At 39.9% G+C, this 144,179-nt stretch overlaps 3 protein-coding genes across 6 annotated transcripts; 2 read left to right on the top strand and 1 right to left on the bottom strand.

Moving 5' to 3' along the window:
• The first annotated feature begins 62,098 nt into the window (after positions 1-62,098).
• LOC124286321 (translocating chain-associated membrane protein 1-like 1) lies at positions 62,099-76,788 on the top strand. Its single transcript, XM_046722682.1, is given in 14 exon segments — positions 62,099-62,296; positions 63,710-63,767; positions 69,426-69,544; positions 70,639-70,755; positions 71,113-71,171; positions 71,478-71,508; positions 71,676-71,729; positions 72,269-72,339; positions 74,015-74,125; positions 74,455-74,526; positions 74,758-74,829; positions 75,312-75,393; positions 75,396-75,459; positions 76,399-76,788. Coding segments are annotated over 14 exon segments (1,137 nt in total). The 5' UTR covers positions 62,099-62,170; the 3' UTR covers positions 76,500-76,788.
• A 4,366-nt stretch (positions 76,789-81,154) lies between these two features.
• LOC124286322 (glutathione S-transferase omega-1-like) lies at positions 81,155-89,338 on the bottom strand. 2 transcript variants are annotated; one of them, XM_046722684.1, is made up of 6 exons: positions 89,202-89,338; positions 86,666-86,776; positions 86,095-86,254; positions 84,885-84,982; positions 84,168-84,369; positions 81,155-82,349 (listed from the first exon to the last, which is right to left on the bottom strand). In XM_046722684.1, the coding sequence occupies exons 2-6, from the start codon at positions 86,762-86,764 to the stop codon at positions 82,108-82,110; spliced, it is 801 nt and encodes a 266-aa protein (XP_046578640.1). In that variant the 5' UTR covers positions 86,765-86,776; positions 89,202-89,338; the 3' UTR covers positions 81,155-82,107. The 2 variants fall into 2 exon arrangements, with proteins under 2 accessions (XP_046578640.1, XP_046578639.1); XM_046722683.1 differs by lacking the exon at positions 89,202-89,338 and adding an exon at positions 89,111-89,149.
• A 208-nt stretch (positions 89,339-89,546) lies between these two features.
• LOC124286323 (ATPase inhibitor mai-2, mitochondrial-like) lies at positions 89,547-98,095 on the top strand. Of its 3 annotated transcripts, none has more exons than XM_046722688.1 (6): positions 89,547-89,692; positions 92,688-92,730; positions 93,339-93,364; positions 93,528-93,591; positions 95,537-95,617; positions 97,700-98,095. In XM_046722688.1, exons 2-6 carry the CDS (start codon positions 92,698-92,700, stop codon positions 97,757-97,759), a joined length of 264 nt encoding a protein of 87 aa, XP_046578644.1. In that variant the 5' UTR covers positions 89,547-89,692; positions 92,688-92,697; the 3' UTR covers positions 97,760-98,095. The 3 variants fall into 3 exon arrangements, with proteins under 3 accessions (XP_046578644.1, XP_046578643.1, XP_046578641.1); XM_046722687.1 differs by lacking the exons at positions 89,547-89,692; positions 95,537-95,617 and adding exons at positions 91,317-91,438; positions 94,902-94,982; XM_046722685.1 differs by lacking the exon at positions 89,547-89,692 and adding an exon at positions 91,318-91,438.
• The last annotated feature ends 46,084 nt before the right edge of the window (positions 98,096-144,179 follow it).

Raw genomic sequence — 144,179 nt, 5'->3', positions numbered from 1 at the left:
TGAACTGAAGGTGGTTACCCCACTATCTTGCCACTGATGAACACCGAGGTGGCACTCATCAATATTTCAGTTAAACTGAAGGTGGTTACCCACTATCTTGGCGATGATGAACACGAGGTGGCACACATCAATATTTCAGTTGAACTGAAGGTGGTTACCCCACTATCTTGACACTGATGAAAGCGGTGGCACTCATCAATATTTCAGTTGAACTGAAGGTGGTTACCACACTATCTTGACACTGATGAAAGCTGAGGTGGCACTCATCAATATTTCAGTTGAACTGAAGGTGGTTACCCCACTATCTTGACACTGATGAACACCGAGGTGGCACTCATCAATATTTCAGTTAAACTGAAGGTGGTTACCCCACCATCTTGACATTGATGAACAACGAGGTGGCACTCATCAATATTTCAGTTAAACTGAAGGTGGTTACCCCACCATCTTGACACTGATGAAAGCCGAGGTGGCACTCATCAATATTTCAGTTGAACTGAAGGTGGTTACCCCACTATCTTGACACTGATGAACACCGAGGTGGCACACATCAATATTTCAGTTAAACTGAAGGTGGTTACCCCACTATCTTGACGATGATGAACATCGAGGTGGCACACATCAATATTTCAGTTGAACTGAAGGTGGTTACCCCACTATTTTGACACTGATGAAAGCTGAGGTGGCACTCATCAATATTTCAGTTGAACTGAAGGTGGTTACCCCACTATCTTGCCACTGATGAACACCGAGGTGGCACTCATCAATATTTCAGTTAAACTGAAGGTGGTTACCCCACTATCTTGACGATGATGAACACCGAGGTGGCACACATCAATATTTCAGTTGAACTGAAGGTGGTTACCCCACTATCTTGACACAGATGAAAGCCGAGGTGGCACTCATCAATATTTCAGTTGAACTGAAGGTGGTTACCCCACTATCTTGACACTGATGAAAGCTGAGGTGGCACTCATCAATATTTCAGTTGAACTGAAGGTGGTTACCCCACTATCTTGCCACTGATGAACACCGAGGTGGCACTCATCAATATTTCAGTTAAACTGAAGGTGGTTACCCCACTATCTTGACGATGATGAACACCGAGGTGGCACACATGAATATTTCAGTTGAACTGAAGGTGGTTACCCCACTATCTTGACACTGATGAAAGCCGAGGTGGCACTCATCAATATTTCAGTTGAACTGAAGGTGGTTACCCCACTATCTTGACACTGATGAAAGCTGAGGTGGCACTCATCAATATTTCAGTTGAACTGAAGGTGGTTACCCCACTATCTTGACACTGATGAACACCGAGGTGGCACTCATCAATATTTCAGTTAAACTGAAGGTGGTTACCCCACCATCTTGACATTGATTAACAACGAGGTGGCACTCATCAATATTTCAGTTAAACTGAAGGTGGTTACCCCACCATCTTGACACTGATGAAAGCGAGGTGGCACTTCATCAATATTTCAGTTGAACTGAAGGTGGTTACCCCACTATCTTGACGATGATGAACACCGAGGTGGCACTCATCAATATTTCAGTTGAACTGAAGGTTACCCCACTATCTTGACACTGATGAAAGCCGAGGTGGCACTCATTAATATTTCAGTTGAACTGAAGGTGGTTACCCCACTATCTTGCCACTGATGAACACCGAGGTGGCACTCATCAATATTTCAGTTAAACTGAAGGTGGTTACCCCACTATCTTGACGATGATGAACACCGAGGTGGCACACATCAATATTTCAGTTGAACTGAAGGTGGTTACCCCACTATCTTGACACAGATGAAAGCCGAGGTGGCACTCATCAATATTTCAGTTGAACTGAAGGTGGTTACCCCACTATCTTGACACTGATGAAAGCCGAGGTGGCACTCATCAATATTTCAGTTGAACTGAAGGTGGTTACCCCACTATCTTGCCACTGATGAACACCGAGGTGGCACTCATCAATATTTCAGTTAAACTGAAGGTGGTTACCCCACTATCTCTTGACGATGATGAACACCGAGGTATGGCACACATCAATATTTCAGTTGAACTGAAGGTGGTTACCCCACTATCTTGACACTGATGAACACCGAGGTGGCACTCATCAATATTTCAGTTGAACTGAAGGTGGTTACCACACTATCTTGACACTGATGAAAGCTGAGGTGGCACTCATCAATATTTCAGTTGAACTGAAGGTGGTTACCCCACTATCTTGACACTGATGAACACCGAGGTGGCACTCATCAATATTTCAGTTAAACTGAAGGTGGTTACCCCACCATCTAGACATTGATGAACAACGAGGTGGCACTCATCAATATTTCAGTTAAACTGAAGGTGGTTACCCCACCATCTTGACACTGATGAAAGCGGTGTGGCACTCATCAATATTTCAGTTGAACTGAAGGTGGTTACCCCACTATCTTGACACTGATGAACACCGAGGTGGCACTCATCAATATTTCAGTTAAACTGAAGGTGGTTACCCCACTATCTTGACGATGATGAACATCGAGGTGGCACATCAATATATTTCAGTTGAACTGAAGGTGGTTACCCCACTATCTTGACACTGATGAAAGCTGAGGTGGCACTCATCAATATTTCAGTTGAACTGAAGGTGGTTACCCCCACTATCTTGCCACTGATGAACACCGAGGTGGCACTCATCAATATTTCAGTTAAACTGAAGGTGGTTACCCCACTATCTTGACGATGATGAACACCGAGGTGGCACACATCAATATTTCAGTTGAACTGAAGGTGGTTACCCCACTATCTTGACACAGATGAAAGCCGAGGTGGCACTCATCAATATTTCAGTTGAACTGAAGGTGGTTACCCCACTATCTTGACACTGATGAAAGCTGAGGTGGCACTCATCAATATTTCAGTTGAACTGAAGGTGGTTACCCCACTATCTTGCCACTGATGAACACCGAGGTGGCACTCATCAATATTTCAGTTAAACTGAAGGTGGTTACCCCACTATCTTGACGATGATGAACACCGAGGTGGCACACATGAATATTTCAGTTGAACTGAAGGTGGTTACCCCACTATCTTGACACTGATGAAAGCCGAGGTGGCACTCATCAATATTTCAGTTGAACTGAAGGTGGTTACCCCACTATCTTGACACTGATGAAAGCTGAGGTGGCACTCATCAATATTTCAGTTGAACTGAAGGTGGTTACCCCACTATCTTGACACTGATGAACACCGAGGTGGCACTCATCAATATTTCAGTTAAACTGAAGGTGGTTACCCCACCATCTTGACATTGATTAACAACGAGGTGGCACTCATCAATATTTCAGTTAAACTGAAGGTGGTTACCCCACCATCTTGACACTGATGAAAGCCGAGGTGGCACTCATCAATATTTCAGTTGAACTGAAGGTGGTTACCCCACTATCTTGACACTGATGAACACCAAGGTGGCACTCATCATTATTTCAGTTGAATTGAAGGTGGTTTCCCCACCATCGTGACACTGACGAACACTGAGGTGGCACTCATCATTATTTCAGTTGAACTGAAGGTGGTTACCCCACTATCTTGACACTGATGAAAGCCGAGGTGGCACTCATCAATATTTCAGTTGAACTGAAGGTGGTTACCCCACTATCTTGACACTGATGAACACCAAGGTGGCACTCATCATTATTTCAGTTGAATTGAAGGTGGTTTCCCCACCATCGTGACACTGACGAACACTGAGGTGGCACTCATCAATATTTCAGTTGAACTGAAGGTGGTTACCCCACTATCTTGCCACTGATGAACACCAAGGTGGCACTCATCAATATTTCAGTTAAACTGAAGGTGGTTACCCCACTATCTTGACGATGATGAACACCGAGGTGGCACACATCAATATTTCAGTTGAACTGAAGGTGGTTACCCCACTATCTTGACACTGATGAAAGCCGAGGTGGCACTCATCAATATTTCAGTTGAACTGAAGGTGGTTACCCCACTATCTTGACACTGATGAAAGCTGAGGTGGCACTCATCAATATTTCAGTTGAACTGAAGGTGGTTACCCCACTATCTTGACACTGATGAACACCAAGGTGGCACTCATCAATATTTCAGTTAAACTGAAGGTGGTTACCCCACCATCTTGACATTGATTAACAACGAGGTGGCACTCATCAATATTTCAGTTAAACTGAAGGTGGTTACCCCACCATCTTGACACTGATGAAAGCCGAGGTGACACACATCAATATTTCAGTTGAATTAAAGGTGGTTTCCCCACTATCTTGACACTGATGAACACCGAGGGGGCAACACATCAATATTTCAGTTTAACTGATGGCGGTTACCCCACTATTTTGACACTAATGAAAAACCAGCGTGCATACAGTGACACTTCACTAAAATAAACTTTGTCATTCTTCTGTTTGGGAACGATGTCATGATTCTTACTGGCTTTAGTTGAGTTTTATCAGTACTTCCAATTCTAGGGAAAGAATTTTGCCTCATAAGCCAAGAACATTTGTTAAATCGTGAAACATTCTGGTCTTGTGTACACAATAGGGTTGCAGGACCTCAGAAGGTTTAAAGAGAACCTCTACACAGGACTGCCATCTGATCCTAAAGCCAGATATGTAATCCTGCCAAATAAAAAACATACCCAAAGTACAAAACAAGCAATTTGTTTGAATGACAACAAAGCATAAACTCTTAAATTGGGTAGAGGGCCAGCAGAGTAGAGCTTCTTTCATTTCCTTCAGTAGTTAGCAAAGCAATATTGTCTATCTAATACCACTGACAACTGTTTCATGCTTTTTCCAACTGTAAGGTCACTGATAGTCCTGGATGTGTCAATGATAATGAGATATCCCATCTGACTGGAATCACTGCCCAGGCTGTGTCCATATTTACAGGATCGCTCAGTACAAGGCTTGCTTCTGCCTGTTAAACAATTATTCTTCACAGCCAGTGTTCTCCTGCCCAACTCTTTACACATGTAGTAAGAGCCAGGATGACAAGACAATACCAAAGTAAACATTGTTACATAGGCTGACAACATAATGGCATCCTGACAGTTTATATCATGCATTGTCCCTTCACAAGGGTCTGCTACAGCTAAATGTGGTCCATACCTCTACACAATGCTGTGAGATTGTACACCCAGCTATGTAAGCATATCCTTTCTTGCCATAGCAAGCAGTCAGTCAGCACATGGTAGCAGGCCAGGAAATGCCAACAAACCATGTGCCAGGCATTTAAATATTTCCTGGATTATAAGAGAACATACAAGCTGGGATATATACCTCATATCACACAGGGGTTATCTACCTACACCGTCCAGTATGACAAGGCTGTTGTTTCTCACTGGTTCTATCTGGGAGCCTGGTCCATGCACAAATCTTCTTCGTTCTCACTTCAATATGTCATGCCTGCCTGACTGAGAGCTGGGTCAGCTATATATAGATGGGGGCGGAGCTTAGCCGGGTTGTAGTCCAGGAGTGGGGCTGGATCCAGCCATGAAGGGGATAAGGTTACGTAATGTCAGGGTATCATATCTGGGAGGGTAGGTTACACAGGCTGTCAGACATTGAGGGATGGGCAACACTTGGAGAACAGCATGGCTGGTATTGTCACTTTGGCCTTGAAACTCCACACACTGGCTGGACCCCATATAAAGGAGGAAGTCAAACACCTTAGATTCATGTATCCCTTGCACAATAAACTCAGTTGAAACCAGGTGTTAAGTTTGTCATTGTTCTTCAAATTTCATCACATCATATTTCCTTTTTCACTTTAAGATTCTCAAATTTATTGTTTACACATGCATAATGACATCATGCTTGATGTCCTCTAAAAGTAGTAAATGTGTACTAATATTATATTAGTTACCTTCACTGACTTATTTTTGAAATGTTTAGATAAGAAAGCAACATCTCAACCCTTTCATATCAGAATGGTCATAACAGTAGATGCAGTTTCTCTCCTAAATTACAAACTCGAACTGATGTGTTTGACCGTCCACTGGATCTGCCACTGACAGGACAAATATTTAAACTGAATTTACATGCAACAAACATCATCACTATTTCACTGTTGTTAACATAAGTATTTCTAATTTAAGATTCATCAACACGATTTCTAAAGTACAAATCTAATTTCTGAACTACTTCTGACATATATTCGTAGCCAGTATTTAAGCAGGCACTAAACCTCCTCAGTAATGATTGGTTGATTCACAATCACCTAGGTCACACAGGACACCACCCACTCTGCACTGCTCACGACAAGCATGAACTACTGAGGACTTGTTCTACTAAAATCTTCAAAAAGCTTCCCCATTTCGAAGTTTCTAAATGAGTGAGAACAACTATGTATGGTTTTACACTTCCTCAAGTAATACTCGAGCAATATCACAGTATGGTTTTACACTGCCGTAATACTCCAGCAATTACATGGCGGCAGACACCAGAAATGGGCTTCACATATTGTACCCATGTGGGGAATCGAACCCGGGTCTTCAGCGTGATGACTGAAGACTGCAACCACTTGGCTCACCTCTCTGTTGCCTCCTGTTGACACAGCCATGCAAGCACATTTCTCCATACATAACAGACTGATAATTGTACCTGCTTCCTAGTTGGCTACATGCTGAAGCTTCTGTAAGTGTTGGATTTCACGGTTCCAGATGGAGGATGTTAATACCACACAGCATGAGGTTGTCACTGGTAGGTGCCCTTTGACCAGTACAGTATTGACTGATCTGGTCGACTGTTGAGCCGACTTGGGATTAAACATGACATGTCAACAATTACAAACATCGTCAGAAAGCACTGTAGCCTTTTTTCGGGTCATGTGATATTTGACCTGGGTAATATTGACTGATTTCGCTTCACACAACTGGCTGCATGCATGTAAAAAGGACGTCTGCCTCTATACTAACTAGACTCCTTGTGAAATGGGGTTGAAACAAAGCTGTAGTACATGCATTCTTCCACTACGTAATATGAATTTGTCCTACAGATTTCATAACACTACAAATCCCCTACTGACACCTTAATAATTGGACAAGTTTTTACTCCTGACATTACACCTGTGGACAATTTACTGATAGGACTTGCCTCTGACCTTGACCCCTGATAGAAAACATGGAGGATTTGCCAGCTGAAGAGTGTGTCCTGATTATAGCAAATTAAAACTGAAGTGCTTCTCTCATAGCAGACAATATCTGTTGTGTATCTATCTCTGCACAAGGTTATTACTGTTCTTTGATGTGAGGAAATGTGGTGTAATGCTGTGTTTAACAGCATATATGTGATATAAATCACATCACAGGGTGTCAGCTTAATGTGAAAGGAAGCGATCTAGTATAAGACAAAATGCTGTGGATGTCAACTTCTTCTTGTATATACACGTTTCTGGGCTATTCCTTGCCCCTTCGTCAAGTGAATGACCTGACGAAGGAGCATGGAATAGCCCAGAAACGTTGTGTATACAATAACAAGAAGTTGACATCCATAGCATTTTGTCTTATACTTGAATACCAACTTCTATATGCCTCTCAAGAACCTCATCAGAAGCGATCTAGTTTATAAACATTCGCCACTTTAGGAGAACTCATGAAAAAAGCTTCAAACTAAGGAAACTATGACGTATGAACCTGAGATAAATGCTCCATACTCATTGTTTCATACACAGACCTGGTAATGTGTGATAATAACATATCATAATTACAGAAAAATAGTGAAACATACGAAAAACATGGATGTTGTCAGAGAAACATTGTCCCTTAGAAAATGTGAGATATTAACAGTGCGAAATAGCCAATGTTCTGTTAGCCCGTGGATAGTAAAAATCCAGTCAGGTTAGTAATTCTCCAGTCACTGGCCCGACTGGCTAGTAAATTTTCATGGGGTCATTTTGTAAATATATCACTCTCTCTGACTTGTTCAGTTATAATTAAGTTATAATACAGTTTTAAATCATGCAAGATTATGGACTGATAAAAATGTTCATCATATGGCAGCTTAATGATGAAATCCGTCATGCCAACAATATCTTATTCTCATCTATTTTTGTAATCATTTGCTTAGTTTCTACATTCAAATTTCGGGGTAGTGAATTATTTTGTGGGCTAGTAAGTTTCAGGCATAGCTAGCCGGACTGGCTAGCAAAATTTGGAAACTATTTCGCACCCTGGATATTAAGACCGCCTCCGTGGTGTAGTGGTTAGAGCGTCCGCCCGGAGAGCGGAAGGTCGCGGGTTCAATCCCTGACCGCGTCATACCAAAAGACGTTAAAATATGGTACTTGTTGGTCCCTGCCAGGCGCTCGGCATTAATGGGTACAACAGGGACTGGTCGGCTCTGAGTCAGAGTGGGGGGGTATTCATGCTTCACTGCGGCATAGTATCTCAGTGGGCTAGCACTATAAAACCAGCTTAAGTCTGGGCTAGTACAAGCAGCTGCACATACACATACACACGCAAGCACGTCGTCATATAAGCGAAATATTCTCAAGTACGACGTTAAACCCAATTTCACCTCACCTCACCTCACCTCACCCTGGATATTAATACCAAATTGGTGATACCAAGGATTTACCTTTGTTACATGTTTGTAGGTCTTGGTGTTTAAAATCTGGCAACAGTCGTGACTACTGTGCCAAAAGCACAATACAGGGATTTACGGGACGCGAATTCCTACGTTCTATACGTATAAACATTGACAAGACCCGTGAAGATCCGGGGTAGAATAGGTCTTCAGCAACCCATGTGCTTGCCATAAAAAGGTGACTATCTTGTCGTAAGAGACGACTAACGGGATCGGGTGGTCAGTTTCGCTGACTTGGTTGACACATGTCATCGGTTCCCAATTGTGCAGATCGATGCTCATGCTGTTGATCACTGGATTGTCTGGTCCAGACTCGATTATTTACAGACCGCCGTCATATAGCTGGAATATTGCTGAGTGTGGCGTAAAACTCAACTCACTCACTATAAACATTGACAACGGACGGAAAGAAATTGATAAGTGGGACGCAGAAAAAGTCAAAAAAGTTTTTGTAAAAATTTCGATCAAGTAACAATAAGTTATCATTGAGTCTGATACTAGCCAAGTTATTGTATCATTTGCAATTTAATTACTGTAACAATTAGAGCTGTGACGATATATTGTAGTATTGACAATCGTGATACCTTTTCTGACAATACTTTTTTCGTATCGTGATATGTATCGTTGACCTAAACATTGTGAATTTTCACTAGAACTTGACAGTTATGTCAAAATTTACACTGTTATCAAAATACACTTTTTTAAAGAAAATAACTAAAGATAGCATATCGTGATATGCATCGTATTGAATTGTATCATTACAAGTTATCGCGATACGTATCATATCGTGAAATTTGTGTATCGTCACACCTCTAGTAACAATGTGATGATCATGATACACAATTCAATAACAGTAACTGAATTACAACAATACTGCAACATATTATTAATAATAATATTTAAGTGTCTGGGATCCCCATTTTGTAGTCCAGGACCCCTGAAAATTAAGAATATGACTCAACAGGACTCAAGGCAAATCTCTGACAATATATACGAAGTACTGTAAACTAGTGATGTAAAGACCACAAAGGGACTACAAATTTTCGTCCAATTTGTAACTGTGGTTCACTGTACACATTTCGACAAAAACAACTGTCCGAGACAAAAACACCCAGCTTGTTAGATCTGTCAGTTCGTTGTAAGCGTGTTCATTACTGACATAATTTACTGTATGTGTCATCGACATAATTTACTGTATGTGTCATCGACATAATTTACTGTATGTGTCATCGACATAATTTACTGTATGTGTCATGTTTTCTGCCTATTACATATGGGCATTTCCTTGTTGAATCTATATTTAGTGGCAGAAGGAAGAAAATCTGATATGTACTATGCAAACAGTGTATTCAGTAATGGTGATGATATTGATTACTAATATTGATAAAGTCACATTCACAATATGTGACCAACCATTAAAACACACTGTGATGTTTATACCATGAGGCAGACAACATTCAAACATAAACATATTGCTTCCTATGATGATTCAAATTTGCATAAAATGTCGGTGTTGGGTTTGCAGGATGTCTGGCTGTCATGGTACACACCTCATCACACAATGTGGCTAAACTGGATGTTTATACATTCTTCAAGAGGTTTTATTCTAAAAATTAACATGTCCAGTTTACATTCACAAACCAAAGATGGTAAGTTGAGATGTGGTTTAATGTTCTCCAAAACTACCGTACCGACTGATGCTGGTTTTATAGTGCTAGCCCACTGAGATACCATGCCGCAGTTTTACATGTATAAATATCCAACTGAGACACTGTACTGACTCTGTGCTAACCAGTCCAGGGTTTTATACAATGCTGAAACGTACATGCAGTAATACAAAACATACAGAATGAATGCAGGAAACAATATATATCACATCATGAGAGATGCACAATAATATTTACTGCAATGAATTCTTTCGATGAAATTAAGGTTCCTAATTAAAATAATTACTAAATCTTAAGGTTCAGAACACTACACCATTTCACATTTCCTTGAAATTAGTAACTAGGTCAAGGTTAAGGAAAACCCTGCCATCCCTTAGCAACTGGTAGGGTAACAATTAGCAACATCTAATAACATTATTTGGTATGACTTACACCCCAGCAGATGCCTATCCCAGGGTTTTACATGACGCGATTCCTGCGTATTCGACTCAACAATTTTGGAAAACGACTCTCAAAAATATTATCATACGAGTCAAGCTTGACGCAACTTTTATGGGTGACCCTCACAACTCAGTTCAATAAAATCAATTTGATAAGCAAAAAATGATATTGTCAGATTGTTCCAGAGAACTCAGAGGAGACAGTAATCCTGGCTGTTTGAATTGAACAATGCTGTAGTTTCATTTGGTGGTGTGACATACACAGTTACATACTGAGAATGATTAACACAAAGAAATATTAAACTTTTCATGACTCCCAAATATTGAAAATGACTCCCAAAAATAAATATTGTGAGTCACCATGACTCCCATATTTAAAAGTCTGTGTCAAACCCTGCTATCCACAAAACCACAGAGGTGATAGCAATCTACGCTTTGGGTAGAGTACCTCCATAATTTGTTTAAATCTGTATTCTTGTTCAACATACCATTATCCATGATGGATTTAATTATTTCAGTAGGGATATAACCAAGTTCTTGCCCCTCCACACAAAGCAATCTGGACTATATCAGAGGCCTTCATCAGGTGTGGAGAATGTCTGTCTTTACAGTTTGTCCATCTGTTATCAAGTGTTGAGAAAGGCAAAATGTTTGGCAGAACACAAGAAGAAATTGACGGAAGACAATATCCAGCAACTTCACGTTCACATAAACTTACATCTGTTCAACATCGTTGTGTGTTTACCTTTCCTTAACTGCTGAGACGATTTGTTAAAATTACATTACACCACATTCCGAGGAAAGCTCTTCTGAAATATGTGCAATATCCACATTTTTTTATTTCATTAACCATTAAACCCAGTTGACCGTTTACTGCATGTTGAAACTGAAGCGCCCCATTTAAATATTACACGGCCACATTTGCATTTGTGTAGTTATACATGTACTGAACATTCACAAAGGTAAGCAAAGTGGCTACATAAATGGTTTTACACATGATTATGTAAGCATATTTTCCCGGCTACCTGATTGGTCTAGAGGCGGTCACGTGACCGTCGACAGTAAAGCATATTGACTCCAACCCAGGTCCGACCAAAAGTCATATTGACTTGAGTTACTTAAAATAGATTTTGACGTCATTATATTGTTTACATGTCACAGTATTGTTGACTAATAATCGTTATTGGTTTGAAGCAAAAATAAAATTACTTTTCTTGACTAAATGGACATATTTTGTTTTTAGAAGCTTTTTTTCCGGTAATTATATAATAAAACTTCGTCCTCGGTCAATATTGCTTTTCACGGGTCCATAAAAACAGGTATTGACCTCATCACCAGTCTATAATTGTATAATATTTATAGGGAATAATTAGCATCATGTTTAAGTACTGAGTGAACTAATTTTCAGTTTGACAAGGGTCACTGATGGCAAACTGAAATTATTTTCGGAGGGATATGAAATACTTTAAACCAAAAATATGTTCCAGTGACCGAAATATGGACAAATGAATGTTAAGGGAGGAGGTCCTATAAGTTAGGGTTCAAATCAGCCAATCAAATGCCTAGAATAAGTGAAAAGTGGCATGCTAACCTCGTCTGATAACGCTCAAGGAATATATCTGATGAAATGCCCTCAGAATTGATTGGTGTGAAATGTACATGACGATACTGTCTGTACCTAGTAGTTTCAACACACACAGTGCTATCAAACATAGTGATATTGACCCAGGGCAGTGCAGTCTAACTATGACACACACCAAATGGTCAGGAGAACTATAGCTAAAGAAGGATCATGACCTAACATTTGAACCTGAGCATCTTCATAATCTGTGGTGACAATAAAAACAGCAGGGGAGAAAGGTTTTATCATGGGCCATTGAACAGCTACTGTGTATGTTAATATGACATATTACCCCAAGCAAGCTCAACCTGAACTCCACATGCACTGCGTCACACTCCACCTGTTCAAAGAAAATGGATTCTTCTATTTCACATGGAACACCTACTGTCAAAGGATGAGGTGTTTACAATACTTTTTTCATCAATACACAGCTTGAACCATCTTAGCTTTACCAAATCAGGTCACATCTCACAAATGCCCAGCAACTTTGAAACATGAAGGTCCATGTCTCTACAGCTAGCTGCCTGAAGAGCAAAGTTACGCACAGGCTTTGAAAGCCTCACTTCCAGTCAGTGAAAATACATGTCTAGTGCAGTACAACTTGTAACCAAAATCCAGACAAACAAACATGCCTCTTGAGACCTGACTAATATAATTTTAAGCATTGTTTGATCGGCATTCAAGAAGTTGGTGAGTCAATAATGAAGCATACAACTTTATGGATAACAACTTATTGTTTATTACATAGAGCCGGAGTGATGTTGCTGGAATATTGCTAAAAGCGGCGTAAAACCAAACTCAGTCAGTTATTACATAGAGCCATGTTTCTGTGTAGATTCTTCCACCATTTTCAAGCTTCACTTTTAGCTGAAAGTTTCAAGGACTTCAAATTTAATGACCTTGACCTTCAGTGAATCGGTCAATCAGTCAGGTAAAGCAGTCAGCATATCCACCTCAAATGTTTGCAATAAAGCCTTCACACCGATACCTCATTCTCTTGGTCAGAAGACGATATGACTGAGGTTGTCTTTTATAAACACTGCTGATTTCAATTCCATACACACAGGCAAGTGTAAAGTGTTTATCTGTTTATAAAGCAGTCTTGTGCCCAAAAGAATCCTGCTGGTGATAACTACTGCATCATACTTGAAAATGGTGGTGCAACATAACCCTCTGCAGTTAATAAGACTGATGGTGACTTGACTGCCCTTAGCAGCCATGACTGACAGAAGTAAGTACAGAAAATACTCACTGAGGCAGAATATAGTTTTTGCCTTCAGACACAGATGTGAAAATGAATTATTATGAAACAAGATATTTTCGGACTGTTTTTAACTGAATCACCGGTACATAATGGACCAAAACATGTGTAAACAGCTGATTGCTATTTCCGGTTTAGTTGAATAGCAGGTAGCATAACAGCAACAACAATTGAAGTATCATGTCTAGTGATGTTTGCTGTACATATATCTATTTTCATTTACAAAGTTTGTTTTCAACAATATGATATAGTTTTGACTGGGCACAAAACTCAAAATAGCAGTTCTGGTATTTCCATGGAAATTAGGTTTTGCTTAGCCCTTATTCCATGTTATGTGTAAAGTTACTATAACGCTAGTGTCTCATAATGCGGTGGGTCATCCATGGAGCACAAGACCCGCATTATGGCGAGGGATGACTGTACGTACATATGCTGCATAAGGTACCAGTACACCACCAGATCTATCCATGTGCCAAGTTTGGTGAAGAAATATTGAACGGTTTTAAAGTTCTGCTCCGGAAAAGACAAATGTGCACGGACGCACGGACGGAGTCCATTTTAATACCCCCCGCAAAACACGTTGCGGGGGATAAAAAAACATGTTGTTCATTGTTTTTTTTGCAAACTGCACAAAATGCATTTGCAAATTTCACATCTTTAAAAGATGACTAAAGTACTGTCGGAAATGCTAGAAAAATGCTTTTTTAGCCTTAATATCTTTATAAAGGTGATAAATATACTATGTTGTCAATATATCAACTCGCCTATTGTCTACCTAATTTTTATTTCAATCAATTTAACATTCCCATGCATTTAAAGGGCAGTTTACAGGAGAGAATTTGGTACCAAAACAGCAACTTAAGATTTTTTCAGAGTTCAACAACAGAAATCTGAAATAGTCTTTACATTTATGCTAATAATACAGGTGGTGTAAAAATATGAATTAACGTTTTTCCTAAACAAATAAATGTTGAATGTTTGTGTTACTTTACTGAATTATCGTTTTCTTTATTGAAGAAATATTGATATAAATGTTAAGTCTTGATAAATAAGTTTCCCATCATGCATGCACATCTTTATCACAGCCTCCACTATGGCCAACGATTTGCAGTCGACTGTTGCAAAGGTTTATAGTTTTTTTCTGCTTAAAAAAGACAGAGGTAAACCTTTCATTAGTTTAGAAAGGGTTAATTACAGAACTTGTAGAGCTGTTGGCATGTCTTACCAACAAGTTTACAATATTGTAAACAAATCAGACAAGACAGGGACCGTCTCAAATGCAAAACCGGGACGTAAAACCATCCTTGACAACTTTGACAAGGGAGTGCTTAGACGGGCGGTTTACAAACTTTATGAGAAGAAAAATATACATATTCTAAAGAAGCTACACCAGTGACTTCGTTAAATCTTTGGCCAATGTTGACAACTAGATTAAACTGACCGAATTACATCCATATTTTTTCATTGAAATATACTGTTGACATGCAAAACATTTATTAAAACGTTGCACATTTCTACAATCAATCGATAAGATAACACAAGTGATAGGATTCTTTCCAATGTACAGTAATTCGTATGTTTATTTCAAAACAAACACACATACACAAATGATCCCTTACATAACTGATAATGTATACTATAATGCACATATTCAACATTTTGCAGAAAACATCTATTGAGATGACCCTCGCCCGAGCGTGTGCTCAGGTGTCAATTTCACCTGTCGACAGCGTGCATGCTGATGACGTAACACAGGCAGTTAATGTTTGTTTCAAATAACGTCCAACTACCCCTTATTTTTCTAAGTTTTTGGTATTTTCATCAGTAAATACACATTTTAGAGCATGTCTCAAAATTTATTCCCTCGGTCTACATTAGGTAGATGTTTCTTGAAGTGATATTTGTTATTTAAGTAACTGTAATACCTCTGAATTTTAAATATAAGTCAAAAAGCATTTTTCTAGCATTTCCGACAGTACTTTAGTAGCAATGAGTAGTATATGTTAGGAACATATTTCCTGGAGTCTTAACGATAAATACAGTCATGACTTGTAAGGAGCTTGTGGTGCTTAGGAAATGTAAATTTACTGATACAGACAAAACCAACCTTGTGGAAAATATTGTTAATGCAAACAAGTGTTTCAAAATTGTTTGTGTTTGTTTATGAGAAAACATGATCGATTGCCTGGTCATTTAGTCACTGCGACCAATCTTTGATTATTTCAATTAATCGGACCACCACTAGTAAATATTCTAAGGAAAAACGCCTGAAAAATATCTGATATAGTGCAAGATTATATTGATTGTAATTCAATGCGAACAACTAGCATGTACAACCTAATCATTATTATTGATCTCAGCCTAGAAGTACAACATGATAAGATGGCAACCGTGATACTGAAGTCCATCTGATCCAAGCATTGGTTGCTAGGCACCAAAACTAAACTGGAGCTCTTAGTTGAATGATACCATCAACATGGTGGATACATCTTGAGATAACTCATGTGTTATGGTATGGCTAACACTTAACCACCTCATAGAACATGTTGTGGTGAACACTTAGCTCACATTACATAGAACATGTTGAGGTGACACTTGGCCCACATCACATAGAACAAGATGATGGTGAACACTTGGCCCACATTACATAGAACATCTTGAGGTGACACTTGGCCCACATCACATAGAACATGTTGTGGTGAACACTTGGTGAACACTTGGCCCAACACTTGGCCCACATCACATAGAACAAGATGATGGTGAACACTTGGCCCACATCACATAGAATATGTTGTGGTGAACACTTGGCCCACATCACATAGAACGTGATCATGGTGAACACTTGGCCCACATCACATAGAACAAGATGATGGTGAACACTTGGCCCACATCACATAGAATATGTTGTGGTGAACACTTGGCCCACATCACATAGAACAAGATGATGGTGAACACTTGGCCCACATTACATAGAATATGTTGTGGTGAACACTTGGCCCACATCACATAGAACATGTTGTGGTGAACACTTGGTGAACACTTGGCCCACATCACATAGAACAAGATGATGGTGAATACTTGGCCCACATCACAATGAATGAATGAATGAATGAATGATCTTTATTTCCTCCAGTAGCTTCGGAGAGTGACAAACATTGGATGTTCTTTAAACACAACATACTTACAGAAATATGATAAAAAGAAAGCATGAAGTTTCACAAAGCCACATAGTTACATGATTCTGGTGAGAATTAGGTCATTGTCTATAGATCGCTGTCTATAGATAAAGCAGTGATCGCAGGCTCCAGGAGCTAATGTCACGTGATACAGAACCTATGAATTCAGCCCAGGTGTCAAGGCTCATATTCTCTATAATAGAGGTTATTCCACCTAGGAATGTCACAATTCTGACTTCGCCATCTGCACAGTCTTCGATACAGATGTACTGTTCCAGGCTTAATGTGTCAAACAGATGCTCATAAAGAATGTTTTCTTGCATCAGCTAAAGCTGTACAATATACCAGTTGGTGTTTTATTATATCATTGCACTCTTCATTACACATTAGACACTGACCAGGTGTTATTGGTAGCATTCCTAGTTTCACAAGTGCATACACAGGTCTGGTTGGGATATTGTATAGTATACACATATTCCAAAGTCTATGTGGAACCAGTTTACTGTGGATTCTATAGAATCTGTCCAATTCAGGCTTACCTTGCAGGCATGTATGCCAATGAGCAGTTTCATGCTCTGTTATCTTGGCCCGTATAGTTTTGTTCCACGCCTTGGATGGAAACTGGTTAGTTTTCATAAAGAGATCAATTGCATTCCATAATTCATATTTCTTGGCTACATTGAGAAGATCGTGTGTTACAGACTCACATTTGTAGCCGGCTGCTATATACTGAGCACACTTGAAATAGAATATCTTTTTAAAGGCATATCTGTGGTTGCTTCGGCACAACCTTCCAAGGAACATCAGCTTCATTTTGTCGATAGTAGCTGTCATAGTCCACAGTCCTAGAGTTTGAATAGTTGCAGCCGTCGGAGATCTTTGATGAAAATTTTGCACAGTTCGTGTACCAAAGTAGCTGGGTATTTTCAATGGTATTTATTTCTGTGCGTGACATATTTGACCACAGCTCACTCAGCGTAGAAGGCACAAGGAATTATTACTCTTAAGCCAAATGTTAACACAACAGACTGGGTTTAGACCACCAGCTTTAAGTCCAATATCTCTAAGTGAGTTCAAGGTTTGTCTCGCCTTAGCACACGCTCTCGTGCTCCTTTCGATTCCAAATGAGAATTTATAAAGGAACCTCGCGATATTGTGTTCGAACTTAATGGACAGTATGTGGTTGCCCAGGCTGAAAGGTGAAGACTGGTCAATTTTGTTTCCACCTTTAAATATTAATACACAGCTTTTGCTTGCATTATATGTCAGCCTCCATTGGCAAGCATATTGATGGACAGTTTCTAAAGACATACGCGAGCCACTACTTGTCGGGCTTACGAAAGTGTCGTGTCATCCGCTGAAAGTAGGATAGTGGATAGTGGTCACCTCCAAGGATAAGGCCTTGTCTCAGCTGATCAAGGCTTACATATTAGCTTCGCTTATATACACAAGGAACATCCACGCGGATAGCACACTTTGTCCTACGCTTTTGTCTGATTTTGAACGTCCGACTTTGTCTTGTCATCATATCTGACACATCCGGGTTGATTCGTCAGACGACTGTCGATTATATGCCAGGCTTTTCCTTGCACACCTAGGTTAAATAGTTTTAGTAGTAGACCGTTGTGCCAGATGCGATCGAACGCTTTCTCATTGTCGAAACACAGTGTATACATTGGAGGATCTTTCCGTGATAAAATGATATCACTTCTTTGAGTATATAGGTAGCTACGCTTTGCACCATGCTCTGGTCGAATCCACACTGTAGTCTATGGGGAAGTCAGGTTCCATATATTTAACATACCTCTGAATTCTTTCTAACAGGATCTTCTCAAACAGTTTCCCCGATGACGGAGGTGAGGGTTATACCTCTGTAATTGGCAGGGTCCGATCGGGTCCTTATTGTTTCCTTTATATATTGGTATAATTGTTCCAGATCTTAGTAATGCAGGGATATAGCAGGTATGTGTCATCATGTTAAACAACTTCGTTAAATGTTTGAGGAGCACATCGCCAGCGAAATAAATGTGTTCATTTGTAATTTGGTCCGTCCAGGTGATTTTTCTCATTTTAGGCATTGTTTCAATCGCTTTAGTTCACTGATTTCAACGTCCGCTTTGAGTATAGGGTCATCATCGTGGGTGGTATTCTTGAGACCTGGTCTACTCTAGAGTCTGTCTGATTGCGAAAAGTCGCTATCAAACTCCCGCCGCTCAAGAGGTGATAATAGATCTGCATAGTAGTCTGCCCACAAGTTGCACACTTCAGCTGGTGTATTGCAGGAACGCCCTTATATTTCAGGTGTCTGCTAACAGTCTTAGTTTTCCTTTGTTTTTTACAATCCTGTAGAATTCAGCAATATCTACTTCACATGCTGAGTTTATTTCCACATACTTTTCTTTATTCCACTGTCTCTCAGCTTGTCTTTACAACGCCCGAAAAAGTCACATTTAGCCTGTTTGTATAGGTGTAATGAGTCGCTCCCTGTACCTCGGGTCTGCCTTCAGCTGACCAATTTCTCTTTGCTTGGCGATCCTGTAGTGATAGAGATCGAGAGATCGACCGTTTCCAGTAAGGTTTCAGGTACGCCTATAGTGTCCACGCGGTATGTGCTCATCAGCAGACTTCTTTAGTGCACCAACAATGTTGTCAAAGTAACTCTCTATCATATTTGCTCCTAAAGCCCCAGTGACTGGCGTTATGTCACCTAGCAATCTGTTACCTCGTTCAACATACCAAGTTGTTGCTGACTAGCTTTTGACCATTTGTGTGGAGTAGATGGCATACTAGCTTTACATGTAGTTCTAGTGAGGCTGTCGAGATGAAGGGATACAACGACAGGGAAATGATCAGATACATGGAAAGGGGTTGAGTCATAAATAATGCGAGTTGATGACCGGCGTGTTCTAGGTGTTTGGGTACAAATATATAATCAATTATGGAGGATTGAGTGTAACTTTGTTTCTCCATGTTATCATTTGTCCCACTACTTTGCCGCTGCTATAGGAAGGTACCATATTCGCACAGAGAGATACCGTTGAAGTAAGCGTGATCTATGTGAGGTTTGATTATTGATAATGTTCTGTGTTAAAGTCGCCACACAAGATAGTGTGACTAGTTTCAGAGAGTTCATCAACAATGTCAAATGTTTCCTTTAGCAGCCTTTGATAGGTAGACACAGTGCTATTAGTAGAAGGAGATGTGTACATACAACAGATATGTCTACTAGGTTGGGCCTAGATAATCGTGCAGCAACGACTGAGTCATATTCAGGGACATAGGTGCTGTATATCACTGAACGAGTCTTTCTTCACTAAGATAGCAACTCCTCCACTACTTCTGTGAGACCCTTCTGATCTTCTTTAATATTGACCCGGCTGTGTCATAAGATCTCGAGCCAAGGGTCTCGAAAAATCTCTGAGTTCTATTCACAACCAGTGTTCAGAAACAGTTAAGACATTACATTTGTCAGCAATGCTATCAAGGTACTGGTGACTGTACAGCGCACCTCTGATATTCCAAGTGCCGATACTTAGCATGAACAGTAATAGATATAATCTAAACATATTTATGTCTACTTATGTCCACCATCGGACGCTGGTAGGGTACCTATTCACGGCACTTCACATTTTTGGGCCAAAATGCTCGCTTTCAAGAACTTTATGAGCAGATCGAAAGTATCAATGTTGATCCGAAGTATATCGCCGGTTGAGCCGTCCAGTGTTTCAGGAGTCTGACCATGCTGACATGGACATCATGCCTTTTGGCGATGCCACAATAGCATCACGCACTACTTCATATGGACTATCCGCTTTGGACATTTGATAGTACGAGTCTTTTTCGCTTGAATCTGGGCGAAGCACCCTTGAAAGCTCTCCCATTCACTGTCAAACTTGATGGTTCTTTGTGAATGATACTTATCTTTGTTGGGACTCTGTATGCTCTTGTGGAATTTCACTATGTTCATGTTATGTGTCCCTTGTCTGAGTCTGAGGTTCATGAGACGAGTTCAGAATTAAGTCTCTGCTATCGCCTGCATATACTCCATCCCCACTAGCGGAAGTATTTTCTGTCAGTTGATTTAAGGGTTCGATCCAGGCTGCATACTGCTGGTTTCATAAGCTTTGGGTGACGGCGATACGGGATTTGTTAATGATTCTGAACACAATTGTCTATCTCTGTTATTCATTGAATTGAGTTTCCCATCTATATCTTTTGTTCTCATGAAAGTGACTGTGTCGATGCTAGTTTTAGTTCATCTTTAGGAGGCTGATCTGTGAGTCTTTATCCTTCATTTGGTATACTAAGACCCTAATATCACTGGCGTAGTTTTAGTTCAGTGTTATTGCGAAGTCTTTCTATTTCTCTGCTGGCATTTATCAGATCGTTATTTTTCTCCTCTAATGACCGATTAACGGTTTTGATGTTTAGATCAAATTTCTCACACAGATGTTCAATCTTAGGTCAACAGACTGAGAATGTTCCTTTAAGCAATCATGCATTTCTAACATCTTTGCAAACATAAGTGACGTGATGTCAGTATTTTCTGTGATTGTTTTCTTTTGGCTGGGGACAGGATCAGTGCTAGTATCATTCTGATTTTGCCACTTTGACTTGTTTAACACTTCTTTCTGGAGTACATCTGGGTGTACAGATCCTGTTATGAACCCGTAAAGATAGAAAACATCAGAAGCATATTTTTCTGCTACACTTTTCTTGAGTTTTCTCTTTGCACCCTCTTCATCAAGTATCCATTAGGCACATTATCACATCTCTCCCTGACTATATCATAAAGACTGTATCTCACCTCGCTGAGTTTGTCTTCATCCTCTGCATATAGCTCGACCAGTTCATTTTCGAATGAAATCTTGTCAAGCTGTCCAAATTTCTTGTGTAACTCACAGAATATACCATTGTCTATATCCTCCACTGTTTGTGTGTTATAACGAGTGTCTGCCTCGTCACTATCGGAGCTCCTCATTGTGTTTACTGAGGTCTATTGTCAGTCAATCAGTCCTGGGTATCTGGCTTGGGTACACTCACCCTCCTCAGCTCAATGTTTTGAACGCAGATAGAATCTTCATAGTGATACAGTTTAAAATGATTTACAATGCAAGATTTACACTATTTCTTGCAATCTACCTCCCATACTTCTGTTCAGCAGGCCTAGGGCATCATATCAGCCCACTGCAGAGCTTCTTGGTAGGCGTTTTGGGGTCCAAAACTAGGTAATTATCGGGAGACCAATTTTCACAACCCTTGCAAATTGACGCATTTTGCAGAAAACATCTATTGAGATGACCCTCGCCCGAGCGTGTGCTCAGGTGTCAATTTCACCTGTCGACAGCGTGCATGCTGATGACGTAACACAGGCAGTTAATGTTTGTTTCAAATAACGTCCAACTACCCCTTATTTTTCTAAGTTTTTGGTATTTTCATCAGTAAATACACATTTTAGAGCATGTCTCAAAATTTATTCCCTCGGTCTACATTAGGTAGATGTTTCTTGAAGTGATATTTGTTATTTAAGTAACTGTAATACCTCTGAATTTTAAATATAAGTCAAAAAGCATTTTTCTAGCATTTCGACAGTACTTTTAGTAGCAATGAGTAGTATATGTTAGGAACATATTTCCTGGAGTCTTAACGATAAATACAGTCATGACTTGTAAGGAGCTTGTGGTGCTTAGGAAATGTAAATTTACTGATACAGACAAAACCAACCTTGTGGAAAATATTGTTAATGCAAACAAGTGTTTCAAAATTGTTTGTGTTTGTTTATGAGAAAACATGATCGATTGCCTGGTCATTTAGTCACTGCGACCAATCTTTGATTATTTCAATTAATCGGACCACCACTAGTAAATATTCTAAGGAAAACTGAAAATATCTGATATAGTGCAAGATTATATTGATTGTAATTCAATGCGAACAACTAGCATGTACAACCTAATCATTATTATTGATCTCAGCCTAGAAGTACAACATGATAAGATGGCAACCGTGATACTGAAGTCCATCTGATCCAAGCATTGGTTGCTAGGCACCAAAACTAAACTGGAGCTCTTAGTTGAATGATACCATCAACATGGTGGATACATCTTGAGATAACTCATGTGTTATGGTATGGCTAACACTTAACCACCTCATAGAACATGTTGTGGTGAACACTTAGCTCACATTACATAGAACATGTTGAGGTGACACTTGGCCCACATCACATAGAACAAGATGATGGTGAACACTTGGCCCACATTACATAGAACATCTTGAGGTGACACTTGGCCCACATCACATAGAACATGTTGTGGTGAACACTTGGTGAACACTTGGCCCACATCACATAGAACAAGATGATGGTGAACACTTGGCCCACATCACATAGAATATGTTGTGGTGAACACTTGGCCCACATCACATAGAACGTGATCATGGTGAACACTTGGCCCACATCACATAGAATATGTTGTGGTGAACACTTGGCCCACATCACATAGAACAAGATGATGGTGAACACTTGGCCCACATTACATAGAATATGTTGTGGTGAACACTTGGCCCACATCACATAGAACATGTTGTGGTGAACACTTGGTGAACACTTGGCCCACATCACATAGAACAAGATGATGGTGAATACTTGGCCCGCATCACATAGAATATGTGGTGGTGAACACTTGGCCCACATCACATAGAACAGGATCATGGTGAACACTTGGCCCACATCACATAGAACAAGATGATGGTGAACACTTGGCCCACATCACATAGAACATGTTGTGGTGAACGCTTGGCCCACATCACATAGAACAAGATGATGGTGAACACTTGGCCCACATTACATAGAATATGTTGTGGTGAACACTTGGCCCACATCACATAGAACAGGATCATGGTGAACACTTGGCCCACATCACATAGAACAAGATGATGGTGAACACTTGGCCCACATCACATAGAATATGTTGTGGTGAACACTTGGCCACATAGAATATGTTGTGGTGAACACTTGGCCCACATCACATAGAACAAGATGATGGTGAACACTTGGCCCACATCACATAGAATATGTTGTGGTGAACACTTGGCCCACATCACATAGAACAAGATGATGGTGAACACTTGGCCCACATTACATAGAATATGTTGTGGTGAACACTTGGCCCACATCACATAGAATATGTTGTGGTGAACACTTGGCCCACATCACACAGAACAAGATGATGGTGAACACTTGGCCCACATTACATAGAATATGTTGAGGTGAACACTTGGCCCACATCACATAGAACAAGATGATGGTGAACACTTGGCCCACATTACATAGAATATGTTGTGGTGAACACTTGGCCCACATCACATAGAATATGTTGTGGTGAACACTTGGTGAACACTTGGCCCACATCACATAGAACATGTTGAGGTGAACACTTGGCCCACATCACACACAGAACAAGATGATGGTGAACACTTGGCCCACATCACATAGAACAAGATGATGGTGAACACTTGGCCCACATCACATAGAACATGTTGTGGTGAACACTTGGTGAACACTTGGCTCACATCACATAGAACATGTTGAGGTGAACACTTGGCCCACATCACATAGAACAAGATGATGGTGAACACTTGGCCCACATTACATAGAATATGTTGTGGTGAACACTTGGCCCACATCACATAGAACATGTTGTGGTGAACACTTGGTGAACACTTGGCCCACATCACATAGAACAAGATGATGGTGAACACTTGGCCCACATCACATAGAACATGTTGTGGTGAACACTTGGCCCACATCACATGCAGAACATGTCATGGTGAACACTTTGGCCCACATTACATAGAATATGTTGTGGTGAACACTTGGCCCACATCACATAGAACATGTCATCGTGAACACTTGGCCCACATTACATAGAACATGTTGTGATGAACACTTGGCCCACATCACATAGAATATGTTGTGGTGAACACTTGGCCCACATCACATAGAACAGGATCATGGTGAACACTTGGCCCACATCACATAAAGAACAAGATGATGGTGAACACTTGGCCCCACATCACATAGAATATGTTGTGGTGAACACTTCACACATAGAACATGTTGTGGTGGAACACTTCAGGCCCACATCACATAGAACAAGATGATGGTGAACACTTGGCCCACATCACATAGAATATGTTGTGGTGAACACTTGGCCCACATCACATAGAACAAGATGATGGTGAACACTCCCAGCCCACATTACATAGAATATGTTGTGGTGAACACTTGGCCCACATCATAGAATATGTTGTGGTGAACATTCTTGGCCCACATCACACAGAACAAGATGATGGTGAACACTTGGCCCACATTACATAGAATATGTTGAGGTGAACACTTGGCCCACATCACATAGAACAAGATGATGGTGAACACTTGGCCCACATTACATAGAATATGTTGTGGTGAACACTTGGCCCACATCACATAGAATATGTTGTGGTGAACACTTGGTGAACACTTGGCCCACATCACATAGAACATGTTGAGGTGAACACTTGGCCCACATCACACAGAACAAGATGATGGTGAACACTTGGCCCACATCACATAGAACAAGATGATGGTGAACACTTGGCCCACATCACATAGAACATGTTGTGGTGAACACTTGGTGAACACTTGGCTCACATCACATAGAACATGTTGAGGTGAACACTTGGCCCACATCACATAGAACATGATCATGGTGAACACTTGGCCCACATTACATAGAACATGTCATGGTGAACACTTGGCCCACATCACATAGAACATGTCATGGTGAACACTTGGCCCACATCACATAGAACATGATCATGGTGAACACTTGGCCCACATCACATAGAACATGTCATGGTGAACACTTGGCCCACATCACATAGAACATGTCATGGTGAACACTTGGCCCACATTACATAGAACATGATCATGGTGAACACTTGGCCCACATCACATAGAACATGTCATGGTGAACACTTGGCCCACATTACATAGAACATGTCATGGTGAACACTTGGCCCACATCACATAGAACATGTCATGGTGAACACTTGGCCCACATCACATAGAACAAGATGATGGTGAACACTTTGGCCCACATTACATAGAATATGATCATGGTGGTGACACTTGGCCCACATCACATAGAACATGATCATGGTGAACACTTGGCCCACATCACATAGAACATGATCATGGTGAACACTTGGCCCACATCACATAGAACATAAGTCATGGTGAACACTTGGCCCACATCACATAGAACATGATCATGGTGAACACTTGGCCCACATCACATAGAACATGATCATGGTGAACACTTGGCACACATCACATAGAACATGTCATGGTGAACACTTGGCCCACATCACATAGAACATGATCATGGTGAACACTTGGCCCACATTACATAGAACATGATCATGGTGAACACTTGGCCCACATCACATAGAACATGATCATGGTGAACACTTGGCCCACATCACATAGAACATGATCATGGTGAACACTTGGCCCACATCACATAGAATATGTTGTGGTGAACACTTGGCCCACATCACATAGAATATGTTGGGTGAACACTTGGCCCACATCACATAGAACATGATGATGGTGAACACTTGGCCCACATCACATAGAATATGATCATGTTGAACACTTGGCCACACATCATAGAACAAGATGATGGTGAACACTTGGCCCACATTACATAGAACATGTCATGTGGTGAACACTTGGCCCACATCACATAGAATATGTTGTGGTGAACACTTGGCCCACATCACACAAACAACATGATCATGGTGAACACTTGGCCCACATCACATAGAATATGATCATGGTGAACACTTGGCCCACATCACATAGAACATGATCATGGTGAACACTTGGCCCACATCACATAGAACATGTCATGGTGAACACTTGGCCCACATCACATAGAACATGTTCATAGTGAACACTTGGCCCACATCACATAGAACATGATCATGGTGAACACTTGGCCCACATTACATAGAACATGATCATGGTGAACACTTGGCCCACATCACATAGAACATGATCATGGTGAACACTTGGCCCACATCACATAGAACATGTTGTGGTGTGAACACTTGGCCCACATCACATAGAAGATGTTGAGGTGAACACTTGGCCCACATCACACAGATGATATTGATCATGGTGAACACTTGGCCCACATAACATAGAACATGTTGTGGTGAACACTTGGCCCACATCACATAGAACATGATCATGGTGAACACTTGGCCCACATCACATAGAACATGTCGTGGTGAACACTTGGCCCACATCACATAGAACATGTCATGGTGAACACTTGGCCCACATCACATAGAACATGTTGTGGTGAACACTTGGCCCACATCACATAGAACATGTCATGGAGAACACTTGGCCCACATTACATAGAACATGTTGTGATGAACACTTGGCCCACATCACAGAGAACATGTTGTGGTGAACACTTGGCCCACATCACATAGAACAAGATGATGGTGAACACTTGGCCCACATCACATAGAATATGTTGTGGTGAACACTTGGCCCACATCACATAGAACATGTCATGGTGAACACTTGGCCCACATTACATAGAACATGATCATGGTGAACACTTGGCCCACATCACATAGAACATGTCATGGTGAACACTTGGCCCACATCACATAGAACATGATCATGGTGAACACTTGGCCCACATCACATAGAACATGTCATGGTGAACACTTGGCCCACATTACATAGAACATGTTGTGGTGAACACTTGGCCCACATCACATAGAACATGTCATGGTGAACACTTGGCCCACATCACATAGAACATGTCATGGTGAACACTTGGCTCACATCACATAGAACATGTCATGGTGAACACTTGGCCCACATCACATAGAACATGTCATGGTGAACACTTGGTCCACATCACATAGAACATGATCATGGTGAACACTTGGCCCACATCAAAGAACATGTCATGGTGAACACTTGGCCCACATCACATAGAACATGTCATGGTGAACACTTGGCCCACATCACATAGAACATGATCATGGTGAACACTGCACATCATGAACACAGCATGTGAACATTCAGCTCACATCACATAGAACATGTCTTAGTGAATACTGTACATCATGAAAACGTCATGAAAACAATATAGTAAATACTTAACATTATGGTGAACACATGACATCACACAACAAAACACAATGTTGAACATCACTGATATCCTATGACATCAGAAAAACAACACAAGCAAACCATGTCCCACAATATTTTCCCCAGTCTACAAAGTAATCGGTATAAATTTGTCTCAATTTCATGTGAATCACTTTATATTTGATGACAAAACTTCTTTTGATTAATTTTCTTAAATCTGAACTAACTAAAGGAACATTTTTTTGTACTTTGGTAATTTGAATAATAGAATGAGTTACAATATATGAAAGCAGGTGGGATGGCTGGGTGCCTGTTTGACTGATTGAGTAAGTTGGAGAGAGTACTGACCTCTGTCTGACAGGTGCTTGATGAACTGGGCCTTCATACACTTGAACTCTGATGTGGAAGCACGTTTCACCACGACTCCACGTCACCTGTCCATCATCTGACAACAGAATGTACAAATGTTGTTATTACCTAACACTCTCTTCCATGACACACCGATGAGACACACGTCACACAGAAAAGTCATTTCATATAATTAATTCATAATTCATTATAATGTTTCTTATTTACATTGAAGATGCAAAACAATGATTTTTGTGAAAAAAACAACTTCCAGCATATTACAAGGATCTAAGGGAGATAATCTGATGAGCAGGTCCATTTCACAGATGAAGGCAACTATGTCGTGTGTGGACCAAGTAGTCCCTAGCTAGAACTTCTACTTCTGGTCTGTTTTCAAGGATAATGAAATGGTAAACAGGGTTTAGAGCAGTTCATTGTAACCACTGTAAACATACATTTACAAACTGTACAGTTGGAAATCCCATTATTGAACGTTATTGCATGTAATTCATGGTCAGGCAGTGCTGTTATTGTGTCACATTGTTTCTATTAAGATTCAGTTAAGGGCAGTGGTGTGCTAGTTAATACATTATAGCATATTATCATATCATTATGTTAAGTTAGTGAGTGAGTTAGTTTTACGCCGCTTTTAGCAAAATTCCAGCAATTTCACAGTGGGGGACACCAGAAATGGTCTTCACACATTGTACCCATGTGGGGAAGCTCTGGCGTTACGAGCGAACAAACGCTTTAACCACTAGGAAACCCCACCGCCCCTTTTTATTTTGAAAAAAGGAACATGAACAGTACTTCTTCGAGTTACATTTTAGACTTTGGGAAATACCATAATGACAAATGTTAATGGACATCAATTTCTTTTACATCATGAGTGCAACATTTTGATAGATTCTAGCACTGTTGTCAAGCAGTAAGTCCAATCACAAAATTCAAAATGTTGTTATCTATAAAGTTTTGTCATTATTTCAATCAATATTGTTGTGACAGACTCCCCTCCCCTTTGCATTATATTTTCATGACCAGCCTCCATGATCTCCCCCCAAATCCCCTTCCCATAATACATGACCCTTATTTGTTGTTTAAGGCTGTACACAGTAGTATCATGACTGCATGACATCTCGTAAATAATATGACACTGCAGTCACTGATATTACAAACAACAATCCACGCCATCAGGGTACAAGCCATCCACCAAATCACCGAACCTTGCCAACCAATCATTAGCTTCCCTCTCATAACCAGCAAAGTCCGACCCAGAATCCCCACAGGACTGGACACAAGGAGAATTAGGAATGGACAGAAATCCTGAATGCCTTTCAGTCTGGGAAAAATGAGTGGGCATTACTAAGAAAACCCATTCACTACACAAGACTGCAAGCAAGCTGATAGTCTGTGTCACAGTCCCTGAACCACATTTTTTCCTTACAGCCTAGCCCTCCCTGCAATGCTAAATTCCAAATGAAGCAAGTCTAGATTTCCTCAGGTTCTGAATTTCCTGGCTCATTGGGGCTTCTTTTCAATTTAAATAGGTTTATGCGTTACTATCAAAATTATATATATCTAGGGACTAAACGTCAGTCCAGGAAGCTGACACAGGGAGTCCTTGCTGTTCATAGGACCAGAGCTCGTCCTTGTAGCTGAAAGCATCTAGCCAATTAGACCCGCAGGCATATGGAAGTACCAGGACTTGCCGTGACACCTGCTGTCAGTCCATCTCAGCTGTTCTGCCTGGTGCTATATACAACACAGATAATATGACTCTGTGTTTCCATGACAACCCACACTGCCTTATAATTGTAAGAAGGTTAATGCATTAAGAGCATGTTTAAAAGCACTCTTAGGTACCACATTATTTAGTTGCAATATTGTACTAATGCATAAAAGACTATCTCGGTTTTGTTCATCAAGTATGTCCGGATTAACAACTGTCTAAGCCATCAAAACATCCAGTGTATTATTTGGGGAGAAAGGTCTTCTGAGAGGGTTTGCTAACAATTGCAATTTCATTATTGGTTTGAAAGTATCTGAGCAAAAATATAGAATATGATTATGCAAATGAATGTTTTGGGGTTTTGTAAATTTGAATAGTTATGAATGCTTTGGGTATATGTTGAGAAGTGGCAGGTGTGGGTAACTATTTTTATAGCAATTTGCAATGATCATAACATCATTTTGTAAAAGAAAATACCGACCTAATTGCTTTCATACAAATGATGAGTGTTCAGATCTAATCATGTGTGAGTGAGTGAGTTTGGCTTAACACCTCTGTGAATAGTACTTTCCTTATATCTTGAAAGTATCACATTAGTATTTTCATGGAAGACAATCATATTATAGAAAAATGTATCAAATCATAAAATCCACATATTATATAAAATACATTTTTCACAACTCATTATAGTGGTTTCTGTCAGAGTACAAACGATCATCAATTCTAAGCAATCCACAGAACATTATCTCTTTCAGAAATTGCATCTAAAGGATCCAGCAAAGCGAATATTATTTGTTTTCAACTCAACAGGAAACAGGACTTTCTGGATAAAAAGCTTTAGCAACTGAGGTTGACACATGGATAACTTCTTAAGTTGACAACGGAATGAGCATAATCAGAATCATAATAAAATGTAACAAATATTATATTTGGGATTACACTTTCTAAGTAAAGCACAAATTCTGGTGCATTTTTAGGTAAAGTCCCATCTGGAATTTAAACTCATACTCTTAGAGAGAGGCACCAAATCACAAGGACACAAAGTCAGCAATCTAACCCACTTAGCCACCAGCATTCCACAATATGGAAGTCTGACTACTGACATTCTAGATCACTTTTTGTGTACCCCCCTCATATGTATACTACTGGAATAAAGTAACAGTGCATTATTTGATGTTATGCAATTTTTTAATGCCAAAAAATAATAACATGATTTGTCATGGTTTTCTTAATCACTGTTTAACTATTGACAGGATAATATCGAAATCAGTATGATTTGACACTAGGCATCGTGACGTGCACTTGAAGAGATGTGGTGTCGGTTCACAAATTCAGCATCGTATGTGTCCATCATTGGCGTTGACAATGACGATGCATAGATGACACTAAGCGATTGAATAAAGCCTGGGCAATGTTGTTCCACGTCTGAACCAAAGCTTGTCCCAGTTCAGCTGATTCTGGGCTTGATGTAAATGTCACTCCATTTCATCGTGGTTGATAGGGGACAGGTCCGGAGAAACAGGAGGCCAGGACAATACTGGAATGTTCTGCTGTCTCAGAAAATCTGTCACAACACAAGCGACATGTGGATGGGTATTATAAAATTTACGTTTCTGTCCTTGAATGAACGGCTGCACATGAGGCCCAATCATCTCATCCCTGTATCAGATGATACATCCCTGACCTGTCAGATTGCCTTTGACAATGACAAGTTGTGTCTGGACCATCAGATGTGATGCCTCCCTATACCATAACGTTTTTGCCACCATACTGTCAAAGTTGAACAACGCACACGTCAGCATACCATTCACCTCGCCATCTGTACAGCCTTGCCCTGCCATCTGAGTTGTCCAGATGAACTCTCAACTTGTCAGTGAACAAAACACCATCACAGTCTTGACTCCTGTATCATAGATGCTGTCTGCACCAGGCAAGACATGCCCATCGGTGATGTCGGAGCAACACTGGACACATTGCAGGAAATCGGGGCAAGATGTTGTGCTCCCTCAGTTGGTTCAGTGTTCACGAATGGTGTTTCAAAGTAACAGGACACTGGGTCCTGTAAGCTTCAGATGTCTGTCTGACCCATTGAAAATTCACAGGACCCAAAGAATAAAATTAAACACACATTTCAGATTTAACATTTCTTATAACTGGCATTGAAATTATTAACAAACATCCGATTTATAAACAGCAAAAAAGTGTCACATGTCACATATAACAACTTCAGTCAAAGTCATCGTGAAATATACAGTCAGACACTGGGGCCGGCGGGTTGTACAGTTCTATCAGACCTTTGCCAAATCTGCCGGATTTGTCAGAGGGTCAGACGCTATTCGTGAACACTGTTGGTTCCGTAGCATCCTGGAACTGATTGGAAGTAAACCAGGAAGTAAACCAGTCAAACTGGAAGTATGGAATCAATTCCTTTGATGTGTCAGTCAAATGTGGTTGTCTTGCTGCCGTGAAGTCACGTGTAGACGGTAGGTCCGAGGCAAATCACTGGTGTTCCGATTATGTTGAAAACATCTTCATAGAGATGAAATCGTGTTTCACTTGTTGGACACAAAAATGTCTGGCCACTTCATTTTGGGCCATTCTAGTCTCTAGCATCATACGGCACAGAGATGCTGATTTTCAAACAAGCTGCTGTATGACATATGCGCAGATTAGGTTGAAATTAACATGTTTTTCACAACATTCAGAGGCTAGAGAATAATCAACCATTCTTCAATTTTCAATATCTGGTGTGAACTTCAGGTGTAAAAAAATATGCAAAAAGTGTGTAAGTTTATTGTGCACAAAGTGCACATGCCATACATGGTACATGACATCATATTTCATGCAAAGTGCTTTGCTACATGTTTACTTAGGGTAATTTTATGACTTTTCAAATAAATTAAATTTTATGCAATTTTATGTAATGCACAGTTACTTTTTCCATTAGTATATGTATACACTTCATGCTTACCAGGGCTTGTTCATGAATATCAGGATCTGTTCAAGTGATCAAGGCTATAGAACATGCTTACAAGGGCTAGTTCATGATTATCAGGGTCCATTCATTTGGACAAGGCAATAGAACATGCTTACAGGGCTAGTTCATGATTATCAGGGTCCATTCATTTGGACAAGGCCATAGAACATGCTTACAAGGGCTAGTTCATGATTATCAGGGTCCATTCATTTGGACAAGGCCATAGAACATGCTTACAAGGGCTAGTTCATGATTATCAGGGTCCATTCATTTGGACATGGCAATAGAACATGCTTACAAGGGCTAGTTCATGATTATCTGGGTCCATTCATTTGGACATGGCAATAGAACATGCTTACAGGGCTAGTTCATGATTATCAGGGTCCATTCATTTGGACAATGCAATAGAACATGCTTACAGGGGCTAGTTCATGATTATCTGGGTCCATTCATTTGGACATGGCAATAGAACATGCTTACAGGGGCTAGTTCATGATTATCTGGGTCCATTCATTTGGTCAGGGCTATAGAACATGCATACAGGGGCTAGGTAGGGATTATCTGGGTCCATTCATTTGGTCAGGGCTATAGAACATGCATACAGGGGCTAGGTAGGGATTATCTGGGTCCATTCATGTGAAGGTTAAAGTTTATGATTATCAGGGTTTCTTTATGTGAACAAGGCTATAGATCATGAATATCAGGGTCTGTGCATTTGAACAAGGCAATAGACCACGTTTACAAGGGCTAGTTCATGAATATCAGTGTCTGTTTATGTGAACAAGGCTATAGATCATGAATATCAGGGTCTGTGCATGTGAGCAAGGCTATAGAACATGTTTACAAGGGCTCGTTCATGAATATAAGGGTCTGTTCATGTGAGCAAGGCTATAGAACATGTTCACAAGGGCTAGTTCATGAATATAAGGGTGTGTGCATGTGAACATTCATAGAACAAGGCTTTATAGGGCTGGCAATATAAGGGCTAGTTCATGAATATCAGTGTCTGTTTATGTGAACAAGGCTATAGATCATGAATATCAGGGTCTGTTCATTTGAACAAGGCAATAGAACATGCATACAAGGGCTAGTTCATGAATATCAGTGGGTCTGTTCATGTGAACAAGGCTATAGAACATGCATATCAGGGCTCTGGAATAGTGAGCAAGGCTATAGAACATCTTTCAAGGGCTCGTTCATGAATATAAGGGTCTGTTCATGTGAGCAAGGCTATAGAACATGTTCACAAGGGCTAGTTCATGAATATATCTGGGTGTGTGCATGTGAACAAGGCTATAGAACACGTTTACAAGGGCTAGTTCATGAATATAAGGGTCTGTTCATGTGAGCAAGGCTATAGAACATGTTTACAAGGGTTAGTTCATGAATATAAGGGTCTGTTCATGTGAGCAAGGCTATAGAACATGTTCACAAGGGCTAGTTCATGAATATAAGGGTGTGTGCATGTGAACAAGGCAATAGACCACGTTTACAAGGGCTAGTTCATGAATATCAGTGTCTGTTTATGTGAACAAGGCTATAGATCATGAATATCAGGGTCTGTGCATTTGAACAAGGCAATAGACCACGTTTACAAGGGCTAGTTCATGAATATCAGTGTCTGTTTATGTGAACAAGGCTATAGATCATGAATATCAGGGTCTGTGCATGTGAGCAAGGCTATAGAACATGTTTACAAGGGCTCGTTCATGAATATCAGGGTCTGTTCATGTGAGCAAGGCTATAGAACATGTTCACAAGGGCTAGTTCATGAATATCAGGGTGTGTGCATGTGAACAAGGCTATAGAACATGTTTACAAGGGCTAGTTCATGAATATAAGGGTCTGTTCATGTGAACAAGGCTATAGAACATGTTTACAAGGGCTAGTTCATGAATATCAGGGTCTGTTCATGTGAACAAGGCTATAGAACATGTTTACAAGGACTAGTTCATGAATACCAGGGTCTGTGCATGTGAACAAGACAATAGAACATGTTTACAAGGGCTAGTTCATGAATATCAGGGTCTGTTCATGTGAACAAGACAATAGTTCATGTTTACAAGGGCTAGTTCATGAATATCAGGGTCTGTTCATGTGAACAAGGCAATAGTTCATGTTTTCAAGGGCTAGTTCATGAATATCAGGGTCTGTGCATGTGAACAAGACAATAGAACATGTTTACAAGGGCTAGTTCATGAATATCAGGGTCTGTGCATGTGAACAAGACAATAGTTCATGTTTACAAGGGCTAGTTCATGAATATCAGGGTCTGTTCATGTGAACAAGGCAATAGTTCATGTTTACAATGGCTAGTTCATGAATATCAGGGTCTGTTCATGTGAACAAGACAATAGTTCATGTTTACAAGGGCTAGTTCATGAATATCAGGGTCTGTGCATGTGAACAAGGCAATAGAACATGTTTACGAGGACTAGTTCATGAATATCAGGGTCTGTTCATGTGAACAAGGCTATCGTTCATGTTTACAATGGCTAGTTCACGAATATCAGGGTCTGTGCATGTGAACATGACAATAGTTCATGTTTACAAGGGCTAGTTCATGAATATCAGGGTCTGTTCATGTGAACAAGGCTATCGTTCATGTTTACAAGGGCTAGTTCATGAATATCAGGGTCTGTTCATGTGAACAAGGCTATCGTTCATGTTTACAAGGGCTAGTTCATGAATATCAGGGTCTGTTCATGTGAACAAGGGAATAGTTCATGTTTAAAAGGGCTAATTCATGAATATCAGGGTCTGTGCATTTGAACAAGGCAATAGATTCTGCTTACCTGGGCAGGCTGTAGTATCCGTATATGGAAAGTCAATAAAGATGACAATATGACAATGATTTTTTCATATGACTAATCATATGGTTAATCTGTCATGCCATGTTATGTGTTCTTAACATATTTTAAGCAATATACTTGAATACCTCTCTGTCTGATATATCAACTCTAGTAAATGAAAGGTACATCTTTACAGAAACAGTTGATGGGATGTAAAATCTACAGCTGTTTGTCCAGTCAAGTTCATGTCTTTTTCTACTGTGATGTACATACATTTTAAGGACCTAATGGATTTATTTAAACTGCTAAAACAATAATTTATCAGACAGGGAATGGCTGAGAGTGTGAAACCTGGTACAGAGACAATATAGATATATATACTTCACCTTCACTTCATATTACATTCCTACTTGACAACGGAACAAGAATCTGCATTGAAAAGTCACACCTACGAAACAAAGAAGTTGTAATTCATAAAATGTGTCTATATTGTACTTCTCAAGTTCTAAAATGCCACTCAAAGAAGTGGTACAGAGACAGTATATATCAAAACTTACATATGCTGTGGTTAACCTGACAATGTATCCCAACGGTCTTGGGGATGTAGCTTCACATCATTGATGTTGAAATAACCATAGTTAACATAGGACACAACCAAACAAAAATTGTAAATGTTGATACAAATTAGAAAACAAAGACTGATAATTAATTTGAAGCACATTCACACCCATTCTGAACATAATTCAGTGCCTACACCTGCATTTACTGAAGCTTGGAAATGACTGACATATCACATGACCACAAGAATTAATAGTCTTTAGATAGTCAAAATATCTGTCAATACTTCTGCATTAATCGCCAGTAGTCACACCTCCAATGGGCAAAGACTTGGCCTTGTGGTTGTAGCATATGCTTGTCACATTGAAAGTCTAGGTTTGATTCTCACACCGGTATATTTCTGGTGCCCTGGTGTTACTTAGCATATGAGGATAAAGCCAGGACAGGCCATCTTGGAATCAGTGTACCAGACAGTATAACTATAGGAGTGATGTGTTCATCATTTATAAACTGTGGCATGGTATCTGAATGGGCCTGCACCTTTTGACAGGCAGCCATACTCATACATGCACACAGTGGAAGAGTCTTGAAGGCAACATAAAACCAGTATCTGACATCATTTTCACTGACAACTAGCTGATGGCAACTCGTGAACGTAACTAGCCTGTCTTGAAAGTTGCAGGCCCACATTTGTCAATAGAGAAGATAACTGTTATCATTTTCCTCACATTTACCTTACCCTGGGCCTCTAACTTGCCTCACAGCTACACAAAGGAAGTGCCTGTTCAGATGGGAGTCACATATCTATGTCAGATTCAAAATTGTCAGAGGAGCAATGGATAGTTTAACTAGAGAGTAATGCCAGTTACTGCTTGACTCGTATTAGATGAGCCTGCGCAGTACATGCGTTTGTGACAAATAGGCGGGGCAGGGAATCTAGACGAACACACTTGGTTGCTACAGGTAGATTGGAAATTAAGCACGTGCAATACATGCTGACCGTGGCGTCAACTCAATACCGCTTCTGTTTAACATGTGTCTCGTAGAGCGATTTAGTTCAGCAAGACACCATCTCGACACGAGTCAATTTTTGAATGTTTGCAGATTTTAATTAATTTAACAAGTTAGGGGAGCATGGGCAAATAGTTCATTCTCAGGCAAGGGAGTTAGCCTACAATGTTATTATTCATATGGAAAAGACGTTTGAACCAAAGTAGACGCTATGTCAAAAAGTAGCCTTGCTACTGGTCTTTCCAAGGCAACTTTAAAACGTATTAAAGCGGAGGGTGATAGGGGTGCGAGTAGGCCTACTTTTATTAGTCCAACCAAGTTGCGCAAACCCAAAACTTCCAAGCACAAACTGGATGATTTTGACCGGTGTGCAGTCCGTCAATTTGTACAAAGTTTTTATCTAGTACAAAATCAACTGCCCACTCTAGATATGATATATGATATGGCAAGAAGCCAATTGCATTACCAGGGTTCAAAGGAAAGTTTTCGAAAAAATCTGAAAGACATGGGGTTTAGGTGGCAAAAATCGCAGTCAAATCGTAAGGTTTTAATGGAACGAAAAAAGACATCGTTGCAAAGCGCATGCAAGACATACGTGCAATAAAAAAATGTTGAGATGAAAATCGAACAATAATCTTTATCGATGAAACATGGTTGCATGTACACCACATTGTCCCAAAATGTTGGCAGGTTGATAGTGAGGTTGTGATAAATGGGGTTCAGCTTCCGGCCGGTACCGGACCTCGGCTTATTGTAGTTCATGCAGGGTCCAAAAACGGTTTTGTACCAAATGCTTTACTTGTATTTGACTCAAAGCTCAAATCAGCAGATTATCATGACGAGATGAATTTTGATAATTTTTCCAAATGGCTGCAAGAAAAATTGATCCCACACATTCCACCCCACATCCCACACATTATTATGGATAATGCGCCATACCACAGCAAGCAAGTGGACAAATGTCCAACAACGGCTAACAGAAAAGATGATATCAAAGCTTGGTTACAAAGGCACAATATTGCATTTGACGATAAAATGCTCAAAGCCAAACTGTTGTGTCTGGCAAAATCCAACAAATCAGGCCCTGTCTATAGTGTAGACACTATGTTGAAACAACATGGCCATGATGTACTACGTCTTCCTCCTTACCACGCAGAATTGAACCCAATTGAGTTGATTTGGGCCAATGTAAAAAATTATGTTGCTAAACAAAACTTGCAGTTGGCATAAACTTTGCTAATAGTTGCCATAAACGAGAGAATGTCTGCAATTGGTGCCAAGGAATGGTCCGAATGTTGTAAACATGTTAAAACCATTGAAGATGGCTACTGGCAATGGGAAATTGCAGTAGAAACAGAAATTGACAGAATCGTGATCGAAGTAGGACTGGCAAGAGATTCAGACACAGAGACCGATTCACAAAGTGACGACTACGGACCGAAGTACGCCTAAATCAGTAAATTCCATAATGGATCTATTCGGTATTTGACCCCTGTGTGGAGAGGATGCACCAGAAGATATGCCGATTATACATCTGTTTGTAAACATAACAAATGTTCTTTTCTCTAGCACTTGTGTGGGGTGGTTTGTGAATAAAGTTATATTTGTCTTGGTTCAGTTTCTGAGGCTTTTAGCTGTACACATAGTTAGTATGATATTACAATCAAAACACGATCCGCACGAGGAAATTGAACTTTTCAAGTTTTAGGCGACAACCTGTTTCCCTCATTTTTCAAATGGAATGTTCTGGAGGGCGTTCCCATATATACAAATTGGGGTCATTTGTCAGGTCGTGGCTCATCTTATAGTAGTACATCAGTAGAATACATTTCACCTATTCTGACAGAGAAATGTTACCAGTCATGGGACAGTAGGCAAATCAAATCTGACTTTACCTCACGTAACATTTGTACACATTTTGTCGGTGTGTATCATTGACAATACTAAATGTAAGATGAGTTCTAATTTGATGTGTTGATAGTAAAATTATGTTATATGAAACATCAATTCCATCAGTTCTAGACTGACTGACTGACTGAGTAGTTTTACGCCATTTTTAGCAATATTCCAGCAATATCACGGCGGGGGGCACCTGAAATGGGCTTCACAAATTGTACCCATGTGGGGAATCGAACCCGGGCCTTCGGCATGACGAGTGAACGCTTTAACCACTAGTGGTTAACTGCACAGACTGAACATCACGCATATACACAGGTTTGTGCAAGAGTATCGCACAACCCCTCTGGATCATGTATCACGTGGGTCATGTATAGATACAAAACTCATATGTAAATTTGAAATGTAAAATGGCATGCTGGTAATAGGCCAAGTTTTATCAATAAAAACAAGGCATGAAAAAAGACTTTTAACAAACGTGCTTCAGACGTGTTTTGCAGGGACACGAGTCAACATGAAACACAAATGAGACGTCTACCATTGATTCTGTTCACACTCTGCTGCCTGCATATACAACGTTATACATTATTTGGAAGAAATATCACTACAGATCTTTACTTATTCTCATAAAACATGGTTTTCAATCCATGTTTTGTGAAAAATATTTGTATGCACTTTGAAAAAACATCAAAATTTAACCTTATCTATGTTTTGATGGAGACAATGAGTACATACATAGATTGCGCACACTCTCAACATGAGTTTTGAAACATATCTACTGTATATACATTTGTATGATTAATGAGTTACCTAGTTACTAATTGTTAACGTATAACGATATTATTGGGTGATACGTTTACAGAACAAGACCAGTAAGCAAGAATTGCTTCATGGATCTAGCATTTGTATGTGAACCAAATACACCCCTCCTTCACAAACATCTGTACCCCTGCTTGGAATAATACCACAACATATCACTTAATGATGCCACTGACAGTAACTTTAATATTACTTTATAGAATAAAGTTAATCACACCACCAATATATTCCAACAATACCAATAAAAGAGATTATAATTCATGTTTACCAAATTTCTCATCAGCCTGAAGACTTTACCCCCAAATGTACATCTTCCATCCCTTATACACATTACTTTAATGAATCTTCAAGTCAAAATTGTAAGGAAATTATCTTTTTGTGTCGATGCACCATTAGGATAATTAAATTCATTCAATTTGGCTATGACAGGCTCAGATCTATTGAACAACACATGCTCTTTGTGCCATCATTCAGCTTTGGAGATGTCAAAGAAAGATTCTGTCAAAAACAACATGTTTTGCAGGACTGACAAAGTCACCTACTTCTGATGCATAATACTGGACATCTCCCACAAACTGGTTGTACATACACACAACACACAAATACATATACCACCCTGAAATACATTACCAAGTCTCACAATCTGAAACAACACTGCAACCTCTTCTCTGTTCAACTAAAATGGAGGCAAAGCTAGCTGGCTGAAACCATGTGCCTTGGCTCCCATCCAAATGATGTCACAACACTGGGCTATATTTAGACTGGAGTTACCATGTCCCTGTCTGTCAGTCAGTCCTAAATGCTTCACTCTGATTGGCTGAACGAGGAGTGGGAGTGCCACAGGAAATGGGGTCACGACCTATGGGAGAATGAATGCATCGCTTGACACTGTTAGCTAGGCCTCCTTATCAGGAGCCACACAAAACAGTAGATCATGTCTTTTGAGATCAAGGACAACAGAATTCTTCTGTGGGCTATATTCTGTAACAACCTACTGCATCCGAGACACACAGCTGGCTGTTTGCATTAAAACTGTCATGCAATTCCAGGTGTGTGTCATTGGTTGGGGAATTTGTCAGTACCTAAAATGTAGTTATGCTGATATTATCAAATACAGTGGATGTGAATAAAGAATAAAATATACTTATTTCAGAATAGCTGGCCTGTGTTTGAAGTACACAAACTGTTACTGTGTTCATTTATGTATCTATATAGCATAATCCTCTTTACACATATTAGTTTTTACTTTTCGTGCGATAATATGTCTACGTAACTATAACAAATATGGCACATTATAGTATTCTTTTCCAGTTATAACAACATTTTTTCAAGAATGGTAACACGTTCAAAGTCCTTGTACATCAATGCTGACAGATGAAAACAGTATCGAGATATTCTCTGCTTTCTTAAAAATATGGAGAAGCTAAATTTGTAAATTTAAAATCCTTATAACAAATTGTTTGAATGTTAATGATGGACAAAGGTTATGAAAGGATATCCCACTAAGCAGATGTCATAGTAGTGACAGGGTGCTTGAAGCACAGGACCATGCAACTCATTGTAAACTGACAGATCAGGCCGAGTTACATTAGTTACCATTGTTCCTTCGTGACTGAGCAACCATGGGAAACTGACAAAATACAATAGCAATTGTTATGGCCACACTTTTTGTATTATGGATTCTTAAACAATAAAAATCTTGCTATCTTATTGGCATCAGTGGGTCGGTCAGTTAAGGGGGATTCACTGTCTTAACAGTAAGAAGTATGCAGAATTGTCAAAAGAGATAGGTGTTGCAGAAGCTCAGAGACTATGTTCTGCATTTAATTTGTATTTACTCAACAAAATCAGTTTATTATGTTGCTATTCATTCATTGTTTATCAGTTTAATCTATTGCTATTCATTCTTATAGTTTTGTTGTTTTCATAATCCATCACAACAGCGTGACTGTGAAAGTGAAAATACACCAAGATAATTTTTAAAATTTGTTATTATATTTGTGAGTTTCAGCTTTAGAGCCCCCACTGACTTTTCAAAAAAGAGGCTTTTGAGGTGATGGTAACTGACTGACTGACTGAGTTTGGTTTTACGCCGCTTTTAGCAATATTCCACCAATATCACGGCGGGGGACACCAGAAATGGGCTTCACTCATTGTACCCATGTGGGGATTCGAACCCAGGTCTTCGGCATGACGAGCCAATGCTTTAACCACTAGGCTACCCCACTGCCCCTGATAGTAACTGGCCACTGTCACCGATTCTGAGTAAAACCACAAAGCCACAAGATACATCCACATATTTTGATTGGCTACTTTCAAAGAGCAATACAGGAAATTGACAGTCTAAGTCAACTTAGGCTCAGTATTATTTGTTACACTGCTTATACTGAGTCTAACAAACCCTAGTAGAAGGTCGCGTCAGCTTACCTTTGAGCGACCTATGACCGTCTAATCACATGCGAGACGTCCGAACGGATTTAACCAATCAGACAACGGATACAATTTAGGGTTTGGTTGGACTTACAAAATGGTTTTGGGATTTTCTTTTCCCTGGTCGCTGACACTGATCTCTCAAAAAACAAACATCCGCATAAAACACAGATATTTGACCTGCAGTATATACGCTTAGGGGTTTCTGATGACATGGTTACTATTAGCTTATATTTCGTCAAGATGACATCCTGGAATATTGACAAATAAACCCCTATATTCAGCGACTGTTTACTCAGTGTGTATCACTCAGAAGCGATCGTGCGGAAATAGCATTCGGAATCGTTCGAGTTTTTTAGGTAAAAGTTCAAACGGTATGTGCGAATGGTACTTTCGCGATTTGTTAAGCTGTGTTCTGATTGGTCAGTTAGCTGACGCGACCTTCTACTAGGGTTTGTTAGACTCAGTATAGCAGTGTAACGAATAATACTGAGCCTAAGTTTACTTGACTGAGCAAATTGAAGATTTGTCATGCAGGGAAACAGAGGAGTTTGTTATTCTCACAAACTCAAAGTCTTCACTTCAAACTTTGCTGTCATACAAGCCTACAGACAATTTTGATTGCTGCCATGACATCATATCAAGCATTCATAACATCAACTATAGAGTAACTCTGCAATGTCATGTCGACATCAAAGACAATGAAGAGGATGATACAGTTGCAAGCTGGCAGCCGAGAGCGGGCCAGTGTGGAAGAGACTCCATCATGCCCCTTACTAACAAGCAGGAATCACCAACAACTCACTAAGAAATGGAGGGAAAGATGGTTTACCTCAGACAAAGGGAGAGAATTAAGAAATACAGTTCGCTCTACCACCTTCTGTAGTGTAATAAAGCACACTTTAACCCTGAACTATTATATACTATCAAAAAAGAAACTTCACAAAATGTAATTTGAAAAATAATGAATAATTTTTCTCTGATGATACATCTATGTATCCGAAATGGGATCCCTATCTTTCGACTCTAGAAAAATGCTAGCAAAACCCACTCAAACCCATCCATTCGTCGTGCAAATGACGTTAGTGCCAAATCAGGTTTTGCACTTGCAGTCGATCATGTGATCTTCGCATCGAAGTTTTCTTCATATGCACGTGTTTGCATTGGCCTCAAGAATTGAAAAAACACTTTTAAACCACAGTTCTAATGGTACTTGAAATGCCACGATTGTCACATGTGCAACGTGAACGTGCTGTTGGCATGTTACAAGCGGGAAGATCAGTTATTGACGTCGCAAGAGCAATGGGATGCAGCCGTCGTACTGTGTATGACTTGCGAGGTCGTCTACAACAAACTGGCACCACTTCTGATCGCCCAAGGTCGGATCGTCCACGTGTGACGTCACGAGCAAAAGACCGTCAAATCGTCCTACGTCACCTACGTGACAGATTTCTGCCGGCTACACGAATCAGGGCTGAGATGTTTAGAGGTCGACTGTCCTCACAGACCATTAGTGCCAATAGTGACGCCGTTTCATCAACGTCAACTTCTGCTGTGGGCCCAACGTCACCTCCGATGGACCCAGAGAGACTGGAATCGAGTCGTCTTTAGCGATGAATCCAGGTTTATCCTCAGATTCGGGGACGGCAGGCATAGAGTCTGGAGACGACGTCGTGAACGGTATGCCCAATGTTGTGTTCAGGAAGTCGACAGATTTGGGGGCGGAAGTTGCATGGTGTGGGGTGCTTTCTGTGGGAACAACCGTTCCCGACTCTGGTCATCCGTGGAAACCTCACAGCTGCTGCTTACCGCGACCAGGTGCTCACCCCTGAACTCGTTCCTTTCATGGCGGCTCATGGCCCAGGTCTACAGTTCCAGCATGATAATGCTCGGCCGCGATACCGCGATGTTGACACGAAATTTCCTTCAAAGCGCTGGAATCAACGTCATGGACTGGCCATCGAGGTCCCCTGACCTTAATCCAATAGAGCACATTTGGGATGCACTTGGGAGAAGGCTTCGTGGTCTTAGGAACCAACCTCAGAATTTGCAGGAACTTGGCTGCCTTGCAAGAGCAATGGTGCAGAATCCCCAACCACGTGTTCACAAGCATCAGGCAGTCGATGAGGAGACGGTGTTTGGCAGTGGTGAATGCGCGGGGCGGCCATACACGTTATTGAACTGAGAAATTTCGCATTTTTATTCTTGTGACTTGACATTCTGTATACCCATGTTTTGGAACGGCGGTGTAGCCTAATGGAACTGATTATGGCACTGTCAGTGTATCGAGTACATCACACAGATCTCAGCAATGAAATGATAACAATTTAACCATCTTACCATCACTTGTTCTTTTATAGTGCCCTGAAGAAAGAATGTGAAGTTTCTTTTTTTGACTCAGTATAGTTAAAGCACGAGGATGCTCTACCACCATGTATAGTGTAATAAAGCACACTTTCGCCCTGAACTATTATAGTTAAAGCATGAGGACGCTTGCGTCCGAGTACTTTAAAGTTATAATAATTCAGGGCTAGACTAGAATGGCGCAGTGACGCCAATACATTGTGACGTAAAGTGCACATTATTGTCTGATAAAGTACTGATGGCGCCTTTGATCTTTCACCCGAAGCATCTTTGCATACTGGGCAAACCAACCATCACCAAACAAGTGCAAATATAAGAATCTTCAGAGACAACACCAGGTGACAATTAAAGCTGAACCACTTCCCAGGCCAGCAACACCTGCATAGATTCCAGTTAGCAGATAATCCAATCTGCAAGCTCTGCGGAGAAGAAGGTGAAACAATTGCCCACATCATTATGAGGTGCCCAAAACTTGCTGAAACAAGAACACTTACTTACATCACAATGAAAGAAGTGTTCAACAACACCAACAGATCACGGGAGAGTTTGCTGAACATCATTCAAGATAGAGGAGAGAGGATTCATATATTTTCCTTCAAGATGAGGTGAATAAGCGTTTAATATCGTACTTGAGAATATTTCACTCATATGAAAACGTGCATGCATGTATATGTGTGGCTGCTTGTACTAGCACAGACTAAAGCCTGTTTTATAGGTCCAGCTCACTGAGATACCATGCCGCAGTTAAGTATGAATACCCCACTCAGACACATTATACTGACTTCAAGCAGACCAGTCCTTGTTGTATCCACCAATGAGTACCATATATAAACGTCTTTTGGAATGACGTGGCCGTGGATCGAACCCACGACCTTATGCTCTCCGGGCGGACGCTCTAACCACTACATCACGGAGGCAGTCATTTTCCTTCAAGAGACAAGACAAGGGTTCCAAGAGAACATGTTAATATACATCCAGTTTTGTCCCTAAAAACCCCACAGTGGGCAGACTCTTTTTAGGGTTGACAAAATTTTAAAATGATGTTGCATTTCATCGTAACTGTCAACCGTAGTTAGTTGAGACCATAGTGGGCAAGATTAACTAGTGCAGTTAGTCGACACAATGGAAGACAGGATTCACTACCATAGTTAGTCAAGACTATCAATGACAAGATTCACTACCACAGTTAGTCAAGACTATCGAGGGCAGGATTCACTACCACAGTTAGTCAAGACTATCAATGACAGGATTCACTACCACAGTTAGTCAAGACTATCGAGGGCTGGATTTACTACCGCAGTTAGTCGACACCATGGAGGGCAGGATTTACTACCGCAGTTAGTCGACACCATGGAGGGCAGGATTTACTGCCACAGTTAGTCGACACCATGGAGGGCAGGATTTACTACCGCAGTTAGTCAACACCATGGAGGGCAGGATTTACTGCCGCAGTTAGTCGACACCATGGAGGGCAGGATTTACTGCCACAGTTAGTCGACACTATGGCGGGCAGGATTTACTATTGTAGTTAGCCAACACTATGAAGGGCAGGATTTACTATTGTAGTTAGCCGACACTATGGAGGGCAGGATTTACTATTGTAGTTAGCCAACACTATGGAGGGCAGGATTTACTATTGTAGTTAGCCGACACTATGGAGGGCAGGATTTACTATTGTAGTTAGCCGACACTATGAAGTGCAGGATTTACTATTGTAGTTAGCCGACACTATGAAGTGCAGGATTTACTATTGTAGTTAGCCAACACTATGAAGTGCAGGATTTACTATTGTAGTTAGCCAACACTTTGGAGGGCAGGATTTACTACCGTAATTAGTTGAGACTATGGAGGGGCAGGATTTACTATTGTAGTTAGCTGACACTATGGAGGGCAGGTTTTACTGCCACAGTTAGTTGAGACTATGGAGGGGCAGGATTTACTACCACAGTTAGTTGAGACTATAGAGGGGCAGGATTTACTATTGTAGTTAGCCGACACTTTGGAGGGCAGGATTTACTATTGTAGTTAGCCGACACTATGGAGGGCAGGATTTACTATTGTAGTTAGCCAACACTTTGGAGGGCAGGATTTACACTTTTGAGACTATGGAGGGCAGGATTTACTATTGTAGTTAGCTGACACTATGGAGGGCAGGTTTTACTGCCACAGTTAGTTGAGACTATGGAGGGGCAGGATTTACTACCACAGTTAGTTGAGACTATAGAGGGGCAGGATTTACTATTGTAGTTAGCCGACACTTTGAAGGGCAGGATTTACTATTGTAGTTAGCCAACACTATGGAGGGCAGGATTTACTATTGTAGTTAGCCAACACTTTGGAGGGCAGGATTTACTACCGTAATTAGTTGAGACTATGGAGGGGCAGGATTTACTATTGTAGTTAGCTGACACTATGGAGGGCAGGTTTTACTGCCACAGTTAGTTGAGACTATGGACTTAGTGGAGGAGGCAGGATTTACTACTTACACCATGGAGGGCAGGATTACTGCCACAGTTAGTTGAGACTATGGAGGGGCAGGATTTACTACCGCAGTTAGTTGAGACTATGGAGGGGCAGGATTTACTACCGAAGTTAGTAGACACCATGGAGGGCAGGATTTACTACCGCAGTTTGTTGAGACTATGGCGAGGCAGGATTTACTACCGAAGTTAAGCAACACTATGGAGGGCATGATTTACTATTGCAGTTAGCCGACACTAGGAACGGCACGATTTACTATTGTAGTTAGCCAACACTATGGAGGGGCAGGACTTACTATAGCAGTTAGTCGACACCATGGACGGCAGGATTTGCTACTGCAGTAAGTAGTAAAAGTTTAAGATGTCATCAGTTTGCAGTCATATTGCATATACGCAGAGGACCAATAGTTGTCTCCAGTGGCAAGATGCCTCAGTGTCAAGCCCAGTTTCAGTCCAGGTGAAAGGGGTTGCCTGAAACTGGTGACTGCCCTATCAATTGCTGGGGCCAGACTTTATCGAACACCCATGGTGTTAACCTTGTGTAGTTTTGGAAAGCTACTGCATCCTCAAGCCTTAAATGGGTGTCTAGGAGGCTGAAGAACTGACCAAATTGTTGTCTCCTCTCCTCTGTGAGCCATGGTTGCACCCAGAAGTGCCTGACTGCAGTTCTCATGGCCCTTTGTGGTCGGAGTTGTAGCTGGTATGGCTGCTGCTCGTCTTCTTTATCTCTGGTGATAATGTCATCATCCTCAACTCCTCCCATCATCTTTGGTTGTGGGCTGTAGTGTTAACTCTGTTCAAGAAGCAATGCTCAGTCAGGCTGTATATATACCCATCGGGGTCCAATCGCAGCTCAAATTGTGATCACCCTCGACAGTGATCGGGAAAGACACCGCGACCACAATTGTATTCTATCACAACAAAGCACATCAGTTCGCGATGAACATATTGGAACGTACCTGCACGTACCAGATCGTCCCAAATTGGGGAGCTCGATCGTGATAATTGTGTCAGATCGCGACCCAGTCGTTGAGTCGATCGGGACAATCCCAACACAACATGTGTGATCATATCTGAACAGAAGACCAATCGTGAGAGATCATGTCACCTTAAATTTACCAGTCATGACACAATATTGCATCCAAGGTGCAACAAATCATATCAGAACATATGAACTAATCAGCTAATTGTGGCGAATCGTGGCATTTGTTCCAGATCGCATAAGAAAAAAACTTCACGGCAAAGCGCCATGTTTCATGTGTCAATACGACTTGGGTAGATCTGGGTTACAATTAATCTGCAGCAATCCATGCTTGTTGTAAGAGGTGACTAATGGGATCGGGTGGTCAGGCCTGCCAACTTGGTTGACACATATCATCATATCCCAGTTATGTAGATCGATGCTCATGCTGTTGATCACTGGATTGAGCCATGATATTAGCTAATTTTGACTCTCAGTCAGGAGAGATGAAAATGGCTGAATAATTATATACTCACAGAAAAACGTAACTGTGCATAACATAAAACTGCATAAAGTAAAAGATATTTGAAAAGTTTTAAAAATAAGCTGTGCTTCCTTGTCCAGTGTGCTGCATGACAAGCTGTTCCTCAATCTTCTCGTTAAATAAACAAGTTGCTAAAATAACCTGAAACATATATTCAAATTTCTTGTCGGAAAATCCACTAATTATAAGGAACGTAAGTGATCATTATCATGTAAGTGAAAGATTGCTTTCTATGTCAATGCTAAGTTTGAAGACAATAAAATTCAAAACTACCTTGCCCGAGTGGCCAGTGTGATTTCCCTCGATGCCAGCTGCCCAACAGACTTTAGGGAACAGCTTTTCAAGCGGTGTCAATACCCAGTTTCTGTTGGGAGAACCGGATCCTATTCTTGCCACTTGTTACCCAGGCACGTCCTCTAAAACGGTCCCTCTGATGGTACACTTTCCAGATACAGTGACAGAAGTTTGATGAAACATCTCGTGTTATCGGGTTGGACATATTGACAAATGTTTCTATCATGTAAACAGAATAGCTTTAGCTCCAGAGTCAGAGGCCCCATGCCATAAACAATAGGGATATTAACCAATACATCTCGGAAACCATGAATTTATATCCTGTGAGGTATAGACGATATCCAGAAATACAAAACAAACATTGGCCAGGCTAAAAGTGGAATAAATAAGGTATCCCTTTGGAGAGAAGCCTGTCCAAATTGATAACAGTATTTTGGATATACATAAAAAAATACATTCCTAAAAGACAGTTTATATTCCAAAAGAAACCTAAGAAATACTTAGTTAACATACACCATAAAGAGTTGTCTCCTCTGGAAGAGTAAGGCCGCTTCAGACTGAGGGTTCAAACTGAAGTTCATTCAACACACACACATACAACTCATAATTGTTAGTATTTCACATTTTCTATAATCCAAACAAACGCACGGGAAATACAAGAAATATGACTTTTTGTGTAGTTGTTTGATACCAATAAAGTTGTTTGAGAATATTTTAGACACCAAACAACTCATTATACATCAGAATGCATCCCTGTGTCCGCCCATCCCTGTATCATCTGTTCTCTACACTTCCTCCCCATCCATGTACCACTTATTATGGTAAATATACTGACCACACATCCCTGTACCATTTAATCAATACTTTGGCCATCCATCCCTGTACCATCTATTCAATATTCTGGCCATCCATCCCTGTACCATCTATTCAATATTCTGGCAATCCATCCCTGTACCATCTATTCAATATTCTGGCCATCCATCCCTGTATGGTAGTATTCAATATTCTGGCCATCCATCCCTGTACCATCTATTCAATATTCTGGTCATCCATCCCTGTACCATCTATTCAATATTCTGGCCATCCATCCCTGTACCATCTATTCAATATTCTGGCCATCCATCCCTTTACCATCTATTCAATATTCTGGCCATCCATCCCTGTACCATCTATTCAATATTCTGGCCATCCATCCCTGTACCATCTATTCAATATTCTGGCCATCCATCCCTGTACCATCTATTCAATATTCTGGCCATCCATTTCTGTCCTATCTATTCAATACTCGGGCCATCCATCCCTGTACAATCTATTCAATATTCTGGCCATCCATCCTGTACCATCTATTCAATATTCTGGCCATCCATCCCTGTACCATCTATTCAATATTCTGGCCATCCATCCCTGTACCATCTATTCAATATTCTGGCCATCCATCCCTGTCTATTCATCTATTCAATATCTATTCTATTCTGGGCATCCATCCCTGTACCATCTATTCAATATTCTGGCCATCCATCCCTGTACCATCTATTCAATATTCTGGCCATCCATCCCTGTACCATCTATTCAATATTCTGGCCATCCATCCCTGTACCATCTATTCAATATTCTGGCCATCCATCCTGTACCATCTATTCAATATTCTGGGCATCCATCCATGTACCATTCAATATTCTATTCCATCCCTGTCCCATCTATCTATTCCATCCATCCCATTACCATCTATTCAATATTCTGGCCATCCATCCTTGTACCATCTATTCAATATTCTGGCCATCCATCCCTGTACCATCCATCTATTCATTCAATATTCTGGCCATCCATCCCTTTTACCATCTATTCAATATTCTGGCCATCCATCCCTGTACCATCTATTCAATATTCTGGCCATCCATCCCTGTACCATCTATTCAATATTCTGGCCATCCATCCCTGTACCATCTATTCAATATTCTGGCCATCCATCCCTGTACCATCTATTCAATATTCTGATATCATCCCTGTACCATCCCAATATTCTGGCTATCCATTCATTCTGGCCATCCATCCCTGTACCATCTATTCAATATCTGGCCATCCATCCCTGTACCATCTATTCAATATTCTGGCCATCCATCCCTGTACCATCTATTCAATATTCTGGCCATCCATCCCTGTACCATCTATTCAATATTCTGGCCATCCATCCCTGTACCATCTATTCAATATTCTGGCCATCCATCCCTGTCCCATCTATTCAATATTCTGGCCATCCATCCCTGTCCCATCTATTCAATATTCTGGCCATCCATCCCTGTACCATCTATTCAATATTCTGGCCATCCATCCCTGTCCCCATCTATTCAATATTCTGGCCATCCATCCCTGTACCATCTATTCAATATTCTGGCCATCCATCCCTGTCCCATCTATTCAATATTCTGGCCATCCATCCTTGTACCATCTATTCAATATTCTGGCCATCCATCCATTTACCATCTATTCAATATTCTGGCCATCCATCCCTGTACCATCTATTCAATATTCTGGCCATCCATCCCTGTACCATCTATTCAATATTCTGGCCATCCATCCCTGTACCATCTATTCAATATTCTGGCCATCCATCCCTGTACCATCTATTCAATATTCTGGCCATCCATCCCTGTACCATCTATTCAATATTCTGGCCATCCATCCCTGTACCATCTATTCAATATTCTGGCCATCCATCCCTGTACCATCTATTCAATATTCTGGCCATCCATCCCTGTACCATCTATTCAATATTCTGGCCATCCATCCCATTACCATCTATTCAATATTCTGGCCATCCATCCCTGTACCATCTATTCAATATTCTGGCCATCCATCCCTGTACCATCTATTCAATATTCTGGCCATCCATCCCTTACCATCTATTCAATATTCTTACCCTCTATTCAGTAGACCATCTTATTCAATACTCAGCATCCATCCATCCATCCCTCTATCCTATCTATTCAATACTCGGGACCATCCATCCCTGTACCATCTATTCAATATTCAACAATAAAATGGAAATGATATATGACATCCATCCCTGTCTATTCAATGCTGGACCATCCATCCCTGTACAATCTATTCAATATTCTGGCCATCCATCCCTGTACCATCTATTCAATATTCCAGCCATCCATCCCATTACCATCTATTCAATATTCTGGCCATCCATCCCTGTACCATCTATTCAATATTCTGGCCATCCATCCCTGTACCCTCTATTTAACATGTTGGTTATGGGTTAAAGTCAACTTTAGACCTAGACAAATCAGAAAGAAAATAAATCACAATGATAAGGTTCTCTTTACACCAATGTTTCAACAATAAAAAATGAAAATGAAATGATATATGATTTTAGATTTTATACCAATGACGGCAAACATTGTTTCAACAATAAAAATGAAAATAAAATGATATATGATTTTAGATAAATAATGTTTATGAGGACCAAAATCAGACTTATAAATAAAAACAATTGTTTCCACCTTTTCAAATTGATTTTGCCTAAACTGACACATAAAACATAGATGCATAGAAAAAGAATTCATTTTATCTCTACTTTTTAAAACTTGATGTATTACATCTGACTGGCTAAATCAGGTCTATAAAAATTAGTCCAAGGTTACAAGCATCATATTCTCAGTGCAGGTGTGCAGCAACTGTTTCAAGGATACACACTTACACAAAGTCATGTACGTGTGAGTCTGTTTGCTTTTAAATCAATAGCTCTGTTAATCCAAAGAGAAAACTTGATGAAAGGGAGGTGACTCTTGAATCACTCTTATCCTACATAAGAAAATGTTTCAGCATTTCAGTCACATATAAGGCCCATCAAAGAAAAGCAGCAGAAAGCTGCCAAACCATGGAATATGTACACATTTTAAATAGCAATATCTACACAAATTGCAACCAAAGTCACAATCCAGTTCAACAACACAAACAATGATGCAGGGATTTAAACATCTTATCTCACCATCACTAGGCCCCCCAACCCTGACTATTTGAACAACAAAACAATGATGCAGGGATTTAAACATCTTATCTCATCATCACTAGGCCCCCAACCCTGACTATTTGAACAACACAAACAATGATGCAGGGATTTAAACATCGCATCTCATCATCACTAAATCCTGCTACCCTGACTATTTGAACAACACAAACAATGATGCAGGGATTTAAAGGCACTATAATATCACACCACACTTCTCTAAAAATAAATAACACATTTCTCTCAATAATACTAACTATCAGCCCTCAGGAAGCTACCATATCATTCATTAAAAACGAAACAGTATGCAATAAGATTATAATATTAAATTAAAAAGTTAGAATGAATTATGTATACAACATTGCATGAAATCGACTCTCATGCCCTCTACCGACCGAACATCAGTTTGTGATTGAAACCAGTTTGGCAAACACCAACAACAAATCCGCATGCGACAGTTTTTGATGTGCGGAGCAATTGTGTACATTCCATATATAGCAAGTGTTCTCTGTTTGGAAGCTGTTCGCCTCAAAGTTTCAATTATCAGTTTCAGGCAAGTCATATGGGATAATAAGTCTTTTATTGCATCAATAGGAAGCTAAAGTCAGTGCATATGCCCCAATATAACATAGGCCAAAATATTGTCGAAAATGTGTGACATTGTGCCTCTAATGATCACGTCCCACCATCACTAGGCCCTGCCACCCAGACTAGCTCAACAACATAAACAATGATGCAGGTATTTAATCATCGCTGCTTCGCATCTCACCATCACTAGGCCCTGCTATCCTGACTAGCTCAACAACATAAACAATGATGCAGGTATTTAATCATCGCTGCTTCGCATCTCACCATCACTAGGCCCTGCAACCCAGGCTAGTTCAACAACATAAACAATGATGCAGGTATTTAATCATCGCTGCTTCGCATCTCACCATCACTAGGCCCTGCTATCCTGACTAGTTCAACAACATAAACAATGATGCAGGTATTTAATCATCGCTGCTTCGCATCTCACCATCACTAGGTCCTGCTATCCTGACTAGTTCAACAACATAAACAATGATGCAGGGATTTAATCATCGCTGCTTTAGCATCTCACCATCACTAGGCCCTGCAACCCAGGCTAGTTCAACAACATAAACAATGATGCAGGTATTTAATCATCGCTGCTTCGCATCTCACCATCACTAGGTCCTGCTATCCTGACTAGTTCAACAACATAAACAATGATGCAGGGATTTAATCATCGGCTGCTTCATCTCTCACCATCACTAGGCCCTGCTATCCAGACTAGTTCAACAACATAAACAATGATGCAGGGATTTAATCATCGCTGCTTCGCATCTCACCATCACTGGGCCCTGCTATCCTGACTAGTTCAACAACATAAACAATGATGCAGGTATTTAATCATCGCTGCTTCGCATCTCACCATCACTAGGCCCTGCTATCCTGACTAGTTCAACAACATAAACAATGATGCAGGTATTTAATCATCGCTGCTTCGCATCTCACCATCACTAGGTCCTGCTATCCTGACTAGTTCAACAACATAAACAATGATGCAGGTATTTAATCATCGCTGCTTCGCATCTCACCATCACTAGGCCCTGCAACCCAGACTAGCTCAACAACATAAACAATGATGCAGGTATTTAATCATCGCTGCTTCGCATCTCACCATCACTAGGCCCTGCTATCCTGACTAGTTCAACAACATAAACAATGATGCAGGGATTTAATCATCGCTTTCCATCTCTCACCATCACTAGGCCCTGCTACCCAGACTAGCTCAACAACATAAACAATGATGCAGGGATTTAATCATCGCTGCTTCGCATCTCACCATCACTAGGCCCTGCTATCCTGACTAGTTCAACAACATAAACAATGATGCAGGTATTTAATCATCGCTGCTTCGCATCTCACCATCACTGGGCCCTGCTATCCCAGACTAGTTCAACAACATAAACAATGATGCAGGGATTTAATCATCGCTGCTTCAGCATCTCACCATCACTAGGCCCTGCTATCCTGACTAGTTCAACAACATAAACAATGATGCAGGGATTTAATCATTGCTGCTGCTTCGCATCTCACCATCACTAGGCCCTGCTATCCTGACTAGTTCAACAACATAAACAATGATGCAGGGATTTAATCATCGCTGCTTCCAGATCTCACCATCACTAGGCCCTGCTATCCTGACTAGTTCAACAACATAAACAATGATGCAGGGATTTAATCATCGCTGCTTCAGCATCTCACCATCACTAGGCCCTGCTATCCTGACTAGTTCAACAACATAAACAATGATGCAGGTATTTAATCATCGCTGCTTCGCATCTCACCATCACTAGGCCCTGCTATCCTGACTAGTTCAACAACATAAACAATGATGCAGGGATTTAATCATCGCTGCTTTGCATCTCACCATCACTAGGTCCTGCTATCCTGACTAGTTCAACAACATAAACAATGATGCAGGGATTTAATCATCGCTGCTTTGCATCTCACCATCACTAGGTCCTGCTATCCTGACTAGTTCAACAACATAAACAATGATGCAGGGATTTAATCATCGCTGCTTCTCTAGCATCTCACCATCACTAGGCCCTGCTATCCTGACTAGTTCAACAACATAAACAATGATGCAGGGATTTAATCATCGGCTGCTTCAGCATCTCACCATCACTAGGCCCTGCACATCCTGACTAGTTCAACAACATAAACAATGATGCAGGGATTTAATCATCGCTGCTTCAGCCAGATCTCACCATCACTAGGTCCTGCTATCCTGACTAGTTCAACAACATAAACAATGATGCAGGGATTTAATCATCGCTGCTTCGCATCTCACCATCACTAGGCCCTGCTATCCTGACTAGTTCAACAACATAAACAATGATGCAAGTATTTAATCATCGCTGCTTCGCATCTCACCATAACTGGGCCCTGCTATCCTGACTAGTTCAACAACATAAACAATGATGCAGGGATTTAATCATCGCTGCTTCGCATCTCACCATGACTGGGCCCTGCTATCCTGACTAAAGTACTGTCGGAAATGCTAGAAAAATGCTTTTTAGCCTTAATACTTTGATAAAGGTGATAAATGTACTATGTTGTCAATATATCAACTCGCCTATAGTGTACCTAATTTTTATTTCAATCGATTTAACATTCCCATGCATTTAAAGGGCAGTTTACAGGAGAGAATATGGTACCAAAACAACAACTTAGGATTTTTTCTCAGTTCAACAACAGAAATCTGAAATAGTCTTTACATTTATGCTAATAATACATGTGGTGTAAAAATATGAATTAACGTTTTTCTTTAACAAATAAATGTTGAATGTTTGTGTTACTTTACTTAATTATCGTTTCTTTATTGAAGAAATATTAATATAAATGTTAAGTCTTGATAAATAAGTTTCCCATCATGCATGCACATCTTTATCACAGCGTCCACTATTTGCAGTCAATTGTTGCAAAGGTTTATATGTTTTTTGTGCTTGAAAAAGACAGAGGTAAACCTTTCATTAGTTTAGAAATGGTTTATTACAGAACTTGTAGAGCTGTTGGTATGTCTTACCAACAAGTTTACAATATTGTAACAAATCAGACAAGACAGGGACCGTCTCAAAAGCAAAACTGGGACGTAAAACCATCCTTGACAACTTTGACAAGGGAGTACTTAGACGGGCGGTCTACAAACTTTAGGAGAAGAAGAATATATATATTCTAAAGAAGCTACACAAGTGACTTCGTTAAATCTTTGGCCAATGTTGACAACTAAATTAAACTGACCGAATTACATCCATATTTTTGCATCCATATTTTTGCAATGATTTAATATACTGTTGACATGCAAAACTTTCCATTTATTAAAACAAACACACATGCACAAATTTCTACAAACCAATCGATACTAAGATTTTGAAGAAAACATCTTGATGAGGATTCAAATTTCACCTGTCGATACCGTGCATGCTGATGACGTAACACAGGCAGTTAATGTTTGTATCAAATAACGTCCCACTACCCGTTATTTTTCTAAGTTTTTGGTATTTTCATCAGTAAAAACACATTTTAGGGCATGTCTCAAAATTTATTCCCTCGGTCTACATTAGGTAGATGTTTCTTAAAGTGATATTTATTCTTTAAGTGACTGTAATACCTCTGAATTTTAAATATAAGTCAAAAAGCATTTTTCTAGCATTTACGACAGTACTTTAGTTTAACAACATCAACAATGAAGGCCTTTCCCATCCATGAAATATTTCTAATACAATGCATCATATTACATAAGTGGTTGACCCAACTCAACGTTTCCTGGGAAATAGACCTCTTGAATGTCCTTGGTCAAAGTACACAGTCATTCACGAATAACAGTCAAATAAACCAAATAACAGTCAAACTGAACCAAGGTCTTCAGAATGACAAGCAAATGTGCGATTCAGATACAAATTACCCATGGCGTCTGGACAACAATAGAACAGTGAGTGAGTACATGAGTGAGTGCATGAGTGAGTGAGTGAGAGTGAAATTTTAAATCAATTTTAGCAATATTTCAGCAATATCATGGACTTCATGATCAACAAAAATGGACTTCACATATTGTACTGAGGTGGGGAATCGAACCCAGGTCTTCAGAATGACAAGCAAATGCTTTAACCACAAGGCCACCTCACCACCCCTAAACTGAAAGTCAGTTCTGGTTTTGACTGTGAGGACAGCTTTTGATGTGAAGGAAATAGCCAGGGGCATTTATGACACAACAGAGGTTTGCTGTCACACTGGTACGTCGGTAACTGACATTACAGAGAGCTGTAGTCTATAACCTCTGTATTGAAATTCTACATAGCTGATTCAGGTGCCTAATACATTCCCAATTACATTATCAATGGCCAGACTTTTTAGGACACAGAACACTTAATTTTTAAAGATGATATAGCAATCAAAAGATCATAATATTATAGCTTTAAATTAGCTTTTTCATGAACTGGAGAGAAATGTTTACATTTTCTGTTGGTTTCCAATATGTAGCAAAATTATAGAATTACGAACTAGTTCAGAATGACAGCCGATGGGACTACTATCGTCAGATATTTACGTCCACAATCTGATTTAGTAGTGACAGGCTAGCGGACTACCATGAACTTCAAAGGCTGTAATGATTGGATAATGATTGGATCTGCATGAGTGTAGTGTTTAAAACCTTCCTGGAATCAAATTATTGTTATATTGTTGAGTGAAGAGGGGCCTAATTGTCTATTTCTATTAATGGTTGAGTCATAAAACCTAAGCTCGGCCTACAGCATACCTTTTTATAAGCCATTATGGCATAATTGACAGATTTACTGTCACTTGTAAAGAATGAGCAGAAAACTAGTATTCAATGGTGATACCTGGAGGCACAGATATTTGAATGTTGACCTTAGGCCACGCCCATTTGTAGTATACATTGATGCACATATAAGGACATCTGCACTCAGAGTCGATGGTTTTCTGATCAGTGGATTACAGTCTGCTGACTTCCACGGCAGATTCATTGATCTGCGTTTCATCCTTTTTGACAACACAGGTAATAACAGAAATTTCATTACATTCTTTTTTTGTCGGGATGTTTTTTTCTCGCTTTAGGTAATGACATACTTTGACTGACTGAGTTTGGTTTTACGCCGCTTTTAGCAATATTCCAGCAACATCACGGCTGGGGACACCAGAAATGGGCTTCACACATTGTGCCCATGTGGGGATTCGAAGACATACTTTGAAGACTAAATGCTAAGATGAGTCTTTGGTCAGCTAAATACAGAATGCTATTCAGAAAGTGGTCATATGTTATATTTGGCATTACATATCATATTTGGAATTGGGTGCCTGATTCTGAGAGTGTGTGTTCGAAGTTGATCTCAGATGGGACTTCTAACTTAAGTACTAGAATCTGTACTTTACCCACAAGGGTTAATCACAAATATAACATATGCTACATTTGACCACTTTCTAAATGACATTGTACATTCATAACTTTTTGCTGTGGGAGCTGTGCCACTTATTTACACTTGAGGTACACAAAGTATGTGAACTAGACTATCAGTTGTCGGACTTCCATTTTTGTTGAAGCTGTGTTAGCCTAAAGGTTTGAATGCTGACTTTGTGGGAAAACAGGTGATTAGGTGCCAGATTTTGAGAATGTTGTTTCGTATACTTAACCAAGCTCAACCTAAACAAAAGAACTAGAATCTGTACTCTACAGAGAAAGCGCAATTCCAAATATAACATATGTTACATTGGTCATTTACCTCTAATCTACAATCTATCATGATTTCTATGTGATGCTTTATTCTTCTGTACTCTACTCTGAATTTTACTGTGTTATGAGTTTTAACATGTGTATAACGTTTTCATGAAATTGGCCAAAGTATTATTACAAAGGTTTTACATAAAATGACAATGAAAGACTGTTTAGCTTAAGTTTAACGTTGGTCTTACTATCATTAAATAATGTCAATGCAAAACATGGACTTTTGTATGTTTGTACTGTTGGTATATCTAAAATATTAATAGTTTTTCTTTACAATACAAAATGGCTAGGTTTGCCACACAAACATACTGATACACTTCTGAATATGAACATTCACTATGTTGCAACACAAGCTATTTCAGCCTGATAGGACCTTTTGGGCTTTCCACTATATATGTATTTGAATCTGTGATTTAAGAATGGAACATCTGAATAGCAGAGAGTGGCTTGGCTTCCATATCTCTGGGTTGCTCCTGGAAAACAATATTGATTTTGAATTATTTTACACAGAGTACATGCAGGCTGTCACATTGTTTTCTAGACTAACAACTGATAGATCCCCATTGAAATCAGCATTGCTTCATCAAACTGCATCCATCATTTTCTAGAGGTGGCCTAAAATCCAGGGTCTGTAATGAGAGACTAATTGTTTTCCTGATAGATCCCCTTGATCAATCCCATATAAGAATAATGAAAGCTGCTTGATCAAAAATAACAACATGTATTTGAAAAAAGTATTTTAGTAAGTGAATCATGATACAGTTTTTGTGAGCTAGTGATTTATGTGCAGGATGACATATTCTGAACAGTGAATTGGATAGCATACAGCTCAGTGTAGCGAGAAGCCGGTATAATATTAAATTATTCATTGGCAGCAGCATAGAGAAATGTATACCCTAGCTACGAAAAACTTTTTCAACATGTATACATTTCAGACAGAAGGTAAAAATCACATGAACTGTTAGGTGTCCTCATAAATAAATATTTACTGATTATTCTAAACAAGAAACTCAATCGATATTTTTCACCATGGGTGTTTTACACTGTATTTCAGGCACATTTGTGTGCTAGTAGTTCACTTTAAACACATTGTAAAGAATAAAGAACCAATGTAGTCCACAATAGTATCATAGTGACTGTCAAAATGAGGTTCAAACTCAAAACACATCAATATTTGGAGTCCATGGCAAATCTATCAATTTTGACTTTTTTCACAACTAATATCGCTGAAGGGGTCGTTGTTGGAACAGGTACTAGAGATACGTACCCCAGGTACGTTTCTGTATACAGATATGTACCCTAAACAAAGTCAAAAACAGAAACGTACCCGGTACCCTAAAAGGCTGACGAGTCCATATTCCACAATCCAAAACCGAAACCGTATGTACTTGTTCCCGTTCAACTGATTCTGAGTAGTATTCATGTGCATCGCGAAATATCCGTTACTGTGTGTTCTCATTACTTACATAACGCAATCAAATGTATCTAATACAACAGTATGACAGTTCCGGTCAAGAATACGACACAATGGGAATGGAATCGTCCTAGGGTACGTTTCTGTATTCTCATTATGGCCAAGGTACGTTTCTGTATACAGAAACGTACCTGGGGTACATATCTGTAGTACCCGTGCCGACGACCCCTTCAGCATTACTGTGTGTTCTCATTACTTACATAACGCAATCAAATGTATCTAATACAACAGTATGACAGTTCCGGTCAAGAATACGACACAATGGGAATGGAATCATCCTAGGGTACGTTTCTGTATTCTCATTATGGCCAAGGTACGTTTCTGTATACAGAAACGTACCTGGGGTACATATCTGTAGTACCCCTGCCGACAACGACCCTTTCAGCACTAATATCACATAAATGATGTGCTCACACATTGGAAATGTTGTACTTTGCACACAGTTATAGACTAGTGAACTCTTAAAACATTCTCTGACTTACAGGTGAGTTATCTGTCAAAGATCCCTTGTCTGCTACCCACAAAACATTTCTTCAAAAATTTGGCAAGACAGGCGAATCAACTATTGCTTTTGGAACAATTTGCTCCTTGTAAAATAATGTCCATTTTTAAAGTTCCACAGTGATGTTTATGCGTTCTTTACTGAAACATATTTATTTCATACACATTTAAGTCTTTCTTAATTAATATAAATATAACTTATAGGCAATTATGTTGGAAGCAGATAAACAAAATCGCAATTTAATAGACAACACGTGTCGGACATTTTCAAGGGTAACATTTCCCCGTCATCTGTTTGAATAACCCTCTTCTGTGGCAATGAACCAATCAGCTTCCTTCTTAGAAAGAAATACGTGCCGGTACCATCAAAAGTATTTCAGTGTTCTTTGAAAAAAAACCAACCAATTTATCGGTTATTTGTGTTCTCACATGAAACGTACAATCACTTCTGACTGAGATTATTTTTGTCTTACTGTTTGTCAGGGGATGTGTAACTTTAACCACGCTTTTCTTTTTCTCACAGTACCACGCCTACTTACACAACAGCCAATAGAATTTGCCGTTCCATCAGAGTTGTCTCACGAGATCAAAACGAGAACGTCACACACCACTTCCTTTCTCTGCGTGCCCCGTGTGTAAGCCACATCACCGGTTGACAGACTTGAAGTGAAAATGGCTCCTAGGCGTTCCAAGAGCACCAAGAATCCACCAATTCTCAGCCATGAATTTTTTATCCAAAATCATGCTGATATTGTGTCCTGTGTTGCTATGGTCTTCGTCATCGGTCTCATGTTTCAGGTCAGTATGAAACCGATCGGATGCTTTTGCATGTGCAGCAAGTTGCATTTCGAAAGTAGATATCCATATGTTTTCCCAGGGCTCTAAATAGTTCATCAAATTTATATGTGTTTTGCATATTCTACAAGTATTCATACATTAGTGTTCGACATGTTCGTACGCGCACATCTGTGTGTTTGTGCATCCCGAATGTACTTGAATTTTTAACAGCTGTTTGCAGTCGTGTCACATGAACATTGGAAGACCTGTAATTTAGAGGCCGCGTCTTCTACTTTTAGAACTATCTTGTGAAAAGGAATGATATGATCATACGATTTTAACTTTTAAAGAATGTGTATCTGTCATAATGTTAAATAAAATATTGGTAACTGAGCATTTTGTTCTTACTGGTCGCTTGTCAAAGTAAGATTAGTGTAGGTGGAGTAGGCTAATCCCATATGGCTGAGTATAGTCCTCAGTAGAACAAGCAGTAGAATTTTTTTCATGTAAATTTAATTTGGTATCTATTTTTCTAGAATAAGAAGCGTACGTTAAATTTTAAGGATTTACTGTTTGAGGTTTACCAATGTCACTGATTACATACTTTGTCAATTAAAGGTATTACAGAACTGTAACTGTAACCTAAATTTGTGGATAACCTTGATTCGTGGATTGCGAAAATAATCATGCTATCTCGTAAATTAAGTCTCGACTGACATCACGAAGAGTTACTTTTGATGTACATACATACTCGCTGACAAAAAAGTTTCGAATCTCTGCATTACATGCAAGTACACTATATTTGTCAGGGCATTGGGATAAATAGCTCCAGATCACTAATACCACCATTACCAAATTTTATTTTTACAAAATGTCAAGTAAAAAGGAAACTGTTAGCTCCAACATTCTCACTTCTCGTTGTCTGCTTTCCTTGGTGTCAATGCTTACTGCAGTTGGATTTCGTACATAGTGGTATAAAGTAACCGACTACGTAATCCACGAAACAAGGTGACGTCACATTTTGTGGGCACGCTAATGGGTGATGATTGCAAATGGCTTCCGTAAACAAACTTTTCATTCACGAGTGGAATATTAGGCATTTTCAATTTTCTGAATCAATTAATAAAAGAATCAGTGCGTATACAAGATGAAATCATACATTTGAAATATGAATTTCACCGCACTTCCCTTATATCCACGAATCAAGGTTACGAGAGTGTACTCGAGGTGTATATAATAAAATCTTGTGTACACCCTTTTACCATGTTCACATTTATGTAAAGATGAATTCATGTTTATATAGAAAGTAAATAATCAATTTCACAGCTGTTTGCTGTTGTCTCTTGGAAAATGCATGTATTGCTTTTAAAAAATGACTATTAAGCTATTTGTGAAAGAAGCATCAAACATGTTAAATAGTTGTTTTCTCTTCAGGCAACGTCGCCCGTAGCTTCACTGTTTGTTGCCATGCAGCACAACGTAACGCAAAATGGTGAGTTATGCACATGCATTTATCATGTTTATGGTGCTAGGTGTAACATCTTTTCTAATGTTGGACACAAGTTGGTAAGACAGAACTGACTGGAATTTGAATTACATGTAAAATATTCTTTTCTTATGCATTTTGAAAGATCAGTGTTATGATTTGCATGATATTGACTGGCATTTCTATGTAAATTGTGTCCTTTTGATTTGCCTAATAAAATTTTAAGAGATAGTTTATCCTACCCTAACCCATTGCCAAAGGGCACTGTAAATTACACACTTAAAAATAATACTTCTCATCCCATGGCATGAAGATAATTGCTCTGTATTGCAGTATTAGGGCATTATTTGGTTAATCTGCCTTCAGGCTGGTTGTTGTCACCATATGCTAGTGTATCTTTTAACTCGATATGGATGTCTCGATATTTCAGATATCCCGATATAATTTCATGGTCCCAACAAGCAAAATTATCAATTTAACTCGATATTTACAAAGAAACTCGATATTCACCTACCTTTCATGGGTAAGAATCCCCTTGAACTGAGGTTGTTTCCACACGTTTTTACACATGGTGCGGCATGAATAAAAAAGATGCAGTAGTGTGAACTAATTAGGGCTAATTGAGTTGAAGGTGTCACTTTGTTTAATTAGGATTAATTAAGAAGGAATTAATTAGGAAGTACTCTGTTGCAACTAAACACTACTGATAACAGATTATAGTTTCGAATCAAAACATACTGAGAAGCGTTTTGTTTTCTTTCATAGTGGTATGTGATGATATGCCCTGGTCGGTTGTCTCGAAATTCTGATAACTCGTTATTTTTTCTTTGTCCCATGAATATCAAGACAACGGTGCTCGACTACTTTGTGTCAACAGCAAATGGATTTCCATCCGATCCAAGATTGAATTTGTTTTGTAATGGCAAACACAGATTCTGTCGTGTCAGGTTTTGTTGACATTAGTTTATCACCCAAGTCCAAATGTACAACACAATGCTGGTTGAATGATGGTGTTGATAACAGGTTTTTAATCAAAGTTCTTAGAGGTAGTTAAGAAATGGTCAGACCAGCTTTGAACCACCTGTTAAAAATGCACATCTACTGGTTGGTAGGACAGGTAGAAAGCACCTTAATATGAATGGTGTTAAATTGCAAGGTATATAAGTGAGTACCAGTACTCGTGAAATCTGCAAACGAACAGTGTGTTTGGTTTTTCTAGTTAGGTCAGATAATAACCAGTCCTGAAGTCATTTGGTTGAAAAAGTATCTGGAGCACTGTGATTATGAGGTTTACCTTTCACCTGTTTTACAAGCATGATAAGGCATGTGGAAAACTAAGTCACAGAGATAGTCATTACCAGGACTACAGGAGGGTATCCAGCCTATGCACTCATTTACTGTACAAAACCCAGATATTGTGAAATATAACAAGAATGTAGACTCAAATGTCATTCAAGATGGTTTATTTTGTTTTGCTAACCATAGCATGATTAGTCCTGATTTTGGTACATTTGTCTATAGTCATTGTCAAAATGACATGAACATATATGTATGTTTCTTCTGTGACCTTTCATACAACTTGTGATTTCTGAAGAACAAAGATAACCATTTGATCAATTTGTTACATATACTACTGAAGAAGTATGAAAACACCATATTCTTTCATATTACTAAAGTAAATCTGCCATGTCATGACATTTGTGGCTATACTAAATGTGGTGATACGAGTACAGGGATATCAGATGTTCCTTAACCCCCTGGGTGCCACAGGGACATATATGTCCTTCCCCTTCAACCCTCAATTTGAAGTACAATAAAAATCAAAATATCCCCCGCACACAAATACACTTCACAGTTTCGAATTCTGCGGGAAATCTCCTGTTTCTTGATACCATCCACTATTATTTTAGACGAAGCTCAAGTGCTGAAAATGACCTTTCAAAATAGGCTTCGTCGAAAATGTCGCCATTTTTGACACAGTACGAAATTATCATTCACAGAGTTATTTGCTGTATGTTTTGAAATGTGAAAATCTGATATTTACTGGGAGTATTGAATTTCAAAAATAACATATTCATGTGTCACTGATATCAGTTTTACATGAAATCGCTAATGATAATTCTGAAACGTTGCTGATGAATCTAGAATCGTTTGGGATGTTTTCGAAAATACACTTACACGAACGCCGTAGAGAGCTTTTCGCCATATTGGATAGTGTTTATAAAATCACGTTTCGCTAAGGCCAGTATTGAGACGCCCATTACTTAACATATATTTCATATTCAGCTTCGAAAAATGCATCACCGAAGTCCCCATACATTTTAGAATCAAATTGCAACTGGTCTTTGTCACCAATACCAATTGTCTAGATAAAATGAGACGAAACATATTGGGTGTGAAAATGAACGCTTTGCTCGAAAGACTGCGCTGGTTCAAAATGTAAACAAAGACAAATTCCGATTTTACACTGTGTAGAATTGCGATGGCTCAATACCTTTGGAATATGCATGGAAAGAGTATCGTAGCAAGAAATAGGAAATAATAAATAGATACAATGCAATGATTTGATAACTCATAAGAAATTGTCAAAGTTTCCGTGCAGCGTGACGCCACGACTGACGCAAAATCACGCAGAACGACAACTGTAATTATCAGCATTTTAGGCTTCTTCTCTTACTTACAGTGAAAATGATAAAAACATATAACAATACACAGATAGTCAGAATCATTCTGATTGCTTACATGTCATATTTATGTACAAACTATCCCTGAATCAATGGAAGGGTCCTTGCAAAATCCTGTGTATCCTTGTCAGCAAAGCCGCCATTTTGTAAGAAATAGGTCGTCGGTAGTGATGTCATACGTCAGCATTGTTGTACATATTAGGCAATTTCTTTGAGGTGAAGGTCGGTTGAACAAGAGTAAACACAATCCTTCGCCTAATCCTTCCTATTACACTGTCAGTTTTATGACGTATATTTTGTGGGATAGTTCAGATACTTTTTCATGAAACTGACTTCAGTATCTACATTTAGCCTTGTCCAATATCATATCATACGTGCATATAGGGTTTACGGTGTTTTATTCTTTGAAAGTTTTTGATTGTTTGAATAATATTTACATAAGAAATTGACACATTTAGTGCAGTACACCATATTCTAAACCAGTGTTTCCGCTGACTAAATTATTTATCGGACACTGTGTCTGGCAACCTAAAATTTTACCGGTCATGAATGAAATTTGCCGGTCATATCCTATTACCATACTGTAAGTACTCATTTTAAAGTTATTTATAGCCTGGGTATTTCCGAAACATAATTTTTTTTGCGACCTTGAAAGCACAGCCAAGACAGTGATTTCGCTTACCCATGATTTTTTTATATTAATACATGCTTATTTACCGGACACAGTGTCCGTCTGGCTTTCAATTTACCGGTCCCCACCAAATTTTACCGGCGATTTTCAGGTATATACCGGGAACGGAAATACTTTAAACCTTTACACAAGTGTTAGAAGATCAAACGTAGCCATAACTGCAACCACTTTAATTCCCATGATGTACAATATTCAATGCATTTGGACTAATATTGCAGTTTCACATGAACAGGTTAATGAACGGCGATTTAATTCAACCTTATGATTAAAACTGATAAACATTTAATGAACATGATTTATGTTTGTTATAAAATGTATATGCACACATATTTAAAGGAATTTTCTTGTTCATTGCACATTTTTGTGTCTTTTTATAGAGAAAACAATGATATAAATTGATTGGCAAGGTGCGCTTTTGTTGGAAACGTTTTATGATTCACTATCATTGTTTTTGATAATATAATCAATTCATATTCGATTTAAAAATATTGTGGTAACAGGATATCAAACTCTAACTATATTTATACGAAAATTGTTTAAAAATATACAAACCATGTCATGTCTTAATTTGGACAAATCTTATATCCATATTCTAACATATAGTACGTACTAGTTCCATATATAAAACGCTATCTTATTGCATCTTCCATTGCATACTTATGAAGAGAAATAGCTACATATCATAAACAAAGACAATTCTTATCCTAAACAAAATATTCTGGTGTTGTGAAATGTTATTTTTTCATTTACGTTAAATTGATGCCAAACAGGTGCGCGTGTGGCTCACAAAAAGATACACAGTCAAACTGTCTAATTGTTGATATATTCAGGACACTATTTAAATGGAAAAATCAGTCATTATATGTTTGTCTAAAGAGTGTTAAATTCTGACATAGAAGCCGAGACCTTTCACACAATTAATGGAAATTAGGTGAGATATATACTAATCAGCATACCAATGGTGTCTTTTTCAACGTCGCAAAATGCATAAAACAAGCAATGACGTCAACTAAAATGTATTATTTTCAGCAATTTCATTACATTTGATGATATGGCTAGTACTCTGGTAATAACGATGCAAAATTAGTCAAAATACATCTACACAAACAGGATAATATGGGAATCAAAGGACTAACTTATATATCAGGGGGATAATATGGAATCAAAGGACTAACTTATATATTGGATAGGGCCATCCAAATCGCTATTACCTGCTTTCACATGTAGTACGTTGTCATCTTTTTTTATAAATTGTGAAACTACCAAAGCGTATCCGCTCACATTCGGGAACTTTGATTTGGAATAGTTTGGTTCACCGTAAACAAAAAATAACGAACATATAGCATCCGTATCCACAACAAATACTCTCCATGTGATTGACCTAGTGTTAAGCATAACAGAGTTATGCCCCCTTATCATTATATGTGTATGACCTCTCTGTCGTCGTTTGACGTTGTAGAAGAAGCGCTTTGAGCATATCCCTATGACGTGGAAAGGCGCTATATAAATGGCCTATTATTATTATTATAAGAAAATCCATTTTTGACATTTATTGCGAGTCAGTTTTAATGTTGAGCGTTCAGATATCAGGCTGTATTTTCTTTGCTCACACTTTCCGTAAAGATGCCAAATTAAAAAATTCGTAGCACAGTGCTTTTATCGGTGCGCGATAAAAAGCGGAGAAATTTACTGTTTTTTAACGCATAAAAAACTTTTGGGACAACATTTAGCAAGGTCTATTTCTCAAACCGAGGAGGTAGTTGCACTTATATTTATACCAACGGATAGGAAATTTAATATTCTACATTTCTGTGTAATTTTATAGCCGTATGTTGATCCAGGACCACGCGAGCGCAATTCACGCACAACGCTCACTTTTCAAACCGTATGAATATGTGCGCCTGAAAATAAACTCGGCATCCAGGGGGTTAACTTCTTTTTAGTAGTACATAATGGCACACCATATTGGAAAACGGTGGGACTTTGTCATCCTAAATTATGGGGTGCCAGGAGATATTCTCATATTCAACGCAATAAACGTATCACCATTAGAATCTGGCTGGCCATGAATATGGGATTTCTGTGAAATGTACATTTGAACTGTTTAACAAGAGTCTATCTACAGCACTTTCAGATCTGTAGTATACTCATGCACAGTTTTTTTTCGTATTTCCACATACTTATGCAATATTGTCAACAAGGAAAAGTCATGCAGGCACTGACTCTATGATTGTGTATTAGCGAGGTAATAGATACCATTTTCTATTGATTAATGGCTTTTGTTTTCAGACACAGAGGATTCTGATTTCTCCCTGTATACATATGGAACCAAGGACATGTTCGCTGTGTTCTTTTACTTCCTCATCTGCATTGTGATCCATGCCGTCATCCAGGAATACATCCTTGATGTAAGAAGCCCCGTTGGCATGGTTACTTTGTTGATAAACTTAAGTGCCTACCATGAGCAAAAATAATATTTTGTCATAGATAGTTATCAAATTTATGTATTTATTTAAATATGTACAGTATGAACATCGTGGAAGTTATCTTGTTGCTTTAATGTTGTTTTTGAAGCTGAATGGGGTATTTTAGGTTATTTTATGGCATTAAAACTCCTTAAAAGGGAGATAATTTACTGCAGCTATACCTGAACAAGTCAAATTGAAGGAACCGAGCTGGTGAGAGTTGGTATTTTGGGGCACAGTGGGCGAGCTGGATAAAGTGCCAGGCTAGTGATCCAGCAAGATTGAGATGTCGGGATCGAGCCCACTTGTGACCGGGTGTAAAAACCTTGGAGTCAACTTTGCAGATGTGCAGACTCTTCCAGTGTTGTCACAGTACAGTACACAATCCCTGGTGTACAGTACACAACCCCTAGTGTACAGTACACAAGCCCTGGTATATAGTACACAATCCCTGGTGTACAGTACACATCCCTGTGCACTTAAAAGAGCCCACGAATCCATTGGTATATGACCAGATGGTGGCCACATGAATACGTGCAAACACCTAGTTGCGGGTACAGCAATGTGCAGGAATCTTGGACAAAGTACTGCGACTATATGTCCCAGTCCACCCAGCTGTGAATGGGTACCTCGTTAGGATGAGAAAGCAGCAATAACTTGGTGCGCCTTGTGGCTGCAAGCGTTGTATGCTCCTGGGGAGTTGAGATTGATAATACGATGTGCCGTTGAGATTGAAATCCAATGATGAAGGGGAAAAATACCAGCGCCTTGAGCATGTACTAGTTGCGTGGATATGTGCGCTATATAAATATCCTATAATAATAATAATAATAAATAAATAATATTTTGGCATTCTAGAGTCTTTTCAGGATTTCATTATATTTTTATGTGATTATTAATTACGAAAATTTTTTCTCGACAGTTCTCTCATTAACCAATCTTGAGCCTTGTTCTTTTGTTTTTTTAAAAATCTCTTCTTACTTGTGAAGAAGTTGATTTTTGTCATGCGGTTAACCATGTAATTTTGTGTTTTGCAGAAAATGAATCGCAAAATGCATCTGTCAAAAGTAAAGCACAGCCTTTTCAACGAGTCCGGTCAGCTATTGTCATTCTACCTGGTGTCAGCTGTTTGGGGAGCAGACATTATACTGAGAGTGAGTCAACATTCTCCAGTCAATTTTTAAGTTGTATGCACTATGCTGTTAAAAGGTGTGATATCAGGGGCGGATACAGCTTTTTGAGAAAGGAGGGGTGCACACTGTTGAGAAGGGGGTTTGCACACTTTATTTTCACGAGCGTTTCAATGGTCATTTAATAAAATTTCAGGACAAAGGGGGTGGGGTCATCCTGGACATCCTTTTATATCTTTGACAAATGTGGAGATGTTATGATCACATTTTTAAGACAGTCAATCATTGTCCTAAAGTTTGGACTGACAATGTGAACATGTTTTAATATGCTTTATGCAAAATGCATAATAAACAGCATTTAATATTAAGTTTTTGTTCCAGGAAAGTTATGTGACAAATATAAACCAGTTATGGGAAGAGTATCCGCATTCACAACTACCGTAAGTAACACTTGACACCTGGTGGCTGGTGATGCATTTTATATGTCAAACAGAAATAACTAATTATATTCAAGCAGCATATGTAAAGACAATTGATTGTTCAAAGGCGTTTGCAATGATTGAGCTTAAAACTACAGATTATTCATAACTTTTTAGATAAATACTAATTATCTCATATCTCAAATTAGTTTGAACTGATCTCAAAAGTTATAATGATTATCATGATAATCCATGATCATTATTATGCTTATCAGTCCACTGTTTCCATGGGTTTTTTCTTACCCCCAAAATATTTTCATTTTCCAGATTCATCGTGAAATTTTATTTCATCATTCAAGTAAGTTGTTTTACATGTCCTTGTGATGTGACTTCTTGTAATCTTCTTGATGAAAAGTTTGAATCACTCAGTATGTTTAATCATCAAACATTGGATTAATTAAGCTGGAGAGCTCCTTGTTCTTTATTCATTATAAAGTTTTGACAAAACTGGCATGTCATTTTCAGATTTCCTACTGGTTACATTGCTACCCAGAGCTTTACTTCCAAAAGACGAAGAGGGTATGTTTGTTATTTTTACAAAGAATTTGTCTAATTTAACCAAAACATTGCATTACAGTATTTTGCTGTATTTTTGGAGCTGAAATGTTCACGTGTGATTGACACTGACTGTACATGCAGATGCTATTTTTATATCAGTAACTACATCTCTGTTGTCAGAAGATGCCATTGTGTCGTCATGGCTACAGGGGAGATAACATGACAGAAAATCTGCATTAGTGCTGTTTTGTCATTCAAATTTCAAAGGGAAACATGTAAATGAATTTCTGTATAAACTTCAAGTTAAACATTATGTACAGAGTATCAAAGTTTGTTAAATAGTCTTCATTCAGTATTGTTCAGCCCTAATAATTGGACAACAGAATGAAACAGTTACTTCCCCTTACATCGTATGTCCTACCATTATCTTAATACAGAAATTGTGTTCTCTCTGGGCATAATTGTTGATGGGAATCACAGATAACTTAGCAAACTTTGACGTATTGCCAACTCTCCTCTTTCTGGACATGTTTATCATCCGAAATGTGTCTGTGTTTCAGGATGAGATGGGTTCGCGTATCCAGTATGCCACTATGTACTTGCTCTTCATCACTGTGGCCTATGTGCTCAAGTAAGTCTTGAGTAGTCTCTTAGTCCTGGTGGGGTAGCCTTGTGGTTAGAGTGTTTGCTCGTCACGCAGAAGACCCTAATATTGTTATACATAAAGTGTGCATGGAGTAATTATTACTTCTGTAAGAGTTTCTAAATATCATGGGTGGTGGGGTAGCCTTGTGGTTAAAGTGTTTGCTCATCACGCAGAAGACCCTAATACAGTCGGACCCCGTATATCCGGAAACACCCCGCCTTCCGGACGATTTTTAGGTGAAACGAAACTTGCCTTCAGTAATTGTACTCGCTTAGCCGGACCCTGCGCTTCCGGACCATCACGGAGAAGTTTCAAACCATTCCCATAGATTTCCATTTAAAAATGATCCAGTTATCCGGACGGAAAGATCTGGGCACATGTGCATGTGTACATGTATGTTTCACGTCAGTATTGTTTACCGGATGACTAAGTGTATTCATTGTTAATCTCTCGGCAGGCGTTTGCTGTGAATTGAGTACCAATCAAAACACTAGGGACCCGTGTTAATCTCTCGGCAGGCGTTTGCTGTGAATTGATTACTTACCCATCAAAACACTAGGGACTCGTGTCACTTCAGTTGTGGCGGGTGTGAGAACATCACATCAGTAACAAAAACACATGTTAATTAGGATTAGGATTAAGCTGAGCCGCGGAATTTGATGCAGCAGTTACCACGAAGTGACGGCGACAAAGTCCCAACTGCTGAACAGTACGTTGATGAAGATACTGTCGTGGAAACTGGCCATGAGCTAACTGATAAAGAAGTCATCAACAGAGTGCAGACCGACAGACGACCAGTCAGATGATGATGAACAACAAGCAGTTGTTATGCTAACGGTCTGTTGACCTTCTACGAATGAACTGGAGACGAAGGTTCAGTGAATTTATTGATGGACTTGGTGAAGTGATTTGAAGAAATGAAACCAAGGAAGCAGACACCTATCACGGACTTTTTAAGGAAATAATGTGCTACATGTGATATATGATATCGAGTCAAGTAAGATGTGCTATGTAAAATGTATAATGTGAATCAACGTGCTGAAAGAAAGTTTATTGGTGTGATATTGAATATGGTATTGTTATGATTATATGTTTTTGACTATTGACTTATTGATATACATACATGAATAAATTTTCAATATACATTGTCAGTGCGTTTTGCTTGTTTGATCCCGTTAACCGGATGCCTCGCTATCCGGGCGATTTCCGAGTGTAACCAAAATGTCCGGATAAACAGGGTTCGACTGTATTGTTATACATAAAGTGTGCATGGAGTAATTATTACCTCTGTAAGAGTTTCTAAGTATCATGGGTGGTGGGGTAGCCTTGTGGTTAAAGTGTGTATGCTTGTCATGCCGAAGGCCTGGGTTCGATTCCTCACATGGTTATAATGTGTGATGCCCATTTCTGGTGTCCCCCATTGTGATATTGCTAAAAGCGGCTTAAAACCAAACTCACACACTCCCTTAGTTCTGGCCCAGGTTCATGGGACTAATTCTCAGGAAGGAGAGTATATTACTGACTGCATTGTTGGCATCTCTGGCCCTTTGACCTGTGACCAATTCAACTGAAATTTAAAAGGTACAAATTTGTTATCATATTGCCCTATCCTACCTTTTGTTGTGTTGAAACAAGTATAATATTCTTGTCTGTTCCACAGCTTCAGCCGAGTGGCGCTGTGCATGCTGGTCCTACACTACGCTGTGGAGTTTGTTTTCCATGTGGCACGCCTCCTCTACTTTGCTGAGAAAACAGAATTTGCTAACACTGGGTATGTTTAACATACTATCATAAAGAGAAAGTCTGTTCCGGCGCCACAGGGAACTGCTACAGATTAAATAATCTTCACAAACACTATGACATGGATCCTTTTTATATCATGCATAATCCGTAAGCAAGTGGGTCCATCAAGAATTCTATCACACTCTGCAGAACGCAAAACATGCAACTTTTCTTATCTACTGTTAATATTAACATGATAAATAAGAAAGTGTAATAGCTTGTCAAATTTGATCATATCATCTTGATGTCCACATGTAAACAGCCTCCCATGTTTTTATGTTCTCTTCCAAACATCAGATCAGAATTATTTTGTTTCAGATTCATGATATTTAACGTTTTGTTTGTGCTGGTACGGCTTGGTTCCATAACTTTGGCTGTTCTCACTTTCTGGTAAGTCTACTCTGCCTAAACCATGGTGTCCTCACCCCATCAGCTCTTGACTGTGAAGACTGGTTGTTTTATTGCGTCAACATCTCATTGCAAATCTTTTTTATGGGTTTCTTGTCTGAAAGTAATCTGTCCAAATCACTACATTAGAATGGTTATCTTTGAAAACAATAAAGCAGACTTCTTGTTGTTACAAGGTGTTAATACCGCAGTGTTCTTCTGTTCTGTTTTCAGGTACGGCCTGGAGCAAAGTAGCCAGGACACTCTGGATCCCGCAAATGGAAACTTTAATACTAAAATAATCAGGTACATTGTCATCAACTTACAGCATGCCAACATTTATTGGTAGTCTTTGTAGTGTTATGTCCTGAGCTCTTTGATGTCTCCCCATGGGGCTTTGATTGGTAGGAGGTGACTATTACAAAAAGATTAGGTGGTGATAGTACGGATTGTACCCCATATATGTCGATTCACTCTTATTACGTTTGTCAGTATTATACCCATGCTATGGCTTTATCATGATTCACCAATGTTTTCAATGTCAGTCATGCATCGTTCTGGGCTCTTTCCACGCTGAGCTTCTATTCCATGATCTGACTAAAATACTGTTCAACGCAGTATCAAACATGTTGAACCAAACTCACTGAGTATTAAGGCAATATGAAATGTGTGATATTAAATACACTGTAAGGTACATTAGTGGGCTATTTGTTTGCTGACAAGCTGGTATTTGTTTGTATGATTGTCATAGTGAGTCTTGCAATTGTCATGGTGTATTGTGTGTTTAGGATCAACTGTCTGGCAGCCGTGTGCATCCTGCAGGCCTGGATGATGTGGAACTTCATCACCTTCCACCTGCGCATAAGCTTGCAATTGTCATGAGAAAGAGTGCTGCCGCCAAGAAGACGAGATCACCAAGCAAGAAGAAGGTTAAAGGTACAGTAAAGTTAAAATAACTGATTGTTCTCAGGTGTAAAATAGTGAGTCCTCCGTGGTGTAGCGTCTGGCATTAATGGGTACAACAAGGACTGTGTGTTTAGGATCAACTCGGCAGCTCGAGTCAGTATAATGTGTCTGAGTGGGGTATTCATGCTTCACTCGCGGCATGGTATCTCAGTGGGCTAGCACTATAAAACCAGCTTAAGTCTGTGCTAGTACAAGCAGCCGCGAGATGCACATACACACGCATGCATCGGGCCATATGAGCTGGAAATATTCTCAAGCACGACGATAAACCAAATTTCACCTCACCTCTCAGGTGTAAAATTGAAGTTTGTGAGAGTGGTCCTACTGAGGGGACCCAGAACAGGTTTACTGGAAGAGTTGTAACGGTCAACTGAAGAATATGTAGATGGTGTGTTCTCAGATGCATTATGTCGTGTAAACTCTTATTATGACTACTTGATTGATTGGTTTACTCAAATTGTCAGTGTGAATGTTCACAATGGTAATTGGGGTGATGAGGTAGCCTAGTGGTTAAAGCAATCGATTTCCCGGTTTGATTCCCCACATGGTTACTTTGTGTGAAGCCCATTTCTGGTGTCCCCTGCCTTGATTTTGCTTGAATAATGCTAAAAGTGGCGTAAAACCATATTTGCTCACTCACAATGGTAATCATTGCTGATGGCCTTAAGATCTTCCGTCAATAACAGCCAGCATGTGAACTCAAATCTGTTGTTTTATCAATTTGACCATGACACAGTGACTTCAGAATTGTGTTAAATGGTACTCATTATACTATTTCACGAATCAGAGTGGTCAATGCAAGTTCATTTGATATCTGAAAATAATATCCTTGAAACATTAACATGATTTAAGTTGCACTTTTTCACACAAATTCTTCGTCTTTCAAAGTATTTGCTTTCTGTTTTTCAGCTCTTGATGAGGATTTCAGTGCCCTGCCTGAGGTGGACCAGAACAATGCCACAGAAAATGGATCAGTGCGCAACCGCTCCAAGTCTAAGAAGGGACAGTAATTGACTGATGTGCTGTGTTGTTGATAATTGGTCGACAAGTTAGAAAGTCTGCTCTTTTCTTCATTTTACCTCGTTTAACCTTGTGAGATGTAAGCTATCTGAAGCCTTGATTCCTTCTGTTGTTAGGGAACTGTCTTGTTCTGACTCTTGACCAGTTATCAGTGACACTCTAGTCAATGACTGACGGTATTTTATTTTATAATGGTGGAGATTTCATTGTGTCTAAATGTTAATCTGCTACGTGGTTTTGGGTGAATGGTTCCATCTGTTCTGTATTGTAAGCACAAAACATTGGCCTCATCTGGTGTGCATGGAACAGTTACACACAGAGGATTCTCATCACAGTGTAGTTGTGCACTTACTTTAAGTGATTGGCTGCCATCTCGATGATAGCAAATATACTCACAACATTCAAAGCTCAAGCAAGTTGTCCTGCACCACCAACTAGGAACACTGTTTAGAAACTTCTACCATTTCAATGACGGGTTCAATGATCATTTCAAAACTGAATTGGTAGCGCACGTTTAAATCACATTTAAATGTATTCCATCCTCTGGCTCAAGTTGTATGGTATCCATCAAACTGACGCTAACTGCGTGCTGATTTCATTAGAAGGCCAGATGATTATTGTATTTCTGTGTATTATAGATACCCTGACTTGTTTTAAAATAAAATTCAGAAATAACAAATTGGAGACATTTTCTTTTATCTTTCACAGAACACACAAAAATGTAAATCTATTTCTCATTGAAAGGGAAGCATCTCTTCTGTTATCGTCACATGCCGTCTACAGAAGTGTTAAGTTCTTTGGACGTCTGTTATGTCTAATTCAACTGAATTAGGTCTTATACACTTTTGTTCATAGTAGGAAAACGGCATCTAGTCAAAACAGGTTGCAGTTTGTGAGTTTTGTCTTTTTGTGGGGTTCTCGTTTGTTTTGCATAATGTTGACAAAGTGCTTTAGCCGACTGTTAACGAAACGGAACAGCTTTCCAATTTAGGAAATAGCTGAAATGAACCTCACTGTGTCAGATGATGATTTGTCTTTGCATTAATAGCCAAATGCCAAGGTCAGAAAAAATTTATTGTTTATTTTCCTTTTCCCATCCTGCCAATTTGGTCCAAAGAATCTATAATATGAATAAAAATAATTGGTCTGGTCTTATTGCCTCTGTTCAACACAGAAACTAATTACTATATATACACTGGCAGAAAATGAGTGTTTAATCAAACTACTAGTATCAGCACAAACATTGGACTTGCTAGCTGACGTCTGCTTGTGCTGGTGTCTGTCAGCATATTTCTCATTACAGAGATCTGATACCATAGTGAACTTCTGATTGATTTGAAACATGGTATATGATATTTGAGTCAGTAAGTCCTGCTCAAGTAGCACCTGTCGAGCTTTGTGCCTGTTTTTTCAATGATTTTTTCAAATCTGGTTGTCATGGTTTCATTATGATTGTGTCATACAGATTATGTTGGAGCACGTCAGGTCTTAAGATGTATGTGTGTGAAAGCGTGCATTGAAGAAATACCAGATCTTTTAAATGATCTCCCACCCCATGCATAAATACAATTCATTTAATCATTTTTTGTTCAAATATAGTACTAGCAATATAGGAAAATAGTTGTATCATCCTCGACACCCAGGGTTGTTGTTTTTCCCCATGTGCTGCGGCCCTTGTCCTGAGACAACTAGAAATCTACCTGTTTTCCACAGATCCATGTAGTTACTCTTTATATGGCAGAATTTTGTCAAAGTAAGCTGTCAACAAGATTTAGTTGTATTTAACATAGAAACCTTCAATAACCAGAGGAAACTGGACATGTTTGTTTTGGACTGTTCACGACAGGTTGATCAGTTATTTTCCAGAGGTTTTGTATGTGGAGAAAGACGCTTGGGTGTCAGGTATGAAACTGCAGATGCTTGATTTAACCGAGACATCCGTTTGTCAGATGCTTTGGTATAGTGATGGTGTATGGTTATCTAACAGTGTCTAAATCGTCAATCACTAGCTGTACATTGAGGCTTTCATTATCCAACCTTGTACAATTGTTGGAATCTTGTTTTGGACATTTTGTGGACAAACGGAAGTTAACAAATCATGGTCTATTACACCTCAAAATGATGTGAATTACTAAAACTGACCTTAGGCTGAGGCAGGTTGAAGGGACCTCAATGATCTGATGAATATTCTCCCATGTGATGAGGCCATACTGTAACATGGCAACTCGGCATTGCATATCTGAATGCTTACAAGCTCCATAACTGTGCTGTTTCATCTGCCACTATTCATGTTATGACATCTATGGTATGTGTTGTTAATGTGGCACCGATACATTATTTTCCTGGATATTTTGCCATGTAACTCATGAGATAAGTTGTTGTCATATTTCTATTATACATACTGTTCATTGTTTAAAGGACATATGATTCATTGTTGAGAGTTGTATGTCTACAACTATTGAAGATTTAGAGAAAAGGTTCAGTCAGTTAGTTGTTGTACAGCTCTATTTTCCCAATTTTAATAACTATCTTGGATGTTTGTTTGAATGAATATCATGTTCATTAAGAAGAAACTTATGTTAATATACAAGGATATTTACTTGACTGCAGCAGATGTATTTTGATATTGTTTTTTATGACATGACATCTAGTCTTTAGTTTTTGTCAATCATGTCATTTTTGAGATGTACAATAATTTTGTAACGAGAACCATGATTTACTTCCATTACATTAGGGGCGGTGGGGTAGCCTAGTGGTTAAAGCGTTCACTCGTCACGCCGAAGGCCCGGGTTCGAATCCCCACATGGGTACAATGTGTGAAGCCCATTTCTTGTGTCCCCCGTCGTGATATTGCTGGAATATTGCTAAAAACGGCGGAAAACCATACTCAGTCAGTCAGTCATTACATTAAGTTGTGATCTTCATGAGCCGTTTGAATGATCTTAGAGGGTGTTCTCTTTGCATTCAAACAGTCTAGACTAAGATGGCCGATATGTTAGTAGTTCCAACTTCTCGGATTAGGTATGTTCGTGTCTTGATGCTTCATTGAGTGATTCTGCTGAACTGTTTGTGGGTGGACTACGTGAATGCATTAGTTACTGGACTCGGATTTCTTGGAACATCTTGTGAAATAGCACCTTGATTCCATGTCAAAATAATGGGCCAGATTAATATTATTTCTTGTACCTTGTGTTTTTGTTAAAATCTTAATTTAGAATTATTTGGTAAACAAAATTCTGAACTCTTGAAGGCATTTGTTAAACCCTTGTGACAAGGAAAAATAGATGATGCTAAGTTCTGTGGGTTCTCTTTGTTAAGGCATGTACTTGATGCAACTATCGCTCCACTACAAAAGTATTTTCATCAGTGTAGAATACATCAAGATTCATCTTGAAAACTTCATTCTTTGTCATATAGACTTATTTTTGCCATCGATTATCCTCAACATTGTAAATAATTTCAGGATCATTAAGCAGGAGATATTATGTAGGTTGTAGGATGATATCTACATGTACGTATAGCAACTGACTTGCATGAAACTCTTGTACACATCCTCATGAACCTTGGACGTATTCTTTGTTTTATTTTGCGGATATGAGCAGAACTATTATTCTCAATGAGAATACCTAAGTATCTCAATAGTAAGAAATGAGTTGGGTTAAGGTGTGAAAACGTCCATGGTTTGAGGGTGTGTCCAGGACGAACCCTTTCTGAATGGGCTGTGGGTTACTTTCTGTCCTGCCTTGTGTTAGTTCCAGTGTCGCCCTTCTTCTGCTGCTGTACATCTGCTGCCAATCGCCCACGCAGTCATGTGTGAATTTTGTACAATATAAAGTTGAACATTAAACCTGACATTAAATTTCTCTATCTGTGTTTGTATTGACTGTACTGGTTGGATTCCCCGTGGTAAATATACCTTACATTATGCCAAGTTGTAGAACTACATTATATGCAGAAAACAAAATTAGAATATGTAGGCCAAGGTTTGTCATCAGAGTTTGTGAGCAAGACCTCCATCTCTTTGGATTTTCCTCCCAAATCATGTGGATTAACTGACAGATACAAGCAGTTTTTATTTGGCTTGTTTTTTTTGTTAAATGTTCACAGCACTATTTAAGCTATATGTCAAAATCAAGTCTGGACCAGACAATCCTGTGATTGACCTCATGAGCATCTATGTTCACAGTTGGGATCCCATGACATACTACTAACCAATACTGCCTTGCAAACCAATACAAACATGGGTTGCTGAAATCCAGTTCTAACCTGGGTACCTTAGGTCACCATGATCCCTATGTGTGGGAGGCCTGGAATCATTCAGGCTGAATTTGACCATGGTGGTGTGTTGGTGAAAGCCATGGTAAAATGCTGATGATGGATTTAGTTTAACTGTCACCGAGTTCATTTAATTTACATCTCGCCAAACTCAGAGATATATTCCAAATCCACCACTTTCCAGACCACAGTCTGTTGGTACCCTGTCAGTTATTGTGAGTCACCACCTGATGTGCCCCTACTTTCACCCTGCAGGGTCAAATGACGAAAACTTGGAACTCTTACGGCCTTCATCTTATTAGTAGTGGCACAGTTCAAAAACAGGAATTATGCATCAGCTTAAAACTTAATTCAACACTGACTCAAAGTATTAACACAAAACCTTTTTTAATCAAGAAAACAACAAAACATAAACATAAATACAAACAATATGCAGCAAACATCCATTACAGAGATTCTACACTTTCAATTACTGCTGTTACCCATGCTTGGAACTCCCATCTATCATAAATCATGACATTTGAGTTTCCCTTTCACATTAAGCACACAAGAAAAACATTTGCTTGTTATGTTTTCAATACTTATGAAGATCTACCTTCCTGCATGATGCATCTGTGATGCAGAATCCTGACTCACAGGTGTACATTTAATGGTTCACAACACAAACACCCACGTCACACAGGCCTTCATTGGGTTATGATTACAGCAACCCACAGAAATAGGTACGGTACCACCGTGGTAATGTGGAAGAATGACTGAGTAAGTGAGTTTAGTTTTATGCTGCTTTTAGCAATATCACGGCAGGGGACACCAGAAATGGGTTTCACCCATGTGGGGAATCGAAACCCGGGTCTTTGGCGTGACTAGCGACTGCTTTAACCACTAGGCTAACCCACCCCTCCTGTAGAAGAATGGGTTGCAACAATGTAGCAATATTAAAGTGCCACCATCTCAAGCAGTTGTGAGCTAAGGTAAACAAGCAATGCCACTGAATATACTGTGAAGCATTATTATGTAATATCCTTTGCCTTTGAGAACATGCAGTTAGTCATGTGGGTCATGTTTGCTGCACAAACTGTGCCTTCGAATACATAATACTGAGACGTGACAAGGGCCATACAGACAAGGATATGACTCCATTGTAAACGTGTCTTCCCAACCCTTTTGAAAACATGGACTGAAGCAAAATCCCGTGGATATTTGGGAAAAAAGTATATAACTGCACACATTATAACAGCTGGAATGGTTTTGTTTCCTTTCTCATAATTGTGTGAATCTTGTTAAAAGATCTGAGAGAGCAATGGAAACATTTAGCTGGTAACCTCATGTCTGCTTGAATCTTGTTTTAGGATCACGAAGACCATCCAGGTTCTCCAGCGCCTCCTCTACCGGTGCACGTTTGGGGTCTGCTCCAATGGTGAAGTCCGGTTTTCCTGTCCTGTACTTGTCGTAATGATCCACAAACAGGCGACCATCAATCTTACATTCCTGCACAACCGGATCCTTCCACATCCGGGCCACCCAGGCAGTGATGGTTGGGTACTTGGTCTCGTCCATCTTGTAGCCTGCAAACAGAACCATTGGTACCGTCACATTATAGTGTTCTTGGAAATACTAAAATTCATACTACCTGGCTGTGTATGTGTATGAAACATTTATAGCGAGCAAGGGTGTCCCAGTCATAAAGGATCGGCAAAGCTGTATCCATTTGGCAGAAACCTATGATCACTGGTTTGAATCCCAAAACTGGCTTTGATTGTGTTTGAAGGTTTGTTCACAGTCCGGCACAGCGATGACTTAGCATAACATCACTGCCACAGGCTAATTTGCATATCACGTGACTGGACTTTTCTCTTGTTTGTAAACAAACGCACTTATACATAAATCAGAAGAGACTGACCGTATGCAAGCTATTCGGTGCTCTCTTCATATTGTTTTACATTGTTAGATAGATATTCTTCTACAACTGCGACAGTCAAATTTATGACAATACATATTTATACATCAAAGTTTACTGCATCGCTTCCTCTCCACAGAGCATCGATGACAGCACGTGGAGCCGTACAACCTATGTAAACAAAGGATCGCTACGCAAATCGAAATAGTGTTACAGGTTTTTAGATATTTTCTCAGTGAAAGTAAACCATTCTATCAAAGAAGATTAAGTAGATGTGTAGGCTCGTCAAAAATAAAAGCGTTAAGAAATAAATGCAATATATTGAATGGACTGTGCAAGATGTGAGGAATCGTCACAACTCTCTGGCCTGTGGCAGAGGTACTATGCTGGCTGGCCGCATGGAACTCTGGGTAGGAGAGTGGGTTTGTTAACACGATATCTGTGCTCACTGGTTTCACCAGAGTGACAAACAGTACTTAAGGCTTTCCTCAATATGTGAGTGAATATGACATGCAGTGATATAACAGTTTACTATTTGCACAAACATTGCTCCAACCTCACTGATACCCTGAATATTTCTAAGGCACACTGACTATGCTGTATGGATGGAGCCATATAATTTAAGACAGAACATTAGGAGAAAAGACACTTTCAATGGCTTGAAAATGTGCCTTGAAATATTTTTGAGAGGAAAATCATGAAATTACTTGTGTAAATATAGAAATACTTGATGAAAATGACCATGTCACTGGAGGAGGAAGAATAAAATCTATGGCTGCAATGAAAATATTGATTAAATGATATTCATCAACAGCTTGTCACTACAGTCTTATTCATGAGACTGTACCTCTTTGTGCTGGCACTAAAACACAACAGAGTCCAGACAAGTACAAGCTACTACAGACACATTCAGCATGTCACCATATACATTCACTTCAACATGACATGGGGGCGGTGGGGTAGCCTAGTGGTTAAAGCGTTCACTCGTCACGCTGAAGGCCTGGGTTCGATTCCCCACATGGGCACAAAGTGTGAAGCCCATTTCTGGTGTCCCCCTGATATTGCTGGAAGAATATTGCTAACAGCGGCGTAAAACCCAACTCACTCACTCACTCAACATGACATGAACCTCATTTCAAAGCTTGCAGGGACGCCTTCAGGGACCATTCATGAATTATGGCATAAATTTCACTCCCCCGAAACAAATGGATGACAACCCCACCCCAAAAAATCATCATCATCATAAGCATACACACACACACACCACTCCCCAGCCGTAAATTATGAATGGTCCCTTATTACTATCTTGAATGAGAATGTAGATACAGGCATCGTAATATATGGTAATGCTTGCTTGCATTCAAAGGTCAAGTGGGCCCTGAGTAGGACGTCCTCCCTCCCTCCCAAATTTGGTTAAATAATAAACGGTTGTGAAAGACTTGGAGGACTACTGACAAGTTGATCAACCTCTGACTGTCATCCTTACCAGTTATTTGTCCCATCATCGGGATTCTCTCAAACCAAGGCCAGATCATGTAGTCCGGGAAACCAGGTGCGTTGCCATGGAAATATGGAGTGTCAGCTTTCTTCAAGAACTGATCCATAGTTGCCACATGTTCGTTCAGCCTGTTGGTCAGTTCTGGGTCAAGATGGCCAGCTTTCAGAAGACTGTAGAAAGCTGGAATACCCTGTAAAATATATCATGCTTATTACACCAGGGTGGTGGGGTAGCCCAGTGGTCAAACCATTTGCTTGTCATGCCGAAGACCCGGATTCGATCACAACATAGGTACAATGCGTGAAGCCCATTTCTGGTGTCTCCTGCTATGATATTGCTGGAATATTGCTAAAAGGAGCGTAAAACCATACTCACTCACTCACTCTAGTGTCCCCTGACATCAGACTGCTGGACACCAGCCAAAAGTGACGTAAAACAATCCGAATGACTAGCGACATGGGCTACTTTGGTAAAAGCATGTATGAACCAGTTTCAAGAAAATTGAGCCAAACATCAAACATACCACACTGCCTTTTACAGGGACAACAAGACAACTTAGGAAAGTGATTTTGTTTTCAAAGCTAAGATGGAATATTTTCTTTTTGTAAGACAACCTCTCTACACAATCAGTCACATTAAGTTCTCACCTACTGTGATAGTATCTCTATAAAAAAAATTGAGAGGTATTGGTGAATGACTTCATACCTTTTTGGTCCAGTGGTTGAAGTATATCTTCTCCCAGGCACGCTTCATGGGTTCGGAACTGTAAAGGATAGGTGTTGAGAAGGCCTCCTCAAGGTATTCTTCAGAAACGAAATTGAAAGAAAATTAAATGGTTTAAAATGCTGACAGTATTTCTTTTCTATCTGAAGAAGATTATTCCCTAAAATAGTTTAAAAAGAACAACTGATGTTTACAATTCAGCATTATATATTTGACTTTTCTTTTGCAGACACGAGGGTCATACAAGATCTCCAGAACTCAATGCTTTTCAGTAATGGCTGACTAAAATGGAAATGACATGGTCACATGGTATGTTGCACATGCTTGTTAGCTTGACCACTGGCACTATGACAAATGCCTGTAATGTATCATATCCTGACTGACTGAGTTTGGTTTTACGCCGTTATTAGCAATGTTCCAGCAATATCACGGCAGGGGACACCAGAAATGGGCTTCACAAATTGTACCCATGTGGGGAATCGAACCGGGCCTTCGGTGACGACGAAATGATCGCTTTAACCACTAGGCTACCCCACTGCCCGTATCATATCCTGAAAGAGAACCAGCTGTTAACAGGAAGAGCACCGATAAATGACATCTCAGTGACAAATCCTTTAGCACATTATATTGTTGTTTGTTGTTTAATGTTGTACTCTGCAATATTCCAGCTGTATCACAGCGGCCTATAAACAATCAAGTCTAGATAACACAGTGCAGGGATTATCTTCTGAGCAACAGTCTGGGCTGTTGGGGTACGATGGCTTGCAATCAATCAAGTCATCCATTTGTTCACCTAGGTTCGTGGGTACCAATCGACAAAGATTCGAATAATGGCAGGGCCATGAAAGGTATGTGGATTGAGCCACTAACGAGTGAGTGAGTATGGTTTTACGCTGCTTTTAGCAATATTCCAGCAACATCACAGCAGGGTACACCAGAAATGGGCTTCACACATTGTACCCATGTTGGGAATTGAACCCGGGTCTTCGGCGTGACGAGTGAATGTTTTAACCACTGGGCTACCTCACCGCCCTGGATCGGGCCACTAGCCTAGGACATCTCATGATGTAACCACTGTGTACCCATTTAAGTCACCTAAGTCATCTAAAAGACCTCAAACACTTTTCAGACATGACAACACAGAGATGCCATATCCCCTTCAATCATGGAATATGTAACACAAAGATCATACCTGCACAGATCAGCGATTCGTACACATTGTTGCCGTTGTGAATGACAACTGGGACCTCGCCGTAGGGATTATAGTCAAAGAACCAATCAGGTTTGTTGTTCAGGTCAATGTTAATGCAGTTGTATTTAACCCCCTTGGCTGCTAGCACCAACCGGGCTCGCTGCATAAGATAAAAATAAATAACATAAATAAAGTTGGGCACTTTGGTTTGCATTTCATTTTCATAAACAAATAGAAAGAAAAATGTACTTTATAACACTGTATTTTCACATAGCAGTTTTGAGCAAAAGAGTATGAAAGTTGCTGGATAAACACAATACTCTTCAATGCAATGCTAAACCCCACACCTCATTGTGGTCACATCGTGTGGGGTAAGCTGACATTTACATGTCACTGAACATGTATCACTTCTTTGGGTCAGGCAGAGAGACAACTTGAGATTTTTTCCACAGAAGTGTGATCATCAGCTTCAAAAAAAGTCCCAAACACTACACTTTTAAACTGGTCTTCCATGATCCCAAATTCTAGGATCAACATCTTTAACCAGGTAATAAAAATATACATTGCATACCTGTGCATACGGACACATGCGCATACTGTACATGCGTAGTTCAAGACCTTCCTGCAGTGGGTCTGTGGGTTTCCTCAGGGTATCCTCAGTAAGAGCCATTGTTCTGATATTCTGAAACACAGACGAACATTAAGGAGATAACAAATGTGCCAAAGCAGTAGAGCTGTGACGATATATCTTAGTATCGATAATCGTGAACGATAATAATAATAATAATAATGAGAAGTCTTATATGCTTAACACAAACATATATACACAAACATATATACACAAACATATCTCCAGCCAACAAAGCATGCTATACAGAGCTAACACACAAAACATATATACATCACACAAACATGATGAAAAGTCTAATTCTACAACACAAACATATCTTGAGGCTTGCTTTAAATGCATCAAGTGTTGGGACGGTCCTGAGGTTTAATGGCAGACAATTCCATTTGCGTTCAGCAGCAATTTGGAATGATCGTGATCCAAAAGTTTTCATACGGTATGGCAGCAATTTAAGGTGTAGTTGATGAGCAGATCTGAGATCTCTTGCAGGTTCATACACAGCAATGAGATTGTTGAGATAGCCGGGAGCTTGATGATGGATAGTTTTGTAAATGAGAGTCAACAGTTTGAAATCCACTCTTCGTTATTTGAAGCCAGTGTAGTGATCTCAATACTGGTTCTTGTGACGATTCTTGCGGCAGTGTTTTGAATTGTTTGCAGTTTGTATATAGTTTCTTTGGAACATCCAACGAGGAGACTATTGCAGTAGTCCAATCTCGAAAATATGAAAGCTCTCACAAGAGCTGATGTGGCGTCAACAGTCAAAAGGTGGCGAATGGAGCCAATATTCCTTAAATATATCGAAACTTTTTTCGTATCGTAATATGTATCGTTGACCTTAAAATTATTAAATTTCACCAGAAATTGGCGGATATGTCAAAATTTACACTGTTACTTGTTATAAAAGTATACTTTTGAAAGAAAATAACTAAAGATAGCATATCGTGATATGCATCGAATCGAATCGTATCGTTCCAAGATATCGCGATACGTATCGTATCGTGAATTTTCTGTATCGTCACACCTCTACAAAGCAGTAGCTCACCTGGATATGTCGTCACAATATCAACTAAGACAACCACCTAAAAAAGCTGCTGTCAGATTAACAAATTTGAAACAAGTAAATTAATTTATCATATTTCCAGCAATTTTTCCAATATTACAGAAATCATCTTGCTCAGTCTGACAATTACAGAGAGGTTCACAGAGCTTAAAAATGTTTTTTCAGAGGACAAAGTATGGGGAGCCTCACAGTACCTTTTGAGTGGAAGTGTCTAAGTACTGGCCATAACTACTCCAACATGACCAGTGTGCCAGCCATATTTTAAACTGTACTTATAGCTCTTGAACAAATACAGGTGCCATCAACACTGGTGGGAACAAACACTTGAGTGAGTGAGTGAGTGAGTGAGTTTAGTTTTACCCCACTTTTAGCAATATTCCAGCAATATCATGGCGGTGGACACCAGAAATGGGCTTCACACATTGTGCCCATGTGGGGAATCGAACCCTGGTCTTCAGCGTGACGAGCAAACACTTTAACCACTTGGGTACCCCACAGCCCCAACAAACACCTGAAGTTTCAGTGGTTTGATCAAGATGTGTCTCCAAAGAAAAATGATTAGACACAAGACTCACAATTATTTACATATTTTCGGCCACTATCAGCTATTTGATCAAGATTAAGATGACTTAAACAAAATTTGTACCAGTGCCTAGAGACCATCTCGCCCAAAAGTTCCAGGCCACATATCAGCCCTTTAGTTTTGTGGAAGATGATCTTTTAATAACTTAACAGTTAGGTACACTAGCTGAGTAAAATATACAGGCAACCTACCTAATAACTGAGAACATGCTTATATTAGTAGACTTTTCCGAGTGCCGTTAATCTAACTCACTCACTCACCCACTAATGCAGCCGTCCAACACTTTGTCATTTCAGATTATTTGTTTGTTGTTTAACAGCCCATACAGCAATATTCCAGCTTATATGATGGCGGCCTGTAAAATATTGAAGCTGGACCAGACAATCCAGTGATTAACATCATGAGCTATGACCTATGCAATCGGGGTACCATCCTAAATAACCACACACGTTTCCTCAAAGTTGTCGGAAGGTGTACATTGGTAATGTCATGATACAATTAACGTTGTCACAACATTGGTAATACGCCATTTTATAACGTTATTTCATAACGTTACATCGTGACGTCAATACAGTGTGACATAAATTATAATGCAAAAAACGTACATCAGTCGGCACCTTTGATCTTTTAGCGTTGCATAGATATTGTCAAAACGTCATGTACTTTACTATTACTCGACTATTACTCAAGGTTATGTTTGACTACCCGATCCCGTCAGTCGCCCCGACGTCGTTTCAGGAACGTGTCGCCCCGTAGTCGGGTACATTCTCACTGATCCTGCGAAATATAACAGTGTGACAGCGCAGCCACAATACTCCGTTGCTTACACCTACCTTCTAATGTGATCTCCCCGAATGTTGTGTGCGCAGTCCACAGCAGCCCAGCTATATATACACATTGAATCTGTTGTGAACCCAACACTCCCGGAACTAAGCTTCCGTTTCGTTCCGACCTTCACCTAACTGTCTATTCCGGTTCGAGATATGCTCTTCTTGAATGCCTTCCAACTCCTTGTGAATAATTTGCATGGGGCAATTTTGCGACATGTACACGTACAAGTATATTAGGTATCACCATTACACCGTAATGCCATAAACCCCAGGTTCAATAATGCAATTTTGGTGAAAATATTAGCGTTGAGGATTTCTCGTTCACATTCCAGAATGATATTCCGGTTTCAGAAGAAAGACACCGGTTCGTAGTTTTCATTGGATTTGTTGATCGATTGCCTTTTCCGAGAAAGTGCTCGATTCTGAGAATCCGGTTTTAAAGCCCATCTCATCGTGACTAGACAAAGAATATTGTTTATTACTAGAACCCTTACGTAAGTCTTTCCTGTCAACATAATGGAATAACAAAACATCACGGCTCTAACACATTATGTACCCTGCATGGTAACAAAAGAAAAATAATAAATGTCGCATAATGCTGTTCCCGTTAGTGGCGTTACAGATATACTGCCACTTCCCACTTACATAAGTTGTTTTAGACATATCGTTCTTCGGGTCTTTGGTACCTGTCAGCTCGATATAATATATGAACATAGTTAACCATCGGCACGCTCAACTTCAGCAAATAATCAACACTTATAGGAGCAAATAATGGCCGATTAAAATTATTCCACACAAAGGCAGCAGGGTATGTGATTTCTGAATAAGGTGAGATGGTGTCGGATTTAACGTCGCGTGCACATGTTTGTGTGCGTGCGTCCGTCCGTGCGCGTGAGCTGCTTATACTTATCCCGACAAATACCAGGTTTTAAGTGCCAGCCAACAAAGATGTCATGTCGCAGGTTAGCATGGATATACGTGTGTGTGTGTGTGTGTGTGTGTGAGAGAGAGAGATATATATCCAAAACTGTGTTCCACAGGAGATACTGTTTAAGCCTCGGATATTTGTAACTTTATCAACTCGTGGCGATATATTTGGATATCAAAAGACAATCGGGTGAGATTCTATATGTATCTACATTTTGTTATAATAGATACACAGGAATGGAAATAAAATACAGAGGGTATTGGAGTTTCATACTCATTGCTGTCTTATTGAATACTAGATTTGATATGTGCTGTTAAATGACGGAGCGTGCATACACTCCCCGAGACTGTCGGAATGTCCAAATAATATTTGGGGATGAATTTCATGTCATGGTGACAATGGTTTCAAAAGGAGCTTCAAATTAACAGACGAAGCTTTCTCATTAAAATCATATCTTGATCTCGCTTCCACGATGTGCGAGTTTAAGGAGACTGGCAGACAAAGACAAATTAATATTGACCTGACAGGGGAGGATAAAAGATAGAAGAGAAAGGGTCGAACCATCTCATATCGTAATTTTAAGCTTTATATCTTGGAAACATCAATTCTTGACAAAAGAAATAATCAGGGAGCAGGCGCGTGTTACAAAAGTTTCTTGTACAAAACTGGGATGAACGTATACAGAAAAGATCAAATGTGTGAATGTAGTTCTTACAGCATGAAAAGTGCGAGCCCATCTTGCATACACGACTAGTGTAAACACACATGAATGTGTGATGCATTGATTGTATAAGCGGTAATACAACAACCCCATGGGTACAAAACATAACATTCCTTTTGTCTGAAGTTTGTACAAACCACAAACATGTTAAACACAGATTAATATCTTATGTCTGATAGTATTTGACTGTATGAAACTATATACGAATCATAATAATTTCAGACCGTTTTGGGTGCCTTGGAAACATAAATATAAGTGATAACTGGCTGTTATTTCTCAACCAACTTAATTACATTCTGAAATGTATGTTAATCTGATGATAAAAACTGCCAAAATTACGAATCGACACTCTGACAGTTTCACTTGGAAAAGGCACTAACAACAACACCCTACAAACCTAAACTGATATCCGACCTAATTCAGATAAATACCCCGAGGTCAACGATCTCGTGATAGTCAAATCGAAAGTTGTTACGGAAACGGTAGCGGTATGCATTGCTTGGCGACGTCAGAGTTATTTGCCCCTGTACTTGTGACCTTGGATCGCGACATGGCTGCACGAAGAGTACCAGGGACATTGCGACTCTTTGGGTGAGGATGACATCAGTTTCGACGCGACAGCTTTCAAACATTTTGCATGCCAGTTGCTGCTTGTAAAGCAGATCTTGTTCTATTTAGGTGATATTTCTTCCATGAATACGAGTTCATGTTCGTGTTATTCGCTGTCGGTTCAAGTTCAACACTGGTTCGGCCAACACTGAAATGAAACGCTGAGTCTGACATGGTATGGTGGCATCAAGCTGTACGTGAACTGCAAGCAACAACCGTGACACTGAAACTGTTTGAAAGAATTCAATTTTATTCACCCTCTTAACGTTTGAAAGAATTCCACCCACAATTGGATGTTTTTCATTACTTCCTTGAATGTCCATTGTATACTATTCATAGCCAAACTGTTACAATCTTTAGAAAGTGTTGTTAAAAGTAGAACACTGATTGGTCTTAAGTTTATCTTACATGTCAATGCAGGTGTCTCATTTACTGAAAATCAGAATGTTTTCAAATATGTACATATCTAAATCTCTCTCTCAAAATGTTTTCTCAGTTAACTTCTATTGTACATATCCTATTATTGGGAGAGGGCTTTTCTATCAATAAACACAATCAAACCTCTCAGTGAGAAACCTATTTACATATCCGATAGTAATTGATAGTAAAAGCAATTCAGAAAAGAGAAATCATTTATCATTTAATCACAACAAAGTTCTATTTACACACAATCAAACTTCTCAGTAAGTTCAGGCTCACCCTACTCTACTCACTAGACAGTGGACTAGTGTACCTGTAGGTGTTACCCTAATTAACCTTCTAGTTCAGTGTCTGTCAATTGGGTGTCTGTCAAATGGGTGTCTGTTAATTGGGAGATAACCACGGAATCCTGGGAGTTGGAATGAATGAGTTTGGCAAAGTTACCTAACCCTAACCATAATCATTAAACTAACCCTAATGAAGATAGTAATGGATATCCAATGGCTAAAAAATTAGGTACACTAAGATAGTTAAGTACAAAAAACTCGAGTTGAGTTGCGCATAGTTTTTGCACATGTCTAAAGTTATCAAAGATGGCGGAAGGCATCCAGTATTCTGTAGTCTTGTTACATGAAATTGTATTTACCATCTTCACGGCCCTATGGGAGTTTATTGGACAGATGTTCCAGGTTTTCAACACAGGTATTATGGTTACTGTTGTATCTATTATTCTATTTATTCCTTCCTTTTTTCTATATTTGTTTATTCATTATGTTGAAGCCATAGATTGATGTATGTGGTAATGTTTCAGAGTACGCTACATGAGCGGAGAATGGGGATCTGGAGCAGGCAAGGTAAGCATAATGTCTGGGTCCATTTTGACTCCAAGAATAAAAATACCTATTAATCCAATTTCCCTTTTGAAAATCTCCTGCGCAGGGGTTATGGAAGGAACTGTTACCTTTCTAGCTGTTTAAAGAGGGAAGGTACAACTTGAAAATACATTCCTGTGTATTGTGCATTTTAGATGATTAAATTCATTATCTTAATCTAAAGCTTAGTAATTTATTAAACCATGACTGTATGAATAAGTAATTTCTTTCTGCATTGTTTGCTGAAGATGTTACTCATACAATATGGTATACAACACATGCCGATTGAGTTTCATTGACTCATGCAGTGATTGAGTTTGCTGATTCATTTTGTAGATGTGCTTAAAGGGGGTTTCTTAATTCATGTTTCTCTTTGAATCATCACCCATCAACATTATCATGGCAGAAATTTACTTGTTGGCATAATAAAGCCTTCTGGTATCTCAGACTTCATCCATGGATTTAGAAATGTGTGCTTTTCTGCTCCAAAGATATCAATTCCACTTATGTTATTTTTGAAATTTACAAGAAGAGCTGTTGTCAGTATGTCTCTAATACCAACTATGTAGTTAATCGGCAATGTGTTTCAGGGCGGTGGATCAGGCGGCAGTGTCAGGTAACCATGACAACTTACCTTTATACTTCTTTGTAAAGTTTAAGAGTAAGTTTAAGGATAAAGAAAGATTGAAGAAATAGTGGACTTTTTAATACATTTCTTGGTTATTATTTTATGAAAAGTTCTTTTCAAGCCAAACAATGTGAACATGGTTTGTCTGCAGAGATGCTGGTGGTAGTTTTGGCAAGATGGAAGCGGCACAAGAAGAGCAGTATTTCCGCAAACTGGTGAGGAAATGGTTTATGTCTGTAGTTATGTGTACAATATGTGTTTCTATACAGCAGGGTTTGATAACTGGTCAGAATGGATTTACATGTCATAATAAATATTTATTCAGAATATGTATGGATTAGTGACCCACAGATTGTCTTTTAAATCATTTCTTGTAGACTTGTTGGATGTAACATACAGAGACATTGTTGTCAGTATGGGGGGCGGTGGGGTAGTCTAGTGGTTAAAGCGTTGGCTCGTCACGCCAAAGACCCGGGTTCGAATCCCCACATGGGTACAATGAGTGAAGCCCATTACTGGTGTTCCCCGCCGTGATATTGCTGGAATATTGCTAAAAGCGGCGTAAAACCAAACTCAGTCAGTCAGTCAGTTGTCAGTATGGTAAGTAGGATGAACAGCCTTAGCAGAACTACTTTCTACCTGATGGCTACTATCAAAGCAGTGATAAATGTCACAACTTGTATATACAAACTTTTGTTTTGCTGTATAATTATATATATTCATGTGAATAACAGTTTCTTTCATATTCTAGAGAAGCGTTCTGCAGCTTAGAATTTTCATGCCTGCAGACATGCTCTAGTTCATGTCCATGGACATGAAATATGTTTGCATTTTCATATGACCAGCACTTGGAATCACTCAAGAAGCATCAACTATATAAAACAAATTCAAATTCTGGTAGATGTTAGGTCCCTAGCTGAGTGTTTAATGCTTGTCCTCAGTGCTGACTGAAGTGGTAGTTAGTGTTACAATGGTAGGCTAATGTCACAGTTGGCAGCTGTTGAAAATGGAAGCTGATGTCACAGTGATAGTTGGTGTCAGAGAAAAGGCTGTTGACAGTGGTAGCTGATGTCAGTGATAGTTGGTGTCAGAGAAAAGGCTGTTGACAATGGTAGCTGATGTCACAATGGCAGCTGTTAACAGTGGTAACTGTTGTGACTGGAACAGGAACACCTGTTGAAACAATGGTAGCTCTAGTCACCTCCACTCAGTCTCTGAAAACAAACTTTTTGGCATTAATAAGTGCGTCTTTTGTCAAGATTTGTAGCATCCAAGGTTCTTATCACTGGAATGAATGTATCACAGCTGAAATACACCTGCAGTACTGTTGTGATACAAGGAAGTGAGTTAATACCTGGTAGTTTATGTCATATCGGCAGTATTTCAGCCATAGAGTGACAAAGTTGTGATGCAACTGTGATAGAGCTGTGTGAACCACTACATGTCTCCACTGTTTAGAGACAGGCTGTATAATGATGTAAAGGACATGATGTACAATGTGTGTGTTTCTCCATCGTAAATGCAGCAAAAGGTTCAGCTGGAAAAAATGAAGGACATGATGGAGGATGAAGTCGAATTTCACTCCAAACAAATAAAAATGCACAAGGTTTGACCATAAAGAGAAAGCATTAGGGCATCAACATCCCACTGGAACAACTGACTTCTGGGCAGTGTCATCAGGGATAGCCCTTGTCACGCAGGTTCACTAAATAACTGAAAGAAATTGGTTTTGAAATAACATTTTGTTGGAGCATTTTTTGAAAGGGTAAAACAGAAAATTTTGAAAATTATCCCTTACTGGTTAATAATGAAGGTGTTCTGTGAGCCTGCTCTGACCATGTGCAAGTTGTGAAGGTGGATTTGATTGCTTTGATGTAATTAGTTGGTTGCTGCTTCTCTGCCATCTAGCATGGACCCACTGCTGCATGTTCAGATGTGCATTCCACTCAATCGGTATCTTGGATTCTTTCAGCCTTGTGGAAGGGAAAAAAACGCATATTTTCCATAATGGGAAGTTATCTATGTAATTCGTTTTTGGCGTCTATTAGTTCTAACCATTCTAACTGAAAGCATCCCAGGAGGCTCAGTATTGAGCAGGGTTCACATCCTAGTCTGTGGTCGATGGTCCTTTGTTAATGTGTCTTCTCTGCCATCTGCCAGCAAGCTGCTCAGCTGAGTGCCCTACATGACCATCTGGATGAGGAGATCAAACACCACCAGAAGCAGATTAACAATCACAAGGTAGACTAGGCTAAGCATCACCGGAGAGAGCAATGAAATCAGTTAGGGGGACAGTAGAAGCAGATTAACAATCACAAGGTAGACTAGGCTAAGCATCACCGGAGAGAGCAATGAAATCAGTTAGAGGGACAGTAGTATATTAAGTTGGAGAAACAACGTAATAATAACAGGTTGTTGGGACAGTAGTAAAATACATTAAAGAAACAGTAGTATAAGAAGTTGTGGGGAAAGTAGTATTGTACACACAGTAGTATAATGTTGGGAGAATAGTAGTGTAGTAAGTTGTGGGGATGGAAGTTGTGTAAGTTTGAGGAACAGTTGTAAAGTTGGGGGTAAGAAGTAAAATAATATGAAGTTGGAGGGGAGGGCCTCCAGTAACAATTCATTGATAGGAAAAACATGTTGGCACAGAAAAGTAAGAGTTGGCTGCACATCGCAGTGATAAGTTGGAGAGATAATAGTATGAAAAGGTGGGAAGTCATGTAGTAATAATACTGTGGAGGGCCATAGTTATAAAAGGTTGGGTGCAAAGTCCTGTCAAAGGTAGCAATATCAACCCATTCACTCGCTCACTTGAAATGTTCAATCTTCTGTCATACTGCAACTACTTTGCATGTTCAGTTATATCTTTTGTATTATTTTCTTCTTAGTCAGCTATTTATCAAACTAATACAGATATCAACTAAGAATGCCTAACATGTTTAACAACTCTAGTGGGAGTACTTTTCTTCTACTTTAAAATTTGGCTTGAAAATTAATAATGGTCTCATACCATGGCCTGCTTGTTCCACGTCCACAAGGCATGTCTGTAACATTCTTTAATCCAGTCGTTCCAAGCAATGATGACACTTTACTCTTTGGCAATTTGCTTCCTTCTGAGTATCTGCTAGCGGGATGACATATTTATATTTTAAAACCTGACATATTTATGCATGTTACTTTCTCCTAATCATGCAAATGATCACAATTAATATTTGTCCGCTGACATGCATGGATGGTAAGGTGAACTGAAATATGACAGTGGTCTTGGGATAAGCTAAGGACATCTGTAGGGAGGTTTGGCAGCATTGAGATCAATTTGAAGTAGATAGTTGGATGTATAAAGACATTGACAAATCTTTTCTGTTTGTTTCTTTTATATTTGCTTTATATTGTATCAATATAAAAAGCTATATTGAATCTGTCCATACAACCATCAGGATCCTTTGATACCCCCTTTCCAGCATAATTGTAGACTAAATCTCAAATGTGTGTCAGGTGTTATTACTTTTTATCATGGGCAAGTATTTAACACAAGCCTCCATTCACTCAGTGGTGAATGGGTACCCGATAGGATGAGATTGTAATTGTTACTGTCAACAGGCACCTGGCAGTGATGTACAAGAGGATACTGGTACACACCTTGCATCATTTGCTCAAGCTTTATTCATTATCCTGACTAGCGAGGATTAAGCTATCTGGTTAGGCATTTATAAAGGGGGCGCCTCAGTGATTCCAATCTTCAGATGAAGTGAAACTTATGTAGTTCAGACAAACCAGCGGTCTGATGTGAAGTTTGCTATAACCAATTTGACCATTGACATTAAAAATTGTTGATAAAAAAAATACATAAGAAGGGGAGTTACATTGCACTACTGTTTTTTATGAACCAATTTGGTAACCAACAACAATTCCTGAAATCCATGGTTACTGTGTGTCATTCACTTAGATACCCCTAACGTCCATGGACAAAGAACATCCACATCTTCATAGCTTATTTATACATAAAGAACATTTTATTGTTGAACGAAGTCAGACTTTAATTAAATGCAAAAACAACTTTATAAATGTGACACATTGGCAGTTTTGAACCATTTTATTAAATTGGTCCCTTGTTGGCTGGAAATATGCTACTGTTGTCAGTAGGAGTTCAATATTTGCAATGCAGGAAGGTCCTGGGTTCCAAGACAGTATTTCATTTTTTTAAACTAGGAAATTGTAAATCTATATAATATGTCTACAGACAAGGCTCCTTTGACTTTTGGCTAAATTTTGAAGACTGGTTAAAGTTGTCTTTTAAAAGTTGATGTTTTCCTTTTTCAGGACGCCATTGAGAGGCACAAGAAGAAGATATCTCAGTTAAAAGATGCAGGGGACAAGTAGTTCCACTGAAGGGATAAATACATCAATCTATAGTACAATGCTGGAAGAAACTGTGTCAAATTCAAGATCAGTACAACAGAAGCCATATCATGGGAAAATGAAAACATCTGTCATTGGGAAAAATATATGGAGGCATTGTCAGTTTTTTGTAAATTATCAGAAGTGATTATTTGATAGTTTGAGTCAGAAGTCCTGATTTAAATGTTAGATATCCAAGAGTGTGTGTATTTGTGTTCTCCTTGAGGATGTGTGTATGACTGCCCACTGTGGTTGTATGGCATTACAGAGTTCTGTGCCTCAACTAGGAAACAATTCAATAATAAATTTCACTGCAAATTTGATTGTTTTCTCTCTTTTTTTAAATAATCCTTTGCCAAAGGTTTTCTTTTGGCATATTAAAAGTTAAAAAAGACTTGGTTGACAGTTTCATCAAAGCGGATGTAATGTGAATGGAAGAAAGATATTGTTGGTGCAAACAAGCATGGCCATTTCACTGTTTTCTTCAGAAAACAAGACGTTTTTTGTGTTCACTATACTGGAAATGCATGAACAAAGAACTGAAAAAATAGTCAGATTTAATGAGTTTTCATCAAAGCATTCCATGAGTTCTCTTCTCCTGGTCAATTATTTCTGTATTGTAGAAGTGGAATTCTGGTCTGTCAACCAGCCTTATACAGAAACAACTGGTTCTTTGTCAAATCTGTGCCCTTTTTTTTAACATTTTGAAAATAGGTGGTAGTCACTTAGCGCCGGATGAATGACTAGAATGAAATTTAAGGGGAGAGCCGGGCGGTAAGACTTCGCCCGTACCACCCCCCACCCCGTAAATTTTAACGATGAGGAAAACTTTCTTTGAGAGGTATTTTTAGAAGTACAATATGTCTTTCAGTATGTTCAGATACAATGAAAGAAACATGTTAAAACTCATCCTTATCAGGTGAGGAATATATGATCAGGTTATATGATTTGACTAGAATGAAATTTAAGGGGGATACGGGCGGATGTCTTTCCGAAAAACTCATGTTTTTCCACGAGAAGTTTTATGTACGTGTTGAAACCCTATCATTGCAAAAATACAGGGGGTGCTTAATTAAGTTCTTTGCGTATAGTATGAATATTTATAGAGATTACCCTCCTCAGCATATTTAGTAAATGTTTTACTTGTATCATGAATGAAAGACTAGTTCTATGGGCAGATACATTAAATGAAGAGCAAGCGGGGTTCAGAGAAGGATACTCAACAGTTGACAATATCTTTATTCATCAAAAAATTGTACAAAATTAAAGGTGGTAAAGCTATGCTCTTTTTGTAGATTTCTCGAAAGCATTTGACTCGTAAATAGAAATAGTCTATGGAATCTTTTATGAATGCTTGGTTTAAATAGGAAAATGAACAAACTATTATGTAGCATTTATGAAAATGTAAAGGTATCTGTAAGAAATAGTAATGATGTTTCAAAAAAGCTCACAAGCCAGCTACGCGTAAGACAGGACTGTATTTTAAGTCCTCTGTTTAGTCCATTCATAAATGAAGTTAGCAACTCCAATTCATGAAAATTGCAATCATGGCATCCAGCTACATCCTCATATTTCGCAGCTGTTTTTGCTTTAATTTACAAATGTTATCGTGTTATTTTCCAGTACTGTTAATGGTCTACAGAGACAAATTGTGATAAACAAAGATATAACGAAAGTTTTAGCTTTTAAAAATGGTGGGGAAATATCGGGTAAAGAAAAAAGAAATTTTCAAAGGAAAACTTTTAGAAATAAGAACGGTCTGTAGACACTCTAAACAGGAAGCCATACAAGCTCAGAAGTTTTTTTATGTGTATCTATAAGCAGTTAAATGTGTTAGGAAATGATCCATTTAAAATATTTGATGTTAAATAATAGCTTACAACATATGATGTCTGTGGCTTACAGCATTTGATGTCGTAGAAAAAAATCATTTATATGTCTTAAAAGATTTGTGGTAGAGTCTCAATGTATATGATGTGGGTGTGGGGTGTGTGTGTAGGTGTTCACTTATTTTGCTTATAAATTTTAGGGGGGTGGGATCATTCACACTGTACATGACTCTCGGGTACTGTAATGAGATCCAGCTTGCAGTCATACGGAACCCAACCCCAAACCAAGAGGCGCTGGCAACATCGCATTTGGATACGATTTCAGTGGTGTTTTGACAACACGTTTGTGAAACATTTATCTGAACCTAAATAAGCTCCGATTGCGAAAAAGATGAAGTGTTTTCTTTACACTATAGGATGTAATGGGAAATTATTTTCGGTCTTTGAAAGCATGTATACTTCTGTAAAGGCTTGTACATGTATTAAAACCCAGTTTGGTAAAAGAGTTAGCATCATGTAGTGTGTGCCAGGGATGTCCAATAAGCCCGAGTTTGTTTCCTTTCTGTATAAATGAGCTTGTTACAGAAATATATAATGCCAATGTGGTGTGTTTGGTACTGAAAACAGTAGACTCGATACCGCTCTTATTTGCTGGCGATATTGTTGTTTCCATACTCTTAGTGTCTGAATTGACCGTTTTGTATTCTTTCTGTAAGAAATAGGGTGTTGATGTTAACTTATCAATAGTAAAATCTCAAATCAAATATAATTGTTTTAAGAAATTGAGGTATCATTGTCAACAGGAAAGTGGACATGTTAATATATAGTATTCCTGTAAAAAGCGTCACTTACTACAAATGTGTAGTTTTTGCTTATGTCATCTCAATTATCATGACAGTTCTGCTGCAAACAGCAAAGTCATGCAATTGTCAAAGGCGACTATACCTATCTATACTTTCATCCAACAGAGTGACACTCAGTGGTGTGCTACATGTATTTGTGACGGAAAGATTGCGCTTATATTATTATGTGGGACGGATACAATTTAACGAAGCTATTGAAAAAGTACACGTTTTTTATATTGAACTTATTTTTATGACTTTTAATTTATGCTTCGAATTTGCCGATTCTAAGCGATACTGGTCGTTATCCTATCCACATATTAAGTAAAATGATAGGGGTAAGGTACTGGCTAAAATCAGTCATGCCTGTGGCCAAATGTTACGCGTGGGGCTTCAGAAACCGCCCCGTTCTGTGCCTCCGTGTGACTTCCATGACAAAGCTGTGGGGAGACCATCTTGGAGTCGAGAGAAGTTTAATACGGGACCAGGTAAAATCACTTCCAAAAACGACAAACCTGTACTAGTGTAGAAGTGGATTATGTCGACAAATACTACAAACCTTACTAGGTTCAGAAAATATTAATCATCCGTCATGTTTGAGAAACAGACGGAATTATTGAGTTTAGGTCTTATTGAGATGGAATGTGGTCCCTGGCTGGCGCTCGGCATTAATAGGTACAACAGGGACTGGTCGGCTCTGAGTCAGTATAATGTGTCTGAGTGGGGTATCCATGCTTCACTGCGGCATGGTATCTCAGTGGACTAGTACTATAAAACCAACTTCAGTCTGGGCTAGTACAAGCAGCCGCACATACACATACACACGCATGCACATCGTCATATGAGCGAAATATTCTGAAGTACGACGTTAAACCCAATTTCACCTCACCTCACCTTGATGGAATGTAGTGTCTGTATTTGAGGATAATGTTCCGACGTCAAGTGGTCCGTCCATCCACCCACCAGTAGGTAACATTTACAGTATCGTTTACATAAAGCGTTCGCTCGTCACGCCGAAGACCCGGGTTCGATTCCCCATATGGGTACGATGTGTGAAGCCCATTTCTGGTGTCTGCCGCCGTGATATTACTGGTATATATATACTGCTAAAGGCGGCGTAAAACTACACTCATCCAGTCACTGTCAATGCTATATTAACGATTATGTTTTTGTCAAATCACAGCATTTTTTGCATCATGATGAAGTTTGACCTGAAGTTTAATTGCCGTAAGCGGAACAAAATATTATATGTGTAAGGATCTGGTTTGGTTTATTATATCAAGTGATATCATTTGGGCGTAGAGTATTTGAAACTAAAAGGCAGATAAGTACAGGTGATTAAAGGGCTGATAATTACAGGTGCCTTGTCACATGTTTCGAAGGTCACGTGGCGACATGCATGGTCGTCAGGTAAGTTCGTATGTTCGTCTTCATGAGAGCGCATATAAAACGTCTATCTCATCTCAAGTCAACTCAATTCAACCAATCTTCATAGAATAAAGATATGACGTCGCTCTCTGATATTCATCGTTCGTTCGTTCGTTCGTTAGTTATAACAATATGGGTACATGTTTAATTTTGCGTTGGCGTTTGTCCTTCACTTGGGCGTTTTACTCCTGACACCCACGTGTTTATGAAACTAAAACTGACACAAGCAGATGTCAAATGATTTTTTATATCGTTATCCATTCAATATAAAGAAATCTCTTTCCATAAATGACAGAATTGATTATTATCCATGACGTTAAACAACCTCTGTAGATGTATTTTGAATAATGTTGCATTATTAACACAGTACTAAATTTATTTTCAAATGTAATGGGGATACTGAAAAAATAACACTACTTTGGTTGACGTCATGACTTGTTTTGTCCTTGGCCACGTTGGAGAATGACGTCAATGGTATTTACCGAATTTTGGCTCAAAGTATGACATGGCATGGTTTATATTTATATCGATACAATTCTTGCAGAAATACTAACAGTTAACAGTTTAATATTCTGTCATCACAATATATTATTTAGCACAAAAACCCATCATTGATGATAGACTACAAGACGAATAAATGGTTAAAAGTTTGTGACAAAGGCGCACCTAGCGAATCATTAGATATTATTGTTCTGTCGGTAAGACGACATTCATAATTCCATGACCAAACACAATTCCTTTTGTTAAGTCGACAATTTATCATTTTCTTAAAGTAAAGTGTTACCTAAAAGCTTAAAATAAATCGCTGCTCACTAATCTGTTTATATGAGATGACTACTGAATATTACACATGATAAGAACTACGCATATGTTGCAGTTATGTCTACGTTTATTCTTCTAAAACTTGAAAGAATCCAGAGTTGCAGACTTGAGTATCAGGTCCAGTGACTACATGACACAGGTGTTGATAAATGTTGAACGAATCGGGGAAATGCGACCATAAATAATGATGTAAGGATTAATCAAGCATTTATCAACAGTGATTGGATTAAATGTAAAGTCAAAAATAGCCTTATAGATCTTTTTATACAAAAATAACATTCAGATGTTGAAGCATCATCAAAGGGTATATTTTATAAGGCTGTAAAAACCAAAACTGATATTGATTTTTATTTGCAACACCCACCTGTAGAATATATATAAAGTTTGTTACATTTTAAACTGTCATATCATCGTCTTCCTGTTGAAACTGGAAGATGGTCCAATATTGATTATAACAATAGAAAATGTACATTGTGCAGCTTAAATGTAATAGGAAATGGGTACCACTACCTTTCTAACTGTCAATATTTTAACGAAATAACAAGGTTTATTCCTAAAACGTCCATTGCAAAGCCTTCAATATTTAATATGGTTAGTATATTTTAGACACAAAATGTATCCACTTTAATATAATTGTCTATATATTGCCGCCATGTGCTCTGTAAATTCAGGTAAATACTCCATCATTATATTATCAATGTATATGATATCAGTGTATGTACTTAACCATGTATACGGTTGTATATATCTCTTGTAAACCTCATCATGCTACAATGTAGCCTTGAGTGAATAAAGTTCTGAAGGATAGGTGTCATAAACACCACACAGCAACGCCGAACTGATCCACAAGGCCCTGTGAGTCACCTGACGTGTCCATCACGGGGTATCTGAAACACTAATCCCATTGACAAGAAAGCAAAAACACCCTGGATGGAACATGTTGGTATGGTATTAGAGTGGTGTCTTTGGGGACACAAGGCCCTGTAGTTCACCTGACGTATCCACCATGGAGTATCTGAAACACTAGTTCCATCGACAAAAAAGCAAACACACCCTGGATGGAACATGGTGACATGGTAGTGTGCGCGGGGGAGCCTAAAATGTGTTTTATCCTTTTATGGATTTAGTTTTTGACCATGATAGCTCTTTCGATTCGGTGACACAAACTAATGGTTGATAATATATTAGGCGTCATTAATAAAGGGTCAAATGATATATAGCACATGTAAAGAAAAGTTTCTCAGAAATAGTAGAACTAAGTGAGTCATCATTATGTTTAATGTGTTGACAAACGTGACACATCGTGACATACAAACAGTTCAAACAACACTAGCAAACATCAGTTGTATGAAACAACCCCCCAAAATGAAAATGACAAACATGAAGCACTCGGTCAATCAATATCTTGTGTACTCTCCTCGCGCGTCCAAGACACAGGTGCTCCTTGTTCTCATGCTCCTCATCAGGTTCCTAAAGCAAGCTTGCGGAATCGCATTCCATTCCTCAACTAGAGCTCTGCGGAGTCCTAGGAGATCCATTGGTGTAACCAAATCGGTTATACGTGGCCACAGTTGTATGTGTGATTCGCTCTCCATTGCGACTATAAATCTTCTGCCGACCATCGTGGAAGGACAAACTGAATCTGCTTTCATCTGTGAAGAGCACCCGAGACCATTGACTTTGATTCCAGCGGCCATGATGTCTGCACCATCTCCAACGCGAATGCTGGGGACGTGGTGTTAGTGGTGGATGAACTGCAGGTAACCTAAAACAGAGTCCGGCTGCCCTTAAACGTCGACAACGATGCTCCTGGATATCCTTACATTGTCAAAATTGAAGTGTTCTCTCTGAAGATCTGCTGTGTTAAGGAATCTGTTACGTAACGCAGTGTTAATCGGACAACGACCCAAAACATCGCTCAAAGCATTCACAGGCCTGGTTTCGGACCCAAAATATGTCATTATTAGATTGGCCAAACTATAGCCCTGACCTAAATCCAATAGAAAATGTTTGGGGACTTATGAAGGAAAGTGTCAATAAGAAAAATCTGGCAAATATTGCTTAAATGAAAGGAGAGGTGGTCCGATATTGGGACAGCATGGACCACGACTTTCTAACTTCTTTTATCAGTAGTATGCCCCGCCGCATTGAAGCCTGCATTGCTGCCCTTGGTGCCCAAAATACTAACTGTTTACCTGTCTTTGAATCTGGAGTTATGTTCTGCTAATATTCACATTTAATACGTGAGTAATGAGTGAAAAAAATAAAAACTTTACAATCATTAAATTCTCAATAATTTCTGGTTGTACTGTAGCTCTCAAAGGGAATGGTAACAGAAGCGATAAAACCCTTTCCACATTCATAAGAAATATCTGCTAAAAGCAGACTCGATTGTACAAATGTGACTATTTCATGAGTATATATTTGTTTCAGCAGTATTACAGCTATACTATGTCGTTTGTAAACAAATCGGGTCTTTCCAATGATTGTCATGATGCGATATGATGACAGAGCATATGTTTATGAATCACTATGAAAGGTGAGCATATCATGCCCAACCGGTGTCACCCGTCATAAACATATGCTAAGTCTATGTCAATTGTCCATGTCTACAATAAAACCTCTTGAAAACTTTACTGAGGCCTTCAATGTTGTAACCTTGAGCAGACAACTCATGAGTAAGAGTGGTATGACGCTCTTTGAAATCCTGATAAAAAGAGCACGTTCGATTGTATCTCAAAAGTTGTGAAATGTAAACACCAAAGTCTGGAGCTGTTGGAATATTGCTCGACATGAACGGGAAGTTGACTATTGGAAAGTTAAAATCTTTTGTCATACGGCTTGTGGAGAGTAACACTCGGTCTGTAACACATTCGTAGATCACATTATATGGGTATTTATATGGCGCTATAGTCCATCCCATCTACATGCATGCTCAAAGTGCTTTGTTTTTCACTCGATCATTGGATGTCAATCTCAACGGACAATCGTATTTTCAATCTCAACTCCCTGGGGATCATAACGAGGATGGGACAACTCATACAGCCACTGCACGTTGCTGTACGAGGCGCACCATCTGGTTATTGTGGCTTTCCCATCCTTACGAAAGTAAATCTTCACCTCCCAAATTTATTCAATAAATGGCAGAGGATATGCGTGCCCCTTGTCATTCCCGAGCTATGTTTTAGGCACGACACGAGTGCCTAAATGTTGGTATTTCCCGAGCGAGAGCGAGGTTCATGACGTCACGTCACCATGACAAAGTGATACCCCGATATGTTCGCCCTCGTATATTCAAATGCAGATCAGCACTTGGCCCTGCACGTGTGTTAATTGGAAATCTTTTGCAGATGTATGAATTGTTGTAAGCACCTGGTAAAAATAAAGAACACATCCGTTGAAATGTCATTATGAAGGGTCACTTTCTTTAACCTCTTCGTTTTTGATACATTCTGTTACAAAGGGCATTTGTTTTTTCAGTTGTCAATATGGAACTCCACCTGCCACTTAATGGCAATGATTTGCACGTGCAAGTTGCTCTATCCATGGAAAGTGGAGGCCAATACACATGCTTTGATGCTTTTTCACTATCGTTCACTATTCAGGCACCTGTTTGAAATCGCAGCTTTAAATGAGACGTTTTTGACACTTGCTGACAGGGACAGGTGGCTGTCCGCTTTAATGAGTCAGAGTGCTATTGGCAGACTGTTGAAGAGAGTTCAAGCCAATGGGTCCGTGGAATATGCACGCCGACCAGCACAACAGTCCCAGATAATAGGCACATGATTAACACTGCGTTACGTAACAGATTCCTTAACGCAGCAGATCTTCAGACATAACTCTTCAATGTCACCACGTCACAGGCAGGCGCGCTGGAGATGGAGTAGACATCATGGCCGCTGGAATCAACGTCAATGGTCTCGCGTGCTCTTCACAGATGGAAGCAGATTCAGTTTGTCCTTCCACGATGGTTGGCAGAGGATTTATAGTCGCAATGGAGGGCGAATGAATGCTCCCTCGAAGTAAGGTGTGCGTGTCAGGTCCAGTCAGTACATTTTGAAAAATCCGAACCAAATCTGCAAGAAAGAGTCCCAAAATATCACATATCAAGATGGGGATACCCATAGATGCCTGGAGAGTAAGAATCGGCAGATTTATCCCGCCAAGTGGACTGAAACAGATTTAAACGATCCTACCCTACAATCCTGACACAAAATGTACGCCAGGTATTGACATGACATATCGTCTTCTCCTATGTACGATACTTCTTCTCGGTATGTGGAATGCTAGTGTAGGTCTGGCGAGTTCAGTTGGATCAGCACTTCCTACATTAATACCCCCGGCATTCTTGTGCGACAGTGATAAATGTTGCGACAACCACATGTGCAGCGGGACATTGTTTACAAATCGAAAACCGGACAATTCATATGTCATCATGGTAAAGTTTCCAATATCCCTTTTGCATCTAGCTGGTGATATTGAAGTAAACCCAGGCCCAACAAATACAGAGTGTGATGATTTAAAAGATGCTATAATAAAACAAATAAAAGAGTCGGAAGATAAACTGTCTAAAAGCATCAACTCGCTGAAAGATGATATTCTCTCTATGAAAGAAGAGATAAAAGAAGTAGATAGCACTAGAGACAAGCAAGCTATTATACGAGCAGATATCTCAGCGCTGGCAGATAAGATGCTAGACACTGAGGGTATCCGACAGTATGTAGAGGAGCTAGAGGTAAAGATAGAGACAGAGACAGAGAAGAAACAACATTATTCTATACGGTATCCCTGAAAGTGTACAAGATTCATATAGAGTGGGTAAGGAGAAAGTGCTTGATGTCATTAATACAGAGAAAACTCAGACACATCACTTTCTTTTCTTTCCCCTGGAGATGTTGAACGGGCACACCTAGACTAACAACTAGTCTCTGAAATGAACATATTTTACTGAAAAAGTTCATAGTAAAAAAAAAAATATATATAATGAAAAGGGCCCTGAGACTTCCTGCTGAGGAAATCTAGACTTGCCACATTTTCTAGACTTGTGTGGGCTTTCTTGGATATATTTGCTTCAGGGTCTGTACGAGACTAGGGCACACCGTATAGGAGCAAAACACCACAACGAACCCAGGCCTATGATTGTGAAGCTCCTGCAGTGGGAGCATAAGATGCAAATTATAGGTCAGAGAGACAGTTTGAGACAAATGGGCTATGGTGTTGCAAATGATCTAACAACTTTTCAACGTAATGAACTGAATAAACTGGGAGAGGAAAACCCCGATAAACACTTCTATTACAAGGGAAATAAAATAATGGAGAGCGTGAGGACGTGATGGTAGAAGTGAAAGTTCGAAACAGGATAGGAATAGATAGATGTGAGATCAACTAATATGAGATACAGGGGTGCTACAGGACGAGATCCCGGACCTAGTCCAAAAAGCAGGATGGACGGGGAGGCCAGTTCCCCACGATTCAGTTCAGTGCCACGTGGCAGGAACACTGACAGAGCATCTCATTCTGACTTGAGTGGAGAACAGAACGATGTGAACCAGAAGGTATCTGGTAGAGGGCGGTCATCTCAAACTGACCGTAAGCTCCGGGAGAGGAGTAGAGTAGGACGCAACAATAAAGTGAGATAGGGGTGTGGCCAGGGCCATCATGATTGTAGACGCTTCAGCCAATAGTTAGTACATTGGACAATGCTAGTTTTATATTTTGGAATGTGTCAGGTCTGCGTACAAAGTTAGAGGACTGTGACTTCATGAAGTATGTCAAGTCCTACGACGTCATAGGTTTATCGGAAACATGGTAAAAAAAACTTGGACATTGGTTCTTATGTTTTGGACTTCAAAGTGTATGTAAAGGATGCTGAAAAGATATCAGAATCAGGTAGACTCTCTGGTGGTGTTATTGTGCTTGTTAAGAAATGCATATCACATTATGTCAAGGATGTTGATATATTTGATTCTGGAATTATGTTAGTATTTGACAAATGTCTTTTTGGTTTTAAGAAAGACCTATTGTACACATGTGTTTACATACATCCAGAGGGCTCATCATGGTACTCCCAGGTTAATGCAGACAGAGATTATATAAATGGTATACATTTTCTTCAAGAGAAGCTTTGTGTTTTTCTCATGAAATATGATGATGTTCATTTCTTTATTGGAGGTGATTTTAATGCACGAACTGGAGTGCTAGATGATTTTATAGAAGATGATTTTATTGAATATGTAGAGAATGATGAAGTTTGTCTCTTTGGGATTTTCTTTTAGAAAATTTCTCTATGAAGAGATACTCAGTTGATACCTATGTGAGTATGTTTGGTAAATGTGTATTGAACATGTGTTCAATGCTAAATATCCATATACTGAGGGGGCGGTGGGGTATGGTAGCGTGGCTCGTGGAGCTTCGAGGGCCTAGGTGATTATACTTTCATTGATCATAATGCGGCCAGTCTAATCGATTATGTTATATGCTCCCCCGACATATTCTCCTTTTGTAAAACCTTTGATGCACATTCACGCACAGAATCATCACATCTCCCGCTCGGCGTGGATTTACGTACGCTTCGTAACACTGAGTGTCATGGAGACACGGAATCCAAACCATTTGTTTATAAGTTTAAATGGGATGATACAAAGGCAAATGTGTTCAGACATTATCTAGAGTCAGCGTGTTTTCAAAATGTGTTAGATAATTCTTTAGATATTGCTTTTTACAAATATTGATGAGAGCATTGAGTATATGTCCCAAGGCTTATGTAAGGCAGCTCAGTGTATGCAGGGACGCGTTTATATAGTAAACCCTGGTTTGATGCTGAATGTGAGCTTAGAAAGAAGGAAAGATGTAGGGCTCTAAATAGGTTCAGATCTCTTAAAGATCAAAAATCCTTACCAGATTAAAACTCTGCAAGAAATAGGGATAATGATGTATGTCGTCGAAAACAAGTGTGTTACAAAAATGAAAGGCTAAAATTCATTTGACAAGCCCAAGACATTCGGGGGAGTTTTAAAAAGTTTTAAAAGTTGTAACTTCACGGAGAATAATATAGTAGCGACGACTGGCACAGTCACTTCAAGAGATTATTTGTTGTAAATGAGGATAGAGATACAGACTTAGATTACACCTTTAATAGTTTTAATTGTGATGTGGACACTTCTGAAAATGATCTTAACACTGATATTTTAGATGCTCCTATTACGGAAACAGAGATACTAGAAGGTATACAACATTTGAAACCGAATAAATCTGCAGGAATAGACAATCTTATTCCAGATTTCTTTAAATATGCTAAAGATATTCTTATGCCATATCTATGTGTTATATTTAATTTAATGTTGGAAAAAGCTTATTTTCCCAAAGGGTGGGAAGTTGGTATAATCATTCCTTTGTATAAAAGTGGAGATCCTAATAACCCAGAGCATTATCGAGGAATTACTTTACTCAGCGTTTTTAGTAAAAAAATTCTGTATGTCATTAACAGAAGATTAATATTTTGGTCTAATGAAGATTATTGTAACAAGTTTGTATCCTAAACAGCCTCATACAGGGATATCTTTCTTGTAAAAAGAAGTTTTATGTCCTTTTTGTTGATTTTTCTAAAGCCTAGAGAAATAAGACTAAGATAGTGAGGAACATGTTTTAAGAATGGCGGAAAATATTGGTGTTCGCCAAGGGTTATCTAAGTTTGAGAAATGGACATTAAATGACAATTATTTAGAGCACTGTAAAGCCAAGGGTTATAAATAAGTTTAGGTGTATAGTTTTCAAAAAATTATCCTTATCATGGAACATACATGTAAATAATGCATCCTTACAGGGTAAGAAAATACTTATGGGAATATTTCATAATTTGAAGAAGGCTGGTGAAGTAAATTATAATACATTCTTTAAAATATTTGACTCCAAAATTAAACCTATTCTGTTATATGGCTCAGATGTTTGGGGTTTTACATATTTTAATGTTTTAGAAAGGGTTCATCTTTATGCATGTAAAAGATTTTTAGGTGTTAAGGTCAGTACTTCTAATTGCATGGTTTAGGGAGAATGTGGACGTTACCCTTTATATATTGAAGCATATAAGCAAATTTTAAGATATTGGATAAGGTTAGTAAATATGCCGCAGTCACGTCATCCCAAAAAGTGTTACAATATGATGTGTATGTATGATAGAAATGGTAAGATAAATTGGGTAACAAATGTGAAAAATTTGCTTGAAACATGTGGAATCGAATATGCTTTTAAACTTGATTGTATTAGCTTCCCAAAAGTTTTTATTAAATCTGTAACACAAAGGTTAAAAGATATGTACTTGCAACTCTGGACTGCCTCGCTAACTCTATCACCCAAAACCTCATTATATAGCACTTTTAAATCAGATCTTATAGCAGAGCATTACCTCCTTGATGTTAACATTAAAAAGTTTAGGACAGCAACTGCACGACTAAGATGTACATCCCATGAATTAAATATAGAAAGGGCAGATATCATAATGTTCTACGAGAAAATAGACTGTGTATGTTATGTGATTTAGGGGTGATAGAAGATGAAAATAATTTTATATTAGTCTGTCCGCATTTTCACAATTTAAGAATGTTATATATACCCCCATTTTACCGCATCAATTACTGTGAATATAAATTAAGGTTATTGTTGAAAGCAACAAATCTACAAATTGTTAAAAATCTATCAATGTACATCTATCATGGGTTCAACAGTAGAAAATTTGTTTTAAATACCATGTAACTGTACACACTTGCATTGTACTATAGGCCTGTGGCCTCTTCAGTACCCTGAATAAAAGAAATTGAATTGAAATTGAATTGAGAGCGAATCACAGATACAACTGTGGCCACGCATAACCGATTTGGCGGGAGGTCGGTCATGGTTTGGGCAGGGATAACTCCTACTGGACGTACTCCACTGCACGTGGTCGACGGTAATCTTACCGCAGAGCGTTATCGAGACGAGATTCTGTTTCCTATAGCAGTACCATTCCTGACAAGCTATGCATGGCTTTTATGGTCGGCCCACTTTACTGCATGACGACAACACTAAGCCTCATAGGGCCAGGATTATCACGGAATTCCTTAGACAGCAGCGTGTTGAGCGTGTGTACACATGTCACCCAGCACCACTCATAGTTCTATTATTTCTGAGAAAGTTTTCTTTACATGTGCTATATATCATTTGGCCCTTTATTATTGCACTTTACATGGGGATAGAGCGAACTGTATTTCTTTTCTAAGATGCCTGATTCAGTACTTACAGACAAAAGATATAAGCAAACAGAAAAACGACGGTGTCGGTGACCTAAATTAACAATCCTCGTTCAGGGCGAACTGACGTGCTGGTTTATTGACATGTCTGCCCCCCTACGTTGAGGCGCACGTTACAAGAAAAACAAATAATAAACAGTTTGATGGCGGTTTATGTTCGGGTTAAATTTCTTCTATAACCTATTGTAATTGCATCTGTGATTAAAGTAAACCATATGAGGCAATATGATCGTCGCATTTCTACTGCCAACGTTTAGAACCCTATATCCAGATGAAGCTGACTAGTCATTCCACGGATGCATTGTGGGACTGTAAACATTGCGAAAACGTTGCCGTGTCGCTATTTCATTGTGAGTCGAAATGAGACATTTTCTCCGTCGAAAAGCATAAATATAATGTTTCCAAAAGTAATGTTAGCCGAGTGAAGCAACTGCAAACAAAGAAACGGGGTGGTACGGAGTAGTTTATCTCAGGAGACTGTACGAGGCGATGAAAACTGACATGCATTCTGACGTCCGTTACCAAGGGTACGTTTGATAACGAGGGGGCAGACGAGAATGGCGTAATGACGTCAATACAGTGTGACATCGTGCAAAAACGGCCTTGTCGGCGGCCTTGATCTTTAAGCGAAACATCTTAGAAGATATTATGGATCACCAGTTTCAGTATTTAAAGCAACCTATGTGTAAGCTATGAACTTGGTGAATTATTAATTGAATAAAATCTGAAAATAGACTGTACATAAATATCAGTGAGGTGACTTTGCCCTAGTTCATGGTACTAACCATGGATTTTGTCCATATAACATCCCCCCACCCCCATAACCCACCCGCGAATTAAGGTTGGAATGATTGTGAAGGCATTAGAAGATGACGGGTTTTGCTTTGTAATTTTTATTATCATTGTTGAAGGAAATTTTACACATGGTAATGTTATCATCACAAAATGATCACATAATTTAGTTAGGCATCGGCATCTCCTTGATTGCTTTCAAGATCTTCATCTGACTGAAAATCAATATTCGGACCCTCTTTGATGCTGAAACGCCTTGAAAGATCACACTTTTTGTGTCTCTCAAAGAATTGCAGTAGATTATTTTTATACTTGAAATAATTTTGCATATTTGGCAAATCCTACAACTTCAAATTTGATAGGTTTGGAATTAGCAAGGATCATTCTCATTTCTCTGGTTATTACTAAAGTTACTTCATATCTTCACTGGTAGTTACTTAAGCTCTAGTTTGTAGTTATAGTTATTGTCAAGAAGAATATAGACCTTTTTTTATATTGAAATGAAAGAGAGGTGTTAGTTTTGTACATATGGAAAGTGTTTATTGGTTTGACTTGACAGGACTTTAAAGGATTAATAGTTTGTTTTGGAAGAACATCCATACACTTTCTTTCCTTGATATGAAACCGGGAAAATGTCAGTGGAACATTCTTAAAGTTTAAACAAAACAGTGAAAATAAATTAAATATTTGTGTGATCTTCTTTTTTGCCTAAATCATAGTTGTTTTTTATCTTGATTAAAACAGGTATGAAGCCAAAGTATTATCAGCACAAAAGGAGAAAGTTATAACACATTGGACTGGCCATAACTTGGATGAGTGACTATCAACAAAGAAGATCAGGTTTGAGGTATGAAGATATGTTCTTTAGTTTGTATACTCAGGGAGACTATATAATGTTGTAGATTATCCCTGGTATAATGTATTTCCTTTAGCTGTATATGTAAATGTTTATCTTACGTTAACTTCAGAGCCCCCACATGGGTACAATGTGTGAAGCCCATTTCTGGTGTACCCCGGCTTGATATTGCTGGAATATTGCTAAGAGCTGAGTAAAAACCATACTCACTCACGAACATCAGAGCTGAGGAGAATTTCATATTTGTATTGCTTGAGATTATCACGCGTATAAACACGCGAACAAACTGTAAACTGGTAATTTATTGTTTCGGACTCATCTCCTCGAGATCTCTTCATCACTGGGTGGATTCATTGAGGGTAGTCACTTCGACACAGGGTGGATTCATTGAGGGTAGTCACTTCGAAACAGGGTGGATTCATTGAGGGTAGTCTCTTCGACACAGTGTGGATTCATTGAGGGAAGTCGCTTCAACACTGGGTGGATTTATTGAGGGTAGTCGTTTCTACACACGAGGGCGTTAAGACAGTGGTAGCACCTTCACCGCAGACTACCTTCAGTGAGTAAAGTATTCAACACACGGTACTGTTTCCCTCTGCTCAGACTGGCTTCATGAAGGTCACAGCTTTCAACACACGCTTGGGTCATTTTCGGTACTGGTTGTAATTGAAAACCTTCCACACAGTAATGACACTGAAGGCAGAACCTTCAACCCACAGTGGTGCCATAGAGGGTATACTTTCAACCCTCAGGAGTGCCATAGAGGGTATACTTTCAACCCACAGGGGTGCCATAGAGGGTAAAACCTTCAACTCACAGTGGTGCCATAGAGGGTATACTTTCAACCCACAGTGGTGCCATACACTGGTGCCATAGAGGGTATACTTTCAACCCACAGGAGTGCCATAGAGGGTAAAACCTTCAACTCACAGTGGTGCCATAGAGGGTATACTTTCAACCCACAGGGGTGCCATAGAGGGTAAAACCTTCAACTCACAGTGGTGCCATAGAGGGTAAAGGGTGCCATATAGGGTAAAACCTTCAACTCACAGTGGTGCCTTAGAGGGTATACAACCCACAGTGGTGCCATAGAGGGTAAAACCTTCAACTCACAGTGGTAATAGAGGGTATACTTTCAACCCACAGTGGTGCCATAGAGGGTATACTTTCAACCCACAGTGGTGCCATAGAGGGTAAAACCTTCAACCCACAGTGGTGCCATAGAGGGTATACTTTCAACCCTCAGGAGTGCCATAGAGGGTAAAACCTTCAACTCACAGTGGTGCCATAGAGGGTATACTTTCAACCAACAGGGGTGCCATAGAGGGTAAAACCTTCAACTCACAGTGGTGCCATAGAGGGTTTACTTTCAACCCACAGGGGTGCCATATAGGGTAAAACCTTCAACTCACAGTGGTGCCATAGAGGGTATACTTTCAACCCACAGTGGTGCCATAGAGGGTAAAACCTTCAACTCACAGTGGTGCAATATAGGGTATACTTTCAATCCACAGTGGTGCCATAATGGGTATACTTTCAACCCACATTGGTGCCATAGAGGGTAATACTTTCAGCCCACAGTGGTGCCATAGAGGGTATACTTTCAACCCATAGTGGTGCCATAAAGGGTATACTTTCAACCCACAGTGGTGCCATAGAGGGTATACTTTCAGCCCACAGTGGTGCCATAAAGGGTATACTATCAACCCACAGTGGTGCCATAGAGGGTATACTATCAACCCACAGTGGTGCCATAGAGGGTATACTTTCAACCCACAGTGGTGCCATAAAGGGTTTACTTTCAACCCACAGTGGTGCCATAGAGGGTATACTTTCAACCCACAGTGGTGCCATAGAGGGTATACTTTCAACCCACAGTGGTGCCATAGAGGGTATACTTTCAACCCACAGTGGTGCCATAAAGGGTATACTTTCAACCCACAGTGGTGCCATAGAGGGTATACTTTCAGCCCACAGTGGTGCCATAAAGGGTATACTTTCAACCCACAGTGGTGCCATAGAGGGTATACTATCAACCCACAGTGGTGCCATAGAGGGTATACTTTCAACCCACAGTGGTGCCATAAAGGGTATACTTTCAACCCACAGTGGTGCCATAAAGGGTATACTTTCAACCCACAGTGGTGCCATAGAGGGTATACTTTCAACCTACAGTGTCGCCATAGAGGGTATACTTTCAACCCACAGTGGTGCCATAAAGGGTATACTTTCAACCCACAGTGGTGCCATAGAGGGTATACTTTCAACCTACAGTGGTGCCATAAAGGGTATACTTTCAACCCACAGTGGTGCCATAGAGGGTATACTTTCAACCAACAGTGGTGCCATAGAGGGTATACTTTCAACCCACAGTGGTGCCATAGAGGGTATACTTTCAGCCCACAGTGGTCCCACAGAGGGTATACTTTCAGCCCACAAGAGCGTCACAGAGAGTACACGTTCAACCCACAGGAGTTCCATACAGGGTATACTTTCAATCCACAGGAGTGCCATTTTGGGCAGCACCAACACATGGTGGTGAGATTCAGGGTAGAACTTTCAACATACACCGGGGCATTAAGGATCGAATCATTAAGATCAGGTTGTCTGAACCATGCAGCTCTGTGGTCGCTTTACGATTGTGTTTGAAGGACTTGTTATAAGTGGAGTTTATTTGTTTATTTATAAACGCTTGCCGAAAGGGACCTCTCAGTTTTAAATGGGGTTAGATGAGGATTCAGAAGACTCAGACGTTTTCGCCTTTATGGACTCGTTTTTTAACTCAACAGATCGATGGTTTATTGACGTCAGAGCTGTCAAACGCACAATTGCTCGATCCTATAACTTTTTGGTTATTATCACAAGGAGATAGCGGCAGTTTCACTACATCGTCTCATTCTCCTATACTGGATATACTATCCCGAATATAGTCCTTATCTACATTGTAATATCATGTTTGAATACGAAGGCATTAACTATTATGCTAGAAAGCTCAAGTTTCAGAGCCCGTTATACAGAAAGAACTAATTTTGCTAATGTTCTTGAATAATCGACGAAGCGATAATTTGCAACAGCGTAGGTGGAACTCAGTTCACTTCGGACACCAAGTGGTTTCCCAAGTAGTACTACCACATATCGCCATCATGCTGCTCTCTAAGATCTTCCTCGGAAGTGTGGTGTCGCTCGCTTTAATACAGCAAACCATCGCATTCTGTACATGGAAGTTGACTCACTCATTCGCTCCTACCTACTTCAGCAAGAACGCAGTTTCCAAAGTTTATCGTGTTCGTAGCGCGATGCACTGTGTGTTGAAATGTAGCCAGACCGACCAGTGTCAAGCAGTAGGTTTTTCCCGGAATCTATGTACCCTTTACCAGGGAAGAGGGACAGTCCGGGAAACGCCATCGAAGACGTCGGTGGCGTTGTTGGTGCGGAAGTCAGCGTTGCCAACGGTAAGGTATATCATGAGTGAGTGAGTGAGTGAGTGAAAGTTAACAGGTCATAGTGGGTCATTTTCCAGGTATGTCATGCCTTTTTTGGTCCTTTATCAATTTATTTCTTCTGATCTGGGTACAGCATTTCATACACATTTAACGGGTCGCCATATTTGTAATATATAAAGTAAGTCAAATTACAGTCATTATCTATTTAAATAGATAGTGGCAAGATGACCAAACTGAGACAAAAGTGTTATATTTGCAGTGAGAGTAGGCATTCAATTTAAGTAATTTGTAGTTGTAATTGTTTCAGACCAGCTAGAGAAGGTAGAATGTTTGCTTCATTTGTACTTTTCTATAAAATGAAATGAGTTTCTTCTCTCTTTGAATCAAGAATAATTGTTTCTGCTTTGAATTTCAGAGGGTGTCTGTTTCATTATCTGTCCATTCTAGTAGATCTTGCCTCAGCTTTATGATAAATGAATGATCGATTCTATTTCAACATCACAAAATGTACAAAGTGTTGGTTCTATTCGTTTGTAGTTGTATGAATCTATGGAGAATACGATATTAACCATCTGTGCTTAGCACTAAAAGATGCTCGAAATGGCATGGAATTATATGTTTTCCATAGATTAAGTGTGATATCTATGTTCAATTCTTTTTCCCATTTTTGATAAAGCATTTTTCCCATTTGGTTTGTGGCCTCCTTGTGAAGAAGCCCGTTGTAAAATATGCTACATCCTTTCTTAGCTTTAAAAAGGTAAATCTTTCTGATTATTAATTTTGAACGAATGCTGTTTTGAATAGGTTTTCAATGAAGATAATTATCCTGAATATTCAAGGAAATTTGTTTTAACCCCATACAGTTCTACAAATTCTTTAGAGAAAGAAATGTATTGCCATCTTTTAGGAAGTCATTTATAAACTTTACATTGGATTGTAGGTAGTGGTCATATACTACTGGTATGCTGAGATGTACTGTCTGCTGAGATGGTCACTTTCATATTTACTTTGTCCTTGTAATTCAGACCAGGCTTCAAATACGTCTTTCCAGAATGGGCTGATGAGTTTTGGAATATAATGTGTCTTCAGATACAATGGTCCCATTTCTATGGAGTTTAGTTTGCTCACTGGTTGCGAAGTGTATAAAAGATTATTTAGTTTAGAGTCATGTACGAATAATCTTCTGATCCATGATATTTTCTGGGTATAGCTGCTACGTTTAGACCACCTTCTTGGTATGTTTTTGTCATCAGACATGGTTTTATTCTATCAGGTTTACCTTTCCAAATAAAGGAGAAATAATGTCTTTGAAGATTCACAAGCGTTTTTAATTGGGTGTTTGCAAGTGAGGTGAAAAGATGATTAAGTTTTGGTAAAATTAAACTCGTTAAAATAGTTATTCTTTCTAAAGGTGTAAGGTGTCTCAGAGTCCACATTTTCAATACTTTGTCAAATTTGTTTAGTTTATCTTTATAATTCATTTTTACCATTTCTACTTTATTATGTTGAAATAGAATGCCCAATAGTACAACGGGTTTCTGAGTCCAGTCAAGGTTGTATTCTCTGCAGTATTGCAAAATTGAATATTGTTTCGAACCTGTCCAAATAACATTAGTTTTGTCAATATTTATTTTGAGTCCAGAGAAGGATGCGTATGTTTCAAGTACTTGTAATGTTTCTCTGAATAAGCTTTCAGATCCGTCTAAAATTATAGTTGAATCATCGGCAAATTGAGTTAGTAGGTATTCCAAATCAATCATTGTTATTCCTTTTATCTTTCTATTTTGTGGTAACATGTGGGCCAGGATTTCTGCTACTATGAGGAATAAATACGGCGAAAGGGGATCACCTTGTCTACAACCTGGCGTAACTTGGAAGAATTCTGATGGAAACCAGTTTACAAGAACACTATGTTTATATCATTGTAGAATGTTTTTAGCCAAATTTTGATAGATGGTCCGAAATTAAAGAAGTCAAAACATTTCTCGATAAAGGACCATTCCACGGAACCGAAGGCTTATAAGAAGTCTATAAGCATCAAAAGTTCTGGTTTATTCACATATTCTGTATAATCCATAATGTCGTTAACCTTTCATATATCTCTTTTCATCTTCACTTATTATATTGGGAAGTATGTTTTAATACGTGCTGATATCACGGCTGAAGCCAGTTTACATATGTTTAATAGTGAAATGGGTCTGAAGTTTTCAAATGCTCTTTAGATTGATCTCTTTAGAATTCAGCGGGATGCATGTTATGAGGCCTTGTTTTTGTCAAATAATCTAGGTATTTCACCTACTGTTTTTCCAGAGATAAGAAGAATTTGGTTGGTTTTCCTCTTTTTCCACTTCAAGGCTTTCGAGTGTTTCATTGTATCCTTCTTCTAGTTTTGATCTTTCTTCCTTTTTCTGAGATGAATATTTTATTGTGTGGCCTCGAATATTGCACATAAATACTTCGAAAAACAATTGTTCATTTATCTTTAGTACTTTATCTCCATCTTCGTGTCGATTGTGATATTGGTCTACAGTCTCGTTAATAATATCTTTGATTTCTCGCACATATTCGGGAAACCATTTCCTTTCTCGAGAGATGTAAATTCAATATGTAACGATATTACTGAGGGATCTGATCTATAACTATGCTCTATTTTAGAACTAATGATAGATGTTTCCATATTTCTACTAACGAGAAAGAAATCTAAGCGTGCTTGTTTCATGGGTTTGGGTTTTCTCCATGTATATCGTCTTACATCTAAATTTGTTTCCCGCCAAGAATCATAAATATTGAGTTCATCCATCATATCAAGTACAGCTTCTTTTGAATTAGGATTATTTATATGTAAATAGTTGAAAGTATCTTTGAATGATCTTGGACTAGATTGAAGTCACCGCATATGATGTTTGTTTCAGTTTCTAGACTTAGTGCAACTAGTACATGCTGAAGGCACTTGGTTTATCATTGTCTTTTATTTCTTTGAGAATTTCAAATTCAAAATTATCTCTAAATAAGATAGCTACTCCTATTGATAGGTTGGTGTACGAACTGAACCGGCTTTCTGAAGAGCCCCATTCTAATTTGACTTTCTGTATACTGGATATAATAAATGTTACCTTTTCGTTTTTTCATATTTTCGAACACATCGATTCTCTTTTACTCATTGTTTAAGCCTTGACAATTTGCAGAGGAGATGCCAAGTTTATGTGTCATATCGAGCCGAGTGGTGGTGTGTGGTCCTGGGCACAGATCTCAGGTCACGAATCAGTTGAAGTTAAGTAACGTCGAGCTCGGAGAGTCCTTGGATGGGTGACTGTGTGTGACAGCTTGACTCCTGAGAGTTTCTAGGACTTTAGTCCTGCCCCACAACAAAGCCTATGTGGTACATGTGGTCTCACCTTAGGCAAGTAAGTTTGTTCAAAATTGCCTCTGTTCCCCAAGCAGAAAATGGGTACCCGGTTGGATAAAGTCATGTGATTATAACCTTCTAGCGCCTAACAGGCAGCTTGGGTCATCCGGGGTAATAATAATTAGATTCTGATAAAGCGACGTGAACAATCACCTGGTGTTTGGAGACTGTGCGTTATAGAATATGACTTATTATTATTATTATTATGTTTTACAGATTAAAGATAATATGCAGCAGAGAGGGTTCGGGTGATCCTGGCACAGTCAGGCTGGTAAGGCTCATCATCAGCTCAGGGCCCTTGTCCCCTCTACACGTAACCCAGACAGCGAATGGGACTCCTCCCAGGAAAAGCTGCCTAGTAGAACCCACCAAGAACTTCCCGGATAATATGTAGACTCCCCAACACTACAGCCTTCTGCATTACCCAGGTCGAATGGGCTGTACTCCCGGTGGAGAACCCGGCTTTCACCTGATCTGCGCTAAGAGATCAGGAGGTACCAAACCAAGGGCACCGAGACCAGTGGGGAGCCAGTGTACTTGGGATGAAAGCCAGACATTTCAAAGGCGATGTCCTCATATTTAGAATGCGTTTCCTGAATCTTGCCAATCACGTTGCTGTCAACAGTCAACAGAAAATTCAATGATATAAGTAAATTTATTGGCTTTATCTAAAAGGTGAGGTGAAATTGGGTTTAACGTCGTGCTTGAGAGTATTTCGCTCATATGACGACGTGCATGTATGTGTATGTGCGGCTGCTTGTACTAGCCCAGACTTAAGCTGGTTTTATAGTGCTAGCCCACTGAAATACCACGCCGCAGTGAAGCATGAATACCCCACTCAGACACATTATACTGACTCCGAGCCGACCAGTCCTTGTTGTACCCATTAATGCCGAGCGCCAGGCAGGGACCAACAAGTACCATATTTAACGTCTTTTGGTATGACGCGGTCGGGGATCGAACCCGCGATGTTCAGGGTCGTCCCATGGATGGACCTTAGAGTCAAAGTCACAGACATGGAGGAGACGGTAGTAAAAGCAACGAGCCATGCCATCATGTCGTTTAAGATACGCTGTTTGTGCCAAAGAAGGGCATCCACTGACAAGGTGTTGGGCAGTCTCTGTGAATTCATTGCAAAGTCGTCATTTCATATTGATATTTTCTTTAAGAATCACATTTTGGCGATTGCGAGTGGGAAGTAACTGGTCCTGAGCAGCAAAAAGGAAAACCCCAGTTTCACATTTAAGACCCGCTACTTCATCCAGGCGAAGGAGTCGGTGGCATTGCTTTTCTGTTCCACGCACTGCATGTACACACAATGCAGTGGTTTCTCAGAAAGCATCACCACAAATGACCGACTCTGGGCTAACTTGGTGAAGGACTTCACCTGGTTTACTCCCATCGCTGTACCGTCCAGCTGTACATTGCCATCAACAAACTCAACCTCAAGTTTCAGATTTTGTCCAACATCCTTGGCACGCTTAAAATAGCTGTGGAATTCCTTGCTTTCATCGTGAGTCTTGACATATATCCCGGGCTGTCTTGACATGCATCACCAGAGGATCCTCCGATAAAATAAATATGTGCAAAAGTACGTCACACCTGCCTATGTCGAAAAGTTCTTATCATTGTCTAATACCACTGACTGCCTGTATTGTATTACTACATTAATCAAACCCATGACCCCCACAATTGATTGGTATAGTAGTATATATACGATTAAGCAGAGCTGACCTGTACATGGTGGCTGCTCTGTTATCAGAGCACTCTGATTTAGATCCTTCTGGTCAGGCGGTCAAGACTCTGGATCAACAGAGGACCATCTAAATGTATTCGTTCAAAAGTCAACTATCATGAATGGAGCTTAATCAAACCCCGGAATTGAGGTAAAGGACGATTGAGAGCACAGACTCTGTTATGATATGTATTGGTGGCTTTGACCTTGTTTCTAGCATTTAGCTCTGAGCTCCAGATTTTCTTTAAGTGAGATTTATACTCGGCCCGAAGTTTGTCTTGAATCTGGGTATTCTGGAGCTTGTCTCGAACTTGCATTCCAAGATAGGTGTAGACCTGATCTTCCACAAGATGCTCAATAACACCTCTCCCTTGTAACTTGACTCATCTTTCATTAGGTACCTTGCCACGCTTCAAATGAAGAGTATTACATTTGTCGAGTCCAAATGTCATGCCAATATCATTAGAAAAGGACTCGATAAGGAGAACCTGTTCTTTCAAATTGGTATCTCCTTTGGCAAGAAGCTCGATGTCATCCATGTAAAGGAGATGAGTAAGTGGTGTTGGGGATCTGTGCTAAGGAAGTCCGGGATGGTAACCCTCCTCTTTATTGAGCAGAAAGCTCGAAGGATATAAAGACAATCAAAAAAGGAAAGGACTAAAGGAATCCCCCAGGAATATTCCCCTTCTGATTGGAATAGATTCCGAAGTCTGCACATGCCCTTGCAAAAATCTCAATTTGAGTCGACCAGCAACTCATTAAAGACTTGAGTAAATCAAGTTTTCGCTCAGAGATGTCAATACAATGCTGAGACTTCTGAATCCATTCATGAGGGACAGAGTCGTATGCTTTCTTGTAGTCAATCCAGCACATGGAGAGGTTGCCGTGATATGTTTTAACCTCTTCCAAAATCATTTTTTGTACAAGAGGTTTATCCTTGCACCCTCAACATCCCTTTCTTGCCCCCTTGCTCTCTATAAATTATGTCATTAGAAGAGCAGTAAGATGACTCGAGGTTTGCCAAACACTCTGTCAATATTTTATATTGTGTATTCAAACATGTGTTAGTGCGGAATTTTTTGGGATCAGTCAAGTCTCCTGTTTTGGAAAGGCGTATTTTGCGATCTTTGCAGAACCATGGATGATTATTATTATTATTAAAATTGAACTGCATTAACATAAATCCGATCAAATTAGGTTGGTATGCCAATAGCCGAACCAATTTTGATATGTCATTGAAACATCTTTTGAGAAATGAAAGTGAATATACATGTATAGGGTTTAACAGCATAGATACAAAGAAATACAAAAGGACACATTGACCTCCGTCATTGTTCCAAGAAGAAATTGGGGATATTTACCCTCCCACAGGATCATTCAATTATAAATGGAAAGAAAGTATATTCCTGCCATTAATGTAAAATTTAATAAATATATATTTTTCTATTCAATATAAAACGGTAATATTGCTCAAAATAATAATTCCAAAACACTCGCTGAATAGAGCATTCCAAATGAAAATCAGTACGGCACAGATCACATAAAGAACCAAGAGAAAGAGCAAAAATCATACTACAACACTTGCATTGTGAACTGCTCTTAATAATCGAGTCCGGACCAGGCATACCATGTGCGTTCGAATCCCGGTCCCCCCGATTATGTTTCTGTGTTTGTCCTCACTAAACAAGTGTTCGATGTTTACCAAAAACCTGCATTTCCTTCAAATTAGCTGACAAGCTCCGATTGCAAATAGTGTTCGGAGCGGTGTAGAACCTAGCTTACTCACTCACACCATGAGTAACGGTGTAACACTTTCAGATTTAAGTCAATTACAGAAGTAAATTTGGTTTTACACTGATTGTGGCAACATTCCCGCAATATCACGGCGTTTGACACCGAAATGAGTTTCACACATTCTACCAATGTGGGGAATAATCGAACACGTACCTTTAGCGTGACAAGTGAACGCTATAACCACGAGGCAAATAAACAGCCTTAAGGTCTTTGTCAGTGGTCTAGTTATTGGGGACCTCTTATAACACTACCAAATACCTCTTTGTAAAACGCAGTTGCTGAAATCAAATTATATACTGTAGTATTGTATTTGATTCGTTTTGTTTGCCACACAGAGATTTGTTGGTCATCAAATGCAGCTAAAACAGGATGTCATCCTGAGAAATCGGGAGACGTCACTTTCTGTAAGGTCACAAACCGCTGTCATCATGAAGTTACCAGCGAGTACGGAGGGTTCCCCAATAGCCACCTCATCAATCTCCACATCTGTGCCTTCGACGACAAAATCAGCACAGGCAGACACGAACTTGACACAAGGTAAGACGATGGTATTCTTAAACCTCCCACACAAAGCATTCAAACTAAGTGCTACGATTATAGTTAGATAATATCAAATGTCAAAGCAGTTACTAACAAATCGTTTAATATTCCGAGGGGGACAAGAAAAAATTTGTTTGAGACAGAACATGTCAGTCTCCGCTTCAGATTTACTTGATGTCTGGTAGAGGATCTGTTGTATTCGCCAGACTTCCACTGAGAAGATGTCCATGAAACCTCATCAATAACAATAGCACACGCCCACTCTCATTAAAATCAGATCCATCCCATTACGAATCACGATATTATTTACGACCAATCAGTTTCTAGATCAGGAAGGTGACAGTCGGAATGTTTTCCAATCATGCAACCTGGAAAAAGTTAACCCAAGGTATTCCCAACGACATTTACGAGGCTCTACCTGTGCCGTGTTAAATTCATCTTCAATTACAAATTTCTTGCATCATAGACTGCAATTGGTGAAGCATTTAAATGGAAGAAATGTGCAGAGCCCTTGAGAAGTATGTTCATGGGATTTCGACCATCTATTAGAATGCTATCTTAGGCAGTTTCAAGATTTTGAATGAAGTACTTCGTCAAAATATTCTTCACAGCACACACTGGAAGGGAAGAGTCTGCTTTGAAACTACTGCTGCCGTTTCGCACGGGAAACTCCTTAGGTTGACATGCTCACATTTCAAACCTCAGTAATCAAAGCTCACGACAATATTTCAGTTGTATGTGTGTGAAAATATATACTGTGTTCCTTTATTCTTTTCCAGCTTTCTTCTCAAGGTATGCATTGCATTGTTGGTGAAATTCTGGGAATAAATAAAGGAACACTTGTACTTTTATGTGTTCCCTTATTCGTTTCCATGAGCATATGTCAACTTTAAGGTTTAGTCGCCATATTTAACCAGCCAGTGGAGCCAACATCAGTTTTCCGCAAGTGATCAGTGAGCTCTCACTCCAACCTGTGCCAGAGCTTTGATACCAGCTTCTCTTCACAACAGCAGACACGGTTAGGGCAAATATACAAAGTTGTAATGCCCTATATTTGGACATTTGGTGTAATAATTTGCCATTCATTGCAGGGGCCTGCGAAAAGAATAAAGGATACACTTTCTTGCCAGGAACCAGCATGTGCGTACGCCAATACACAGGGAAATACGTTACCTGGTTTGAAGCCCGTAACATTTGTAGAGCTGATGGCGGTGACCTTGTAAAGCTAACCTCAGCCCCGAAATCAAACGACTGTCATTATTTCTCACGCAAAGGTATGCAAATCGAATCTGTTGAAATCTCATTAATCACACGTTAATCAGTGAATGCTTCACAATGACAGATCATCATAAACAGATCTGGAATCTCCTAGTATATCATTGCCTGTATTATCTACGCAATCTCTAAGTATGTGGGGGCGGTGCGGCAGCCGTGTGGGTAATACGTTCGCTCGTTACGCCAAAGATCCGGGTTCGATTCCCCACATGGGTATAATGTGGTGTCCCCATCCGTGATAAGCGAGTAAAACCACACTCACTCACTCACAAAGTATGTGATATTTTCAAAGAGAGTGGCATTACAATTCCCACAAACAACATCTTGCCCCTGAAATGAAATATTTTACAGAAATAAACACTTCCTAACTTATCTTCATAAAACATAATAAGTAGCAGACCGGAGACTTTCTCCGTTTTCTGAAACAGCAGTCATGTTGACTTGCCAAGTATGATAGACTCCCAGAGAACTATATTGGACATTGGTGTCATGGTCTGTAACTTCTCCATACAGTGATGTCACTGATGGTTGTATCTGCTCCTCATTGGGATGTCACTGATGGTTGTATCTGCTCCTCATTGTGATGTCACTGATGGTTGTATCTGTTCCTAGTTCTGATGTCACTAATGGTTGTATCTGCTCCTCGTTATGATGTCACTGATGGTTGTTTCTCCTTCACATAGCGTCGGTGTCACCGATGGTTGTATCTGCACTACACAGTGATGTCACTGATGGTTGTATCTGCACCACAGAGCGATGTCACTGGTGGTTGTATCTGCATCACACAGTGGTGTCACTGATGGTTGTATCTGCACCACACAGTGGTGTCACTGATGGTTGTATCTGCACCACACAGTGATGTGACTGATGGTTGTATCTGCACCATACAGTGGTGTCACTGATGGTTGTTTCTGCACCACACAGTGATGCCAATGATGGTTGTATCTGCACCACACATTGGTGTCACTGATGGTTGTATCTGCACCACACAGTGATGTCACTGATGGTTGTATCTGCACCACAGAGTGGTGTCACTGATGGTTGTATCTGCACCACACAGTGGTGTCACTGATGGTTGTATCTGCACCACACAGTGATGTCACTGATGGTTGTCACTGATGGTTCACTGATGGTTGTATCTGCACCACACAGTGATGTCACTGATGGTTGTATCTGCACCACACAGTGATGTCACTGATGGTTCACTGATATCTGCACCACACAGTGGTGTCACTGATGGTTGTATCTGCACCACAGAGTGATGTCACTGATGGTTGTATCTGCATCACACAGTGGTGTCACTGATGGTTGTATCTGCACCACACAGAGATGCCACTGATGGTTGTATCTGCACCACACATTGGTGTCACTGATGGTTGTATCTGCACCACACAGTGGTGTCACTGATGGTTGTATCTGCACCACACAGTGATGTCACTGATGGTTGTATATGCACCACACAGTGGTGTCACTGATGGTTGAATCTGCACCACACAGTGGTGTCACTGATGGTTGTATCTTCACCGCAAAGTGGTGGTCACTGATGGTTGTATATGCACCACACAGTGGTGTCACTGATGGTTGTATCTGCACCACACAGTGGTGTCACTGATGGTTGTATCTTCACCGCAAAGTGGTGGTCACTGATGGTTGTATATGCAGGACACAGTGGTGTCACTGATGGTTGTATCTGCACCACACACATGTGGTATCTGCATCACTGATGGCAGTATCTGCACCGCAAAGTGGTGGTCACTGATGGTTGTATATGCACCACACAGTGGTGTCACTGATGGTTGTATCTGCACCATACAGTGGTGTCACTGATGGTTTTATCTGCACCACACAGTGATGTCACTGATGGTTGTATCTGCATCACACAGTGGTGTCACTGATGGCATTATCTTCACCGCAAAGTGGTGTCACTGATGGTTGTATCTGCACCATACAGTGGTGTCACTGATGGTTGTATCTGCACCATACAGTGGTGTCACTGATGGTTGTATCTGCACCATACAGTGGTGTCATTGATGGTTGTATCTGCACCACACAGTGGTGTCACTGATGGTTGTATCTGCACCACACAGTGGTGTCACTGACACCTGTATCTGCACCATAGGGGTGTGTCTCGCTTAAAAGCATCGTTAGAAAGACATTGTAAGTTGTATGCTTCTCCCTCGGGTAATACGGTCTGATGTACGCTAACGGCGAGGGATGACTTTGCTACAAAGAGGCGTACATCAGACCGTATTACCCGAGGGAGAACCATATTTATCTTACCGCCATGTTAGATGTACAAAATATCATTTTATTTTATGTTAAAGATCGCTACCGACTCTATGACATGCAAACAAAATGGCGTCTGCCTCTCGACTGGATTTTTAACATCAGTGAAACATATTCTGACAAGCATAAAACTGCTATAAAAATTGTTAATTATGTTTAAGCTGAGTGTACAAACCACTCAATGTATAAATAGCTTAAATAAATCAGTGAAAGTCGGTAAAATAAATCTGTACAAAGTGAACACAAAAACAGCTGATCGAACGGTTTTCGAACTCCGGGCACGGCATGCATCATATTATGACGTCATACGATTGTTAGCGCGGAGAGCTTAGCGGTTACCGTGGCAGCGGGTAATATTTTTGCGAGTTGTCACCCTCCTCACCCTCCTGGGAGGGTGACACAGAAACTTGTTAAACCGTCATTGACCAATGAAATTAAAGTATTTTACATGAAGGTAAGATGAATAGGTGTATATTAATATATAAAAGGAAAGGGGTGTAACGACGAAACCACCCCCTCCTCAATCAAAGTTAGATTTCACCACGGAAAATACTTGTGAGGCCCAACCGAAGAGCCTACGGATCGAAAGCTAGATGATTTCCCTACAAAATGAGCTGTAAATGGTCACAATCGGATCATTATTTCAAACGTTATGCGCCACGACTCACCGAAAACAGCTGCCTCCTCAATTCCAAGCCAAAATCATGGATCAGCGAAGACAGCGAAAACTCACCTTTTGAATTCGTTTATTAATTCCAGCCACGTTGATAGTAATTATGTAGGGCTAGATTCGATCGGCAGCGGCATTCCACGGGTCTAAAAGGTTATTGCAACATCTACATATCATTTCCTCTACAGTAAGCTGGAATTTTCTGCAAAATCATCTGGTCGGCCATATATGACCTTGGCATTCAAGTGACCTATGTGGTACAGAGAGTGAGTTTGGGCTCAACTTAGTTAGGCTCAATGATTTCAAAATGCATACAGACCAGAGACCATTAGTTCCCTTAATGAACAGCCATGTTCTGGATAGATACCAACGTCTGCTCATGAGGCTCAGACGGTTTAATGATACAGCTGAATGCGTTCCTGGAAAACGCTTAGTGGAAAACAGTTTGTTGATTCTCCATTGGAGAGTAAGCCAATGTCTGATGTGAAAATAGAGGGTTTGCGGCAAGCTTACCTCAAATGATGTTGAATTACAGATGGCTATGTAGTTGACTAGGTCAGGATGGCGTGATCATGTGAGAGATGTTCCTTCTGCAGCTAACCCATAACGCCAAGTTAGAGGTGAGCTGTCCGTCGCCTGTGACCTACTGATTTGTCGAAATTGTTTTGTAGTGCCAAAGAGCATGAGAGCTGATCTGTTAGACAGCATTTAGCATGCAGGTGACTAGGGTGTGACAAAGTGTATGGAGAGAGCCCGGACAAGTGTGTGGTGGCCATGTTAGTATCAGGAACAAACCCACACAACACAGGGAGCTTCTTATTAAAACTCAGTTGCCTGATCCTCCCTGGCAGAAGATTGCAGCCGACCTGTGCCATGTGAAAGGATAGAACTCTCTGGTAGTAACTGACTACTATTCACGATTCATTTGAGTACCATATCAAGGAAACAAGTGATCGGAAAGATGAAAACAATGTTCGCACGATGGGGAGTGCGAGAGGAACTGGTATCTGTCAATGGCACACAATTCATGTCGTCTGTTCGTTGAATGATTAAAGGAAGCATCCATTGATGTCGGTGAGGGATTGTCATACAGCTACGTATACTTGAGTACGTTTACAAAATGTGGATACAGATTTGCATGCCGTATAAGCATGAAGGCAAGTACAGTTAAAAGTTTAGTTACTGCATCAGGTCCTTATCTTCCCGGACAGTTGGCGCACTGACGTCACATACTAAACGTATTATTAGAGAATTAATTATATAATAAATATATGTAGTCAGTCACTGGGTCATCTGGTCCAGACTGGATTAGTAACAGATCGCCATCATATAACCGGAGTTGTAGAATACAGTCCTAAACAGCAGGCCAACAAGCAAACAAACAAACAAACATACCACAACTGCAATACTCAGTGATGATACTGAAGTTATAACTTTGAACCTAGACCGGCTTGTATAACTGTTCGTTGAGTGATTAAATACAGATGTATATGCCGTATAAGCATAAAGGCATACAGTTAAAAGTTTAGTTGCTGAATCAGGTCCCCTATCTTCTAGGACAGTTGGCGCACTGACGTCGCACATTAAACGTATTATTAGAGAATTAAGAGTCACGTCTAGACCTGCCCGTCCTTGCTGATTGACGCCCCAGGCGAATCCCAGCTACATTACAGCATAAAGCATAACAACTTCATTTGTGGAATTGTCTCATAAAAGCCACACAAGTGTTTTATATTCCCTGCCATTGTGTGATTCCGACATAACCTGAGCTTGTGTGTCTGGATCACCTTGACAATGACAGTGATGATGCCAAGTGTTCCCGAAAAGATGAGAAGATCCTGCCCCAGCGGTGACAATAATAATTAGAAACCCAGTAAAATCGGCCGTATCTATTTCTAAAAATATATATCAAAATAAGGTATGTGTGCACGCAGAAATGTCAATGATGTTATTAACGTCAGTTTATGTATGTCCATTCAAATGAAACTGTAGTACATTTAATGCATGTATTGCCCAATCAGAATGCAACCTTTACATTCTTAGCTGTACACACGCTAAGTAACTAGTAGAAGGAACAATACTAACATTAACGCGCATCGGTCTATCCATGGTGATATCCTCCCATGAAAGGTACTGTCATACCTTAGTAAACTTTCCATGCAGGCATCGATCAATTGATATGAGAGACAGTGAGTGAGTTGGGTTTCACCCGCTTTTAGCAGTATTCCAGTAATATCACGGCGGGGGACACCAGAAAAGATCTTCACACATTGTAATCATATGGTAGACTACCCCCAATTGGTATGAAGCACATTTTGCTTGAACGTGTTCTGTCCATATTTGGGAAGTTTGTATAATGTTGCTACTTTATCTGAACATTTTAGAACAATTCTTTAAATTTAAAAGAAATCAAACCATATGAATGTGATACCTGGCCAGTGTTGAAATTATTTAGTGATTTAGGAATATAGTAACTGTGCATTATTTGATGCTATGCTATTTTTAATGCAAAAGGATGATAACATAATTTGTGGTGTTTTCCTTAATCACTGTTTAACTGTTGACAGGATAATATCGAAATCTGTATGATTTGACACTAGGCTTCGTGACACGCCCTTGAAGGGATGTGGTGTCAGTATCGCGTGTGTCTCCATTGACGTTGATGCAGGCTTGTCAACTGCGACGCATATGCGACACTCAGCGATCGAAGAAAGCATGGGGAATGTTGCTCAGTGTCTTAACCAACACTTGTCCCAATTCGGCTATAACGCCAATGGCTGATTCTGGCCTTGACGTAAACGTCGCTCCGTTTCATCCCAAGAGAAACAGCTGGTCAGGGCAATACCGGAATGTTCTGCTGTCTCAGAAAATCTGTCACAACACGAGCGACATGTGGATGGGTATTATCTTGCTGAAGCGCGATGTTACGAGATTTTGTTCCGATGGAAACCAAAATGTCTGGCCTTTTCATTCTGGGCCATTCCAGTCTAATGCATACCCACGGCGCGAAGACGCTGACGTTTACTTAGGGTTAACTTTTCAAATAACTTTTATTTGATGCAATTTTATGTTATGCACAGTTATTTTCCCCCATCAGTATATATAGCACCAAATTGCTGATGCGGCGTTAAGCAATATCAACTCACTCCTTCCATACAGGTGTCATTGAGGTACTTTAAAACATGTCATGCTTGAATATAATTTGCAGAAGGGTCATGGGGACCGTACTGGATCGGCCTGATGATCAGTGAGCCTGGTGGCATATGGGTTGATGGAACTCCGATTTCATTTCGTCATTATTGGGTGAATAAAGGGGACAAAGCCAATCCTGCTCTGTGCGTCGTGGTCCATAAGGGTCCTTTAGCAGCATGGGAAAAGAAGAAATGCCAATACACCGCTTACAACTTTGTCTGTGAAATAGTCTAAACCACTTCTAACTACCAGATGTAGTGTCACAACTGTAAAACCACTGAGGACAACTTCGTCTGTTGAAAGCCACACAAGTCTTCTGTATTCCCTGCTGCTGTGTGATTCCGACATAACCTGTGCATGTGTGGCTGGATACCTTTGAAAATGGCAGTGATGATGCAAGTGTTCCCGAAAAGATGAACAGATCCTGCCCCAGCGGTGACAATAATAATTAGAAACCCATTAAAATCGGCAGTATCTTTTATGAAAATATATTAAAATAAGGCATGTGTGCACCCAGGGCCTAAGATCTGTTTTTCATTATTTGCCAAAATTATTGCTTTTGACTTTGATTTAACCTTCAAGTCACAAATCAAATCAATTAAATCAAATCAGATGAAAGGACTATCTTTGACAATAAACATCGAAGTGGATGAAACATTGGAAAGCTATTTCTTAAAACCCAGGTAACCCGTGCTTCAACAACCCATGCTTGTCGCAAGGCTAACGGAATCGGGAGGCCAGGCTCGCTGACTTGGTTGACACGTGATTATTCCTTTTTTTACAAATTCACTCATGACAATGGGAACCGAAAACTTCTCGAAACAATGTACAACATTTTGCAAGGGTTCATACGTGCAATGGCGACACATGTCCTTTCCAATCAGCCCCAGATACACAGACTCGGTACACACCTTAGGTCACATCGTTCGCCCACGCATAGTATGCACATTGATGATAACATGCAGGGTTGTGATATCAACTGGCCATATCTTTTATGAAAATGTATTAAAATAAGGCATGTGTGCACTCAGGACCTAAGATCTGTTTTTCATTATTTGCCAAAATTATTGCTTTTGACTTTGATTTAACCTTCAAATCACAAATCAAATCAATCAAATCAAATCAAATCAAATCAAATCAGATGAAAGGACTATCTTTGGCAATAAACATCGAAGTGGATGAAAAATTGGAAAGCTATTTCTTAAAATCCAGGTAACCCGTGCTTCAACAACCCATGCTTGTTACAAGACTAACGGAATCGGCTGGCCAGGCTCGCTGACTTGGTTGACACGTCATCGTATCCCAAATACGTAGATTGATGCTCTTGCTGTTGATCACGTCTGGTCCAGATTCGATTATTTACAGATCGCCGCCATCTAGCTGGAATACTTCAGAGTGTGGCATTAAACGCCAAGCAACCAACCAAGGCTTGGGACCCCAGAGCTCACGCTACCTTGTAAATTACCCAAGCTTTACATCAATGTATAGACCTTTTGCAAAATACCATAAACACTTGGATTTGCTTTTCTTGGGCACCCGTGGGTGAAAAACCCATGTTAGAAAAATGGTATCAAACATATGTTTGAGATCGATTTCCAAACCCAAACCAGTCGAGCGCAAACCTGTTACTCGCCCTGTTCCCTTTATCGTTGCTTATGTATGTATGTATGTATGTATGTATGTATGTATGTATGTATGTATGTATGTATGTATGTATGTATGTATGTATGTATGTATGTATGTATGTATGTATGTATGTATGTATGTATGTATGTATGTATGTATGTATGTATGTCTCTCTGTGTGTATTTATTGATGGATGGATGTATGCATGTAACTTAAGGTTCTAGTCTTGACTTCAAACTTGCTAAGCATTCATCGATACCAGTGAAAACAATTATGTAAATATCACCGGAGCGGTTCTCTGTGAACATACAAAAACTACAACAGTGGTACTTTTACTGGAGAGATGCGACAAGTGTCAAGTATCGTCTTGCAAACATACCTGACATGATAGCGTCAGTGCCTGTCTATTGTGAGAACAAGTTGCCTCTTGGTTCATCGAGTTCCTATGTGATTATTCCTTTATATACAAATTCACTCATGACAATGAGAACCGAGAACTCGTTGAAACAATGTACAACATTTTGCAAGGGTCCATGTCTTCAATGGCGACACACGTCCTTTGGAATCAGTACCAGATATACAGGCTCGACGCACACTTTAAGTCACATCTTAAAATATTTCTCCGACCCATAGCATGCAAATTGTATGTCTTCGTAACATGCAGGGTTGTGATATCAACTCACAGTTCATCCTCGCAACACCGTAACATTAGCAACTTTCCAAGTGGCAGTTTCGGGCTCCAGGAAAACGAGAAGGCTGTGGCTGTGGTAGTCCCCCTTCGATAGAGAACGTAACCTCAGTAATGTCACATTCAAGCACACGGGTTACACTTAATTGCAGACACTCAACTTTAACTAGCGTCTATATTTAAGAAAACATCTATGCATGCAGGGGACTGCCAAAACAAAATACAGTGCCGAAATCAGCAGTCAGCTTTTCCTTTTTAGGAAATCCTATTACGTACTAGCGAAATGAATAGCATAATATGATGTAAATCAGTTCTTACATTCACATATTCTCCTGTCTTTTGACTAATGTTGCATTATTAACACAGAACTAAACTAGAATTTTCAAATGTAATGAAAATACTGAAAAAATTGACACTACTTTAGTTGACGTCATTGCTTGTTTTATGTCTTCATGGCCACGTCAGAGAATAACGACCATGGTATTTTGTTGAGTACATATCACACCTAGGTTTCGTTCAAAGTATATATAATTTCGGATTCTCAGTAATTCACTCTTTCGACTGAATATAAATATGCTGGTTTTACTTTGTACTTCATGTTTTGACTATGTACTGAATGCTTTGGTAAACCATTCCCGTTTACCTTAATGTGGAAATGATGAGAAAAAGAATATTTCAAAAAACGCGGATAGATTTTTAAGATAGGAATGCTCCTTGTTCATTATTATAAGGCCATTTCTTTTAATAATTATACCATAAAAGATAAAACAGAGTATACAATGAAAAATAGATAAAAAGCATCTTTTGTATGGAACTATCAGAATAACGCTGTACAGTCTGACCAAAGTATGAATGGCATGGTTTGTATTTTTTCGATACAGTTCTTGCAGAACAGTTTAATATCCTGTCATCACAATGTCGAATTTTCTGTAAAACTAAAATTGATTATAGAAAACAAGACGAATAAATGGTTTGAAGTTTGTGACAAAGGAGCACCTGGCGAATCATTAAACATCAAATTCCATGACCAACACAATTCCTTTAAGTAAATTGAAAATTGATCATTTTCATAGAGTAATATAGTCAGTTTTACTTAAGGTTTAAGGTTTAATTAAATCGGTGTTCACTAACCTGTTTATATGAAATGACAATCTTGAATATATCACATGATAGGAGCTACGCATATGTTGCAGTAACACATGAGAGAATCCACAGTGGCAGACATGAGTAACAGGTCCAGTGACTCCATGACACAGGTGTTGATAAATGATGAACGAATCAGGGACATGCGACCATCAGTACTTTGAGATAGGTGCCATGCACACCATAAAGCAACGCCGAACTGATCCACAAGGCCCTGTAGGTCACCTGACGTATCCACCATGGGGTATCTGAAACACTAGTTCCATCGATTGATCCACAAGGCCCTGTAGGTCACCTGACGTATCCACCATGGGGTATCTGAAACACTAGTTCCATCGATTGATCCACAAGGCCCTGTAGGTCACCTGACGTATCCACCATGGGGTATCTGAAACACTAGTTCCATCGATTGATCCACAAGGCCATGTAGGTCACCTGACGTATCCACCATGGGGTATCTGAAACACTAGTTCCATCGATTGATCCACAAGGCCTGTAGGTGACCTGACGTATCCACCATGGGGTATCTGAAACACTAGTTCCATCGATTGATCCACAAGGCCCTGTAGGTCACCTGACGTATCCACCATGGGGTATCTGAAACACTAGTTCCATCGATTGATCCACAAGGCCCTGTAGGTCACCTGACGTATCCACCATGGGGTATCTGAAACACTAGTTCCATCGATTGATCCACAAGGCCCTGTAGGTCACTTGACGTATCCACCATGGGTATCTGAAACACTAGTTCCATTGATTGATCCACAAGGCCCTGTAGGTCACCTGACGTATCCACCATGGGGTATCTGAAACACTAGTTCCATCGATTGATCCACAAGGCCCTGTAGGTCACCTGACGTATCCACCATGGGGTATCTGAAACACTAGTTCCATCGATTGATCCACAAGGCCTGAGGTATCCACCATGGGGTATCTGAAACACTAGTTCCATCGATTGATCCACAAGGCCCTGTAGGTCACCTGACGTATCCACCATGGGGTATCTGAAACACTAGTTCCATCGATTGATCCACAAGGCCCTGTAGGTGACCTGACGTATCCACCATGGGGTATCTGAAACACTAGTTCCATCGATTGATCCACAAGGCCCTGTAGGTCACCTGACGTATCCACCATGGGGTATCTGAAACACTAGTTCCATCGATTGATCCACAAGGCCCTGTAGGTCACCTGACGTATCCACCATGGGGTATCTGAAACACTAGTTCCATCGATTGATCCACAAGGCCCTGTAGGTGACCTGACGTATCCACCATGGGGTATCTGAAACACTAGTTCCATCGATTGATCCACAAGGCCCTGTAGGTCACCTGACGTATCCACCATGGGGTATCTGAAACACTAGTTCCATCGATTGATCCACAAGGCCCTGTAGGTGACCTGACGTATCCACCATGGGGTATCTGAAACACTAGTTCCATCGATTGATCCACAAGGCCCTGTAGGTCACCTGACGTATCCACCATGGGGTATCTGAAACACTAGTTCCATCCATTGATCCACAAGGCCCTGTAGGTCACCTGACGTATCCACCATGAGGTATCTGAAACACTAGTTCCATCGATTGATCCACAAGGCCCTGTAGGTGACCTGACGTATCCACCATGGGGTATCTGAAACACTAGTTCCATCGATTGATCCACAAGGCCCTGTAGGTGACCTGACGTGTCCACCATGGGGTATCTGAAACACTAGTCTCATTCTCAAAAGAGCAAACACACCCTGGATGGAACATGGTGACATCAATGTCATTTCAAAAGGATACGTATTACCGTAATGAATCACTCAGGTAATAAATGACTGGTACACTTAGAGAATACCACTATTCATTACAATAATCTAAATCCTTTTAAACTGACATTACTATCTGAAACACTAGTTCCATCGACAATAAAGCAAACACATCCTGGATGGAACATGGTGACATGGCAGTATGCGCGGGGGAGCCCAAAATGTGTTTCTAAATCCTTTTGTGGATTTAGTTTTTGACCATGAGAGCACTTTCCCTTCAGTGACACAAACTAAAGGTTTGATTACACAATGCCATTTAGAAAGTGGTCAAATGTAACATATGTTATATTTGGGATTACACTTTTTTAGTAAAGTACAAATTCTAGTACTTTTTTTGAGTTGAGCCCCATCCGGGATTCGAACTCGCGCCCTCAGAGTCAGGCACCTAATCGCCAGCACAAAAAACAGCCGCTTAGACCGCTCAGCTACCGCGATTTCCACAGTGGAAGGCGGTCTAGGCGGCCGGTCTAGACGGCTGACTTTGTGTGCTTGCGATTAGGTGCCTGACTCTGAGGGTGCGAGTTCAAATTGAAATCGAATTGACAAAACACACCTTCAACACAGTAGTGTCATCGAAGACAGAACCTTCAACCCACAGTGGTGCCATAGAGGGTTATACTTTCAAACCACAGTGGTGCCATAGAGGGTAATACTTTGAACCCACAGTGGTGCCATAGAGGGTTATACTTTCAACCTACAGTGGTGCCATAGAGGTATACTTTCAACCTACAGTGGTGCCATAGAGGGTATACTTTCAACCCTCAGTGGTGCCATAGAGGGTATACTTTCAACCCACAGTGGTGCCATAGAGGGTATACTTTCAACCCACAGTGGTGCCATAGAGGGTATACTTTCAACCCTCATTGGTGCCATAGAGGGTATACTTTCAACCTACAGTGGTGCCATAGAGGGTATACTTTCAACCCTCAGTGGTGCCATAGAGGGTAATACTTTCAACATACAGTGGTGCCATAGAGGGTAATACTTTCAACCCACATTGGTGCCATAGAGGGTTATACTTTCAACCTACAGTGGTGCCATAGAGGGTGTACTTTCAACCCACAGTGGTGCCATAGAGGGTATACTTTCAACCTACAGTGGTGCCATAGAGGGTATACTTTCAACCTACATTGGTGCCATAGAGGGTATACTTTCAACCCACAGTGGTGCCATAGAGGGTATACTTTCAACCCACAGTGGTGCCATAGAGGGTTATACTTTCAACCTACAGTGGTGCCATAGAGGGTATACTTTCAACCCTCAGTGGTGCCATAGAGCGTAATACTTTCAACCTATAGTGGTGCCATAGGGGTATACTTTCAACCCTCAGTGGTGCCATAGAGGCGTAATACTTTCAACCTATAGTGGTGCCATAGAGGGTAATACTTTTAACCCTCAGTGGTGCCATAGAGGGTTATACTTTCAACCTACAGTGGTGCCATAGAGGGTATACTTTCAACCCTCAGTGGTGCCATAGAGCGTAATACTTTCAACCTATAGTGGTGCCATAGAGGGTATACTTTGAACCCACAGTGGTGCCATAGAGGGTATACTTTCAACCTACAGTGGTGCCATAGAGGGTAATACTTTTAACCCTCAGTGGTGCCATAGAGGGTTATACTTTCAACCCACAGTGGTGCCATAGAGAGTATACTTTCAACCCACAGTGGTGCCATAGAGGGTTATACTTTCAACATACAGTTGTGCCATAGAGGGTAATACTTTCAACCCTCAGTGGTGCCATAGAGGGTTATACTTTCAACCCACAGTTGTGCCATAGAGGGTATACTTTCAACCCACAATGGTGCCATAGAGGGTTATACTTTCAACATACAGTTGTGCCATAGAGGGTAATACTTTCAACCTACAGTGGTGCCATAGGGGTATACTTTCAACCTACAGTGGTGCCATAGAGGGTATACTTTCAACCTACAGTGGTGCCATAGGGGTAATACTTTCAACCTATAGTGGTGCCATAGAGGGTATACTTTCAACCCACAGTGGTGCCATAGAGCGTAATACTTTCAACCTATAGTGGTGCCATAAAGGGTGTACTTTCAACCTATAGTGGTGCCATAGAGGGTATACTTTCAACCCACAGTGGTGCCATAGAGCGTAATACTTTCAACCTATAGTGGTGCCATAGAGGGTATACTTTCAACCTACATTGGTGCAATAGAGGGTATACTTTAAACCTACAGTGGTGCCATAGAGGGTATACTTTCAACCCACAGTGGTGCCATAGAGGGTATTCTTTCAACCTACAGTGGTGCCATAGAGGGTATACTTTCAACCCTCAGTGGTGCCATAGAGGGTATACTTTGAACCCACAGTGGTGCCATAGAGGGTATACTTTCAACCCTCAGTGGTGCCATAGAGGTATACTTTCAACCCTCAGTGGTGCCATAGAGGGTATACTTTCAACCAACAGTGGTGCCATAGAGGGTATACTTTCAACCCACAGTGGTGCCATAGAGGGTTATACTTTCAACCTATAGTGGTGCCATAGAGGGTATACTTTCAACCCACAGTGGTGCCATAGAGCGTAATACTTTCAACCTATAGTGGTGCCATAGAGGGTATACTTTCAACCTACATTGGTGCCATAAAGGTTATATACTTTCAACCCACAGTGGTGCCATAGAGGGTATACTTTCAACCCACAGTGGTGCCATAGAGGGTTATACTTTCAACCTACAGTGGTGCCATAGAGGGTATACTTTCAACCCTCAGTGGTGCCATAGAGGGTATACTTTCAACCTACAGTGGTGCCATAGAGGGTATACTTTCAACCTACAGTGGTGCCATAGAGGGTTATACTTTCAACCCACAGTGGTGCCATAGAGGGTATACTTTGAACCCCACAGTGGTGCCATAGAGGGTATACTTTCAACCTACAGTGGTGCCATAGGGGTTATACTTTCAACCCACAGTGGTGCCATAGAGGGTATACTTTCAACCCACAGTGGTGCCATAGAGGGTTATACTTTCAACCTACAGTTGTACCATAGAGGGTAATACTTTCAACCCTCAGTGGTGCCATAGAGGGTTATACTTTCAACCCACAGTGGTGCCATAGAGGGTATACTTTCAACCCACAGTGGTGCCATAGAGGGTTATACTTTCAACATACAGTTGTGCCATAGAGGGTAATACTTTCAACCTACAGTGGTGCCATAGAGGGTATACTTTCAACCTACAGTGGTGCCATAGAGGGTATACTTTCAACCTACAGTGGTGCCATAGAGCGTAATACTTTCAACCTATAGTGGTGCCATAGAGGGTATACTTTCAACCCACAGTGGTGCCATAGAGTGTAATACTTTCAACCTATAGTGGTGCCATAGAGGGTATACTTTCAACCTATAGTGGTGCCATAGAGGGGTATACTTTCAACCCACAGTGGTGCCATAGAGCGTAATACTTTCAACCTATGAGTGGTGCCATAGAGGGGTATACTTTCCAACCTTACATTGGTGCCATGGGGTATACTTTCAACCCACAGTGGTGCCATAGAGGGTATACTTTCAACCCACAGTGGTGCCATAGGGGTATTCTTTCAACCTACAGGTGGTGCCATGAGGGTATACTTTCAACCCTCAGGTGGTGCCATAGAAGGTATACTTTGAACCCACAGTGGTGCCATAGGGGTATACTTTCCAGCCCTCAGTGGTGCCATAGAGTGTATACTTTCAACCCTCAGTGGTGTCATAGAGGGTATACTTTCAACCAACAGTGGTGCCATAGGGGTTATACTTTCAACCTATAGTGGTGCCATAGAGGGTATACTTTCAACCCACAGTGGTGCCATAGAGCGTAATACTTTCAACCTATGGTGGTGCCATAGAAGTTATACTTTCAACCTACATTGGTGCCATAGAGGGTATACTTTCAACCCACAGTGGTGCCATAGAGGGTATACTTTCAACCCACAGTGGTGCCATAGAGGGTTATACTTTCAACCTACAGTGGTGCCATAGAGGGTATACTTTCAACCCTCAGTGGTGCCATAGAGCGTAATACTTTCAACCTATAGTGGTGCCATAGAGGGTATACTTTCAACCCACAGTGGTGCCATAGAGCGTAATACTTTCAACCTATAGTGGTGCCATAGAGGGTATACTTTCAACCTACATTGGTGCCATAGAGGGTATACTTTCAACATACAGTGGTGCCATAGAGGGTATACTTTCAACCCACAGTGGTGCCATAGAGGGAGTCTTTCAACCTACGGTGGTGCCATAGGGTATACTTTCAACCCTCAGTGGTGCCATAGAGGGGTATGCTTTGAACCCACAGTGGTGCCATAGGGGTATACTTTCAACCCTCAGTGTGGTGCCATAGAGGGTATACTTTCAACCCTCAGTGGTGTCATAGAGGGTATACTTTCAACCAACAGTGGTGCCATAGAGGGTATACTTTCAACCCACAGTGGTGCCATAGAGGGTTATACTTTCAACCTATAGTGGTGCCATAGAGGGTATACTTTCAACCCACAGTGGTGCCATAGAGCGTAATACTTTCAACCTATAGTGGTGCCATAGAGGGTATACTTTCAACCTACATTGGTGCCATAGAGGGTATACTTTCAACCCACAGTGGTGCCATATAGGGTATACTTTCAACCCACAGTGGTGCCATAGAGGGTTATACTTTCAACCTACAGTGGTGCCATAGAGGGTATACTTTCAACCCTCAGTGGTGCAATGGAGGGTATACTTTCAGCCTACAGTGGTGCCATAGAAGTTACACTTTCAACCTACAGTGGTGCCATAGGGGGTATACTTTCAACCCTCAGGTGGTGCAATAGAGGGTATATACTTTCAACCAACAGTGGTGCCATAGGGGTATACTTTCAGCCCACAGTGGTGCCATAGGGGTTATACTTTCAACGGGTATACTTTCAGCCCACAGTGGTCCCATAGAGGGTATACTTTGAACCCTCAGTGGTGCCATAGAGGGTATACTTTTGAACCTACAGTGGAGTCATGGGGTATGCCACAGCCCTCAGTGGTGGTGCAATGGGGTATACTTTTCAGCCCCTCAGTGGTGCCATAGAGCGTAATACTTTCAACCTATAGTGGTGCCATAGAGGGTATACTTTCAACCCACAGTGGTGCCATATGAGCGTAATACTTTCAACCTATAGTGGTGCCATAGAGGTAATACTTTTAACCCTCAGTGGTGCCATAGGGGTTATACTTTCAACCTACAGTGGTGCCATGGGGTATGCTTTCAACCCTCGAGTGGTGCCATAGAGCGTAATACTTTCAACCTATAGTGGTGCCATAGAGGGTATACTTTGAACCCACAGTGGTGCCATAGAGAATTATACTTTCAACCTACGAGTGGTGCCATAGAGGGTAATACTTTTAACCCTCAGGTGGTGCCATAGAGGGATTATACTTTCAACCCACAGTGGTGCCATAGAGTATACTTTCAACCCACGACAGTGGTGCCATAGAGGGTTATACTTTCAACATACAGTTGTGCCATAGAGGGTAATACTTTCAACCCTCAGTGGTGCCATAGAGGGTTATACTTTCAACCCACAGTTGTGCCATAGAGGGTATACTTTCAACCCACAATGGTGCCATAGAGGGTTATACTTTCAACATACAGTTGTGCCATAGAGGGTAATACTTTCAACCTACAGTGGTGCCATAGAGGGTATACTTTCAACCTACAGTGGTGCCATAGAGGGTATACTTTCAACCTACAGTGGTGCCATAGAGGGTAATACTTTCAACCTATAGTGGTGCCATAGAGGGTATACTTTCAACCCACAGTGGTGCCATAGAGCGTAATACTTTCAACCTATAGTGGTGCCATAAAGGGTGTACTTTCAACCTATAGTGGTGCCATAGAGGGTATACTTTCAACCCACAGTGGTGCCATAGAGCGTAATACTTTCAACCTATAGTGGTGCCATAGAGGGTATACTTTCAACCTACATTGGTGCAATAGAGGGTATACTTTAAACCTACAGTGGTGCCATAGAGGGTATACTTTCAACCCACAGTGGTGCCATAGAGGGTATACTTTCAACCTACAGTGGTGCCATAGAGGGTATACTTTCAACCCTCAGTGGTGCCATAGAGGGTATACTTTGAACCCACAGTGGTGCCATAGAGGGGTATACTTTCAGCCCTCAGTGGTGCCATACGGGTGCTACTTTCAACCCTCAGTGGTGCCATAGAGGGTATACTTTCAACCAACAGTGGTGCCATAGGGTATACTTTCAACCCCACAGTGGTGCCATAGGGGTTATACTTTCAACCTATAGTGGTGCCATAGCCAAGAGTACTTTCAACCCACAGTGGTGCCATAGAGGCGTAATACTTTCCAGCCTATAGTGGTGCCATAGAGGGTATACTTTCAACCTACATTGGTGCCATAAAGGTTATATACTTTCAACCCACAGTGGTGCCATAGAGGGTGCATACTTTCAACCCACAATGGTGCCATAGGGTTATACTTTCAACCTACAGTGGTGCCATAGAGGGTATACTTTCAACCCTCAGTGGTGCCATAGAGGGTATACTTTCAACCTACAGTGGTGCCATAGGGGGTATACTTTCAACCTACAGTGGTGCCATAGGGGTTATACTTTCAGCCCACAGTGGTGCCATAGAGGGTATGTTACTTTTGAACCCACAGTGGTGCCATAGAGGGTATTATACTTTCAACCTACGGTGGTGCCATAGGGTTATACTTTCAACCCACAGTGGTGCCATGAGGGTATACTTTCAACCCACAGTGGTTGCCATAGAAGGGTTATACTTTCAACCTACAGTTGTACTGCCATAGGGGTAATGCTTTCAGCCCTCAGTGGTGCCATAGAGGGTTATACTTTCAACCCACAGTGTGGTGCCATGGAGGATTATACTTTCAACCCACAGTGGTGCCATAGAGGGGTTATACTTTCAACATACAGTTGTG

Source organism: Haliotis rubra, unplaced genomic scaffold, assembly GCF_003918875.1.
Source record: "Haliotis rubra isolate DU_JTF1 unplaced genomic scaffold, ASM391887v1 Scf38, whole genome shotgun sequence".
Classification (NCBI taxonomy): domain Eukaryota; kingdom Metazoa; phylum Mollusca; class Gastropoda; order Lepetellida; family Haliotidae; genus Haliotis; species Haliotis rubra.
The sequence above is the reverse complement of the archived record's forward strand: the minus strand, read 5'-3'. Positions and strand labels throughout refer to the sequence as shown.

What these genes read in the sequence shown, in the direction of transcription:
- LOC124286322 (XM_046722683.1), bottom strand. Translation starts at nt 89,134, where the DNA reads ATGTACCCGACTACGGGGCGACAC. An exon ending in ACCCGACTACGGGGCGACAC is followed by an intron (nt 86,777 to 89,110) that starts GTTCCTGAAACG and finishes TCTGTGTTTCAG; the next exon opens with AATATCAGAACAATGGCTCT. An exon ending in GCATGTGTCCGTATGCACAG is followed by an intron (nt 86,255 to 86,665) that starts GTATGCAATGTA and finishes TATCTTATGCAG; the next exon opens with CGAGCCCGGTTGGTGCTAGC.
- LOC124286323 (XM_046722687.1), top strand. Translation starts at nt 91,338, where the DNA reads ATGCATTGCTTGGCGACGTCAGAGTTATTTGCCCCTGTACTTGTGACC. An exon ending in GGGACATTGCGACTCTTTGG is followed by an intron (nt 91,439 to 92,687) that starts GTGAGGATGACA and finishes GTAATGTTTCAG; the next exon opens with AGTACGCTACATGAGCGGAG. An exon ending in AGCAGTATTTCCGCAAACTG is followed by an intron (nt 93,592 to 94,901) that starts GTGAGGAAATGG and finishes TCGTAAATGCAG; the next exon opens with CAAAAGGTTCAGCTGGAAAA.